This window comes from Aquarana catesbeiana, linkage group LG01, assembly GCF_042186555.1.
Source record: "Aquarana catesbeiana isolate 2022-GZ linkage group LG01, ASM4218655v1, whole genome shotgun sequence".
Lineage (NCBI taxonomy): Eukaryota > Metazoa > Chordata > Amphibia > Anura > Ranidae > Aquarana > Aquarana catesbeiana.
In genome coordinates this window covers 610,820,331-610,946,703 of record NC_133324.1, presented here as the reverse complement: position 1 = coordinate 610,946,703, position 126,373 = coordinate 610,820,331, and the positions used below count along the sequence as shown (strand labels likewise).

Genomic DNA, 126,373 nt, shown 5'->3' with positions numbered 1-126,373 from the left:
TGTTAGCAGTGAGTCTAATGCTTCTGTGTCATAATTTGGGATGGGTGAGTATAAAGTAGAAAAGAAGTCAATGAATTCCTGCATGATGTGTGACGGATCAGTGACCAGCGTTCCCCCTTTGTCCATTATGGCCGTGATATGTGCTATTGGATGGTGATCCACCAACATAGCCAGGAGCTTACCATTCTTGTCTCCTTCTGCAAATGTCGCGTGTGCATTCCTATTTAACTCCGTTCTTGTCAGCCCTTTGATATGCAATGATAAATCTCTCCTTGCCTCCAGCATTCAGATATCCCCGCACAAAAACAAGGACGTTGTATGATGGCCGTCGGGCGGGAAGTGGTTAAAAATTGCAGAGTATTGTGGGGTATTGGGGGGGTATTGTGGAGTATTGTGGGGTATTGTGGAGGGCGCGCAAGAGCGGGATTCTGGGAGGACATCCATGGACGCCCACCCAGAATAAGCCGACCGCGCTGCAGCCGTCTTTCGGCTATGGCCCGGTCGGCATGTGGTTAATGATGTACGTAGAAGACTTTGTGAAAAGGAGGTACAATATAGCATGCTATACCCAAGCAGGCTTAGAGTCCAATACAAAGGCAGTGTGAAGTTTTTTGAAAATCCTACAGAGACGTGTGAATGGCTGGATAAGGAACTCTCCTAACTGAATTCTGCCTGACAGCCATAATGTGGGCCATGAGAGGCCACAGGATACTGAATAATGGTTGTACTGGTTGTGCCAGTTGATTATACATTGGTTTTCTACGGCCATACTGAAGATGGGTCACACCTAACTGTGGTACACAGCTCAAGTGAATACAAGCTCGGCATACTTTAAGTTGTAATACAGATGCACAGTGAATTGTGGAACTTGCACCCGACTTCGGGAAGGTCTGTTACTACAAAACGAAGCCTGCAGCTACAGGCATCATTCGGATATCAGCTTTTTCAGCTGGTGATTCCCTACACCATAAGAATGATCATAGCAGCTGTTCCACTGCTTGATCATTCTTACGAGAGGCGAGAGGGGACGTCCCCCCCCCCCCCCTCCAGTGCTTCTACCGACTCACTGCTACGATCGAAGCCAGGATTGTTTTTTTTTTATTTCAGGCTTCCCAGCCTAGAGGGATGTTTACATTCCTTGTAATAGGAATAAAGGTGATCAAAATTTTTTTTTTGGAGGGGGGGGGGGTGTCAAACTAAAATAAATGAACAATAAAAAAAAAAAATTTTAAAGCTGCCCCTGTCCGTGTGCTCGCATGCAGAAGCGAACGCATAAGTAAGTCCCGCCCACATATGAAAACGGTGTTCAAACCACACATGTGAGGTATCGCTGCGAACGTTAGAGCGAGAGCAATAATTTTTCGCCCTAGACCTCCTCTGTAACTTAAAACATGTAACCAGTAAAAAATTTTAAAGCGTCGAATATGGAGATTTTTAAGTAGCGCTTGGCACCATTCCACGAACGTGTGCAATTTTGAAGGTTGACATGTTAGGTATCTATTTACTCGGCGTAACTTCATCTTTCACATTATGCAAAACATTGGGCTAACTTTACTGTTTAGGTTTTTTTTAAAGCACAAAACAAAGCGTTCGAAAAATTGCTGCGCCCAAAACCGTGTGAGATAAAAAGTTGCAACAATCGCCATTGTTTTCTCTAGGGTCTTTGCTAAAAAAACATATATAATGTTTTGGGGTTCTATGTAATTTACTAGCAAATAAGTGATGATTTTTACATATAGGAGAGAAATGTCAGAATTGGCCTGGGTGCTCCAGAACGTCTGAAGGTGCTCCGGGCATGTTGGGCCTCTGTATGTGGCCAGGCTGTGTAAAAGTCTCACACATGTGGTATCGCCATACTTGGGAGTAATAGCAGAATGTGATTTGGGGTGTAATTTGTGGTATGCATATGCTGTGTGTGAGAAATAACCTGCTAATATGACAATTTTGTGAAAAAAAGAAAAAATCTTGATTTTGCAAAGAATTGTGGGAAAAAATGACAACTTCAAAAAAACTCACCATGCCTCCTACTAAATACCTTGGAATGTCTTCTTTCCAAAAAGGGGTCATTTGGGGAGTATTTGTACTTTTCTGGCATGTTAGGATCTCAAGAAATTAGATAGGCCGTCAGTACTTCAGGTGTGATCAATTTTCAGATATTGGCACCATAGCTTTTGGACTCTATAACATTCACAAAACAAAATAATATACACCAAGTTGTACTTATTTTTACCAAAGATATGTAGCAGTATAAATTTTGGCCAAAATGTACGAAGAAAAATTACTGATTTGCTAAATTTTATAACAGAAACAAAGAAAATTCATTTTTTTACTGAATTTTCAGTCTTTTTTCTTTTATAGCGCAAAAAATAAAAAACCCAATGGTGATTAACCACTGGCCGCCCGCCCTATTACAAAATGACGGCGGCAAAGTGGTTTGATATTCGTGACCGGATGTCATATGACGTGATCAGAATATCGAGCCGCTGCGCGTCCCCGGGGGCGCGCATCGCGGCGATCGTTGTTGCGGGGTGTCAGTCTGACACCCTGCAACACCGATCTAGGTAAAGAGTCTCTGATGGAGACTCTTTACCAAGTGATCAGCCGTGTCCAATCACGGCTGATCACGATGTAAATAGGAAGAGCCGGTGATTGGCTTTTCCTCACTCACATCTGACAGACGCGAGTAGAGGAGAGCCGATCGGCTGCTCTCCTGACAGGGGGGGTCTGTGCTGATTGTTTATCAGCACAGCCCCCCCTCGGATCCTACCCAGGACCACCAGGGAAGCCGCCCAGGACCACCAGGATGGCCACCACACTGGACCACCAGGTATGCCCCCTAGACCCCCAGGGAAATACCAATATGTGCCCAGGCAGCTGCCAATCAGTGCCCACTCCAATGCCTACCACTGCCAGTGCCACCAGGGATGCCTATCAGTGCCGCATATCAGTGCTGCGTATCAGTGCTGCCTATCAGTGCCACCCTATCAGGGCCCATCAGTGCCGCCTTTCAGTGCCCATCAGTGCAAACCAGTGCCACCCATGAGTGCCCATCAGTGCCACCTATCAGTGCTGCATATCAGTGCCCATCGTCATTGCCCGTCAGTGCCCGCTCATTGGTGCCACCTCATCGGTGCCGCCGTATCAGTGCCCATCAGTGAAATGGGCACAATTTACAATTTTTTTTTAGCAGAAACAAAAGCAAAACTTTTATTTTTTTCAAAATTTTCGGGTTTTTTTATTTGTTTAGCAAAAATAAAAACCACAGAGGTGATCAAATACCACCAAAAGAAAGCTCTATTTGTGGGAACAAAATGATAAAAATTTAGTTTGGGTACAGTGTAGCATGACCGCTGAATTGTCATACAAACTGCGACAGTACTGAAAGCTGAAAATTGGTCTGGGCAGGAAGGTGTCTAAGTGCTCGGTATTGAAGTGGTTAAATACCAGCAAAAGAAAGCTCTATTTGTGTGGAAAAAAGGATAAAAATTTCATATGGGTACAGTGTTGTATGACTGAGTAATTGTCATTCAAAATGTGAGAGCACAGAAAGCTGAAAATTGGTCTGGTTAGGAAGGGGGTTTAAGTGCCCAGTGGTGAAGTGTTTAAAGGAGCGGCGTTGCTGTTGTGTGTCCGCTAAAAAATCCGGGAATAACATTACCCGCACATTTTCATGTTTTAGCTCCTGGATCTTTCTGGACCTGGCTAGGATCATGTCCCTGTCCCTGTAGTTCAGGAACCAGACTAGAAAGGGCCTGGGGTAAGCTCCAGGAGGTCTGTTTCCAGTGGGGACCCTGTGCGCTCTTTCCACTACATAAGTGGGGGGTAAATCCTCCAGTGAAAGCAATTTTTTAAATAAAGCTTCAGCAAACAGTACAGGTTTGTCTCCCTCCGCTCCTTCAGGCAGGTACCACCAGGATATTGTTTCTTCTTTGTCGGTCCTCAGCGTTGTCTGCTCTGCACTGGAGGGATCTCACTAGGTCCCGGAGTTCAGCTATGTGTGTGCCTTGAGTGTGAGAAGTGTCCTCCACCCCTGAGACTCTGTCCTCCACCGTGGTGAACCTGCCCCGGATTTTGTCTAAGTCGTGCCTAATCAGCGTGCACTCTGACGACAAGTGGTCTATGCGCCCCATAAGCTCTAACTAACTTGCATTAATGGCTTCTAGGATCGGCCTTGTGATTGCGTCCGTGTCCACTGCCAGCAACTGCTCCTCCACGACGTCATTCTCAGGGCTTGTCTCCGCTGGGTCCCTTATCAGTGCCATCTGCTTTCTGTGCAGGCAAGATGGCGGGGGCGGAGTTAGCTCCATCTCCTTCATGGAGCGTGTCTGGCGCTGGTCTTTTGGCGACTTCTGTGTCTTTTTGGATGCAGATGGCTACATGGCCGTGATCCTCTCACCTTCCCCCAGGTGCTGGTTATTGTGTAGAACAAGTTACTTCACTCCAATACAGCGGATTAGATCAGGATATATGGAGCTCCACAGAGACGCGTGCTGCCTCGATCACATCCGGCCACGCCCCCCAGGGCAGGTATATTTATAGTCTTGGAGTACAGCAGGAAGGGAACAGTACCCGTGGGGTACATTGCAGAGACAGGCAAGTGTGTAGGTATTTACCAACACAGAGCTCTAAGCTTTGACTTGACACCACTGATCAGCAGGTCCTGGCCATGAATCATTGGCTGGGATCTGCTAACATACCCCTGCTGTGTCAAATCACAGTGGAGTAGGTGGGTGGGGCCAGAAACAGGCAGCAACGTACCAGTACATTGCAGTGCCTGTAGCTGCCGCCTATCCACAGTAGATATACTGTGGCGGGTTGGTAAGTGGCTATACAAGGAGCAATAAAAAAAAATCACATATAAAGTGTGTGTGTGTGTGTGTGTGTGTGTGTAATTTTACACCCTTACTGGCCACTTTATTAGGTACACCTGTTCAATTGCTTGGCAACACAAATTGTTAATCGGCCAATCACATGGCAGCAATTCAATGCATTTAGGCAACTAGATGCACAGCATATTAGCACAATTTGGCAGGCTTACCTCCAGCACTGCACTGTCAGCACTCCCTCTCTTAACAGGTATGTCTATCTTCTCCCAGTCTTCCTTCAGGGTTTAGACTCTTCAGCCCCTTGATTGACCAAGCTGCAATAATGTCACTCCCATGCATGCGCACAGGAGCCACATCGTCATGGCACATTAACACTGACAGGCTGAGAAGCTCTTATGACAGAGGAGAAGGAGATCAATAGGGTCTACCTGTCAGCATTGTTTTTTTAGTTTAATTCCGCTTTAAAGTGCATATTTAGGCAAACCTTTTTTTTATTTATTTTTTCTGTTCCAGGGAAGGATTAAAACCTCCTGCTAGGTTATTTTTTATTGCTATCTGTGTGCCATTGGGGAAATGTCCCTTCACTTTCTGTCCCAGAGACGCAACAGTGAGAATTGAGAATTCCCCTCTTAACCTAGGTTCACACATATGTGGGTCAGGAATTGTGTGCTAATCGTATGCATTCCCCCAACTCACAGGTAAAATGCGCTGCTTTTTAGCAGACGCTCGGGGGTGCCTTTAGTACACAATGGCACCACCACACATCGGAAAATGGGATTCTGTGCAGCTGCAATTTGAAAATGTTCTGCAGGGATGAGCTCAAATGTGCTTGGACGCTTTTCTAAACCCATGTGGCTGAGCTCATCGGGAAACTACCCATTACCCTCTAATGGACCAATTATCCATGGCGGGGCATCCCCTACCCTTAGGCTGCATATATACAGGATGAATGCGAACATGCAGCTGCTCAGCATGCTTCCAGCTCAAACGATTAGAGGTGACAGCTTTCAGGTGGGTTCAGAAGAGCATCCGAACACACCCGAGCTTATCTCTAATCCTTAGTCACCAGTACACAGGGCCGTCGATAAGGGGGGGGGACTACTGGTCCTCCTATAGGGGGCCAGGTCACACTGGGGGGCCCAAATAGCAGGGGAAATCAGTGCGGCGGGGCAGAGGGGCAATAACCCTACATTCACATATGTGTTTTTCTGCAGGCTGCGTTTGTGCGGGCACGGCAGCCCATTCATTTCAGTTGGGCTGCCGTGCCTGTTTTTCCTGTAGAAAAAGGCACATGCACCTTTTTCAAAACGCGGCCTGCAGGGAAATTGCATGGTCATCTTGACCAAGCGATTTTCCCTGTTGTACCTGCACTTTGATTTTACATGTGTGGGGGTGCCAATAAGAATGAATAGTAGCCCTGCCTGTTTTCACTGTGGGTGGTTCCCACAGCCACACGCAGAGGTGTGAACTAAATCTTACAGAAGGATGCCCTGTGCGGCTCTCTGCAGCAGCTGAAAGCCAGTTTCTCTCCCTCTCGCCAGCTTTAAGCTGCTGCAGGGAGAAACACAGACACAGGGCATCATTCCTATAATTTCTTCCTCCCCAACAGCACCGTGAAAGAAAAAAAATGTAAAAAATAATTATAAATTGTAAAAATTCATTTTTAATATTTGTACAAAAAAAAGTGTAATAAATAATTTTGGGTTATTTGTGCAGTGAGAGCCGTCTGTTGCTCTATAAGGATGCAGCACTGTATGAACACAGCCGCAGGCCCTAATTTGATAGGTGTGGGTGAGTGAACCTGAATGCACACTGTCAATGTTTGGGGGCCATACACTTGCATCCAAAAACCTGTCAAATGAAGACCTGTATTTGTACAGGACACAGCACCTATGTGAATGAGCCTCAAGACCTCATTTACACACAACTTTTTATTAAAGTGGATGTAAACCCAATGTCGACCTTTCTAAACTACTGCCATAGGGGTTATCTATAAGGATATACATGCCTTCTGCATGTATCTTTACCTGTCAAATGTCTCCCCTCTGTCTGTTATGAGAGCCAAAAAACTGCATATTCTGTGGGTGGGTCTGTTGTCTGGAGCTCGGTGGGTGGAGTCGTGATGTCAGTAAACTCCCCGCCCACCTCTACACTCCCCTTGTCAATATGCATGTTCTCCTGTGTATTTCTAATACTGAACTTCTGCTATGATCTCTAACATCCCGTGAAAAGACAGAAAAGTAACCACATGACTTCAGCATGCCAAATCATGCTGAGGTGTGGAACATCCAATCCTGGCACAGCAGTAGAAGAAAGGAGTGGGAGGGAATCTAAAAATAATGTATGTCTTAAGCTAGTGCACGAGATATGTAAATCACCTGTCACATAGTTGCCAACATTGCAAAAAAAAATTGTGGGACACTTTTTTGGCTGTAGGCGGAGCCATATAATAATTAGGGGGTGGGCATGCGTTTGTAGGCGTGGCACAGCAATAAAAAAAGAAAACTGCGGCGCACGAAAAATTGGCGTGGTTTACGTGAAACAGTGGGCGTGGCTTAAATGGGCGTGGTTCAAATGGGGTGTGGTTAGAGTCTGAGATGAATGAGGGATAGAGAGGGAAAGGGGGAGAGAGGAATGGAGGGACAGCAGGCCCAGATCCTACACAACAATAGAAATATGTGTATTCTAGAAAGTTTAACAATCAGCAGATAAAAATACTCCAAACACCTGGTGTTAGCGCTTCAATCATCCAGGCACCATGATTGTTATGGTGTCAGGATGATTGAAGCGCATTATTTCTATTATTACATTGTAAAATAAAATGAAATCATTCAACTCACCATAATGCGGAATCAGTGGGATCCCTGAGCGTGTCACTAGCCATGTCGCCTGCCACCAGCAGAGTCCTTCCTTGCATCAGGTGTCCCCAGCAGAGTCCGTCCTTGCATCAGGTGCCCCCAGCAGAGTCCGTCCTTGCATCAGGTGTCCCCAGCAGAGTCTGTCCTTGTATCAGGTGCCCCCGGCAGAGTCCCTCCTTGCATCAGGTGCCCCCAGCAGAGTCCCTCCTTGCATCAGGTGCCCCCAGCAGAGTCCCTCCTTGCATCAGGTGCCACCAGCAGAGTCAGTCTTTACACCAGTGTTCCCAGCCTCAGTCCTTAAATCAGTGTCCCAGGCAAAGCCATAGTTACCCCCCCTGTACATAGTTACCCCTCCCCCTGTACATAGTGTTTCCCCTCTCCCCCTAGTTACCCCTCTGTACATAGTTACTCCCCTGTGCATAGTTACCCCCCTTGTACATAGTATCCCCCCTGTACATAGTACCCCCCCTGTACATAGTACCCCCCACTGTACATAGTAACCCCTCCTGTACATAGTTAACCCCCCTTCCTGTAAATAGTTAACCCCCTCCTGTAAATAGTTAACCCCCACTCCTGTGTATAGTTAACCCTCCCCCTCCTGTATATAGTTAACCCCCTCCTGTATATAGTTAACCCTCCCCCTCCTATATATAGTTAACACCCTTCCTCCTGTATATAGCTAACCCCCCTTCCTCCTGTATATAGTTAACCCCCCTCCTCCTGTATATAGCTAACCCCCCTCCTCCTGTATATAGCTAACCCCCCTCCTCCTTTATATAGTTAACCCCCCTCCTCAGGTATATAGCTAACCCCCCTCCTCCTGTATATAGTTAACCCCCCTCCTCCTGTATATAGCTAACCCCTCCCTCCTGTATATAGTTAACCCCCCTCCTCCTGTATATAGCTAACCCCCCTCCCGTATATAGTTACCCCCCCTCCTCCTGTATATAGTTAACCCCTCTCCTGTACATTAAAGTTAAATTGCTGCAGAGACAAGAGCCAGTGGCGCCACTACAGCTGGTGTCACCCGGTGCGGAAAAAAATTGGTGTCACCCCCCTCCACCAACTATGGTCCCCCTTCAGTACAGACCCCCCTCCCTCAGTAAAGACCCCCCCACTAAGTACAGACCGCCCCTCTAGCAGTATAGATCCTCCTCCCTCAGTACAGACCCCCCCCCACTAAGTACAGACCCCCTCATCAGTATAGACCCCCTCAGTACAGACCCCTCTCCCTCAATACAGACCCCCCTCAGTGCGGTCCCTTCATCTATCAGTATAGACCCCCTCAGTGGAGACCCCCTCAGTGCAGACCCCCCTCCATCAGTGCAGACCCTCCTCAGTGCAGACCCCCCTCTATCAGTGCAGGCCCGCCTCAGTGCAGACCCCCCCTATCAGTGCAGACCCCCCTCTATCAGTGCAGACCCCCCTCTATCAGTGCAGGACCCCTTAGTGCAGACCCCTCTCTATCAGTGCAGACCCCCCTCTATTAGTGCAGAACCCCCTCTATTAGTGCAGAACCCCCTCAGTGCAGACCCCCCCTCTATCAGTGCAGGCCCCAAGCGATTTTCCCTGTTGTACCTGCACTTTGATTTTACATGTGTGGGGGTGCCAATAAGAATGAATAGTAGCCCTGCCTGTTTTCACTGTGGGTGGTTCCCACAGCCACACGCAGAGGTGTGAACTAAATCTTACAGAAGGATGCCCTGTGCGGCTCTCTGCAGCAGCTGAAAGCCAGTTTCTCTCCCTCTCGCCAGCTTTAAGCTGCTGCAGGGAGAAACACAGACACAGGGCATCATTCCTATAATTTCTTCCTCCCCAACAGCACCGTGAAAGAAAAAAAATGTAAAAAATAATTATAAATTGTAAAAAATCATTTTTAATATTTGTACAAAAAAAAGTGTAATAAATAATTTTGGGTTATTTGTGCAGTGGGAGCCGTCTATTGCTCTATAAGGATGCAGCACTGTATGAACACAGCCGCAGGCCCTAATTTGATAGGTGTTGGTGAGTGAACCTGAATGCACACTGTCAATGTTTGGGGGCCATACACTTGCATCCAAAAACCTGTCAAATGAAGACCTGTATTTGTACAGGACACAGCACCTATGTGAATGAGCCTCAAGACCTCATTTACACACAACTTTTTATTAAAGTGGATGTAAACCCAATGTCGACCTTTCTAAACTACTGCCATAGGGGTTATCTATAAGGATATACATGCCTTCTGCATGTATCTTTACCTGTCAAATGTCTCCCCTCTGTCTGTTATGAGAGCCAAAAAACTGCATATTCTGTGGGTGGGTCTGTTGTCTGGAGCTCGGTGGGTGGAGTCGTGATGTCAGTAAACTCCCCGCCCACCTCTACACTCCCCTTGTCAATATGCATGTTCTCCTGTGTATTTCTAACACTGAACTTCTGCTATGATCTCTAACATCCCGTGAAAAGACAGAAAAGTAACCACATGACTTCAGCATGCCAAATCATGCTGAGGTGTGGAACATCCAATCCTGGCACAGCAGTAGAAGAAAGGAGTGGGAGGGAATCTAAAAATAATGTATGTCTTAAGCTAGTGCACGAGATATGTAAATCACCTGTCACATAGTTGCCAACATTGCAAAAAAAAATTGTGGGACACTTTTTTGGCTGTAGGCGGAGCCATATAATAATTAGGGGGTGGGGCATGCGTTTGTAGGCGTGGCACAGCAATAAAAAAAGAAAACTGCGGCGCACGAAAAATTGGCGTGGTTTACGTGAAACAGTGGGTGTGGCTTAAACGGGCGTGGTTCAAATGGGGTGTGGTTAGAGTCTGAGATGAATGAGGGATAGAGAGGGAAAGGGGGAGAGAGGAATGGAGGGACAGCAGGCCCAGATCCTACACAACAATAGAAATATGTGTATTCTAGAAAGTTTAACAATCAGCAGATAAAGATACTCCAAACACCTGGTGTTAGCGCTTCAATCATCCAGGCACCATGATTGTTATGGTGTCAGGATGATTGAAGCGCATTATTTCTATTATTACATTGTAAAATAAAATGAAATCATTCAACTCACCATAATGCGGAATCAGTGGGATCCCTGAGCGTGTCACTAGCCATGTCGCCTGCCACCAGCAGAGTCCTTCCTTGCATCAGGTGTCCCCAGCAGAGTCCGTCCTTGCATCAGGTGCCCCCAGCAGAGTCCGTCCTTGCATCAGGTGCCCCCAGCAGAGTCCCTCCTTGCATCAGGTGCCACCAGCAGAGTCAGTCTTTACACCAGTGTTCCCAGCCTCAGTCCTTAAATCAGTGTCCCAGGCAAAGCCATAGTTACCCCCCCGTACATAGTTACCCCTCCCCCTGTACATAGTGTTTCCCCTCTCCCCCTAGTTACCCCTCTGTACATAGTTACTCCCCTGTGCATAGTTACCCCCCTTGTACATAGTTACCCCCTTGTACATAGTATCCCCCCTGTACATAGTACCCCCCCTGTACATAGTACCCCCCACTGTACATAGTAACCCTTCCTGTACATAGTTAACCCCCCTTCCTGTAAATAGTTAACCCCCTCCTGTAAATAGTTAACCCCCACTCCTGTGTATAGTTAACCCTCCCCCTCCTGTATATAGTTAACCCCCTCCTGTATATAGTTAACCCTCCCCCTCCTATATATAGTTAACACCCTTCCTCCTGTATATAGCTAACCCCCCTTCCTCCTGTATATAGTTAACCCCCCCTCCTCCTGTATATAGCTAACCCCCCTCCTCCTGTATATAGCTAACCCCCCTCCTGTATATAGCTAACCCCCCTCCTCCTTTATATAGTTAACCCCCCTCCTCAGGTATATAGCTAACCCCCCTCCTCCTGTATATAGTTAACCCCCCTCCTCCTGTATATAACTAACCCCTCCCTGCTGTATATAGTTAACCCCCCTCCTCCTGTATATAGCTAACCCCCCTCCTCCTGTATATAGCTACCCCCCTCCTGTATATAGTTACCCCCCCTCCTCCTGTATATAGTTAACCCCTCTCCTGTACATTAAAGTTAAATTGCTGCAGAGACAAGAGCCAGTGGCGCCACTACAGCTGGTGTCACCCGGTGCGGAAAAAAATTGGTGTCACCCCCCTCCACCAACTATGGTCCCCCTTCAGTACAGACCGCCCTCCCTCAGTAAAGACCCCCCCACTAAGTACAGACCGCCCCTCTAGCAGTATAGATCCTCCTCCCTCAGTACAGACCCCCCCCACTAAGTACAGACCCCCTCATCAGTATAGACCCCCTCAGTACAGACCCCTCTCCCTCAATACAGACCCCCCTCAGTGCGGTCCCTTCATCTATCAGTATAGACCCCCTCAGTGGAGACCCCCTCAGTGCAGACCCCCCTCCATCAGTGCAGACCCTCCTCAGTGCAGACCCCCCCTCTATCAGTGCAGGCCCGCCTCAGTGCAGACCCCCCCTATCAGTGCAGACCCCCCTCTATCAGTGCAGGACCCCTTAGTGCAGACATCTCTCTATCAGTGCAGACCCCCCTCTATTAGTGCAGAACCCCCTCTATTAGTGCAGAACCCCCTCAGTGCAGACCCCCCCTCTATCAGTGCAGGCCCGCCTCAGTGCAGACCCCCCCTATCAGTGCAGACCCCACTCTATAAGTGCAGACCCCCCTCTATCAGTGCAGGCCCCCCTTAGTGCAGACCCCCCTCTATCAGTGCAGACCCCCCTCTATTAGTGCAGAACCCCCTCAGTGCAGACCCCCCTCTATTAGTGCAGGCCCTCCTCAGTGCAGACCACCCCCTCCATCAGTGCCAGTGCAGACCCTCCCCTCCCATAACGCCCCCCAGAACACGTCCATTTGTCAAGAGCAGAACTGAGAAGGAACTCCAGGAGCAGCCGGCGCCGTGTGTTCAGTGGAGAGGGGAGGGGCCGATCCGTGCAGCTAACCCCGTCTTAAGTATTGTGAGAGGAGAAGCCGATTCATTGGCTGCACGGATTGAGCCCTCTTTCTCTCTCCACTGAACACAAGGGGGAAGATCTAGCGGCGGTGCCGGCGGCCACTTTGCTGGAGTCAGCTGCTCCAAAATTTAAAAAACAAACATTCCCGATTTTCGTGATGAAAATCCCGATTCGGGACACCCTCCAATCAGGACGAGGGTCCCAAAATCGGGATTGTCCCGGGAAAATCGGGACTGTTGGCAACTATGCTGTCACTCACAGCAAGGGGATAGATTTGACAAAGTTTTTCTCTGTTTGTCAAGATTTTTCTCACTGAACAATAAAAGAGGATTGCTCAGAGCTGGATTAACTCTTTGTGGCAAGACTGGGCTCAAATGATAGGAAATCTTATACTCTACATCAGGGATAAGCAATTAGAGGACCTCCAGCTGTTGCAGAACTACAATTCCCATGAGGCATAGCAAGACTCTCACAGCCACAAGCATGACACCCAGAGGCAGAGGCATGATGGGACTTGTAGTTTTGCAACAGCTGGAGGTCCGCTAATTGCATATTCCTACATTATGACATAAAAAAAAAAAAAAAATTCAGGTTTACATCCACTTTAACTCAATACAGTTCTATCCTTTACATTTAGCAGGAATTTTGTTGAAGTTATGCGTAGCTCCCAACTGTCCCTGATTTGGAGCAAAGTCCCTCTGTCCCTCTTTCCTCCACATTTGTCCCTCATTTTGGTCTGTTCTATATAGTTGTATATAAAATGTGCTAAACCTTTCATCCAATTTCTAAATTGCTGCATTTGTAAATTTCCAAAGCCAATATAAAGGAATAGTAGTGGTAGAAAAAAAAAAAAAAAGCACTGGCGGGTTTAATATTTTTTGTATACCCCTATGCCTGCATACTTTTGCTAATAGGTGTCCCTCATTCCCATCTCAAAGAGTTGAGAGGTATGGTTATGTTGTGTCCGCTAAGGATGATTTTAGTGTATTTTTAGCGAAAATTTAGTTTTGATATGTTCGGGGGGGCGGTTTCTGTCAGGTAGGCTGTATGGTCCCTGTGATTTCTAACAGCGGCAATGCCAGTACAAAGGGGGAGGGGATCTATCTTCCCAACAGCAATAAAAACTTGTCACTTTCTAAACCCCCCCATAAAGAAAAAGAAAAGAAAATGGGTTTTACCCCAAAATACATTTTTAATTCCCATGTACATGGGTTGGGCTCACATGTTTGCAAGGAAAGCAGAAATCACAAACGATTTTATCACTGGAGTCAGCCTGTAACACAACACACATTTCTGTTTGTGAATCACACACATCTCAGCAAAGTTGGCAGTGACCCCAGTCATAAGCTTCTCTCAGGGCACCATGTGATCGGTCACATAATGATGACGTCGGCAAAGGTCCTTCCGCCTTCTCGGTGGTTTCACCTGCTGGTGTCCTGTTCTTCCGGTTGGAGGTATGGTGTGCGGTTAATACATTAGGACATGGCACAGATTTATACACTATCTTAGGGGTGTAAGGCAACAGTTACTGCGAATTACCCCTCGTTTGGTTCCCTGTTATTAGAATGTCGGTGTTACGTTCCGCCGATAACCTATTCCTCAAGTTTAGTAAACCTCATGTGCGAGGTATGTTCCAGAAGTGCCCAGGAGGTGGCGCTGCAGGCTGTGAGGATTCCCAATTCTCCTATGATCAGACATGAGGCTATAGATATGATCAGGGGAGCTGGGGATTATTACAGCCTCTGTCAGGTTTTGCTTGTTTGTTGTCTCAGTCCAGGAAGGAAAGGAAATCCGCATTAACACACACAATTCTATGCATCGTGTTCCTATCAGGAAGATTTAGAAAATCCCTGAGAATAGGTGGGGCTAATTGAGACACATGTTGCTGCAAATCCTGTTAAAGATCAGCATTTTTGGCTCAAAAATGTCCTAAAGGGTATTTTCACTTTTGCAGTCAATTTATTATTATACGGGATTTATACAAGGCTTACATTATAAAAGGTGCAATTACGATACAAGAGGGTTTGTTGGCCCTGGGAGCTTACAATCTAAAGCTGACTACACACTATACAATTTTCTTTAGAACCATATAATATGAAGTCAAACCTAAACACTTTCAATTTGTATGCAATCAGGTAGGCCCCTGCATTACATAGTTGAAGGTAAATTTAAAGGAAATTGCACAACAAAAATTGGATAATGTGTATCCACCTTAAAGCGGTGTTCCACCCAAAAAAAAAAAAAAGTTAAGAGCCAGGAACTACACATACTGCAGATGCTGGCTTTTAATAATGGGACACTTACCTGTCCTGGAGTCCAGCGATGTCGGCACCGCAGCTGACGTTTCCATCAACTGTCGGGTGCTGCCATTGCGGGTGAGGGTGCCCGGCAGTGTAGCCTTACGGCTTCATGCTGGGAACCCTACTGCGCATGCGCGAGGCCCCGCTCCTCTCTCTTACTGGCCCGGTGACAGGGGAGGAGGAGGGAGCCCCGCGGTGATGTCACGGGCTGCGGCCCGGACTCCCAAAAGTGGGAACAGGATACATGTATCCTGTCCCCCCCCCCCGAAAGGTGCCAATTGTGGCACAGGAGGGGGAGAGGAGACAAATGAGAGGAAGTTCCACTTTTGGGTGGAACTCCGCTTTAACTTGGAAAAACTTGTGTTCCCATTCACACAGCATCCCGTGCAAAACAGTGCCCGTTCGCACTAGAATGTGCTTCCCGCACTACATTCCAGGCGCACTGTCCTTGCGATCTGCTGCGGGCTGTCAATGCAAAGTAAAAGTGATTGCAAAGAATCTTTTTTTTTTAAATAACAAACATGTCATACTTGCCTCCACTGTCTAGCTCGTTTTGCACAGCGTGGCCCCGAACATCCTCTTCTGGGGTCCTCCAGCGGCTCCTCCCCGCATCAGATAACCCCCTAGGAGAAGCGCTCTCATGAGGGGGATACCTAGAGTTGCCACCTCATCCCTTTTAACCCGAACACATATGAATTACACAGGTTATGAGGCTAATTTAATGCAGATAAGGCACCAAGTGAGTTTAATTACCACCTTAATCAGCCACAGAACCTGTGTAATTCATATGTGTTCGGGTTTAAAGGGATGAGGTGGCAACCCTAGGGTTACCTTGCGGGAGCGCTCCCAAGTCCAGCATTTGCGTCCACAAACACGAATGCCGGACTCGACCACGCCCCCCCCAGGCGCCATTGGATTTGATTGACAGCAGAGGGAGCCGATGGCTGCGCTGCTATCAATCTAGCCAATCAGGACACGAGAACTGGTGTGCTCATCCACTGCGCGAAATAAAGAGGGTTCAGGTAAGTAAAACGGGGGCACTGGGGGGGTTGCTGTACTGCAAGAGAATAGAATATATGTATATATTCTATTCTCTAATATGTATAGACTGCATTGAGGTGAAAAACCATAAAGGCTTAAACCCCTTTAACAACACCCCAAGCACAGGTTGAAAATGCAGTGCTTTTGCCCACGCTGGATCGCATGGTACAAAAGTATCATGCAATGCGGTTGCCGTGCATTTCAAATAATAGTGCATGCATTACTTTTGGTGTGGTGAGATTTCAGCCCATTCAAAATAAATAGGCTGAAACTGCACTGCACAGAACTGCATGTTAATCATGTGGGAACCCTTAAAATATAATTCCTCTGTTTTAGGGCTCATGCACACTGCAGCTCAGAAGCTGCTCCTACAGGTTTTTGAGCTCTCATTTTTTCTGCCTGGAAACTCCCCTCCGGGTTAGCCAATGTGTCCATGCACACTATGGCTTTTTCAGGACTTTACAGTCAGAAAAACAACCCCGACCAATTGCACAATTTTGAGAGGAGCGTGCTAAAAAACACACAAAAGGGCACAAAAAAGCTCAAAGAAACTTGAAAACACACAAACAAATTAGCTTAGGCGAGGGTTTGCGAAAAAAAAAAACGCTTATGCTCAAATAAGCTCAACAAAAACGTTCAAAAGAGCCCCAAAAAAGTACAAGCTGCTTTTTTTTTTGAGCTGCAGTGTGCATGAGCCCTTAGATGTTTCTGAGGAGAAGGTGGATGACTGCTAGCATTTCTCAACTAGATTAGCATGATCTGTCCTAATAGACCAGGGATTGGCTTAATCCTGTTCTCATTAACAAATGGGAGAAGCCCAGTTTTCAAACCTTTAACACTTTGTAGGGCAAAGTGTTAAAGGTTTGAAAGGTTTTTTTTTTTTTTTTTTTTTATAGTTTAACCGCTTCAGCCCTGGAAGATTTTACCCCCTTCCTGACCAGAGCACTTTTTACAGTTTGGCACTGTGTCACTTTAACTGACAATTGTGCGGTCGTGCAGTGATGTACCCAAACAAACTTTTTTTCCCCACAAATAGAGTTTGGTATTTGATCACCTCTGCGGTTTTTATTTTTTGCGCTATAAACAAAAAAAAAGCGACAATTAGAAAACAAAAAAACAAACAAAACAATATTTTTTACTTTTTGCTATAATAAATATCCCCAATAATGTTTTTAAAAAACAAATTTCTTCATCAGTTTAGGCAAATATATATTCAATTTTTTTTTTTTACTAGTAATGGCGGTGATCTGTGATTTTTAGTGGTACTGCGACATTGCGGCCGACAGATCAGGCACTTTTGACACATTTTTTGGGCCATTGACACTTATACAGCTATCAGTGCTATATAAATGCACTGATTACTGTGTAAATGTCACTGGCAGGGAAGGGATTTACACTAGGGGGCGATCAAGGGGTTAAATGTGTTCCCTAGGTGTATTTCTAACTGTGAGGGGATAGGACTGACTAGAGGAGGAGCCAGATCGTTGTTCTTACTTAGTAGGAACACACACACACACATCCCCGTGCTGGTTCTCATGCCCGCGATCGCAATGTGTCTTAAAGGGGACAACGTACCCATACGGGATTTCGCGGGAACGTGCCGCTTTGCCGACGTATATCGGCGTGAGCCGGTCGCAAGTAGTTAAAAATAAAAAAACATGTTATACTTACCTGCTCTGTGCAGTTGTTTTTGCACAGAGCAGCCTGGATCCTCCTCTCCTCAGATCCCTTGCCGGTGCTCCTGGCCCCTCCCTCCTGCCCCCTCAGCAAGCAGCTTGCTATGGGGGCACCAGACCCGAAACACTGCTCTGTCTGTCCATTCAGACACAGAGCCTTGGCTTGGCTCTGCCTTTCTCTCTCCTCATTGGCTTACTGACTTTGACAGCAGCGGGAGCCAATGGCACCCGCTGCTGTGTCCCAGCCAGTCAGGAGGGAGAGTCCCAGGCAGCCAAGTTTTTCATGCACATCTCTGGATCGGGATGGGTCTCAGTTAAGTATTATGTATAAGTATAATGTATAATGTGAAAGATGATGTTACGCCAAGAGAATCGTGATCTTTAATGTACCATGGTTTTTTGCCATTCCACGGGCGCTCACAATTTTGAAGCCTAAAATGTTTGGTACCTATTTACTCAGCGTAATATCATCTTTTATATTTTGCAAAAAAGGTGGTTATTATATTGTGTTTGTGTTCACAAAAATTCTAGTGTACACTAAAATAGGTGTAGTTTTTCCCAAAAAATTGTGTTTGAAAAGCTGCTGTACAAATATCGTGTGATGTAAAAAGATTTCAACACCCACCATTTTATTATCTAGGGTATCTGCTTAAAAATATATAATGTTTGGCATTCTACATAATTTTCTATCAAAAAAAATGCAGATTTTTACATTTATGAAAGAAATGTCAGAACTAGCCTTGCCGTTAGGTGGTTATGCTGTGTGAATCGAGGTCTGTAACATATATATGATGACAAGTAAATGTCATCCTTGTATGGCTGCAAAAGTGGAAAAATGCTTTAAAGTGGTATTGAACCCCAAAACAAGAATTTAATATCTTGTAGCTTATCAGTCCTAAAATGTGGTGGCTGCATAATTATTTTTTTGAGGGATGAAGGCTTTAATGTATTTATTTTTAATTACATTTTTTAAAACAATTGCTGTATACTTACCTTTTGATAGGTGGAGCGCTTCACTATATTGCACGTATATACAATTTATTGATGTGGTGTGACCACACATTTTATTGGTAGCAGCTCTTGAAAAGGTTTTCATTAACTCCCCATGGACTTAAAGGGCCTGTAAAGGCAGAAGGTTTTTTATCTTAATGCATTCTATGCATTAAGATAAAAAACCTTCTGCACAGCAACCCCCCTAATACTTATCTGAGGTCCATCTAGATCCAGGGATAATGCAGGAGTGTCTCGGCTGCACGGGACTTCCCTCCTCATTGGCTGAGACAGCAGTGTGGCGCCATTGGCTCCCACTGCTGTCAATCAAAGTCAGTCAGCCAATGAGAGAGAGAGGGGGCAGGGCTGGCTCGTGGTTCCATGTCTGAATGGACACGGGGAGCTGTGGCTGTTTGCTGTGGGGGCACTCAACAGGAGGGAGGGGCCAGGATTACAGAAGAGGGACCCAAGAAGAGGAGGATCGGGGCTGCTCTATGCAAATCCACTACAAAGGGCAGTAAAGTATAACATGTTTGTTATTTTTAACTAAAAAAAGTGATTTACAATCACTTTAAATGTAATTCATTCAATATGGAGGGTTATTGTGCAGGTGTGGTCAGAGCCACTTCTAAAGCGCTGCACAAACTGTTGGATATAAATCCTGTATAATAATACCCCACGTGTGTGTGTGTGTGTGTGTGTGTGTGGGGGGGGGGGGGGGGGGGGGGGGTTTAGCTAAGATTAGGGTCTTGTTGACATTGTTATGGTGAATTTGTAAAAGTGCATGTCTGTTTTGATAGCAAATCAGAATTGTGTTTTTTTTTTTTCCATGTACTTTTGGTTTCTGAAAATGTGCTCTTTCAAGTGTAATGATACTCCATTACAAGATTATTTAATTTGAGGTTTATGTGATTTTGTATCTTTCTTTAGGTGTACAGTGTGATCTCTGCCTGCTCAATGCCTATTTGCTGGTTGCAGATTTATAAAAACAATGACTCCCCAGGGTAGGGTATTATTGAAACAGTTTACGGGCTGCTGGCACAAAATGTTTAAAGGGCAAAATTTGCTGATGACAAACACAGTGAGCGGTGGGATACTTTTCGCTATTGCAGATTCTATTCAACAGACATGGGAGATCAGGAAAAATTCGGAGAAAAGTCGAGACTGGCAGAGGACAGGTAAAAAAATAAAAATACTCTGTTGTTACTTGCATCTGTCTGCCGAGGTTGTAAACAAAAGCTACCCATCCACACACCAATTAAGGGCTATGCTATTTTTTTTCTAATTAATCAGTAAGTAATCAACAATGTGGAAGCAACTCCCTACCTGATTAGATTATTCTAAAGCCCCATACACACGATAGGACTTTGCACAAACTTTCCCTTGGATTTTTGTACAAAGGGCATTGCCCAAAAGTTTGTCTTGCATACAGACGACAGGACTTTTCCAGCCGACTTTCACCATATCATGTGGTTTTTTCAGCTCTTTACCACCACCCTTTGGTCAACTTGTGTATTGTTGTCTGATATTGTGTCAATCTCACCACTTTTATTGGCGAGATTGACACCTTGCGAGCCGGGTTGACACTGGTGCGCCAATACCAAGCACTGTGTTTGGTATGAATCTTGAGGGGGAACTCCACGCCAAATTTTACATAAAAAACCGGCATGGGTTCCCCTCCAGGAGCATACCAAGCCCTTCGGTCTGGTATGGATTTTAAGGGGAACCATCTACGCCGAAAAAACGGCGTGGGGGTCCCCCCAAAATCTATACCAGACCCTTATCCGAGCACGCAGCCTGGCCGGTCAGGAAAGGGGGTGGGGACGAGCGAGCGCCCCCCCCCCTGAGCTGTACCAGGCCGCATGCCCTCAACATGGGGGCCCCCCCACCCCAAAGCACCTTGTCCCCATGTTGATGAGGACAAGGGCCTCTTCCCGACAACCCTGGCCGTTGGTTGTCGGGGTCTGCGGGCGGGGCGCTTATCGGAATCCGGGAGCCCCCTTTAATAAGGGGGCCCCCAGATCCCGGCCCCCCACCCTCTCTCCAGCCTATGACCACGCCCCCTTATGACCTCACAGTCCCAGCATGCCCCGGGACTGTGATGTCATAGGGGGCGGGGTCACCGCCTATATAAGTCCGTTGCGGAGCGCACAGAGACGATTCCGGCTGGAGAGAGCGTTGTGTCAACATCTCTGGAAGAGGAGAGGGAAGAAGACGATCTAGAAGTCCGGACCACCGCTGGCAAAAGAGCACCAGAAGATAGCGGTGGAGCCGGCAGAAGATGCGGACACCCGGAGAAGACGCCGGAGAGACCCCCGAAGTTGGAAGAGGACCCCCGAAGTCGGAAGAGGACCCCCGAAGTCGGAAGAGGACCCCCGAAGTCGGAAGAGGACCCCCGAAGTCGGAAGAAGACCTCGGAGCTGCCTAACTAATTACTTTAAAAACCTGTGTACTGTGTTTTTTATTGACACTGTTTTCCCTAGGTGAATGGGTAGGGGTATGATGTACCCCATACTCATTCACATAGGGTGGGGGGGCCGGGATCTGGGGGCCCCCTTATTAAAGGGGGCTCCCGGTTTCCGATAAGTCCCTCGCCCGCAGACCCCGACAACCAACGGCCAGGGTTGTCGGGAAGAGGCCCTTGTCCTCATCAACCCCCATGTTGAGGGCATGCGGCATGTTACGGCTCGGGGGGGGGGGGGGGCACTCGCTCGTCCCCACTCCCTTTCCTGACTGGCCAGGCTGCGTGCTCGGATAAGGGTCTGGTATGGATTTTGGGGGGACCCCCACGCCGTTTTTTCCGCGTAGATGCTTCTCCTTAAAATCCATACCAGACCGAAGGGCCTGGTATTCCCCAGAGGGGAATTCCCTCTCGCGCCCACCGCAATAGGAAAATGTGTTTTTCCTATTGCAGCTAGTGCGAGATGTACAGTACCCTGCCGCCGAGAACCAGCGCGTTCGGATCGCGCCTGAAACATTCTCACGGCTGTGTACTGTGGTTTGTACAAAAGTTCGATGGCTTTGTGTACACACGATCGGACTTTGCTCCATCGGACTTTTGTTGCAGGAAAGTTTGTCTGTTCGCACAGCCAACAAAAGTCCGATGGAAACTGAAAAAGTTTGTCCGATGGAGCGTACACACGGTCGGATGTTGCTCCAAAACAGCTAATTTGCATGTTTGTTGTCAAAAAGTCCGATCGTGTGTACGGCCCTTAATACAGATACGCCAGGTTGTGCACTGCTGATTGGTTTTATTTTCTAAGTATGCAATCTAGGAAAATTTGGTATATTTTTGGGGCTGAATAATTACCTCATTTTATAGGAATAAGATAATGTTAGCATAAAATTAACATGAACCGAATGCAGCTAAAATGAACTATCACTGAAAAAATGATTTGCCCATATAAACACCAAACGTTTATGCAGAATATAATGTATACTGAAATAAAACTAACTTGCTGGAAAGTGAATAGATAATTGTGATCTCCCTTTGTTTTCTTGTCAGAGTATATAGTACATCATTGGCTTGCCAGGGATGCCTTGTGTTTTCAGATAGCTTGCCATATGGGGAGCTGCTGCCTTGCAACGTGATGTCAGCCACTGTTTAACAAAAAACAATTATCACATGGCTCAAAAGGAAAAAGAAAGAGAAAAGAGACAACTGTGCCTGAACTATAATGAAATTAATGTTGTAGGTACTGCTATGGTGGAAACCTATGGAAGCCTTCATGATGGTTTCTAAATAGTGATATATTTTTTCCCATATAAAAGAACTATTTGCTAGGCCTTATTTATTTTGCTCATGTAGCGCTACCACTGCAGGAGCCGCTGGTATTTTTATTGGGTCCCTTCTGCCCTGCACCTGTGATGACTCGCCCCTTTCCTGGACCCGAGAATACTAACTCACCTTGAAGGTTTAATCACTTAACAACCGCGCCATTGCCGAATTACGGCTATAGCGCGGCTCAATAACTCTGGGGGAGCGTACATTGACGTCCTTCCAGAATCGCACCCCCTGGGGCACGCACCAGGAATATCCAGGCCCGGCGCATCATGGATCAGGGTAAATAGCCGTTGACAGCCATCCCATGCATGCCATCCATGCTCAGCCATCCCATGCATGCCATCCATGCTCAGCCATCCTATGCATACCATCCATGCTCAGCCATCCCATGCATACCATCCATGCTCAGCCATCCCATGCATGGCATCCATGCTCAGCCATCCCATGCATGGCATCCATGCTCAGCCATCCCATGCATGGCATCCATGCTCAGCCATCCCATGCATGGCATCCATGCTCAGCCATCCAATGCATGTCATCCATACTCAGTCATACTCAGCCATGCTCAGTCATCCCATCCATACTCAGCCATGCCCAGCCATCCCATCCATACTCAGCAATGCCCAGCCATATTCAGTCATCCCATCCATACTCAGCCATCCACATTCATGGCTCAGCCATCCCCATCCACGGCTCGTCCATGACCCATCAGCTCTCATTCATGCCACATCCATGCCACTACAGTGCCTCACAAAAGTGTAATAGGTAGTCAAATTAGATTTGAAATTTATGCCCCTAGAACAGCTGACGGTGCTCCCTGTATGTTGGTCCTCTGTATGTGGCCAGGCTGTGGAAAAGTCTCCCACATGTGGTATCACTATACTCAGGAGGAGTAGGAGGATCTATTTTGTGGTGTAATTTTTGGTATGTACATGCTGTGTGTTAGAAATGTTGTATAAATGGACAACTTTGTGTAAAAAAAAAAAAAAAAAAAAAAAAAAAAAAATTTCATTTGTTTTCATTTTCTTTCCACATTTTCCAAAAACATGTAGAAAAAAATTACATGCTCAAAGACTCATTATGCCTCATAGATTATACGTTGGGGTATTTTCTTTCCAAAATGGGGTCATTTTTTGGGTGTTTCCATTGTACTGGTGCTCCAGGGCCATCAAAAGTGCAAGAGGTAGTCAAGAAATTATATGTGTAATTTATGCTCCAAGAACGCCTGATGGCGCTCCCTGCATGTTGGGCCTCTGTATGTGGCCACACTGTGTAAAAGTTTCACACATGTGGTATTGCCATACTCGGGAGGAATAGTAGAATGTGTTTTGGGGTATAATTTGTGGTATACATATGCTGTGTGTGAGAAATAACCTGCTAATATGACAAATTTGTGAAAATCTTGATTTTGCAAAGAATTGTGGGAAAAAATGACAACTTCAAAAAACTCACCATGCCTCTTACTAAATACCCTGGAATGTCTACTTTCCAAAAGGGGGTCATTTGGGGGGTTATTTGTACTTTCCTGGCTTGTTAGGGTGTCAAGAAATGAGATAGGCCGTCAGTACTTCAGGTGTGATCAATTTTCAAAGATTGGCACCATAGCTTGCGGGCTCTATAACTTTCACAAAGACCAAATAATATACACCGATTTGGGTTATTTTTACCAAAGATATGTAGCAGTATAAATTTTGGCCAAAATTTATGAAGAAAAATTACTAATTTGCAAAATGTTATAACAGAAACGAAAAAAATGCTTTTTTTTTTTTTACAGAATTTTCAGTCCTTTTGCATTCATAGCGCAAAAAATCCAGCTGTGATTAAATTTAAATAGCACCAAAAGAAAGCTCTATTTGTGAGACACAAAGACACAAATTTCATATGGGTACAGTGATATTGTCACTCAAATTGTAATAGCACCGAAAGCTGAAAAATGGTCTGGTTAGGAAGGGGGTTTAAGTGCCCAGTGGGTAAGTGGTTAAATAGGCTTTATTTAATGGCAAAGCCCTAGAAAGGAATGGGTTAATTAAAGTGGCTGTAAACCCTTTTTTGGGACTTCTACCTATAGGTAAGCCTATAATAAGGCTTACCTTTAGGTAGTGGAAATATCTCCTAATCGTGTGCCGTTTAGGAGATATTTCACTTGTAGTCCGCCGTTAAAGTGAACAGCGCATGCGCGGGGAAGAAACGAAACTCCGTGCCGTTTCTTCCCTAGCGTGCGCCGTTACTGTGCGCATGCGAGGGTGTGACGTCACGCGGCTCCGGCGAATCACAGAGCCGGAGTCCGCAGCCCGGAAGGAAGAGGGGCTTGAAGATGGACGCTGCCTACACAGGGGACATCGCTGGATTCTTTTGCAGGTAAGTGCCACATAATGGGCTAGTATGCGATGCATATGCGATGACTATGTAGACTAGAGAATCTGCCCGCAATGACTGATTCTAGTCCTAAGGGGTTCCTCTGTGGCTGGTGAAAGGGTCTTTCCTCTTGAGCCAGCTCTACAGCTTTAGCAGGTAGCTGGAATACGCGGTCACTGGGAGCAACTGGAACGCACTGGAATGTAAGCTCCTCCCTTACTGCATTAAGTAGTGTTCAGCATAACAGCAGCCTGCAGCCTGGTCCCTGCACACAGTTTTGTATGTAATTTAGGTGCAGCACACTTTTCCTGGCAGAACAGATCCTCTGGCAACAGCATGTGGTCAGCAGGTCACAACAACAGTCCTGTGGCTTCTTGCAGTCCTCAGACCTGTAACACAAGCTTCTAGGCTAACACTCTCTGGGCACACACAGCACAGTTTAGCTCCCAGGCTCTGTAATAGCACTCACAGAAAGTTCTAAATTCTGTTTGTTTACTCACAGAACACTTCACAGGGATATATTGTAGTGGCCAGGCACTCCTGTTCCCCAAGTGGTTCCCGGGCTTGTTAAGTGGGTCCCAGAGCCCTGTCATCAGATGCCACATGGATCTCCTCCTTCTCTCAGTGGTGGTGGGGCTGAAAAACGTCCCACAGTCAATTGGGAACCAGCCTGGCTTAGGCTAATCAGGAGTCCCCCTTCCCCAGGGTTGCTAGGGGCAGGTCCAGCTGTCAGGGCACAGTCCAGTCCCCTCTCTCCCTGAAGCTGTCCATCACAGGAGAGAAGACAAAAATCCTTTCTGTGTTTATTTTGTCAGCACTGCTGGGAATTTTTTGTTAAAGAGCCCAGCGCTACACTCGCAAAGCTTTAGCTTAATGCAGCACAATAATCTACAGCTCCCATCTCTAACTTGCACCCATTGAAAATAATTGTAAAGTGATTTCCATTTGAGAATTAGATTAATTATTTGAGTTAATTTAATTTTTTGAGTTAATATTTTTCTGCTTAAAATACCTTTACAGGTAGGATGTTTGTCATTGGCAGTTGCTTGAGTCCAGTGGATCATTATTGGTATATCTGGCTGGATCGGGTACTACCGGGTGCATCAATTCAAGCAGTAGTGCAGAAAGTTCTCGTGGAGCAGATCGTGGAATCTCCCATCGTTTCTGTTATATTTTTCTTGGGTAAGCATTTCTATATCTTAAACATAGCAGTGAAGATCGGTATAGTAAATACGTGCACTAATGTTGGAGTCAATGTCGATAGGCTTTTGTTCTTTTCAGAACTGCTTCTCACCCAATAATACACTCACTGACCACTTTATTAGGTACATCTTGCTAGTACCGGGTTGGACCCTCCATTGCCTTTGGAACTGCCTTAATTCTTCATTGCATATATTCAACAAGGTGTCTGAACCTTTTTTGGTCCATATTGATATGATAGCATCACACAGTTGCTGCAGATTTGTCGGCTGCACATTCATGATGTGAATCTCCCATTCCACCACAAAGGTGCTCTATTGGATTGAGATCTGGTTACTGTGGAGGCCAATGGAGTACAGTGAACTCATTGTCATGCTCAAGACATGGTGCATTATCCTGCTGGAAGTAGCCATCAGAAGATGGGTAGACTGTAGTCATAAAGGGATGGACATGGTCAGCAACAATACTCAGGAAGGACTGTAGTCATAAAGGGATGGACATGGTCAGCAACAATACTCAGGAAGGCCATGTCATTTAAATGATGCTCAATTGGTACTAAGGGGCCCAAAGTGTGCCAAGAAAATATCCCCCACACCATTACACCACCATCACCAGGCTAAACCATTGATACAAGGCTTTCATGTTGTTTACGCCAAATTCTGACCCCATCATCTGAATGCCGCAGCTGAAATCGAGACTCATCAGACCAGGCAACATTTTTCCAATCTTCTATTGTCCAATTTTGGTGAGTCTGTGCAAATTGTAGCATCAGTTTCCTGTTCTTAGCTGACAGGAGTGGCCTTCTGCTGCTGTAGCCCATCTGCTTCAAGGTTCGATGTGTTGTGTATTCTGAGATGGTATTCTGCATAAGTTGGTTGTAACAAAAGGTTATTTCAGTTTCTATTGCCTGTCTATCATCTCAGAGTTATATAGTCGGTAAGGTTGAAAAAAGACACCAGTCCATCCAGTTCAACCTATGGTGTGTGTGAGTGTCCTTGTGTTTATGTCATTATAACATCGTATATCCCTGTATGTTGTGATCATTAAGGTGCCCATCTAATAGTTTTTTTAAACTATTGACGCTCCCTGCTAATACCACTGCTTGTGGAAGAGAATTCTACAACCTTAATGCTCTAACAGTAAAGAACCCTCTATGCAGTTTAGGGTTAAACCACTTCTCTTCCAATTTCAGTGAATGGCCGTGTGTCTTTTTAAACTCCTCCACTGAAAAGTTTTTCCCCTATGCTAGGGTCACCAGTATGGTATTTGTACATCGCTATCATATCCCCTCTCAAGTGTCTCTTCTCCAGAGAGAACATCAACACAGCATTTTCATCCACGCAACTGCTGCTTACTGGATATTTTCCCTTTTTTGGACCATTCTCTGTAAACCCTGAGGTGGTTGTGTGTGAAAATCCCAGTAGATCAGCAGTTTTTGAAATACTCAGACTAGCCCGTTGGGCACAAACAACCATGTTCAAAGTCACTAAAATCCTCTTTCTTCCCCCTTTTGATGCTCAGTTTGAACTTCAGCAAGTCATCTTCACCACATCTAGATGCTTAAATGCATTGAGTTGCTGCCATGTGATTGGCTGATTAGCAATTTGTGTTACCAAGCAATTGAACAGGTGTACCTAATAAAGTGGCCGGTGAGTGTAAGTCTATAAGCAGTTGAGGCTGGTAAAATGCAAGTTAACTGCACTTACATAGTTAGTAAGGTTGAATAAAGACACCAGTCCATCCTGAGTGAGTGTGGGTGCGTGTCTACAATCATCCCTATTTATTTAAGGTACCCATATAGCGCCGCCAATTCACGCAACACTTCACACATATATCATACACCCACATTGGTCCCTACCCTCAAGGAGCCCACAATCTAAGGTCCCTACTCACATTCATATACTAGGGCCAATTTTGAACAGATGCCAATTAACCTACCAGCATGTCTTTGGAGTGTGGGAGGAAACCCACGCAGGCACAGGGAGAACATGCAAACTCCAGGCAGGTAGGGATTCGAACGAGCGACCCTTTTTACTGCTAGGCGAGAGTGCTACCCACTACACTACTGTGCTGCACTTGTAACGGATTGTCTCAGAAGTGTCTCACACTGATATAAAAACCATGCTGCATTTGCCCACCAATCCCATCATGTAACCCTGAATAGACAGATGAGCTAGGAAAACAACATATGTTGTGGACATCTGAAATCTAATAGGTATTTGGTACAGGAACATCTAAGAGCTGGGGAAAAAAAGAAGCAATTGAGTGGAAAAGAAAATACCTGCAAGAGTACCAACATAAACGTTTGCATTTGTATCTTACAATTGTATAGCCAGCCAATACTTTCTTTTGCTTTCTTTTTAGTTTAGGATTGGTAATGGATTAGAACTGATTTCAGATTTTACTGCTATCCAGGTTCAGTTAGGGTACTTTCACAGTGGGGTGGTGCTGGCGTGGGCAGTAAAGTGCCGGTAGTTTTAATGGCACTTTAACTCTGTTATATCTGTGCTTTTCGGCCGCTAGAGGGGCGCTTTTAACCCCCGCTAACGGCCAAAGAAAGGGTTAAAAATACCCTTGTTGTGGCGCTGCCGAAGTGCTTTGCAGGCACTTCGGCAGCACTGCCCATTCATTTCCATGGGCAGGGAGTTTTGGGAGCAGTGTATACACCAGTTTCGCACTGCCCCAAAGATGCCGCTTGCAGGACCTTTTTTCCTGTCTTGCAAGCCCACCGCCCCAGTGTGAAAGCACGTGAGGCGCTTTACAGGTGCTATTTTTAGCGCTAAAACGCCTGAAAAGCACCCCAGTGTGAAAGTACCCTAAGAGAGATTTTTTCCCACTTAAGGTGACAATGGTTTCACCAGAAGATTTTATCCCTTATGAGAGAATGAAAAAGGGAAATAAGACTATTTACTCTTGTAAAAGTTGACAGTTGGTTTTAGGCCTAACTCTTTACACAATCATTTTTCTTTAGTGTTAGCTAGTGGGAAAATGTTAAATTCTCTAACACGTGAGATCATGGCTCCTCCCACAACAGGAAACACCTCATCATCCAAAACTTTAATAGGAGGCCTCCACGCAGTTTCCTTCAGTTTTTTGTGTTTCCTCTAGCCGGAGGAACACCTCTGGTGGGAGCCATGATCTCTCGGGGCTATCCTGGGAGACAAAAAGGTTCTCACCTGTCCTTTTTGTTTTTTTCATGTGCAGGAGATGTGATCCTCCCACTTGCCCCTTGCTTGATGGTCCTGTGGGCTCCCTCTCCCCCTTCCGTGCTCGGGGAGAGCCTGTACTGCCTGGGAGTGCTGCCCAGTTTTCTTTGCAGATGGGCGGTGTGCGGAGGCCCCCTGCCTGCTGCCCGCATCGCAGGACAGCGGCGGTGTAGGGCTGAGCAGCCGCCATCGTTCTGGTGGCCAGGGAGAGCCCACAGCCCTGTGTATTGCACACTCCCGGGACGAGCGTGCAGCGTCATTTCTGGCCGCAAAGCGCAGGGGGAGAGGGCAGGGTCACCTAGTGGCTTTTCTTCAGCCACGCGACCACAGTGCGCTTTGCAATGGATGAAAGTGGAGCGGATAAGGGGGCAAGCCAAGGCACCAGCAAGGCCAAGTTAACCACTTCAACCCTGGAGTATTTGGCTGCTCAACGACCAGAGCACTTTTTACAATTTGGCACTGCGCTGCTTTAACTGGCAATTACGCGGTCATGCAATGCTGTACCCAAACTAAATTTGCGTCCTTTTTTTCCCACAAATGGAGCTTTCTTTTGATGGTATTTGATTGCCTCTGCGATTTTTATTCTTTGTGATATAAAAAGGAAAAAGACCGAAAATTTTGAAAAAAAAAATATTTTCTACTTTTTTTTATAAAAAAAAAATTAACAAACTCAGTTTTAGTCATACATTTAGGCCAAAATGTATTCAGCCACGTCTTTGGTAAAAAAATGTCAATAAGCGTATATTTATTGGTTTGCGCAGAAGTTATAGCGTCTACAAGCTAGGGTACATTTTCTTTAATTTACGCAGCTTTTAGTTTGACTACCTATCTCATTTCTTTAGGTGCTAAAATGGCAGGGCAGTACAACCCCCCCCCCCCCCCCCCCCAAATGACCCCATTTTGGAAAGTAGCCACCCCAAGGAAATTGCTGAGAGGCATGTTGAGTTTTTTTTTTTTTTTTTTGCAGTCTAACCGCGTACAGGACCTCAAAAACCAATCACCGCCTTCAGGCTTTCTAAGGGCGTACATTTTTTATTTCACTCCTCACTGCCTATCACAGTTTCGGAGGCCATGAAATGCCCAAATAGCATAAACCCCCCCCAAATGACCCCATTTTGGAAAGTAGACACTCCAAGCTATCTGCTGAGAGGCATGTTGAGTATTTTGCAGACCTCGCTTTTTGTCGCAAAGTTTTGAAAATTGAAGTCCAGCAGTGTCCATATATTAAAAGTCAGCAGCTGCAGTATTTGTAGCTGCTCACTTTTAATTTTTCGTGGGGAGGCTGGACCTCCTCTTTAACTATCTTTTACCATCTCCACAGGTAACTCTTGGAAGGTGTCTTCCCAGAGTTCCCTCTGACAATACAGCACATATGTGGGTTTAGTCCAGATGTGGGCAAGTACATTGCTGATGCAGTATTTGGACTAATACCAAAAATGGACTGTGATGTAACATTTTGAGGCATTTAAAAAAAAAAAAAAAATGTCTGGGGTTGCACCTAACAGTTTAAAATATTCCAACTGTCTTTTTTTTTTCCCCACTGAAGAATAAATACATCGCCGGATTGGTTACTCTGGGCAGGATCACTCTTTTTTTTCATTTCATAATGAATTTGTTTTCAAAAAGAGAAACATACAGTCAAACATTTTGTATTATTAACAAATAAAAAACAACTCCAGGCAAAACATATATAAAAACCTATTGCATTACTTGTGTAATACTTTATACAATGTAACATTAGTCACTGTATTTACCAGACATCTTGTATTGAGTTGCCACACTTTAGCTGAAGGAACTCAAACTTGCATTAGGTCTTTGCTGTGTTAAAGCTGAACTTGGGATACTTTAAAACAATGTCCAAAACATCCACTTCATAGACACAATAAAAACAAACATTTTTTCTTAACACACCCGTTTCTGTAGAAAGTGCCATTTTTTAGGTGCCATGATGCAATTGCTTGCAAAGTAAATTACAGCTGTGGCTGGCGGTCAAAGGAGGGCTTACTGATGCACTGATGTCAAATCCAGTGCCATAGGAACAGACTACAAGACCCATCATGCAATTGGAAAGTATTCTTGGAAGTGGATGGGATTATGGGTGATCACAAGAAAGTATATGTTAGCCTTGGGTCTTCGTCCACATCACCCGTCAATCAAAGTAACTGTCATACAGAAGAGGACAGACCGGGAATCTAAGAAGCCCAGGTTCTTTCATTGCATAATTAAGTCACTACTCATATACTAAAATTACATAGGCGCTGTTGCCTAACTGGTGGCACAGGGAAATAGCGGGCATAGAGGCCACTAGTTCTTCTAACAGGAAATCAGGGACATATTGGCAGCTGCAAGTAATGAAGCAGAAACATATATAGTATCTATAAAAGTTTTGCACCATCTTTTAATAAAATGCTTTTACATTTCTGCTTTGAGTTCAGCTTCAAGTGATGGGTGGGAGGTAATATGTTTAGAGGGGCTTACAGGAGGGACAAAGCTCTGAACTGGCAAAATCACTTTGTTGCTGGTAATGAAAAAAGCAGAAAAGAGTCGGTGGTACAGATTCTGCAGAATCACAACATCTGAAAAGGTTTTTTCTTCCTCTTTATGCTGTGCAGTTTTATGACATAAGCAAGGCAGAGACTTTGCCAACCATTTGGCAGTTGACAGCAACTCCTTTTCCTCACATAGCATGTGCACAAATGACTAATAAATTAGACAATTGTCAGTGCCAGAATGGGTGGTTTGAGCGGTTGCAAGATATGACTTATGCTTTAAATGCTTAGATTGAATGGATCAGAGCACAAGATCGGTCCAGTGAATCCCTATTTAAACCACAACATTACCTTGGCCAAGAAAATACACATTTGGTCAGTGTCACTGTTAGGAAGAGTCAGCCTTTCTATTTGAAACCTTCCCTATTCTATTCAAAACTGCTCTTTAAAGGAATGCATACCTATGCCATTTTTGTTAGCCTATCTAGGGCTCATTTACACTTGCAGCCAGGGGCATGAGTCATGGTTTTACTGCCCTCTGACTGCCCACATTTTTTTAAAAAAAAGTATATATCAGTTGTAGGGGCTGGTACACGTGCTGCAGAAAAAATTATACTTCGCTGCATTTGCCAGGCAGTGCTGCCACCCAAATGTGACTCATTTAAGTTAATGGGGCTGTCCTGCAACTGTGTGTAATGCACTTGTTTGCGGTACATTTCTGTAGGCTTTCAAGGGCTGTCGCCGCCATTCCCGGTAAAGGAACCCGGCAGTGAAGCCTTAAGGCTTCACAGCTGGTTCCCTCCTGCGCATATGCGAAGCGCGCAATGTTTTCTAATTGGCCGCGGCGGAGGATAGAGGGGGGCTGAACTTCCGAGGGACAGCACCATCTCCGCAAGTTGGGAAGGGGGACCTGTCAAAAACAAGGTGCCAAAAGTGGCACTGGAGGGGGGGAGGAGACTTTTGAGTGGAACTCCGCTTTAAGAACTGCATCAATCAGTGTAAGGGTCCATTCATACCAGACACTGTGTTATAACACAGCTGCTGATGTGTGAAGTGATCTTGTGGGAACACCACACTGTACTCTCTTTCTTTTTTTTTTCTTTTTAAAACAAACTTTATTGAAATGTCGCAATGACATTTTGACACTTCATACAGTTCAATTGGCCTCTGCATGCACTAGTTTTATTTTCAGCTCATTGTGTCTACACATCACCTCAACGCAGTGGTGTGAACCAGGCACACAGAAGAGAAGGCATTTTGTGTTGTCATGCAGTGGGTCTATGCTGGAATAACCGCCCAACGCAGCCCTACTGCATCTGGTGTGAATGGACCCTAAAGCCTTTATTCCATTTTAGCTTGCACTCATGGCTAAAAAGCCCCAATTGTATACCAATAAATGTATTTTTAAAGATGATCTTTTATGTTTATAATTACAGGTATTGGCTCCATGGAGGGACAAACTCTGAATGGAAGCTGGAATGAATTTCGAGGCAAATTTTGGGAAATGTACAAGGTGGGTTTTGCAAGGATGGCCAAATTAACCCCAAATAAATCCAACCCAGCTGAAAAATGTGCATACTTAAAACAAGAATTTGTTGAATTAACAAACATAATCAGTTCATACACCCACCTACTTTTCTTGAAAAGTAATGGTTCTTGAGTACAAGGCATCATCACATGCTATAATGCAAAAGAGCTAAACTTTTCTGTCTCAGATCAGCTATAATGTGTTGTGTGTGTAGTATAATGTGTGTAGTAATAGCAACACCTAACCCCCCCTTAAAAAAAAAAGAGATTTGGCAGGCAGCTAGCATCTTCAGGAAGAAGATGCTAATGGTGATTGGCTTTTGTGTAAAAGTGATTACTTTAATGGGACTCTGATGGCGCCACCTTTGGTTCTGGGCTCCTCGTTACCCTGGGGGGTCCAGCAACACAGTAAAATGTCTCAGCACGGAGAGCAGGAGGAGCTTGGGAAACATCTGTTCTCTGATCTCCTTTGCGACTAAGGAACCTAGAACACGGATTTTGTCACTTCCTGGCTATTGTAGCTGGGAAAGCAGCTATTTAAGCATGATCTGTGCTTGATTATCTGTAGTGGAGGGCAGTGATCTAATAGACCCCTGATGTCTGCTTAAAGAGGACCTGTCACCTGCCCTTACAATCACATAGAGGACTTGTTAGCCCCCTTATGATAGCAAAAATGTTAAATATAATTTGAATTATAAAATGAATAAAAACATGTTAAGCTCTACCTCTAATTAGATTACCTGTAAAGGCTTTTAAAATGTTGTGTATGCACAATTTTGGTTTCATAGTTTTTGCGATTTCATGATCACGTGCAGTTGGGCTTGTCTCGCTTGGTAATCATTTTCTTGACACAACCCCATCTTTTAAATTTTATGCTAAAATTGGGTATTATATTCTGTTTGTTTGCACCAAAATTAATGTAATGCATTTTTTTCCTGAAGATATGCTTCTGATAAAAATGCAACAGAAAAAAACGCTACCAATTTTTTTCCTTTTGGGCCTCTGCTTACAGAATGTATATAACTGTTTTGGGGATTAAAGCAATTTTTAAAATGCAAATTTTAATAAAAAATTACCCTGGTATAAAAGTGGCCAAACAGGATTTCCATAAGTTTCATGTAGCGTTAAAGCTTACTAAATCCTTCCAGTAGTTCAAAGTGAAAACCAGCATTCCCACTGAAGTGTTTGTAACCCTAAAAAAAAAAATAGAGATCCTGTTCCCTTATAGTAGATTAAACAGCACTGTACTTGTGCTGTCTAATCTGCCCCTCTATAAACTGTAAAAAAAACCTGGCTGATTCTGCCACTTACTGTGTCCCACTCTCTGCACTGACCACGATAATCGTGGCTGCTGAGCCCTGACTGCCGTGAACAGTTTTCATCCCTCTGTCATCCGCAGCTCTCCTCTGTCCCCCTCACCCCCTCCCTCTCTGCCTGTTAGCTCTGTGTCTCTGTCTCTCCCCCCCCCCCTTTCTTCTGCCGCAATTAGCAAAAATAAAATATCAGAAATTGTCACTGCCAGCCTCTCTGTTATAACTAGTCCAAACACACAGGGTAAATGTTTTATGAAAACGTTTTTAAATACCGTTTTAGAGCGATCTTCAGGCCTGTCACGTGACTCCCGGCCAGTCTCCTACTCCGATCCCCAGGCTACAGCAGGAGGGGCTGAGCGGCCACGTGACCTCCCCAGCTGGCATCACAGGGAGATCTCGGCCCCCCCTGCTGTAGCCTGGGGATCGGAGTAGGAGACTGGCCAGGAGTCACGTGACCGCCCTGAAGATCACTTTAAAACAGTATTTAAAAGCTTTGTTTTCATAAAATATTTACCCTGTGAGTTAGGACTAGTTATAATAGAGGGGCTGGCAGTGACTTATGATTGTGTTAACAACCACTTTAAGATTTATGTTTAACATTCCCAAACCAGAGCTGAAAGTTGCTTTAAAGACCAAATTATGTTGCTAGAAAGCTTAGCAAATGCTTTATATAAGCTTCCTGTACATACTACTTTTATACAAGATATGTGTACATGGCCTTAAATGCTTGGGGTATCAATGAGAAGTAACTTACAATATATAATATTTTAATATAGTCTCAATGTAAAATGAAGGAGTATGTTGTATGGTCCTTTTTTGTACAAGATTATTTTTCTTTGTGGGTGGGGCGGCTGATGTGTAGTTATTTAAAAATATTTAATATTTTTGTTTTATTACTTGCAGGCAGAATGGTGTGTGTGGCCACCAGCCCAATTAATTAACTTTTATTTCTTGCCTACTAAGTACCGGGTAATCTACGTTAATTTCATATCCCTGGGCTGGGATGTCTACTTATCCTATCTCAAACACAGGGTATGTCACCTTTTGACAATATTTATGCAAATTACAAAACCCTGGGTAATTTGGTAACTGCATCTAACTTTTTTGTGTTTGTTATGTATTCAGGTATCAGAGGATAAAAAAGTGTGAAGCAGCTGCTAATCCTAAATTAGAAGAGTTACGCCAAGCGATGTAAATGAAGCTCCGGGCCCATTCGTATCTGTTCACTGAAACATGTAGGTCTAATTAACCTGCATTTTTTTCAGTATATGTCAGGAATGAATGAATGGAATACTTTCATTGCCCTACATGGTGGCATGCTCACATTTCTGCATGCATTTTTCTGCCTTCAACACAAAACACATCATAGAATGGGCAATAGTATTTACTTTGATTCAAAAAGGAGTGCCTTATTAAAATCATTGAGATGATTAGAGACTTCGATCACTTGAGTCCCCAGTGCCATTTTAAAATAGTGCAGGGATAGCGACTATTCTTCTTAGAGCTGCTCCAGCGTGATTTTAAAATGGGGGTTGGTCTCAGTGGTTTCTGCTGTTCCTATCTAGGGATTCCACATTAAAGCCGCTATCTGTGACAGCTGGGACTAAGAGCTAAGCTCAGGAGCTGAAACGATCGACTAGATCACTGGATCTAGTCTCTCATTTTGATTATTGTGCAGGCATCAAATGCTCACTTGAGTGAACACAAATGTCATTTACACTGTGAATAAGTCACTGTTGCACTTATTTGTGCTCGTTTACCCCAGTTAATCTTATCTTAAACATTACCTAAAAATGAATGCTAATCTATTTTTCTGCTGTGTGTGTCACAATGTGACACACACACAATGTTCTAAAGTACTATACATTTGTTCATATTGAGCTTTACCATTTGGCGACATTACATAAAAGTCACACTAATGTAATATCATTTTAATTAGCAAACTTTGATTGTATATATTGGAATAAATATAGGGGGAGCATAAATAATGTAAAGGCTGGAAAGAAATGTTGCTATATATTCACAAATAAAACCTATATATATATACACACATACATATCCCCAAATCTAAATAAAAGCCCTGTCCCAAAAAAACGACGTGTTGGGGTAGACTGATTCTAAAAGGTATAACGTGTGAAACCAATACTTTGCTACAAACAAAAAACCCTCTGGGACCCAAGGGGGGGAAATGCCTGGAAACTCAAGTGGTTGAATTGCATTTCGTTGCCTATGCCACAACACTTATGATAAAGAATGAACTATCATTTTTAATTGGATTGATCTGGGATGATTGGAGCCCTTAGACTCATCAGAAATTCCTTATTTTATTTCTTTATGGTGTTTTTAAACTGTCAGCAGTGCTGAAACAAGAGTCCCTGATTTTAAACACAAATCGGGAAAAGCCGGGTCCATGCTTCCTGACTTGCATTGGGGTCACTTGTCTAGAAAGTATGTCTGATTGGGTGAGCTTATGAACAAGATGTTACTTGCTGCCACCCTAACCCTGATTTGTCCAGCCCTGTTGCAATCTATTGCAAGATCTTAAAGTTCAGGTACTGATTACAGCCTCTGTTGTCACAGCACTAAAGTTTGAGGCCTAATTCTTCTATTGTAGTTTTGCGAGCCTGACTGACTTCTTGGCTCTCTTATCAGTTTTTTTTTGTGATCTTCCCAGTGTAAGGTATAGCCATCGACACACTTTAAGGGAATGATAATGTTTTTGGATAAATTTAAGTTTCTGAATTCGATGTTTTATATATTTTTAGGCTTTATGTACAATGTTATTTTACAAATAAACATTTAATGCAGGTTGTTCTGGTAACAAGAATTTTGCAGGGAATTCTGGGTTTTCTAAAGAAAGCACATCATTACATTCTCTTTTTGAGACTATCTCTATTTTAAATCCTTAGATACAAGTCACTCCATTCAGCTCTGTGTAATTTGAGCTGCAGCAATTGGCTCTGTTTTTTTTTCAGTAACGCACATAAAGAGGAGCTAAAGTGAAACAAAAATAAAAATATCAGACTCCTTAGGCCCCTTTCACACGTGCAGACCGTATGTCCGTATTTCATCCATCCGTTTTCGGTTAAAATACGGACATACATGCATCCCTATGGGATAGCGGGTGTCAGCGGATGAACATCCTCTGACACCCGATATCATCCGTCCCCGCTATCGTCCGATTCTGCAGACGGAGGAAAATCCTATTTTTCTATCCGTCTGCAGAGCGGATCGGATAAACACGGACAGACGGTCCGTGTTCATCTGATCCCCCATAGGGGAGAGTGGAGATCTGACAGGGCGGTCTCTGCAAGGTGTGATCATCACGGATCCGTCCTGTGTGAAAGGGGCCTTATTGTGGAAGAGACATTCTATGTATGTCTCTTCTGCATAAAAAAGCGTACCTGTCTGTTTTTTCTTTATAATTCACAAGCTGTGCACATGCAGCTTAGTGTACATTCTTGGGAAACCTTGTTGAGGAATACACAGGACATACATAATTTACCTGGTGGACAATCAAGAAAGCTAAGGTCCCCACACCCGGAAGAAGCTGTGGAAAGAATATTGGTGCTGGCAAGGAAACCCATGGACTTCACATTGCTGGATCAGAGGTTGAATCTGCTTTAGAATGGAACAAATAAAAAACAAATAATAATAATCTGTTGGCTGGAATAATAACTATGAAATATTCATATGCAATGTAACTGCGTAGGTTATCTTTAGCTCCCATTCACACTTTTCCCTAGACCTGACTATGCAAAATCCCATTGTTTCTAAATGTGCTTGTCCACACTTGTACGCTCAGTCGCTCTGCGTTGTAAAGTGCCTGAAAGAAGATATGCTCTGCTCAGGTGTGAATGCAGGCTTAATCATACAGTACAAGACGCAGGGCTTGTATTCATTATCCATGGGTTGGTTACCTACCTTCAGGTGATTGCACACTACCAAAATTCTTTGCTAGAGCCACCCCTAGGGCATGCTTATATTACCGCAACCACTTTGTGAAACTCCAGTTGTTTGCTAGTGTAAGGACATTTTTTATCCATGTCAACCATTCCTTTTTTATCTTAAAAAATAAAAAGAGTACAATCCAAAAGCTATTCTCCTGTGCTTGGGTGGTAAGCTTGGAGGTGTATAGTTTAAATATCCTTCTTCTGCGCCAGTGGTCTTGCTGCACCTCTCAGGACAATGGATCTCCTTGAGACTGTAAAACAATAGCAAGAGAAGGGGGCACCAACCTAGCGCATTAACAAATAAACTTTATTTTGATTAAAAAACAATTGTTATACTTACATACACACGGTGTATGTAATGTAAGTATATCGTATCATAGCATAGCAAATGAGATAGATTCCCCTCAGGTCTGCTGTAGAGTCAACCAGTAGTGTGGAAGGATCAAGCGGCGTCTGTAATGGCTGACGTGTTTCAATGGTGAACCCTCTTCTTCAGAGCCAAAGTAGTGAATTGCTACTTTATATATAATTAGTTTAACAATTGTTGTTTTTTAATTAAAACAAAATTTATTGTGTTATTGTGCTAGGTCGGTGCACCCTTCTCTTGCTATTGTTTTACTTTTTTTCATCAGCCACATCTATCAAGATCTGACTTCTTATTGTCCTGGGCTATCTAGTAGGATCCAGATCTGTAACGCTCAGTATTTACCTTGAGGATAGTACCCAGACCTAATTGTGTGGGTTCGGCGTGTAATGTTTGATTTGGGCATTGGATTCTATGTTAAGTGATTAGCACTTTATTAAAATACATGCAGTTAACCGTAGGGTGCTAAAACAGTCCAGGGCCGTGGTCCTTCTCTATGGTTCCCAGTCACTGAAGAAATCATTGAGGCTTTGCCGCCATCATGGGTGAAACCTGAACCCCTAACAAGCCTTGCGAATTGGATAAGGTAAGACCTTTCCCTGTAATTTGGACCATTCCTGGTTAAAGACAATACCCAGTGTTTAGTGCAGAAAGTGTACATATAGACACAGGTATAGAGAGCTATTCACTTTATTATGTTACTAAATGTTTTCACAGAACACCTCCTGGCTGACACATTTTTGCCCACCATATTTACTGAAAACATGCACACCATGTTTCTGCACTTCTTGACACCTTCTGCTACAGCCACCAAACCAAGGAACATGGTCAACGCCTGAGTTGTAGCAGCTGCTGTAATACGGAAATGCAAAATCTTATACCTTCTGCATCTATTCCATGAATTCTTCACTTTAGCAGTGGTGGACAAAGGTACAGTAGAGCTGGAACAACAGGACTGAATAACACAGGGTTAATAGCTGGTCCCATGTCACAAGCCATTGCCCAGGAAGTCATTTTAGTTTGAAAAAGTGGCAAGACTGCGAAATGCATTGTCATGACAACTATTTTGGTTCAAGCCTCCTTCCTGTGAGCATTGTGGCTTCATCCCAGCCTTCTGCAGTTCCTGTGAAGTCATTTCCTGCCCGGCCACATGTCTCTTCCTGTGTGACACCTTGTTGGAATTTGCTGTACAACCTCTCCACACGGAACATCATCTCTCCAGCTGATTCTGGCTTCTGGAGGAAAAAAAAAAATATTTTAAATAATAAACATAACAAAACTGTGTATTCACTTAAGAATGAAAAGCTTATTTAGGAGTTATTTGTACAAGTGTTCATAAAGTGCCCATTCCATCTTTTAGCTGCAGTCAATACAGCACATTTTTCACTTGCTGAACCCAAGACTTCAATACAATGCACATGTATAGGACATGGCTTTATCCCCATGCAATGCTTTGGGTCATGCAAAAAAAATTCACAAACACACTGCAGACATTCTACTGAGAGTTCAGTGATTCCTAAATTCAGCATGTGGGACGTCAAGTACAACTACACCGATTTCTGGCAGAAGCTGACAGGTTATAGGTACTTGTTTGAGCTCAGTGTACATGGGCCAATATGTGCAGTGTTATATAAAACTGTAGTGGTTTAATAGAGACAGAAATTCCAAGAAATACACAAAGCCACCCTCCCTGCTCTGTTAACAGAACTACTGCCTGATAATTACAAGTGATATTCTCAGTTTAATGCACCAACTGAGATTACTGGGCTGTTTCCACCCAGGGGGCACCTCTGTTGCACATAGGCATAGGAAACATGTTGGAAAAACAATCAGAACTGCCGTGAAGCAGAGAAAAGGATCAGATTACTGTGGGGACATTTGAGCCCATTCACACAGGGACGACTTGTCAGGCGACCTAGTCGCCTGACAAGTCGCCTCCCGTTCTGTGCTATGGAACCGTTCTAAGGGGAGCGACGCAAGTCGCTCCGACTTAGAAAAAGGTTCCGGAGCGACTTGGGGCGACTTGCATACTTGCATAGACTTCTATACAGAAGTCGTTTTGCAAGTCGCCCGGGCAGTCGTTTGCAGGTCGCCTCGCTGAGGCGACCTGCAAGTCGTGTTGCCCCTGTGTGAATGGGGTCTCATCAGTGCTGCCTTGAGGCTGGGTTCACACCATTGCGAATTGGATGCAAATTCTCCGCATCCAATTCGCAATAGCAGGATTTTTTTTCTGATAACTTTTTATTTAATTAATTTTTTAAAGTGGAAAAGGGAGTTTACAGTAATAGCAAAATATAAGAAACAACAGTCATATGATGCATCTTAAGAAAGGATAATTCACATTCCATGGATTTTACACAGAGTACTAACTCAAGTAAATATACAGGATGTAGATGAAGCAAGTGTGAAGTATATCGGGTAGCTAAGCATTAACAAGTAGTGGCTTAGACAGAGGGATATTACTTCAACATACATAGTACAAAATAAAACAGTCTACGATAGCCATCATAGTGTAGGGGATTCGATAGACATTTACCTTATATCTTAAAGGGGTTAACATAATTCAGTAATACTTTTGCAATAGGTGCCTAAGAAGTAGAACATTAGATATAGGAGGGGGAGAGAGAGAAAGAATAAGGTTTAGGAAGAAAAGGAGCAGTGGAAGGGTAGAGAAGTGAGTAACCAATGCCACCATCATGATTCAGGCCTCCTTCATCCACCTTCCAGACATAAAAATAGGCCTGTGCTGATCACTAAACATTTTCAAGGAGTGTTTTCCATATGCCAAACCTTAATACATTTGTCAACATAATTATTGATGGTAGCTGTAAGGTATTCCATCCTTTTGACACCCTGGATCCTAGTATGACGCTCCATCAAAGAAGGAGGTTCAAGCCGCTTCCATTTAAGGGCAGTTATACCTCTTGTTGCCATGAGGATGTGCATCAGCAATTGTTTGGATGTTTTAGAAAAATCTGAAGGAGGTATACCTGAAAGGTATGTTTTAGGTGATTAGGATCCAAGAGTCAAAGATCTGGTAGCTATGAATATGGACAGCTTGTCAGTTAGATATGATAAGAGGGTGATAGCAACAGATATGTTAAGTTGTTCCAAGGTTTTTGTTTTTTTTTTTACACATCCAGAGGGATATATGGTTCGTAACTTATCTAGGGTGTAGTACCACTTGAAGAATATTTTTTATTGGTTCCTTTTGTACATATTGAGCTTTTATGCACCTGAGAACATTGAATTTTATATTTTAAAATGCAAGTTGGGGACAGATTTATTGTCTGTACACAAATTGATAAATTAAATGCAATCAGCAAATCTACACATTTTTAAAAAGTCCATATAACTTCTTAGGTTTGCAAAAGATGTGACTTTAGTCACCAAACAGACCCACAGATTCATGTTAACATTTTTGCATGCAAATTGCCTATGAATATGCAACTGCTTTAGCAAGCTGACATTTGCTATTTAGCTGACCATGAAGCAGAAATAAATGTCTCCTTGGTCGTAAAACAGACATTTTTATTCCCGATTTATGACAATGTTTTTGCATGTAAATTGCACATTTGTGAAACAGCTTCTTTAATAAATTTCCTCATGGGTGCCTGCTGTTATTGGTGATCAGGTGACCCAGTTGAGGATGGGGCGATCTCTGTGTCTGACTTTTTTGGGAGATATTTTCTATAGCCTCAGCCCAGCACAGTGAGTAATGACAATCTTAACACAGACCCAAACTCACTTCATGCCAACACATCCTGGATATTAACACACATCTAAACTCAGATGGCTACACTACAGATAATAATGATTTTTTTTCGTGCCACTTGTGTTTCCAAATAAATGTAGTAACAATTTGAAATGAAAAATCAAAACAAAAACTTAGCTACCAGCATGTAATTTCCCACATCATTTCCTTTTTGTCAAAACATGTGACACTTTTGTCTTTTAGATGTGTTAACAAAACATGCTCAAAAGTTCTACTGGAGGCAATCACTACACACGAATAAGGTTCTGTTTTGTTCTAGGTTTACTTTTGTTAAGTTCTATATTAAAAACATACACAGTGCACAGCAATGAACCCAGGTCTATCGCTGATAACTGGCATTTTAGCCATAGTCCAAGCCTGGTTGGCTGAGTCAGCCTCTGGATTTTAAGAGGCCTAAGGTAAGTCAGGCTGCATTCACACCCGAGTGCTACACATTTGTGTATAGCATTTTCCAAGTGTTTTGGAGCCTTGCCCTTTTTGTATTAGCAAATAGAAACAAATGATGAAACAGATGATAGTTTTCTATATGTGTTTCTGCTTTTAGCTGCTTCAAAAATGCACCAATCTGCCCGAATCAAGCTCAAAAACTTTTTTTGAGCTTCAGGTGTTTTGGAGTGGAAATTTGAACCACACCATAGAGAATAATAGATTTTTTTTCTCCCTCAGCGTTTTACCATTTTGAGCTTCATCTACAAAACACTCAGGTGTGAATGGGGCCTTAAGAGTGAAATTTCTGTCATCATTCCTTACTCAGCCATTGTTCACCTGGGCAATTTAAGTGTTACAGCACTTCCTGTTGCATTCATAATAATCTAATAAAAAATACAGCAGAGTGGAAACACCTTTGTATGGGCACAACAGGTACAGCAGGTAAAATAAGTATTGAACACATCAACATTTTACTAGGTAAATATATTTTTAAAGGCGCTATTGACATGAAATTTTCACCACGTTGGTAACAACCCATGCAATCCAGACATACAAAGAAACCAAAGCAAATAAGTTCAGAAATTAAGCCCTGTGTAATAAAATGGAATGACACAGGGAAAAAGTATTGAACACGCTAACTCAAATGTATTTAAAACTTCGTACAAAATCCTTTTGGCAATGACAGCTTCCAGATGCCTCCTGTATGGAGAAACTAGTCGCATGCATTGCTCAGGTGTGATTTTGACCCATGTTTCCACACAGTCTTTAAATCTTGAAGGTTCCATGGGCTTCTTCTATGAACTCTGATCTTTAGTTCTTTCCATTTATTTTCTACTGAATTCCAACCAGGTGATTGGGCCATTCTACCAGTTTTATTTTCTCTTTGAAACCAATTGAGAGTGTTCTTGGTTTTGTGTTTGGGATCATTGTCTTGCTGAAATGTCCACCCTTGTTTCATGGTCATCATTCTGGTAGATGGCAGCAGATTTTTATGTTATTATTTCTTGGTACATTTTTCCATTCATCCTTCCTTCAATATGAAGTTTGCCAGTACCGCATGCTGAAAAGCAGCCCCACACTATGATGTTCCCACCTCCAAACTTCACTGTTGGTATGGTGTTTTTGGGGTGATGTGCATTGCCATTTGACCTGCAAACATGGTGTGTATTATGGCATCCAAAGAGTTAAATTCTGGTCTCATCTGACCAGACTGTATTCTCCCAGCATTTCACGGGCTTGTCTAAATGTTGTGCAGCAAACTTTGAACAAGCTTCAACATGTTTTTTTCTTTAGCAATGGAGTTTTGCGTGGGGAGTGGGCATATAGGTCATGGCGGTTGAGTGCATTACTTATTGTTTTCTTTGAAACGATTGTGCCAACTAATTACAGGGCTTTCTGAAGCTCTGCACAAGTGGTCCTTGGCTCTTGGACAACTCTTCTGATAATTCTTTTCACTCCTCTGTCCGAAATCTCACGAGGAGCACCTGGACATGGCCGGTTTATGGTAAAATTATGTTCTTTCCACTTCCGGATTATGGCCCCAACAGTGCTCACTGGAACATTCAAATGTTTAGAAACCCTTCTGTAACCAATGCCATCAGTATGTTTTGCAACATTAAGGTTGCAAAGGTTTTGAGAGCACTTTGCTGACCCATCGTGAGAGGTTTCTTGTGAAACCTTGGTAATGAGACACTTTTTTTATAGGCCAAGGGGTAGGATCGCTTTCTAATAAATTTCAGCTGGTGTCCTGGCTTTCTGTGCCTTTTTGCACCTCCCTTTCTTCATGTGTTCAATACTTTTTCCCTGTGTCATTCCATTTTATTACACATAACTTAACCACTTTCCTACCACAGTACGTCATATGACGTCCTTGACTTTGTGCAGGGATATCTGAATGATGCCTGCAGCTACAGGCATCATTCAGATATCATTCTTTGCAGCCGGCGATTCTGTGCATGATAAGGAAGATCATAGCGGCAGTTCTGCCGCTTGATCGTTCTTATAGGCAACGGGAGGGGACGTCCCCGCCTCCATCCGGTGCTTCTCCGGGCTCTCCCATGCCATTGGGGGCCCGGAGAAAGAATCGTCCGGCGCGCAATGACAACAATAGAGATTTCCGGTGACCAGACAGTCACCAGTCATCTCTATGACCGCGCCTGGGTTCCCGAAAGTAAACAAAGCCGTGGCTGTCAGCATGAGATCGGTGAATTTTTTCTCTCAATTTTTTTTTTCTCTCGATCTCATGCTTTCCAGCCTGGAGGAGATATGTGGGGTCTTATTGACCCCATATCTCTCCATAGAGAGGACCTGTCATAATAGATTCCTATTACAAGGGATGTTTACATTCCTTGTAATAGGAAAAAAAGTGATCAAAAAAATAAAAAATTTTAAAAAAAGTGTAAAAAAAAAAAAATTTAAAATGCCCCTGTCCCCGGTAGCTCGCGCTCAGAAGAAAAAATTATTGCGCAAATGCCGTGCGTGATAAAAAGTTGCAATGACTGCTATTTTCTTCCCTAGGGTGTCTGCTAAAAAAACCCATATATAATGTTTAGGGGTTCTGAGTAATTTTCTAGCAAAAAGAAATGATGATGTTTTTAATGAAGGAGAGAAGTGGTAGGCCCGGTATGGAAGTGGTTAATTTCTAAACATATTTGTTTTGGTTTCTTTGTATGTATGGATTGCATGGGTTGTTACCAACATGTGGTGAAAATTTCATGTCAATAGCAGAGCAGCTTTAGAAATATATTTACCTAGAAAAATGGTGACGTGTTCAATACTTATTTTACCCGCTGTATGTAGACCCAGAAAACATAGTGTGGATATCTCACAGAGGCTGTGAAAGATTAAAAAATATTCAGGTGATTTAGCCCTTTTGCCGCAGGAAACATTTGTTTTATTTTTTGCACACGTTAACAGCACATTTTAGGTCTGAAGCTTACTTAAAACCCCTAGCATATATTTTCTGAAAGCAGAGAGCCTGAATAAAAATGGTGTCAGTTGCATTTTTTATGGCAAATGATACGTGTGCTACTTTTTATAAAATCTATATTTTAAGGGGAAAAAAAAATACACCTAAACTAATTTTGGTGCGTAAAAAAAAACACAACCCAATATCCAGTTTTATTGAAAAATAGAAAAGATAGTTTGCTTCAGGTAAACTTGTTTGAATTTGTTGTCTCATGGGCATGAGCACTTTTGAGGATTAAGAAAAAACTTAGATAGCTAAAATTGCTCATAGGCAATATTTGAAAAACCTTTAGGACAGGGATATGCAATTAGCGGACCTCCAGCTGTTGCAGAACTACAAGTCCCATGAGGCATAGCAAGACTCTGACAGCCACAAGCATGACACTCAGAGGCAAAGGCATGATGGGACTTGTAGTTTTGCAACAGCTGGAGGTCCGCTAATTGCATATCCCTGCTTTAGGAGGTCCTCATCTTAGGCTGGACTGTAAATTGCTAAAAATTATTGCATTCATTCTGCCATGCACAGCGATACCCAATATTTGTGGTGTACTTGCTGTTTTCATATGCCTGCGCACCCAACACATGCATTTGTATTCTTATGTGGTGTCTTTTTTTTTTTTTTTTTTTTTTTTATTTAAGTTTTTTACTATGCTTCCCCCCCCCCTTTTTTTTTTTTTTAACGGAAAGTCATTGCTATAACAAGGGAGTTGACAAGAGGGAGGGCAGGTGCAGCTTACTTGCAATGTGTAGTGAAGTGTTTGGTTGGCAGCTTTATTTTGATGAAAGCTGAAGATTTAAAAGCCTGAAAACCACTTTTCAAATTATATAAAATGTGTTTACCCACTTCCTGCCACACTGTCACACAATGAATGACAATTGTGCGGTCATGCAACACTACCCATATGAAATTTTTATCTTTTTTTTTTTCACACAAATAGCGTTTTCTTTTGGTGGTAATTAATCACCACTGGGTTTTTTTTAAATTATTTGCTAAACAAAAAAGATCGAATGATCAGCCGACGGCCGCTGTTTACCATAGAACTGACCCAGAACCAGATGGTCCCCGGCCATCTTTGACCTTCGGAGGCCGGGTGCAACTTTTGGCCTTGGCCGATGTAAACACTGCCGTGTTTTTAGCTGGAAAGCCTGAGACCCCTTTTTTTTTTTATCTCAGGCTTTCCAGCCTTGAGAAGAGATGTGGGGCCTTAAAGACCCCATATCTATGTGTAAAGAGGACCTGTCATGCAGTATTCCTAGTACAAAGAATGTTTACATTCCTTGTACTAGGAAAAAAAAGTGATCCAAGAAAAATGTAAAAAGCTAAAGTGTAAAAATAAATTAAATAATAAAAAATTTAAAGTGCCCCAGCATGCAGAAGCACGTTGTGCCTGCATATTTCAAATGGCGTTCAAACCACATGTGAGGTATCGCTGCAAATGTTAGAGCGAGAGCAATAATTCTAGCCCAAGACCTCCTTTGTAACTCTAAACAGGTAACCTGTAGAGAAAATTTAAAGCGTCGCCTATGGAGATTTTTTTAAGTACCGAAGTTTGGCGCCATTCCACGAGTGTGCGCAATTTTAAAGCATATCATGTTAGGTATCCATTAACTCGGCGTAACATCTCCTTTCACGTTATACAAAAAAAAAAAAAAATCAGGCTAACTTTAGTGTTTTGTTTAATTCATGAAACAGTTTAAAAAAAAAAAAGCATTTGAAGAAGTGCTGCACAAATATCGTGTGACATAAAAAGTTGCAATGACCGCCAATTTATTCCCTAGGGTCGCTGCTAAAAAAAAAAAAAAAAAAAAAAAAAAAAAAAAACAATGTTTGGGGGTTCTGAGTAATTTTCTAGCAAAAAAATTATGATTTTTACATGCAGGAGAGGAGCGCCAGAACAGGCCTGGGCTGAAAGTGGTTAAAAGGTGTATAGAGCTAATGTGCATACTACTTTAGAGTGACAGAACTGTTAAGGAAAAAATACAAAATTACATTTTTTACAGCAGACTGTAGATTTTATTCTCAGCTTGGAAAAATCAAGTAAACCATCTTGTTAAAGGTGCAACCATCAACGTTTTATTCATTTCTGCAACACCCAAGACAGAAGTTTCTTTTTCATGTGCAAGAATCTCCAAAAGCCCCACTGTACCTGACTGGAGCCATCTCCAGCAATGTCCTGAAGAATTCACTCAATGAATTTATCATTGCTTACTTCCTTATATAAGATCTCTTTTCAGTCATTTAAACGAGTACCTGTCATTATAAACAACTTTAACTAGAAGAATATACAACTAAACAGAAAGGGATATAATGGTTATGGTATGTGAAAAATACAGTCCCACAGATGTGAAAAATGAACGTGTCTAAATTAAGCAAAAAACATTTTGGCATACACTGCAATTATAGTAAGGCTAGTTCAATAAGCTTATTTCAAGTGTCTGCAGTGATACTGACTGTTAAATACTGTGATGTGGATCCTTACCACAGAACATGGTGTCTGTACCGTGTAAGTTTCTATTTCAAAACATAAAATAATCAAATGGAACTGTTGCACCTTTAAACAGATTTTATATAGAGCTGGCTCTTTTTATAAATACAATTATTAAAACAAAAAATGATCATTTTTTTCACATTTTCTATTGTAACTACATCAACAAAATTGCAGCGGAAAGTCACAGCACTCAACTGCAGTTTTTAAAACCCTATAATATTTAACATACAATTTGCTATATATTTATGTTACTATATACTCTAGGAGATGGAAAATTAAATAGAACTATTTATGTTGAGGGTAATATTTTATCACCGACTAAAGTCAGGACATTAAAAGGACTATTACTGGCCACAGTACTCCTCTACAAGCAGCTGCCTCCTTGTGGCAGGAACCTGAAACGTCACTCCATTTAAATAGGAAGATAAAATTCTTACATACATATTGCAGATTCAGACACAGTAAAACAAAAATATAACAATATATATATATATGTAAATAATTTAACACAAAAAGTGGGAAGAGTTACAATATAGAAGTGTTTAAATGCACACACGCATACACACACACACAGACAAAAGAAAAAAAAATAAAAAAATAAAAAGCAATGCTGGATAAACTGATAAAACATTCACGTTTCATGCGTACACATTTATAGGGTCTCTGAATTCTGATGGGTACGGCAACAAAATGGTTGAAGAAATCGAATTTATACAGTCAGTGCCAATATGAATACTTGCCTTGAAGTAATATTTGCACAACAGAGCTGTTTTAAGCCATAATGATCCCAGGATTAATAGGGGGGAAAAAATCATTAAAATTGGCCCTTGTCCCCTTCTTGCAATGCCATAGACAGTTGAATATAAGATTAAACATATTTGTTTGCGTAAAAAAATAAATGAAAAAAAAAAACAGTACAATTAAAAAAGACCATAGTCAGAGATGTCTAATACTCTTGCAGCCTGTTGACTTTTAAGATCACACACTGATGTTCACAGCAAAGAAATATTGTTGCTCTGGAGATTTCATTCATAAATTGCTCCCAGAAGTACTAAAGGCAGAAGTGCTCAGGTGTCTCCAGGAGCAGTCACTCATGTTCTTGAAAACATGGTCAAGTGTTGACTTGTTTTAAAATATGTTTTGTTATTTTTTTTTCATAAGATGCTGGGATTGTTTTGCAGCAAACTACCAGAAAGGCAGAATGCAAAAAGGAGCCTTTGTCCGGTACCTGAAGGTTGAGCGATATATTTTAATGGCCAAGTAAAAAGTACAGGCCTCAACGTAGGGCTCCCGTCTTAATCCAGGTCAACTGCTCTTTGTGCTGAGATTACAAGAAACTTCTAGTAAAGAAGCATGAAGGATGTTTACCTTATTATACTAGTTCTCTGGTTGTCATGCTAATCTAATAGTCTCAGTACTTTCTGAATTTTAACTTGCAACACGTTTGTAGATTAGGAGTTCTGACTTCAGTCCAGCTTTCCTTATCTGCAATCTTGTTTCAGGCTTGTAACAGAAACAGATACTCAACAGGCATTTTCAGCAATAGCAGTCTTTGTATTTTTTTTCAGTACAGGTTTTCCTTCAAATCAGCCCTGGTATGCAATATATGAAAAATTACTTATTATTGTGCGGTAAAGCTGTAAAAAACTCCTTGGAATGATGCAAGAATACCTTTATAGAGAAAACATGGCATTTCTCCAATCATCTAATTGTTGTACCCACTCAGTTTGTTAAACTCTTTCTATATAGATATATAATATTTATATAATTTTATTTTTAAACTATATTTTTTATTCAACCACTCAGTTTTTACTCTCTCACTGCTACATAGATTCTAACTAAAAAGGTTGTAACAGACAAAGTCATTTTCAGATGATATGCAGGTTTCAAGGTCAGTGAAGGAGAGGTCACCACTATGCAGGAGATAAGGGCAGGGGTGTGGAGTGCTGTGTGTATATGGGAAAGGCATGTTCCTTAGCAGGCACAGTCCTGGTGTGGTGGAGCCTGCTGGTCGGTGAGCTGAGGTCCTTGTTTGGCTCCAGTGACAGCTGGATCAGCTGTGTCCAAACTCTCAGACATCTTTTCACAGATTATGTCCACCAAGCGTTCAAATGTCTGCTTCACATTTATGTTGTCTTTGGCGCTTGCTTCAAAAAATTCAAAACCTGAAAGATGAAAGGTTAAATAAGGCTTACAATGAAAAATAAATAAATTAGTGGTGAGACACTTGTATGCTAGTAAAGAGAGGCGGATGATAAAATCAAGCACATAAATGGAAATGATTACCAAACTGAGCGTTATGTATAAAAATATTGCTTATGCCACTCAACTTCTTTGTTAAGTGTTCTTTAAGAGTGAACTGGTAAAATGGCAGATTCTTCAGCTTTGCAAAACAACGTAAAATTTGGAAAAATGAAAAGTGAGCATCCTATTGTGTGGTACAACATTGTAGTCTTTGTTCACCCCATTGCTTTAAATTGATAAAATGTAATAATGGTCAATGTACTTACCTAGGTGTTCTGCCAGTTGTCTTCCTCGCTCTGAAGATACTACCCGTTCATCTTCCATATCACACTTGTTACCGACCAGTAAAACCTGAGCATTATCCCAGGAATATGTCTTGATCTGAGTGGACCTAGAAAATAACAAAGATAACAAAATATAATGTATGAGGTTTGTCTACTTTAGCAAATTATAGATGAAAATAATTGCCATACATTATTTTTTTTTTTTTACTATATGAGATATAGAGATATAGAACTACACAGTTATATGCAAAAGTTTAGGAACCCCCAACAATTTCCATGATTGTCATTTATAAATATTTGGGTGTTTGGATCAGCAATTTTAGTTTGATCTATCAAATAACTGAAGGACACAGTAATATTTCAGTAGTGAAATGAGGTTTATTGGATTAACAGAAAATGCGCAATATGCATCAAAACGAAATTAGACAGGTGCATAAATTTGGGCAGCCTTGTCATTTTGTTGATTTGAATACCTTAGCACTGATTAATTGGAACACACAATTGGTTTGGTGAGCTCATTAGGCCTTGAACTTCATAGACAGGTGCATCCAATCATGAGAAAAGGTATTTAAGGTGGCCAATTGCAAGTTGTTGTTCTCTTTGACTCTCCTCTGAAGAGTGGCAACAAAACAACTTTCAAATGACCTGAAAACACAGAGATATAAGCTGTCAGTGTCCACTGTGATTAACATAGTGAGGAAATGGAAGACCACAGGCACAGTTCTTGTTAAGGCCAGAAGTGGCAGGCCACATAAAATATTGGAGAGGCGAAGGATGGTGAGAACGGTCAAAAACAGCCCACGGACCACCTCCAAAGACCTACAACATCAACTTGCTGCAGATGGTGTCACTGTGCATCCTTTAACAATTCAGCACACTTTACACAGGGAGAAGCTGTATGGGAGAGTGATGCGAAAGAAGCCTTTTCTGCATACACGCCACAAACTGAGTCGCTTGAGGTATGCAAACGCACATTTGGACAAGCCAGCTTCATTTTGGAATAAGGTGCTGTGGACTGATGAAACAAAGATTGAGTTATTTGGTCATAACAAGGGGCGTTATGCATGGCGGCAAAAGTACACAGCATTCCAAGAAAAACACTTGCTACCCACAGTAAAATTTGGTGGAGGTTCCATCATGCTGTGGGGCTGTGTGGCCAGTGCCGGTACTGGGAATCTGGTTAAAGTTGAGGGTTGCATGGATTCCACTCAATATCAGCAGATTCTTGAGAATAATGTTGAGGAATCAGTCACAAAGTTAAAGTTACGCCGGGGCTGGATATTTCAACAAGACAACGACCCAAGACACTGCTTAAAATCTACTCGGCATTTATGCAGAGGAACAAGTACAATATTCTGGAATGGCCATCCCAGTCCCCAGACCTGAATATCATTGAACATCTGTGGGATGATTTGAAGCGGGGAGTCCATGCTCGGCAACCATCAAACCTAACTGAACGGGAGATGTTTTGTAAGGAGGAATGGTCCAAAATACATTCATCCATTACAGGCTATAGGAAGTGTCTAGGAGGCTGTTATTTCTGCTAAAGGAGGCTCTACTAAATATTGATGTGATTTTTCTGTTGGGGTGGCCAAATTTATGCACCGTCTAATTTCGTTTTGATGCATATTGCGCATTTTCTGTTAATCCAATAAACCTCATTTCACTACTAAAATAGTGAAACACAAACAGGTGTAACAAATCAATACAGTCCAGTGAAAGAAAAAATCCATATATAGAATAGTACTGCGATAGGTGAAAACTCAAAAACATCCGTGTGAAATTGTAATCAATAAGTCCCACCACCAGGAAGCACAGGTGCTAAAATGAAAATCTTCAGTGATGACACCTGTGTGTCTGCAAGCAGCATCAGGCCTCTGTAGCTAGGCTACAGAGGCCTGATGCTGAAATGCCCAGTAAACTCTCACTGGTCTTGTGGAACGAAATTGTAAAAGTGCAGAAGATTTGTCCTTGAGAGTGCAAGCTCTAGCGGTCAGATTTCTTAGCCATCTCAGGACGATGGACTTTAAAGTGAAGTGTCCCTTGCAAGGTCCTGTAGACAGGACAAATAGGGAATCCATCCGTTTAAAGCTATAGCTTTGAGACAGACTCTAATGGTTCAATGTCCAGGGCATAAGGGTGGTAGGACTATAGCCTCATTGAGGTGGAAGACTGTCCCCACCATGGGAAGAAAGGATAGTCTTGGCTGTAAGACAACCCTGTCTTTGTGAAGTATGAGGAATGGCTCCTTACAAGAGAGCCCTCAACTCAGACATGTCTGACGGATGTGATAGCAACCAAAAAGGCTACTATGCAGGAGAGATCATATAAGAGAATATCCCTGATGGGTTCAAAGGCTGGTTTCCGCAAGGTAGGGAGCCAAGTTGAGATTGCAAGGAAGCATAGGGCACTGCAATGGGGTCTTAATACAAGATACACCTTAGAAAAAACTTTTTACAAGGGGATAGAAGCAAGAAGTCAGAAACCTGTCCTTTCAGGAGTGCTGAAGGCAAGACATGATTGTAGGAAGTCCAGAATATGAGGCTTAGAGTATTCTCTGGGATTGATGTGCCTGTATTCACACCAGGCGAAAAAGGATTTCCAGGTAGGATAGAAGACCTTGTTGGAAGTGGGTGGCTTTTCTTTCTTTCAGGAAGATAGGAATAACAGACACAGAGACTCCTTTGTCTTTTAAGACTTGGACTTCAATGGCCATGCTGTTAAAGCCAGAGACTGAGAAGGATGGAATAGACTCTAGGACCCAGGACAGCAGAGGTTGTCTGCGTATGTCTGTGTACCAGATTCTTTTGGGTTAGTAGAGTGCAATAAGATCGCTGGTGATTGGAGTGTCATCTCACTGCCTCAGCTAGAGGGCAGAATTGATAGGAACAAACAGACAGCCTCTTAGCAATCCTGTCACTGTTTTTTTTAAACTCAATCTTATTCTATTCATATAGAGAACATAGAAGAGTATATAAACAGATAGAAGAGTATATAAACATTACAAACATTGGTAATGTACACCAACAATAAGTATCATGTACATTGAAACAAATGCATATCCAGGTTACATAAAAATGGAATGAAAACATGTTTAATGGTGGAAGGTCAGGAGAAGAAATACTGAGCAAGAGGGAGAAAAGTTGAGATACCACGTGTGTTGGAGGTTCAGCCTGTATGAGCAGTTCCTCAAATCCTGTTGGTTTAGCTAGGATGTCTGGAATGGATGGGAAAGGCCGGATGTAAGAAGTAGTGTGTTGTCTCTGAAGCCACTGCATTGGGTGTTGGGAAAGCGAACCAGGAGGGGTATCTGTCCTTAAAGTGGGGTCTGCTCAAAGGACCTGGGCAAGTCTCCTATGACCTTCTTTTCACCATGGTCTGAATCCTGTTACGTACATAGCCGGCGGGAAGGCCGGGGTCCCAAAGAAGGTAGTCATTGGCCCTATGTGATGCGATAGGCCCCTTCTGGACAGCATGCGATCCCAGATCTGAATCGTTTGACGGGTAAGGTTGTTGAGGGGGCCCGAGCCCCCCCCCAGATCATGGGCAAGGTCCATGGGAGAGAGGAGAGTTAAATTGGGTTCATATGGCTTTACAAGTGAACCCAAACCTTAGTGAATAAGTGGTGAAACCAATCTAATATGCGAGTGAGCATCGCTGGTTTATGGTATAAGGAGGTGTCCAGGGCTATACCCCCCCCCCCCCCCCCGGAACCTTTGGAAGAGATAATGTTTCATATCGTATTCTGGGATGGGCAGCCTTCCAAATGAATTTGGAGAACAGCTGGTGTAGTTTCCGGAAGTAAAAATTAGGTATGTGTATAGGAATGGTTTGGAACAAATACAGGAACCGAGGGAGAACATCCATTTTCAGGGCACTCGCTCTACCCAGCCATGAGAGCCATTTGGACGCATATGTAGATAAATCAGCTTGGGTTCTAAGGAGTAAGGGAGTAAAGTTCTGGGAAAAGACCTGGGATACTTGAATTCCGAGGTACCTGATGGAAGTGGAATCGGTTTTGAAAGAAAAAGTGGTTGAGAGTCTTTGTAGGTCCGACTTAGGCAGGCAGGGATATGTTAAGGATTTCCAATTTTTTGTAATTCACTTTGAAGTTACTAACGGCTTCAAATCCCTGGAACTCCTGCAATACTGAGGGCAAGGATATGTGTGGGTGCGTCACGAACAGATCGTCTGCGAAGAGGGAGAGTTTAGTATGGGTGGGCCCGACTGTTATACCTTGGATAGAGGAATTTTTATGTAAAGCGATAGCCAAAATGTTCCATAGTAAGAACATAGAGGAGGGGGGACAAGGGACACCCCTGTCACGTCCAGTTAGAGATAGAATAGGCTGGAGACAAAGAACCATTCAGTCTAAGCCTAGCAGATGGAGAGGAGTAAAGGGACATTATCCTCGCTATCATATTAGTTCCCAAACCTATTTGTTGCAGGGATAACCGAAGGAACTGCCAGTCTACTCAGTCGAATGCCCTCTCTGCATCGGCAAGCTGCATAATGGAATATCATGGGTCCGTGCATAGTTAGAAGGGTCTTCAGGGTATTGTCCCTAGCTTCACGGCCACTCACAAAGTCAAACTGATCTAAGTGGATTAACCCGGGTAATAATGGTTGTAACCTATTGGCCAGGATTTTAGCGAAGACTTTCAAGTCAACACCAATCAAAGGTATCGGCCTATAGTTTGCGCATAGAGTTGTGTCCTTGTCCGGCTTTGGGATGGAGGGATATATATGAGCCTCGAGTGTTTGTGAAGGGAACATTGAGCCCTCTGACAAAGAGTTGAACATCTTAGTGGGGAAGGGGAGCAAAAAGTTTATAAAACCTAGGAGTGAAGTCGTCAGGGCCTGGGTTCTTTCCACTTGGTGTACCCGCAATGGCTTTGGCAACTTCATCCACATGATAGGAGTTTCCAGATCTGTAATGGTGTTACCATCCAAAGTAGGGAGCGCAGTTTCCAAAACATAGGATAATTGGTCTTCCGCCAAGGTAGAAGGGGAACCTGACAATGGAGACTCAGATATTGTACAGAGATTGATAAAAGTCCCTGAATTCTTCAGCCATCTTAGAAGGTGAGGAGATCAATTCTCCCTGCGCCCCCCTTAATATGGGGCACAAAAGCGGAAGATACTTTTGGATGGAGGGAGCGAGCCAATGATCTACCACATTTGTCTCAAAATTTATATTGGTGGAAAGCGAGCTTATCCGCATATGTGTGCGCGGAGGTCTCATACAATTCTCTCAGATGCGATCGGGCCTTGGAAACGTCCGCCAGCGTCGACACTGTTGGGGAACGTTTGTGCTCAGTTTCTAGGTTTCTAAGCGTTTGAATTGCAGCCATTATGGCGGCCGAACGTTCCTTTTTCAGACATGTACCCAATTGAATAAAGGTTCCACGTAAAATTGCTTTTAGTGCCTCCCATTGAATGGGAAACGTTGTATCTGAAGGGAGATTAGAGTACTGAATTCATGGCTAAAGACTTTGCGTAGGTGGGATGCATTTGGGTTTTTAGAGCACTCGGCTGACTTTTCATTGAGGTGCAACCTATATGCTAAAGATGGTTTGCACCTAAATGGAAGGGGGTCTGCTGTGCTGGGGGAGAGGTTTGTGGGAAAGCTGAAAGAGTATTTAAACTAGGTTTGAAGGAGGAGGGTGAATTGAATTATAATGGGACAGACAAGGGTCAGTCCCTATTGGTGGGTGAAATGGGGAAAGAAAGGAGGAGGGCTATGGCAGGTGATAAGAAGGTTCCCATGTTACATACAAACCATTGGAAAGGTTATTTTTTTGTATTAAAATAAAAAATATGCAAAATGTGACAGCAGATTAAAGCATTTGTTGACCAATGCCAAAAGTCTGCCAAGCAAAATAGGCGAGTTGGAAGCTTTGGCGCACAAAGAGACCTTCGATTTAATTGGTATAGCTGAATCTTGGCTATATTCTTCACATAACTGGGCTGTTAATATTCCTGAAAAAAGTGCGCAACCAAACAATGTATAAGCTCCCTAAATATAAAGTGAAAAAGTGATACTAATATGCGATATCAATGCACTTTAAACAACACAAAAAAGTCCCAAAAACAAGGTGCTCCAATGGTGAACGATTTTGCAGGACACTGAAGAAATCATTAGATGCTTCTTTCCAGAAAGTAAAAGACAACGCCACTTACCAAATTCGATGGATCTCAGATTATAGAGATCAAACAAGCTCATCACAGGATCACTCAGATCAGGGACATTTCTCCACAGTTCCAATGCAGGGATCCTTGTAATACAACGAACTCTCCAGCGGTATAGTTGTCCTATAGCTGCAACGACATCCTTATCCAGGACTTCTCCAACTTAGGAATCCAGGTTGTATTGATGGGATGGACTGCAATGTCACTCACATTAGATTGAACATTGTAAGATGGAGATAACAGATAACCGCCTTCCAGCGGTGCAGCCTCTGACTTTGACACAGTGACGTAACCATGAGGGGAGAAGATTTGGTGCTGCTGATTCTACCGTTACCACAGCCAGCTGACACGGCCACTCTCACCATTCAAATCCCCCGACACGGACAACAAATCTTCTCCGGTTCTCCCCTCGTGGTTACATAACTGTGTGAACGTCAGACATCTCACGTCAGAGGCTGCTCCGCTGGAAGGCGGTTATCTGTCTCTAAGTGATCCTGTGATGAGCTTGTTTGATCTCTATAATCTGAGATCCATCGAATCTGGTAAGCGGGGGTGTCCGTTTTACTTTCTGGAAAGAAGCATCTAATGATTTCTTCAGTGTCCCACAATATCGCTCACCATTGGAGCACCTTGTTTTTGGGACTGTGTGTTCTTTAAAGTGTATTGTTATCACATATTAGTAACACTTTTTCCCTTTATAGTTATTTAAGTTTATACATTGTTTGGTTGCACACTCTTTATACATGCTTTTAGCTAAATATCCAGGCTACTTAAGTTGCAGCACCAGTGTGTCATATTTTTTCTTTAAGGGTAGCACAGATTTTTCCACTATACACATATTATTCCTAGCTATGCTCTCTTTCAGAGAGACAGGGTAGAAAGGAAAGGTGGTGGTGTCTGTCTCTATGTGAAAAGTGATCTCAAAGCGAGTGTGAAAGAGGACCTGGTTGATAGGGAGTGTGAGGAGGCTGAAACATTATATGTGGAACTGCACATGGGTGTGTGTACTACAACGGTAATCATTGGAGTTTGCTATAGGCCACCCAGTGTTAATGAGGAGGTGGAGAATCAGCTCCTTGCACAGATAGAAAGGGCTGCAAGGGCTAGGACAGTGATAATAATGGGGTATTTTAACTACCCCAATATTGACTGGAGCAATGGCACTGCAGGCACAGTTAAAGGGCAAACATGTATAAACCTATTACAGGACAATTTTATGGTCCAGTTTATAGATGCCCCCGACTAGGAATGATGCTTTGATGGACCTGGTAATCTCAAACTATGCAGAGCTTATTACTAATGTTCATAAAGAACATCTGGGTAGCAGTGACCATAACATGATTTAATTTAATGTTAGCTGTAAGCAACACATACTGAAAAAAAAAAAAACAACTTTAAGAGAGCAAAATTTTCCAAAGATGAGGGCTGCTCTCCAAGTCTTAGACTGGGAGAGGATATTGGCATAGATGAACACAGAACAGAAATGGGAATTCTTCAAAAAGACCAAGTGAACTCACAGCAAAGTATATTCCCATGGGCAAGAAGTTTAAAAGGCTAAAAATAAAACCTATATGGTTCTCGGCCAAAGAAAAATAAAAAATATATAGAGATAGATAGAGATAGATAGATAGATAGATAGATAGATAGATAGATAGATAGATAGATAGATAGATAGATAGATAGATAGATAGATAGATAGATATATGAAGGAATACCATCATCGTTACAACATGCTACAAAGAATAGTCCCCAAATGATCCACAATGGCTAAAAATGGATATGGTCCAGAAATATTTAGACAGCATAAAGGTGGATAAAGCACCTGGACCAGATGGGCATACACCCACGGATCCTAAAAGAATTGAGCTCTCATATTGCAAAGCCATTGTTTCTAATTTTTAGGGATTCTTTAATGACTGGAATAGTACCTCTGCATTGGCATACGGCCAATGTGTCGCCTATATTTAAAACCAAGTTTTAAAGTATTTTTACCAAGTAACTATAGACCTGTTAGTTTAACTTCTATAATTCGGGAAAATCCTGGATAGTTGAATAAAAAAGACCACAGAGGAGTTCTTGCTGGAAACAAATATTTTAAGCAACAGACAGCATAGATTTCTGAAAGACGGAAGTCGTCAGGCAGACCGGATTTCTTTTTATGAGGAGGTAAGTAAAACCTTAGACAGAGGGGTGGCTGTGGATGTAGTATACTTGGATTTTGCAAAAGTGTTTGACACAGTACCCCACACACGGCTAATGTGTAAAGCCTCGTACACACGATCCGACTGTTGGCAGGGGATTGTGTGATGACAGACTGTTTGCCTAAAATCCGACCGCTAGTACGCTCCTTCAGACAATTGTTGTCCAACTTTCGGCCAACAAATGTTGGATGGCAGGCTAGTAAATTTACGGCGGACAACGGTTTGTTGTCAGATTTTCGTATTGTCTGTACACAAGTCCGTCACAAAAAAGTCCAAAGTACAAACCATGCATGCTCGGAATCAATGCTCACCAAACAAGACATTAGCAGAAGGTGCCCAAAGGGTGGCGCTCAAGAGCTGAAATTCCACGTAAGATGTAACTATGTTCGTGTTTGTTGACCGACAATTGTGTGTGACGTTAGTATGCAGGACAAGTGCCTGGCACAGTTCCTTCAAACAAAAGTCTGACACTCTGTGACCAACAATCCGATCGTGTGTACAAGGCTTAAGGCAAAAAAGTCTACAGGCTTGGAAAAATCAGTTTGTAAATGGAAAACTGGCTAAAAGACCGTATTCAGAGGAGTAGTGTTTTTTTTTTTTTTTCACAATAAAGTTTATAGTGGTTAATTAATGGTCTAGGGTTGTTAGTGGTGTACCCCAAGGTTCAGTGTTGGGACCCTTACTTTTTAATATAATTATATAATATTTTATAAATTTTATAGGGTCTGCAATTAAAAGTACCATTTCAGCTATGAGGAAAGATTAGAGGAACTGGATTTGTAGTCAGAGTCTTCAAGTGGGAAATGCGATACTCCTGAGGCCTGAGGTGTGCCATGGTCTAGCTGGTCAGTACACCTGAAAAGAGGGCATACCCTGAATGTAAAAATAAGAAAAAGTACTATGAGTATGTAAGAAGGCTGGGGGGGAACCCAGAACCTCCGATAACCTGCCCTGACAGAGGAGGAGGGTTAAATAGCCCTCTCAAACTCCTCCCACAAATACAGGCTAGCCAACGGCCAGCCTTGCACTTGTAGTCAGAGTCTTCGAGTGGGAAACCTTACACTTGTAGTCAGAGTCTTCGAGTGGGATACTCCTAAGAACCAAGGCCTGAGGTGTGCCATTGCCTAGCTGGTCAGTATGCCTGAAAAGAGGCAAAAAGACATAAATTTAGGTGAAGAAGGGAAGGTAACAATCCATCAAGTGGAGTAGCGTGCGCCTGAATGGCAACAGTATGTATCCGGTAAGTATCCGCTCTGGCAGGGGAAACCCACCGACTCCTGACTTGGTGATGAGAAGGAACCCCCCCATAGAACCTGCAAAGCTGCCCAGAACCCAACTGAACGTCCCGTGAAAGATTGGATTGAGCTTGATGCCCGAGACAACCCAGACATGAGAATGAAACTGCTTGAGAATGAGAGGATACGTGGGGGAAAGGGGAGCAAGGGCTGGCTCGAGGTGCCCCTGAAAAATGATGGCCGAGAAGATCGAAATACTTCAAACGGACACCAGCGAAGTAGCTCAGTGAAATGCCCCCGGCCTACCCATACTTGGAATGGGGAAGTGAGAGGGTGAGTGCAAAAAGACAACTGGCAGGAGTGCGAAATGCTAGATACCTGATGGATGTGAAGAAGTAGGCGGATAAGGCTGATGCGCTATGGCAATAAGCATCATCAAAAAATGGAGAAACCATGCCAGACACAGAACACTGGTCCCACCTGATTCGATTGGGTCGTGCTTCAGCCTGTGACCTGACAACCGAGACTGTCTCCTGAACCGGGGAAGGAGGGCCAGACTCCATCCCGGGGAAATAAGTCGCATGGCATGATACAGTCATACCCAAAGTGACTGAAGCCCCCCTACCTGGAACAGGCTGGGGATCGGAAAAGATGACTGGACTGACGTCCCTGAGCAGTTTTCCAGGCAACATCCTAGACAAGAGATTGGAGCAGAGAGTGGAATCCAGAATCATGACGACGTTTGCCCAACCTACCACTTAAGGACCGACAAGGGGACGTGGCTCAGCACACACCCTGAGAGAGACTATAAATCCCTGGGAAGGAACCAGGGCCTCTAAGCAACAGGATGTCAACTGAAAGAAGATTGATGACTGCTTCCGACCCAAGGGTGAGCCCAGTGGCGAAACGACATCTGCACCAAACAAACAATTAGCCCTAACAAAGGGCAGGACTGATGAAAGTGAGTGCAAGCAAGGTTGATAACGGTATGGATGCCAATACAGCCCAACCTGAGAGCACAAACTAGAGAAATGACAGACATGACACCAGACATGAGAACAACAACGCCCCTCTGTGCCTACCTAAGTGTGAAAACATGAACAGAAATGTTAAGACCACTGCGCGTGAATGAACCTGATGACAGACCCCCCCCCAACCCTCGTGTAAGTAGTGAGACCGAGTAACCTGCAGCGCAGAGACAGGTAATTAACTGAAAACAGACAGTGGTGGGTAGACGTACAGGTGTGGTGAATGAACATGCATCGTATGACGTATGGTATAAGGGCGAGAAGATTGTGGTCAACAATCATTAACAAACGAAATATCAGCCCGTATGGATCTGTAGACGTGACAGATCCTGACACGTGTGACCTAGCTAACTGACCCAGGTACAAACATGAACAAACATACGATGAGACATGACAACCAACGAAGATAAAAACAAAAAAAAAAAACAAAAAAAAAAAAACAGCTAACGTAGTATATGCTGTGACTGAACAACAACGCCCCTCTGAGAAACGCTGCGGCTGAAACGCTGTGACAGGAATGCTGAGACTGAACGCTGAGGTAGAAACGTTAGGACAGAAATCTTGGGGCAGAAGCACAAGGACAGCAATGTTGACAGAAAACACTATGACAGAAATGCTGAAACTGAAAGCTGAGGGAGGAACGTGAGAACAGAAACCCTGGGGCAGAAACATAATGACAGAATTGCTGAGACTGAAACGCTGAGGCAGAAATGAAATGACAGAAATCCTGGGGCAGAAATGCCATGACAGAACGCTGAGGCAGAAATGCAATAACAGAAATCCTGGGGCAAAAACACTATGACAGAACGCTGAGACTGAAACGCTGAGGCAGAAAAGCAAAGACAGAAATCCGGGAGCAGAAACGCAGAGGCAGAAATGCATGACAGAAATCCTGGGGCAAAAACGCTATGACAGAACGCAAAGGCAGAAACGTAATGACAGAAATCCTGGGGCAGAACCGCTGAGGCAGAAATGCCATGACAGAAATCCTGGGCAGAAACGCTATGACAGAACGCCGAGACCGAAACGCTGAGGCAGAAATGCAAAGACAGAAATCCTGGGGCAGAAACGCTAAGACAGAAATGCTGAGACTGAATGCCGAGACAGAAAAGCTGAGACTGAACGCCGAGCCAGAGCGGGAGGTACGCTGGCCAGATGGAGCCGTGGGGAAAGTGGGTGGGTGGAGGATGGATGGACTGCCCCCCACCCGGCAGGAGCGCCGGGAGAAGCGGGCGGGCCCCCCCTCACGTTGCTGGATGGAACATGGGGCTGCAAAGGGAGGACAGGCGGGGTGCCCCCCACGATGCTGGTGGAACCCAGGGATGACGGGGGGACTGTGTGGTCCCCGATAGTGCCCGGGAGAGGAACCGACACCATTGCTGCGGCTGACCGCCGCTCTGTAAGGAGGCCGGAAGTGACGTGCGTCCACCCAGAACATCCGAAAACCGGCCCTGACAGAGGAGGAGGGTTAAATAGCCCTCTCAAATGCCTCCCACAAATACAGGCTAGCCTCCGGCCAGTCTTACACTTATTCTCTCTTGCGAAAAAGGAGATTAAGGGGGGATATAATCGACATGTATAAAAACAGAAGTGGTCCATATAGTGAACTTGGTAGAGTTATTCACTTTAAGGTCATCACAGAGGACTAGGGGTTAATCTTTACATCTGGAGAAAAAGGGATTTAATCTCCAAATACGAAAAGGCTTCTTCATAGTAAGAGCTGTGAAAATGTGGAATAGACTCCCTCAAGAGCTGATTCTGTCCAGCTCAGTAGATTGCTTAAAAAAAAAAAAAAAAGGCCTGAATTCTTTCCTAAATGTGTAAATTATAACTGGATACTAATATTTATAGGTAAAGTTGATCCAGGGAATATCCAATTGTCTCCTGGGGGATCAGGAAGGATTTATTTTCCACTGCTGAAGCAAACTGCTTTATGCTTTGCTGGGGTTTTCTACCTTCCTCTGGAAAAACTGTGGGTATAGGATTGTAAAATGTATTTTTCTCCTCCCCCTCTTTTGATTTAACTAGATGGGCTTGTGTCTTTTTTCAACCAGACAAACTATGTAACTATATATTGCTTTGGGACAATGCACACAGCTTCATATTTAAATGTGTTCTAATGTTTACAGTGGTTAGCATAACAATATGCTTTTGATCCTAAATAACATGCTTTGCTTAGACCTGTACAAAAATTTATATATATATATATATATATATATATATATATATATATATATATATATATATATATATATATATATATATATATATATATATATATATATATATATATATCACCGTGTGAAGGGGGCCTTAAAGGCAGTTCTGAATGCAAAAGGGGGTCCAACCCAGTACTAGCAGGGTGTACCCAATAAAGTTGCTGGTGAGAGTAAATCAGCAGCAGTTCATACTATAAGGTTAATGGCATCAAGTCCAGTATTTTATCAAAGGCGTTTTAAGCACACTGGGAACAATACGGTGTTTCAATTGTGCAATTATAACTGTAAATCCATCATTAAGATCATATTTAAAGCGGAACTAAAGTTCAAAATAAAATATGAACAGGCAGGCCCTTTATTGTAGAAGATCCAATGTCCCTTCTGCAATAGTAAAAACTTACCTGCCTATTTGCAATCTCCTGCAGAATGTACACGGATCTGCATTGCTCTGTTTACATTTCTGGCACATTGCCAGTGTGCCAGGATGAAAGACTTCCGCACACGCGTGGGAATCAAGGATCTTCATCCAAAAGTTGCTAGCGGACCTCGTGGGCGTGAGACCGTTGGAATAGAGGAAAGATTTTTTTCTATACTTTAGCTTTGATTTAAAGCCTAAAGTATATTTTTTTAGTTTTTTCTTTTTTTAACCACTTCAGCCCTGGAAGAATTTATCCCCTTCCTGACCGGGCCATTTATTGCGATACCGCACTGCGTCGCTTTAACTGACAATTGTGCGGTCGTGCGACGCTGTACCCAAACAAAATTTACATCCTTTTTTCCCCTACAAATAGAGCTTTTTTTGGTGGTATTTGATCACCTCTGAGGTTTTTATTTTTTTTTGGGCTATAAACAAAAGAAGAGTGACAATTTTGAAAAAAAACACAGTATCTTTTACTTTTTGCTATAATAAATATCCCAAAATATTTTCCTCAGTTTAGGCCGATATGTATTCTTCTTCTTTTTTTTTTTCAAAAACATTGCAATAATCGTATATTGATTGGTTTGCGCAAAAGTTATAGCGTCTACAAAATAGGGGATAGATTTATGGCAATTTTTATTTTTTACTAGTAATGGCGGCGATCAGCGTCTTTTATCGGGACTGCGATATTGCCGCGGACAAAATGGACACTTTTGACACATTTTTGGGACCAGTGACATTTATACAGCGATCAGTGCTATAAAAATGCATTGATTACTGTATAAATGTCACTGGCAGGGAAGGGGTCAACACTAGGGGCAAGGGGTGCTCCCTGGGTGAGTTCTATTTGTGGGGGGGGGAATGGGACCTCCTGAGGGAGCAGACTGATCAGTGTTCCTACTTAGGAGCACACGATCTGTCTCCTCTCCCCTGAGAGAACCTGGATTTGTGTGTTTACACACACAGATGCCGGTTCTCGCTCTGTTACGAGTGATCACAGGTGCCCGGCGGCCATCGCGCCCGCCGGGCACTCGCACTGGCTCCAGGGACACACTGCGCACCTCCTACAGCATCTTAAAAGGACCAACGTACAGCTATGACGGCTCGCCCAGGGGAGCCATCCTGCTGCAGTATAACTGCAGCAGCTGGTCGGGAACCAGTTAATCAGCAAAAGGGACAGTCATTTCTTGAATGAGAAGTGTTACTTTGTGCTGGTGGCCACACTTAGTTGAAATCTTCCATTCTCTGCCTCTCTCATAACCATGCAGGGGTACTTTTCTGGTACTAAAGGTGTTAATACGAACTGCTGGATGTATCACAGGCACTCTTTCAAGAGTGCTGACTATGCCCATTCTTTCCACCCCCCCTCCTCCATTCACAGAAGCTATACTACATAGTATAGCTTCTAGCAATGAAAAACACTCCTTAAAATGAAAGGAGACAGACTTTTCATTCATCCGCCCAGCCTCGATTTGGAGAGCACCTACAGAGCTCCGAATGAGTATCCATCAATATGCTCATAACACCAAGCGCTCATTGGTCAGTGTGACCATGTGACTGCACTGACCAAAGAGAACCTTCTGGCGCTCCTTGGCAGAAGAAGCCTCAGATGCTTCTCACTGGTCACCATGGTCACATGACTGCAAAGACCAATGAGTGCTTGCCATTACAAACACTACGGATTCTCACTCCAGACCACTACACTAGGAGCACAGGGGAATCACAGCTGCTATGAGCAGAGAGAGGTGGCCGGGATATTTGGAGTTAGTTCCTATTTTCATTTTTTGCGAAAAGGTGAACTTTAAGCTATCAAAAAACATCCCCACTGGTAAAACACTCATATATTCAATACCCCTAGAAAATTTTGAATATGCGATTTGGATTTTTTTTTTTAAAAAGTAGGGCAGTTAAATATATAGATATGTGACAGCTATACTGATGGTAAACTTGTGCTGTCCAGTTAAATGCCTTTCAATGAGCTTTATTACTATCTATACAGGTTACTCTATGTATTCAAATTATTGGTGAGAAAAAAAAATGATTCCTGATGAAAATACAAAATTTTTCTATAAGATAAATCCAAAATTTGCCAAATGCATTTCTCTTGCTTTATATTAAATATCACAGCCTCTCATAAAATGAAAGAAAGGTTAAAAAAAAAAAAAAAAAAAAAAAAAAAAAGAAAAAACATCCGTGGTTATATACCTATCATATATTTAACCTTTTACTGCAATAATCAATGTGAAATTCTCCAAAGAACACTGCTGCATTGATACCTGAAAAAGTAAAATCTAAACTGTTATTAGAACAGACTTCTTTAATGGTTAAGCTCACCTTTTGCAACCTGTTACACCCATATTCAGGGTGTAACAAGTTACAAATGCGGCAGCCCCCGCACTCCCCCATTTTGACAGCGAGCAGTGGATCTCCTCGGGGCTCCGCTCCCATCCAGCCCCACCATTTATTCAGAATGTTCTGTAAATGGGAAAACTACAAGTACCAACAGCCTTTGCGGCTGTCAGCTTGTAGTTCTCAATGAACTACAAGGGCGCTATTGAACGCTCTAGTAGTTCACCGAGTCTTCCTGTCAGCGTGTAACACAGAGTCTGCAGGACCATGGCATTACACCCACAATTTGCTGATTGTGGGTGCAACGCTTCATAGGTTCCTAACAAAATAAAGGCATCATTTTTTTTTTTTTTTTTTACCTGCAAAAAAATGCATTTATAATTTATTTGTAATGGTGAACTTATTCTTTAGGCGAGTGTGGCTGCAATACGAGTAGTTATATTTCTAAATTGTAAAAGGTAGCTTAAAATTCCCAATCAGCCCAGAGACGGTGTCAAGCTGTGGACATGCATTGGGCAAAATGGCTATTAAGTTCTTTGGCCAAACATAACCTCAACATTGGGTCAGCACTGTTTATGGATGGGAAGATAGCATCAATTGACCACCTGTGGTACAGTATTTATCTTTTAGGCTACCTGTACATGGGGGATTTGGCCTATCAATGTCAAATCCCAGTGTTTTAAGGCGCCGCATACAACCCTGCTGCTGCCAGCAGAATTTCTGCGTTCGTGGCATACATCCCTGAACAGATACGACCCTAAAAACGTGAGTACTGCTTGGTACAGCTCCCTGCTACTGGGGGTTATTTACTAAAACTAAAATCTGGTGCAACTCTGCATAGAAACCAATCCATTTCCAGGTTTTATTGTCAAAGCTTAATTGAACAAGCTAAAGATAGAAGCTGGTTACAATGCACAGCTGCACCAGATTCTGAGGTGCACCAGCTTAGGTAAATCTACCCCACTTTGTATTTTGGCCTGTCACAGATTTTGGCAGGTTGCTGGCCTTGGGGATGGACAAGGCACCTGTGCCTCCAGTGTGCTTGAAAATGCCGAGATTTGACATCTTGAAAATGTATGAAAAGATAATGAAAATAAGTGCAGAAATCTATAGAATGACAAAGGAAGCAAGACATTTCAGCATATTTTAGTACTCACCAGTCCTGTACAGCATTAAATGATTCTTCATTGGTAATATCGTACATCAAAATAAAGCCCATGGCACCCCGGTAGTAGGCTGTGGTGATTGTTCTGTATCTTTCCTGGCCTGCAGTGTCCTGGAAAAGAAACATTATGCATGTATGTTTAGGACATATGGATAGTTATTTGCAAAAAATAATAATAAATAATAATAATCTGCAGTTTCATGTAATCTTATTCCACAGAAGATTCAATGAAGGGAAATATAACATAAGTGGAGCAGCCAGAATCTGTGGCAGCTGTGCATGGCAACCAATAATTTTCTAGCTTTCATTTTCAATGTGTAACTCAACAAGCTGAAGATAGAAGCGGATTGGCTGTCATGCACAGCTGCTCCAGTCTTGATAAATTCTCCCCAATGCGTTTGGGGAGCAACCAGGTGACATGCTGTAATCTCTGGTAACTCCACCTTTTCAGATAATGGACAGTAGCCTCGTCTATATAAGCAGGCAAAAGTTTCCGATTTCGAATTCCAGAAAGAACTACTGCAAGAAGAATGGACACAGTAGTCTGATTCATGTACATTTTTTTCTGCATCTAAACTGCATTTCTGCCCTATGGAGGTCAGCAGGAATATTAAAAACAGTTCGGAGCGTTTTTATTTTTTTTATTTGCCTGTGCCATTTTACATTTTTAAATCAAAAGGGTAGTTAATATTTTGTTATATATTATTAAGATTCCAGTGCAGGGGTGCCCAACCTTTTGAAGAGCGAGGGCCACTTAATTGACTTAGTTACCGATCGTGGGCCACAATAAGTGGAGCGGGCGGATGACAGATCTGTGTCCATTCCCATATGCAGAGCGGACACGGCCCACTCTATGGGCCCTCCAATCCGCCCAGATGGAAGAGGACGGATCCCCTTTTGTTTTTTTAGCGGACTGAGTTGGGGGTAGGTGGGTGTAAAAAGGACACAAGTTTACCATAGAGGTGAATGGAGGGTCCGATTGGGTCGGACCGTTTGTGCAAAAGGGGCCAAAGGTTGCTTTTACACTGATGCGCTTTACCCACACCGCAGTGCACCTGTGGCTTTCCTGCGTGATAGCTGCACTTTTCCACAGACTTCTATTACATCCTGCAGATGTGGTGCACTTTCTAAAAGCACACCAATATATATATTATATATATATATATATATATATATATATATATATATATATATATATATATATATATATATATATATATATATATATATATATATATATATATATATATACACACACATACATACATACACACACATACATACACAGTATCTCACAAAAGTGAGTATGCCCCTCACATTTTTGTAAATATTTTATTATATCTTTTCATGTGACAACACCGAAGAAATTACTTTGCTACAATGTAAAGTAGTGAGTGTACAGCTTGTATAACAGTGTAAATTTGCTGTCCCCTCAAAATAACACAGCCATTAATGTCTAAACCGCTAGCAACAAAAGTGAGTACACCCCTAAGTGAAAATGTCCGAAATTGGGCCCAATTAGCCATTTTCCCTCCCCGATGTCATATGACTCGTTCGTGTTACAAGGTTTCAGGTGTAAATGGAGAGCAGGTGTGTTAAATTTGGTGTTATCGCCCTCACTCTCTCATACTGGTCACTGGAAGTTCAACATGGCACCTCATGGCAAAGAGATCTGAGGATCTGAAAAAAAGACTTGTTCTTCTACATAAAGATGGCCTACACTATAAGATTGCCAAGACCCTGAAAATGAGCTGCAGCAAGGTGGCCAAGACCATACAGCAGGCCAGGTTGCACTCAGAACAGGCCTCGCTATGGTCGACCAAAAGAGTTGAGTGCATGCTCAGGGTCATAACCAGAGGTTGTCTTTGAGAAATAGACGTATGAATGCTGCCAGCATTGCTGCAGAGGTTGAAGGGGTTGGGGGGGGGGGGGGGGGTCAGCCTGTCAGTGCTCAGACCTTACGCCACACACTGCATCAAATTGGTCTGCATGGCTGTCGTCCCAGTAGGAAGCCTCTACTAAAGATGATGCACGAGAAAGCCCACAGTTTGCTGAAGACAAGCAAACTAAGGACATGGATTACTGGAACCATGTCCTGTGGTCTGATGAGACCAAGATAAACTTATTTGGTTCAGATGGTGTCAAGAATGTGTGGTGGCAACCAGGTGAGGAGTACAAAGACAAGTGTGTCTTGCCTACAGTCAAGCATGGTGATGGGAGTGTCATGGTCTGGGGCTGCATGAGTGCAGCCGGCACTGGGGAGCTACAGTTCATTGCGGAAACCATGAATGCAAACATGTACTGTGACATACTGAAGCAGAGCTTGATCCCCTCCCTTCGGAGACTGGGCCGCAGGGCAGTATTCCAACATAACAACACCAAGCACACCACCAAGACGATCACTGCCTTGCTAAAGAAGCTGAAGGTAAAGGTGATGGACTGGCAAAGCATGTCTTCAGACCTAAACCCTATTGCGCATCTGTGGGCATCCTCAAAACGGAAGGTGGAGGAGTGTAAGGTCTCTAACATCCACCAGCTCTGTGATGTCATCATGGAGAAGTGGAAGAGGACTCCAGTGGCAACCTGTGAAGCTCTGGTGAACTCCATGCCCAAGAGGGTTAAGGCAGTGCTGGAAAAGAATGGTGGCCACACAAAATATTGACACTTTGGGCCCAGTTTGGACATTTTCACTTAGGGGCGTACTCACTTTTGTTGCTAGCGGTTTACACATTAATGGCTGTGTGTTGAGTTATTTTGAGGAAACAGAAAATTTACACTGTTATACAAGCTGTACACTCACTACTTTACATTGTAGCAAAGTGTCATCAGATGGAAAAAATATAATAAAATATTTACAAAAACGTGAGGGGTGTACTCACTTTTGTGAGATACTCTGTGTGTGTGTGTGTATGTGTGTGTGTGTGTGTGTGTGTGTGTGTGTGTGTGTGTGTGTATGTGTACACACACACACACACACACACACACACACACACACACACACACACACACACACACTCTTTTCTCTGACATAGACATACAGGCCATATTTTGACCCAAGCCAACTATATTCTACATAACAAGAGGATAGCTAATGACTCTCTGCGATGTTGATTTTATTTTATTTAAGGTCATCTTGGTATTTGGAGAATAGCCCATTTATCTAAATAGGCATTTCAAAGGGTACATGATTTACATACTTAAAGCGGAGTTCTGCCGAAAAAAATAAATTAAAAGTCAGCAGCTACAAATACTGCAGCTGCTGACTTTGAAAATACAGACACTTACCTCTCCAGAGTACCCGTGATGTCCTCACCCGAAGCCGACCTGTCCCTCGGCTCCCAGGTGGAGGTGCCAGCATCTTCAGTAAGGGAATAAGGAAGCGAAGCCTTGGGGCTTCACAGCCTGGTTCCCTACTGCGCATGCGCGAGTCGCACTGCGTGTCCTGACTGGTCCCTGCTGTCTTTTGGGACCTGTGTGTCTCCCAGAAGACAGCGGGGGAGATGGAGGAGGGGCCGGACATGACGTAGATTGCCGCACATTCTGCGGCGATCTATCGCCGGAAGTGGAAGCAAATACCTTAGACAGGTATCTGCTCCCCCTCCCCCCTGAAAGGAGCCAAATGTGACACCGGAGGGGGGGGGGGGGGTGAGGAACCAGATAAGCAGACTTCCATTTTTGGGTGGAACTCCGCTTTAAGGATGATAAATAATATGAGTTGACCTTACAAGAAGTATTTATTGATGGTAATTAGACTCAAGGGGGCATTTATGGGAAATGGTCACTTGTTTACCTGGTAAATACTTTAATTTAAAAAGGTTATTGCCAGTAGGGTCTGTTCATCTTGATTAACAAGATCAACAGTGTTTGGTCAACCAATCAGAAACCCCTGCAGTGTCAAACACTGGTATTTCAGGTGACATTTTTAGCTGTTAAAGCAGGCATTCATTCATTAATATGGAAGCACAGGTCTAGCTTATAACACACATTATTACATGCATGGAAGCTACATAGGTGCATAATAGATTGGATATATTATGCTGGATTGTAGAGTCTCTATGCTTGCTATGACATAAATGACGAATGGGACTCTGAAGGCTGCTGAGTAAATGTAGATTTTTAGGGCATTCAATAATATTTATATACAGCATGGATATTAATATTTATATAGATTACCAAAAAAGTGTGCCTGTTCCAGAACAGGCACAATGGAGGTAGTACAATAATACCGAATATGTTTTAGTGGGTATGATGTGTGGAGTATAGACTTAAAGTAGTATGTGCAGGAAAAGAATGTACAGGGTTTGAGAATGACCAGTATGTGCAAGAGAGTATTGTGGAGCGTCAGTGGGCAGTATTAACAGATTAGCCATAACATTATGGCCACCCACCTAATATGGAGTATGGCCCCCTTTTGCTAAAACAGCCCTGACCCATTGAAGCATGGGACACCAAAGTAGCATGCACATGAATAGCAGGACCCAAGGTTTCCCAGCAGAACATTGCTCAAAGCATCACACTGCCTCTGCCAACTTGCCTTCGTATACTGCATCCTGGTGCCATCTCTTTCCCAGGTAAGTGACACACATGCATCCGGCCATCCACATGATATAAAAGAAAACGTGGTTCATCAGACCAGGCCACCTTATTCCATTGCTCCGTAGTCCAGTTCTGATGTTCATGTGACCATGGTAAAATCCTTTGGCTGTGGACATAGGTCACCATGGGCTTCACAGCCCCATACACAACAAATTACAATGCCCATTTTTTTCTGCTTTCACCACATCAACTTCATGGACAACATGTTCACTTTGCAGCCTAATATATCCCACCAATTTTCAGATGCCATTGTAATTAGATATTCCCTTTGCCAGGAGGGGAGCAGAGCTACATGGAGATGAGCTGCCATGAGAAGAGCTGAGATATGTGGGAGGTGAGCTATGGGGAGCTTGGCTATGGGGAAAACTAAGCTGCTTGGAGAAAGTGAGGCTATGGTTAGGTGAGCTGCTTGGAGAGGAGATGGGGTATGGGAAGGTAAACTGCTTGGGAGGGACTTGCTGTTAACTTTACTGCAAACTGCATCCCAAGTTTTGAGTCCCTGGGTCATGCTACAGTTCTACCAAAGTTTACTTGCAAAACCTACAAGCATCGGGCATTGTAAACAGATGTCACCAGAGTACCACAGGAGGAACAATGGCATGCCCAACGCTACAACAATAGTCAACTTCAAGGCAATACAGTGTGTCATTGTACAGCAAGCTAAGAGGTTCCCCACCGTTACAATCTCATACATTTTTGGTGCAGTTTTACATTAAATGTTATTATTTATTCTGTAGCTTTCCTTTCAACATCCCACACATTTCTAACAGCAATCCCACACAGTTTGGTATTAAACCATGACTAATGTGTGAATATTGTTATATCTTATTTAAGGTATCAAAACAGCTCATGTTAACAATTTACAAGAAGATTTTGTATTGAACCAACAAACAAGGAACATGCAAGATTTAGTTTGCTGAAGTTACAACAAGGTAACAGCAACAGAGGGTGAGAGATTAGCTAAAGTGGTTGTAAACTATAAACATGAAAAGTGAACAAAGTACACCCCGCTATAGTGTGTACTAGCCTAAATGCAAAGCACAGAGGGTCATTTCTCTCCACTATCTGCATGAGTCACTTGAAACAGGAGTTTCCTGAGATCACAGCCTAGAGTAGAGGGAGATGGCCCAAACTCCAGGTGAACTCATAGACTTAGCTTTGTGTATTTTTCTAGGAGCCTGTGTAGAGGAGGGTGTGTCCGTTTTCTCTTCAGCTGTCATATATGGAAAACTCTGCAGTGTGTGTGACATCATATCCCCGCCCCTGCCGCTAGAGAAAAAACTGTGGAATCTGTGTGTTTTTAGAATGATCTACAGAAGAGATTGCAGCAGATCAACAGGTACAACTTATGTAGTGGTTAGCACTTTCATCTAGCAGCTCTAGGGCTGTTGGTTCGAATTTCAACCACGATACTCCCTGCCTGGAGTTTGAATGTTCTCCCTGTGCCTGCGTGGGCTTCCTCTGGGTACGCCAGTTTCCACCCACACTCCAAAGACATGCTGTTAGGTTAATTGGATCCTATCTAAATTGGCCCTAGTATGTGTATGTATGAATGTGAGTTAGGGACCTTAGATTGTAAGCTCCTTGAGGGCACTGTGAATGCACAATGTATATGTAAAGCGCTGCGTAAATTGACAGCGCTATACAAGTACCTGAAATAAATAAATGAAATGTAGGAGAATTGGTTTAATCTCTGTGTATTACCTGAGGCTAGTTACTTGACTGGGTATATGTAAGGGTTTACAACCACTTTAAGCTTGTCCAATGAACATGACAAATTATAAGCACAGAGAAATAAATGGAATGCATTTGCTCATTTGGCAGGATCACTCCCCAATTTAGAAAAAAAAAAAAAAAACGAAAAAAGTCAAATACATTTTCCATTATAAATAAAGTAAGAGAGGGTTTTAACTCTTCAGTTTTCTAGTGTTTATAATCTGTAACGCATAGTAGAGATTACCCTCCGCTTCCTGTCCCATAACCAAAACAGGAAGTGAGGGAAAATCCCTCCAAAGTGAGGGAATCCCTGGTTGTCCCAGAACTAGTCTCTCCTTCAGATAAATTTCCCTTGATTCCTGTTCTGGAAACAATCCAAAATTTGTGATGTTCTTTGACTCTCTGAAATAACAGTAAACAGTACACACTACATACAGTACACTGTGGGGAGCTCTCCCTAATGGGAGCACAGACAGCAATAATAACCTGACAGCTGTTCTAATCCATCTGCACTATATCCAAAACTAAAAAGAAAAGTTTGCCTTTAGTTCTACACTAAGTTTTTAGCCCTTTAAAGAAAAAAAAAAAAAAGTGTACTAGTTTAACCACTTAAGGATCAGAAGGCTTTGCCCCCTTAATGACCAGGCCATTTGTTTGCGATACAGCACTGCGTCACTTTAACAATTACGCAGTCGTGCAATGTTGTCCCCAAACAAAATTAATTTCCTTTTTTCCCCCACAAATAGAACTTTCTTTTGGTGGTATTTGATCACCTCTGCGTTTATTTTTTGCGCTATAAAACAAAAAAAGATCGACAATTTTGAAAAAAATAAAATATTTTTTACTATAACAAATATCCACTTTTTTTTTTTTTTTTAAAACTAAAATTTCTTCATCAGTTTAGGCCAATAAGCGTATATTGATTGGTTTGCGCAAAAGTTATAGCGTCTACAAAATAGGGGATAGATTTATGGCATTTTAATTTTTATGAACTTATCCCTTTTTTTTTTAGTTCAGATTTTCATTTTTATTAGTTGCTGTGAGACACTTTGCATATTCATAAATACGGTCAAGAAGCTTTGCTTATTTAGTACTCACAATAATCAAAGTTAATTACAAGAACAAAAAAGAATGTTTTGAAAGCATAGTTTTAACAGTTATAATATGTAAAATCATTTGCCTGTTTAGATGACTGGAATACACGTCTAGCAAAACAAAATTAAATTTCATGGGACATAATTATGACAACAAATAGTAGGAAAGAAGAACATTTATACAGGTTTTCTTGCTAGGCCATGGCAGGTTTCTTCCAACTTCAGGCAATGGTCTCTTTAGCTGCTATAAAAAGGACAGTGGCATAGTTTTGCTGGGAATTAGTTAGGCCTGGGTAAGGGAAGTTCAGAGGGCCATTTTAGGGTCTTTCTGAATTGTTACACAAGACTGTGTCTATTGTACAAAGAAACTGCAGCACCCCACTATTGGAACAAACAGTAATGGACAAAACCACCTCTAAAATGAGTGTGTCGTCTCTTTAAATCAATAGTGCCTTAAGTGCAGTCAAAATAAATTCATCACGTTTAAATAGAAATAATTGTAATAAATAGAATTAAAAAAAAAAAAAAAAAAAAAAAAAAAAAAAAAAAAAACTTATGTTAAATTCAATAAATTAAAGTGCAATTTAATTTTGAATTCATACAACTTCTGTGCAATGGTTTAATGAAGTGCAACATGCAAAAATTATTTTCAAAGTGCCATAACAAGCAATATGAAATCCCAAATTCATAGACTCCTCCAGAATTAAGATGGTGACAGAGTCTACCAAAATGCTCCTATGAGATGTCCCAACACCAAAATATACACTCCTTATCAGAACGATCAAACCTCTAAGTTGTAGGAGGTCGATCTGGCATAGATGTATCAAAAGAGAATAAACAGCAGCCCGGGATCACTCACATCAAATTGCTCCAATGCTTCTCTAAGAGCTCCAGCAGACCACCTCCACGATCATAGATCGGTAAAAAAAAATACTCCATGGCTCCAGCACTGCATAGAGAGCTACAGCAAATCGCCTCTGTCTCCTGTTCATTCATCTTCAGTGCAGCTGAGGCTGCTGAGAAAGGGACTGGGGAATTTCTGCCCTCAGTCCTTTCTCAAAGGGGAGATGTCAGGGTTTAGAGCCCTGATATCTCACCGAAGCCCCCAACGGGGCTAATTATAATATATATAAAAAAAAAAAGAAAATCTACTGACAGTCCACGCATTATCAGTGCCACTGTCGCAATGAAAGAATAAAGAAGAAGACCTCTAAAACGAGTATCTACTTAAAAAAAAAAAAAAGTTTGTCTTAAAAAAGTGGTATCGGTGCAACCCTACATTCAACTGAATGGGGGTGCCCCACCAGCACCCATGCCGTTGCTCCTCACAAGTGCAAGGTTTAAGGGGTTAAAGCAGGCCATGTGGAGCTGATACAACTTCTCACCACCTGTCAAATGCTCTCTGAAGAGTGATCCAAATGCAGATTGCTCTCTAAAAAGGAACACTAGTGTAAGTTAGCCCTTATGGTGTTAGATTTGAACTACTGCCCCTGCAAAAACAAAAACCTTTTTCATAACTTAATAAGATCATAGTGGAATGTCACTCTGAAAGCATTTAGTCAGCTTTACAAGAGCAGTGATAAAACAACTATATTATCCATGACAGATATAGAAAATGCAGGCTATTTCCAATACTGCACGAGAGAGAAACTCACTCTTGGTCCTACATGTCTCTGAGAAGGCATTTCAAGCACCCACAGTGGGATTAAAAACCAATATAGTAGCTGGTGTGTTTTGAAAGACAGGTTCTCTTTAAAAGTCTCATTAGATTTCTGAATTTCGCTGTATACCACAATCACATTCTGCAAGTTGTCGCTAAGAAAACTGCAGTTTCTATCCAGCTTACAGGCTGGTTTCCAAGTTCATGTTTTCTGGGCAGCAGCCAGATCTGCCAATTAATCCCCAGTACCTCCCACAAGCAACCTGCTGCTTCCTTTTAGCAGGACATGTTTTCTTCTACAGGATACGTGCTATCTTTGCAATCAATATGTCTGTCCAAGCTTTTCACTTAAAAAGAAAAAAAAGAAGAAGATAGCAAAGCCATGTTTACAATCAAGAAAAGGAGATGCACTTATTTTTACAGTAAAAAATTAAAAGCTATTGTCATTTTTTTTAGAAAATTAAAAACTTTACAAATATGTAACACCTGCTTTGTGCAATGGTTTAGCATAGAGCAGCCCCAATCCTACTCTCCTCTGCTCTCCTCCTCTTCTTAGTGTGCTTTTAAGTGTGAGCTCAATCCCCAGGTGCACTGTGTTTGTCCATTGACACACACAGTGCGGCTCAGCTCTGCCCCCTACTTCCTCATCAATGGATTTAATTGACAACAGCAGGAGCCAGTGGGGAGGGAGAGAGAGAGAAAGCACTGCTGTCGCTCTAGGGCACAGAGGTGGCTCAAGATCGGCCTAAGTAGGTATGGGGGGGGGGGCAGACAATTAAAGGTCTTTTACCTTAATGCAGAGGATGCATTAATGTAACAAAAAAAAATTCAACCTTTGAAACCACTTTAATCTAAATGTTACCATATAAATCCACAACAGTAAAATTGGTCTGTATATGCAGTAAAGCATGCTCGTTATACTCACTGTGGAGCCTAAGGGGTTAATCCTCTGCATTGTGTAAAAAGGCTGTTTGATCCTGTCTCCTCTGATGCTCCCCTTTTTCCAGAGTCCCCAATATATCTGCAGATAGTACAGAGGCTAGGGGACAAGTGGCACATTCTCAGTTTGATGTGTATTGCTAGAGAGTGTTTTTTTTTCCCGGGAGAGTGCATGTGATCAGCACAGGGCCAATCAGCACTGTCTAGACAGAGGGTCAGGGGTCCTGCCTGCATCCTCATAGGACAATGATGGGAGAATGAAAACTCCTCCTACAAGCTTTACTCAGAAGTCACAAGACTGCTATATACTGCTGATGAGAAAGGGTATTTAGCAGTTTATATTTACTAAAATAAGTGCATTCCCATGTTCTCTGTATTATGGGAGACCAGATATAGTGAATGCAGGGCCCTGGGTTTAGTAACACTTTAAGCCATCAATAGACAGAACAATTCTTTCCCGCAACCTGAAAGTCGCTTGATTCCCCCCATCAACAGTGTTGAAGGCAGCCGTTCCTGCTGGGAGAACACAGTGATAATAATTGCATATAAAATCCGACAGGCTGGTTGTACCAAAGTTGATCAATCAACAGGGTATATTTAGCCTGTCCATACATTGTTCAGATCTCGTCTGGTACATGCTGAACCGGCCTAGATTTGAACCATCTATGGCCAGCTCAATTTACATCACTCTCAGAACTACCTGTGCACTCCATTCTGGAGAATACACAGACAGTGTTATCTTTGAAGCTGCCCCCGACCTCTTCATGTCACTTCTGTAAGACTGGAGCTGTTGAAGGGCTGCCACGGGTATGAAGAGCTGCTGGCAATCTTGGCATTTTACAGGTTAGCTACACAATCAGCTCACAAATGCCATGCTGTTGCCATCTCCTTCCTCTGCCATTTCATATCTACTGCTGTTTTCTTCAGACTAGTGAACATCTTTAAAACTGGACAGCAGGGGAGGAAGGTCTTGAACTCAGACAGACAAAACCTGACTGTCCTGTTTAAAACTGGGCAGGTGGCAACTTTAGCTGAGGAGCAACTGTGTCCAGGTGACCGCTGGAATCCAAAGTCTGCACTCATCTTTAGGCAGAATAGCACACATAAATAGTTATTATAACATAACAGATTGTTAATATAACGTTTTAAATGGTAAACCTAAACCGACAATTTAGGCATATACTGATAGCGTCCTTAAAACCAAATGCCCTAGGGTATGTACTTATGAAAAAAATACATATACATGCACACTGGGTGAATTGCTATGTATTCAGTGTGAATAGGGCAAAAAAAAACAAACACTGATGTTATTCAGCTGTTTCCTGTGCTGGTTGAATGTTTTTCATTGATTTAAAAACAGAAATTACTGCATTTGGCCACATATGGCACAAATGCAATGCAATGAAAAGCAATGTGGATGTGGCATCCTGCCTTTGCATCTTAAAGGGGAGCGGCTGGAGGCAGTAAAAACATGGTTGCATACATAGTTGGTGAGGTTGAAAAAAAAAAAAAAAAAAAAAAGACATCAGTCCATCCAGTTCAACCTATGATGTGTGTGTGTGTGTGTGTGTGTGTGTGTGTGTGTGTGTGTGTGTGTGTGTGTGTGTGTGTGTGTGTGTGTGTGTGTGTGGGGCAATAGTACATCATATACACCTGTATGTTGTAGTTGTTGAGGTGCCCATCTAATAGTTTTTTTTTTAAACCATTGATGCTCCCTGCTGATACCACTGTTTGTGGAAGAGAATTCCACATCCATACCGCTCTGACAGTAAAGAACCCTCTACGCAGTTTATGGTTAAACCTCTTCTCTTCCAATTTTAGTGAATGGCCGTGTCTTTTTAAATTCCCTTTCACGAAATCACCTGGCTGACCTCTGAAAAAGATCCCCCCCGCCCCCCCAAAAAAACAAACAATACTTCAAGACAAAGGCATAATGAGCTAGTAGTATGCATTGCATACTAGCTCATTATACAATACTTGCCTTAAAACAAAGATGTTACTGCTTATATACCTAAAGAATTTCTTGTTTTTTTTTTCTTTTTACTCTCCTCCGCTATGTGCCTTTCGTGTCCTATCTTAGCCGCCCTGATTGCACCCTTACATTTCTTATTGCATGCTTTGTAAAGTTGAAATGCTGACGACAATGACCCCACAGCCTTGTATTTTTTGAAGGCCTTTTCTATTGCTTTTCTATGCATTTTTACATTGGAGTTTAGCCACCCAGGATATTTTTAGCCATTTTAAACTTACTACCCGTTGGAAAGCACTGGCTAATACCTTTATTTAGTATGCACTTAAAGCATTCCCATTTTTCCCTAGTGTTTTTTGTTCTTAGGATTTTATCCCATTTATGTCATCTAGCAAAGAGTGCAGTTTAGGGAAGTTGGCTCTTTAGAAAATCAGTGTCTTTGTATTACCCTTGTCTTTCCCATTTCTGTGATTTATAATGAAACTAATTGACCTGTGGTCGCTGTTTCCTAAGATGCCCCGTATTTCTACATCCGAGATCAGGTCTGTATTGTAGGTCTAGTAATGCATTGTTTCTTGTTGATGCATTCACCATCTGACCCATGAAGTTGTCCTGCAAGACATTTAGGAAATGGCGAGCCTTAGACCAATGTGTGTTTTTTTCTGCCCAGTCTATAACTGGATAATTAAAATTCCCCATTATAATGACATTTCCCATTCTTTCCGCGATTCCAAGCTGCGATAGGAGGTCTGCCTCCCCCTCCACCCTCTGGTTAGGGGGCCTATAGCATACACCCAATATTACTTTCCCCTTAGTTTCCTCCCTTTGGAGCTCCACCCACAAGGATTACACCTCCTCCCTAGCTCTATTAGGGATATCGTCCCTCACATTCACATCATTTCTGATATACAGGCATACTCCTCCCCCTTTTTTACCCTCCCTATCTCTGCGAGATAGGGAATAACCCTGAATGGTTGCCAGCCAATCATGAGAGCTGTCAAGCCAAGTCTCTAAAATTCCCAAAAAATCGAAATCCTCCTTGTACATTAGCAGCTCTAGTTCTCTTATCTTGTTAGCCAGACTTCTAGCATTCGTATACAAGCCTTATCATTTTGTCTGGTCCCATGCCATATTCTTGTTAGTTGTAATGAGGCTGCAATTTTGATTTCTCAACTTACTTACCTTGGGTTTTGTGTATTCTAGTCACCATACTGTTAGTGCCCCCTATATTACTCGTTGAACCTTGTTCCACGCTGGCTATCTCTACATCTGGGCCCTCCTTCCCATCAACTGGTTTAAAATCCCCTCTAACTTTTTGGCCATCTTCTCTCCCAGCCAAACTGCACCCTCCCCATTTAGGTGCAGTCCGTCCCTGCTAAAGAGCCGGTAACCAACTGAGAAGTCAGCCCAGTTCTCCAGAAACCCAAACCCCTCCTTTCTACACCAGCTCCTCAGCCACTTGTTAATTTCCCTAATCTCCTGCTGTCTTTCTGGCGTGGCTCGAGGTACTGGTAGCATTTCTGAGAATACTACCTTGGAATACAATGGTTGAACCATGTGTAATTAGATGGATTTGATGTAATACCTGGTAATCAGTCAGTACATGACCCTACTAACAATTGCTGGTGGGCAGGAAACCTATGTATGTATTCTAATATAGCTAGCATTAGACCTAAGGCACTGTTCCTCTAGACTCCTGTCCTCAGGACACACTAACAGGCCAGATTTTAAGTATTACCTTGGGGAGATGCAGACTAGAATACTGCAATCACTGAGCAGCAAATTATATCACCTGTGATGTATTTCAGTTATCTTGCAAACCTGGCCTGTTAGTGGGTCCTGAGGACAGGAGTTGAGAACCACTGCTCTAGAATAAAAGTGATTTTTTTTCTTTGTCCTTAAAAGTCAGAGCTACAGACGAAAAGGGACAATATGTGCTTTAGGCTGTTAGGTACATAAACTTTTTCTAAGCACAGGGATCCAAAATCAGCACATGCAAATAAATTGTGAAGGTTACTGAGATATGAAGAAAATTGGAATACAGACGCATTGGTAACAATACCATTAGATATATTTTAACATTACACACTTATGCTTATTTTCAAAATCTTCTGAAATATTACCATTACAGTGCCTCTGCTCACCTTAAAGTAAACCTGCGCATTGCTCATGCATAATACTTCAACCCTTTCTCCACAGCAGCACATAATAGGAAAGGCAGGTTTACTGGCAGTGCAGAGGTCCTACAATAAACGGTGTGCTGGAAAGATGCGTATATGCAAGTAAGCATCTTTTATGTCCAAAAAAAGCCTCCTGATGATGGGCAGCGAGGGCAGATCTGGTTAATTCTTTCCAGAATTTGTGGACACAATTTAAGGTATTAAAGGCTTCGAGGTCTAGGATTGGGCAAATTCCTTAGGTTTTGGAAGAGGGAACAGGCTGGATTAAAACCCCGGAAATTGCTGCAAAGCAGGGACTGGAGCTATGATACCATGGTCCAGAAGGCCCAAGAAAGTCTGATTGAGATCAGCCAGTCTGTTCCGAGACACGGAAAGGTTTAAAAAAGGTAGAAAGTGAGGAGGTGACAAGGAACAAAACTTGAGTTTTAGCCCTGGAACACCACCTCCCGCACCCAATGTATGGAGAGCCTCAACGTTGAAGGAGTGGATGTTCAGAGAGGAAGTTGACTTTGCAAGCTGTTCTGTAGACTTTTTCCCCTGGGGAAAAGGAGTGATCCTGCTACCAGTAACAACCATGATAAAAATAAATTTACAGCTGGTGAAAATAAGCAAAGAAGGAGGGGGGAGGAAGAGGGCATTTGGCTGGATTCACAGAGAGAACAGACCACTTCTCAACAAAATCTACACCATATGGATAGAAAGTCAACAAGTGCTTAGGGGGAGAAAATGTTCTATCTGGACGCTTCCATGGGCTTGAGAAACTCAGAATCAGATGGTCTCTGCAGCTCAGAAAGGGCTAAGGGCACAGGTATATAAAATACAGAATTCAACAGAGCTGAAGGACATCCATCTTCCTAAGGACATTAGCAAAACCACCAATATTAATTTTAGCTTTTTTTTTTTTTTTTTTTTAAATTCTACTTTTTTTTCCTCTGGTTTTGGAGGGTCTTACATAAATTTTCAAGCAACAAATTTTAACGTGTGTGAAAAACTGGAAAAATTGGTCCAGAAGCAAAAGGGTTAAATTAACAGAACTAAGGCTGGGTTCGCATGTCAGGAGATTGTGACTGGCTCTCTATGGAGTTGGTTCACACATCTCCAGAGTGGCTCAGAGTTATGCTGGCCATACACTATACGAAAGATCGGCCGAAAAATCGTTCGTATAGACACTTCGTTCGTTTTTCGGCAAGTTAATGGGCACGAATCGATAATCGTTTGTGACGTTTTTGTGGGAAAAAAAACGAATGGGAAGTTTGGAAAATTTCTGCCGAATGTACGATAAATTGCAAGGTTAATGTGTTTCCCGTCCGAACTGTCTGCACTAGGTATATGTAAAAAAAACGAACAAAAAATTATTTATTCATGTCCACTGAACAATTTATCGGTTATTATATGATGGCACGATCGTTTGCGGTCACGGTCGAACGTTCGTTTTTCGAAAATGGGTTCGGCCGATTTTCTGTATAGTGTATGGCCAGCATAACACAGAGGTCCTGTGCATTTTCTGGTCCGTTTCAGGTCCAAATTCAGCCAAAAATTTGGACTGAAATCGGACCTGAAACAGTGAACAGGGACGCACCAGACCCCTGCTGTGAGCCGCTCTGTGCTTCAGTGTGAACCCAGCCTAAAGAAGATGCATCAAAGGAAGTAATAATATTAAGGTTTACAAATTGAAAAACACGGCCCTAATCCTTTAAAGTGATTGTAAGGTCTTGTTTTTTTTTTTTCTATAAAAATAATAAACATGTCAGTTACCTGCTCTGTGAAATGGATTTGCACAGAGGAGCTCAGATCCTCCTCTTCTCGGGTCCCTCTTGTGTGATCCTGGCCCCTCCCTCCTGTTGAGTGCCCCTACAGCAAGCACCTTGCTATGGGGGCACCGAAGCCGAGCTGCAGCTCCGTGTGTCCATTCAGACACCCAGCTGCAGTTCGGCCATGCCCCCTCTCTCTCCTGATTGGCTAACTGACTTTGATGGACAGCAGCGGAAGCCAATGGCGCCGCTGCTGTGTCTCAGCCAATCAGAAGGGATAGTCACGGACGGCTGAGACACTCATGAACATCACTGGATAGAGATGGGGCTCAGGTAAGTATTAGGGGGGCTGCTACACACAGAAGGCTTTTTAACAATGCATAGAATGCATTAAGATAAAAAAAAAAAACCTTCTGACTTTACAACCCCTTAATCATAGTGCATGGTATTGGGAAAATGTTTGTAAAATTGTGTGTCCAATACCAAGCATGACAAATAAAATATAACTAAACCCAAACACAAAAACGTAATATACTACAGCTTACCAGTCCTTGGATGTGGTGGCTATTTGTTTTCTTTTTTCAGCTAAGAACCTTTTCAGCAAGTACAGAAATGCCGGCTATTCCTTCCTTCTGTAAACTACTAGTCTCACCATCTTCTCCATGTTATGAAGAAAAACAAAGGCAGACTTGTCTGAAGTCTAGCCAAGGTGAAAACCATGGCTTGCTATAGATACAGTGGATGTAGCTATCCAGGTATAGGAACTGTGTTAAATTGCATGATTACCAGGTGAAGGAAAAGGAAAATAAACATGAAAAAACAACATTTTTGTTTTTGGGTTAAGAAACATTAAGATACATAAAGTGCTTTTGGAAATATTTACATTTAAAAAAAATAAGAAAAATACATAATTTTGGTGAGTATTGTTTATATTTATTGCTTCTTAAAGGCTTGGCACAGCTTCCCTATACCCAATACAGTATTAATGTACTGTACCCTCTCCCCTAGGATAGTCAAAGGCATCCATAGGTGTTGGACCAGGTCTACCTTATCCACCAGTCGCCCTGGGCACAAAAACTTCTCAAGCATTTCATCTCGATTCACAATAATACAATGCGGGAAATGCACAGGAATTGCTGCATTTCCTGCACCACACTGGATAGCGATTGCACTGTGTTCATGCAATCTGCTGCAGGTGTCAAAAGTTAATGACACCACAAAAAGCAGGTCAAAGAATGCAGTGCGTTTGCTAGAACTGGATCGCATGGGTACGAAGACCCATGCGATCCGGTTTCAGTGCGACAAAGAAAAGGTGCCTGCTCCTTTTTCATGCAGATGCGGTGCAATTTGAGCCATACAAAATGATGGGCTCAAATCACACCGCACAGAATTGCATGTGATTTGCACAAGAATGCAGTGCGATTCCTGTACAAATCACTTGCAATGTGACCCATCGCATCAGTGTGAACCCAGCCTTTATCAAGCATCCTGTGCTAAAGGCAGGACAACCCAGCCACTGGCCCCTAAGATCTCCTGTGGCCAATGACTTCTTTAGGACACTCTCCACCCACCCACCCCTTGAACATGGTTCCCACCCACCACTCTCTCCCTCCTTTTTCACTGTATGCCTCTATATAATGCCTGAAACTTATAATTTTACATTTCTGAACCATAAGGGAGCATACAACAAGGTGGCCATGCAGGGGGTAAATGAGGAATAAGTAACTATGGACAGCTTGGGTAGAATGACAATAAAGCTGCCCATACACTAATCCACATTCAGTCCTGTTGTAAAAACTCACTAACTCTGAAAAACACAGCTATTCTGCGTTTATGAGCGTTTTTGAGCCATAAGCTTTTGCAAAAAAAAAAAAAACACTACAGCTAAAAACCGCTACTACAAAACTTATTCTACAGCTAACGCTACTGGTGTTTTTATACGCCAGTGTGCATGAGCCCTTAATGCGATGAACAAAATGTATAGAATACAAAGTGTAAAAATAGACCCTGAAGGAAAAAAATATCAGAAAAGTGCATGATGTTGGAAGGTGTAATGCTCATATGTATCGTCTTACTGCGATCCTACAAAATGTATATAATCGAAAACGTAAAGACAGACACTGCAGAAAAATCATTAAATGGTGGGATAATCAGATACAGATGTATCTTGGTTAATTACATGCTTACCCAGATCTGCAGCTTGATTCTTTTATCATTCCTGTAAATGGTTTTCACTTTGAAGTCTATTCCCACCGTGCTGACAAATGCAGGGGTGAATGAGTCGTCTGCATATCTGAAGAGGAAGGAGGTTTTACCCACGCTGCTATTCCCAATAATTAAGATCTTGAACATGTAATCAAAGTTCTGGTCCGAGGATTCTTTTTGCCCATAACGGGAGTCTGTAGCTGATGCCATCTGTACAAAGAGAGATGTGCAAATTACAATTCAATGCGATAGGAACCAGACATTCTATTTGAAAATAGAAATGAGGTGTCCAAAAGTCAAACGTTAAATATTAAAAAAAATACATTTTCACCATTATATAACCTGGAGAAGCCTTAGGAATTTTCTGAATTCCCGCATACATCACTGCAATGACAGCTGGGGGCCTTGTGGTATGCCACAAAAAGACCTATGTTTTCCACACAAAACTCACAAGGTAATTACCCCAAAAAATATAAAAATTGCAACTTATTAATCAACTAGCCGCAGTTCTAAATAACCCTAGGTTCACACCTATGCGTATTTTAGTGGGTTTTGCAGAAACGCACTACAGTCCATTTAACATGGTTTCAAATGGTACACGTTCACATCTACGCATTTTACAGCCAGGGCATTTTTGGAAAGGGTAGGGGACTTTTTTTCCCCACATTTTGCGTGTAATAAAATTCAATGGAATCGCACCAGAAATGCAAGTGTTGTGTTTGTGATGCGATTTTTGATGTGGTTTGCGGTTTTTCTTTTTCCATTTAAACAGTGTGGTTTGCTGGTTGCTAAGGAATGGGCTGGAAATCCGGGTGCCAAGTCCTTAACAACCAACGAGTGATCAGCTGTCAGCGGGGTTTCCCGCTGAATGTAAAAAAATAAAGAAAGAATTGCTGGCAAAAAAAGGGCGTGGGTTCTCCGCCCCACGGCTATATAAGAAAAGGCGGAAGGAAGGAAGGAAGGAAGGAAGGAAGGAAGGAAGGAAAAAAAAAAAAAAAAGAAAAGAAGCTACGATGGGGAACATTTTTAATTTTTAATAAAGGACTTGTCAAAAACCGTCTTATGTTTTTTTAACACTTCAATGCTTTTTGGGGTGAATGGGTAGGGGTACCTCATTCACATGGGGGGTGTGGGCGGGATCTAGAGGCCCCCTTTCTTAACCACTTGCTACCCAGGCCAATTCTGACAATTCGCTCCTACATATAAAAAAAAAAAAATCATAATTTTTTTGCTAGAAAATTACTCAGAACCCCCAAACATTATATATGTTTTTATAGTAAAGACCCTAGGGAATAAAATGGTGGTCATTGAAACTTTAATCTCTCGCACGGTATTTGCGCAGTAATATTTCAAACGCGCTTACAAAGAAAAAAAACAAAAACACACACACACACACCAAAACAGTAAAGTTAGCTCAATTTTTTTGCATAATGTGAAAGATGTTACGCCGAGTAAATAGATACCTAGCTTGTCTTGTTTTGAAATTGCGCACACGTGGAATGGCGCCTAACTTTGGTACTTAAAAATCCCCAAAAGCGACACTTTAAAAAAAAAAATTATTTTACAGGTTACCCGTTTAGAATTAGAGGAGGTCGTGTGCTAGAATTATTGCTCTCGCTCCAACATTCGCAGCGGTACTTCACATGTGTGGTTTGAACGTCGTTTACATATGTGGGCGTGACCTACGTATGTGTTCGCTTCTGTGCGCGAGCACGCAGGGACGGGGGCGCTTTTTTTGTTTTGTTAATTGTTTATTTAACTTTTCTATTTTGTCACTTTCTTTTTACCCCTATTACAAGGAATGTAAACATCCCTTGTAATAGGAATAGTGCGCGACAGGTCCTCTTTACAGTGAGATCTGGGGTCAATAAGTCCCCAGATCTCACCTCTAGGCTGGGAAGCCTGAAAAAAAAAAAAAACAAACACACACACACAACACACACAACACACACTAAAACTAGTGGCGCTTTACCTATCTTTCATTTAAGACCACCTCTCAAAAGTGGGTGGAACTCCACTTTAACATGCTAATGTAATTTAAAACATTTTTCAAGATTTTTAAATCTGCAAGTTTTATTAAAATACTACCCTGCCATTAAAGGGTTTCTAAAGGCTCGTTTTTTTTAACTTAACTACTTGGAGCCGGCAGGCACCTCCTGGCCTTTAACCACTTGCCAACCGCCATACGACGATATACGTCGACAGAATGGCATGGGCAGGCATATGGGCGTACCTGCCTCCCAGCGGGCGGGGGGCCCAATCGGGCCCCCACCCGTGCCTGCGGTGGTTGGCTTCATTCCAGGAGTGATCGAATCATGGCCAACCCAACGCGATCGCTCCTGACGAATGGGAAGCTTCCTCTGCCTGTGAACTGTAAACACAGGTCAGAGGAAGTGATGTCATCTCTCCTCATGCTTCCTTTTTCGTTCGGGAGCCATGGAGAGAGGATGAGAAAAGTGAGTTGCACCAACAGCACACTAACCCCAGTACACATAGGCACACAAATCACCCCCTGCACCCCCAGTCACAGTGTCACCGATTGCAGTGTTCATTTTTTTTTTACTGATCACTGTATTTAGTGTCATTTGTGACAGTAAAAAGTGTTAGGGCAGTTAGTGGTAGGCCCCTTTAGGTCTAGGGTACCCCCCTAACCCCCCCTAATAAAAGGTTTAACCCCTTGATCGCCCCCCAGTTAACCCGATCGCCCCCCAGTTAACTCTTTCACCCCCTGTCACCAGTGTCACTAAGCGATCCTTTTTCTGATCTCCGTATTAGTGTCGCGGGTGACGCTAGTTAGCCCGTTAGTTATTTAGGTTCACCGTCAGCTTTTTATAGTGTCAGATACCCCCATATACTACCTAATAAAGATTTTAACCCCTGATTGCCCCCTAGTCAACCCTTTCACCCCGTTACCAGTGATCACCGTGACACAACTCTGCTCAATCTTCCTGTTGCTGTTAATATTCTAGGAATGTTCACGCATATGACAGTTTCAGAAATACAGTGGGGACGGAAAGTATTCAGACCCCCTTAAATTTTTCACTCTTTGTTATATTGCAGCCATTTGCTAAAATCATTTAAGTTCATTTTTTTCCCTCATTAAATGTACACACAGCACCCCATATTGACAGAAAAACACAGAATTGTTGACATTTTTGCAGATTTATTAAAAAAGAAAAACTGAAATATCACATGGTCCTAAGTATTCAGACCCTTTGCTCAGTATTTAGTAGAAGCACCCTTTTGATCTAATACAGCCATGAGTCTTTTTGGGAAAGATGCAACAAGTTTTTCACACCTGGATTTGGGGATCCTCTGCCATTCCTCCTTGCAGATCCTCTCCAGTTCTGTCAGGTTGGATGGTAAACATTGGTGGACAGCCATTTTTAGGTCTCTCCAGAGATGCTCAATTGGCTTTAAGTCAGGGCTCTGGCTGGGCCATTCAAGAACAGTTATGGAGTTGTTGTGAAGCCACTACATAGTTATTTTAGTTGTGTGCTTAGGGTCATTGTCTTGTTGGAAGGTAAACCTTCGGCCCAGTCTGAGGTCCTGAGCACTCTGGAGAAGGTTTTCGTCCAGGATATCCCTATACTTGGCTGAATTCATCTTTCCCTCCATTGCAACCAGTCGTTCTGTCCCTGCAGCTGAAAAACACCCCCACAGTATGATGCTGCCACCACCATGCTTCACTGTTGGGACTGCATTGGACAGGTGATGAGCAGTGCCTGGTTTTCTCCACACATACCGCTTAGAATTAAGGCCAAAAAGTTCTATCTTGGTCTCATCAGACCAGAGAATCTTATTTCTCACCATCTTGGAGTCCTTCAGGTGTTTTTTTTTTTAGCAAACTCCATGCGGGCTTTTATGTGTCTGCACGGAGGAGAGACTTCCATCGAGCCACTCTGCCATAAAGGCCCGACTGGTGGAGGGCTGCAGTGATGGTTGACTTTCTACAACTTTCTCCCATCTACCGACTGCATCTCTTGAGCTCAGCCACAGTGATCTTTGGGTTCTTCTTTACCTCTCTCACCACCGCTCTTCTCCCCCCGATAACTCAGTTTGGCCGAACGGCCAGCTCTAGGAAGGGTTCTGGTCGTCCCAAACATCTTCCATTTAAGGGTTATGGAGGCCACTCTGCTCTTAGGAACCTTAAGTGCAGCAGAATTTTTTTTGTAACCTTGGCCAGATCTGTGCCTTGAATTCTGTCTCTGAGCTCTTCAGGCAGTTTCTTTGACCTCATGATTCTCAATTTCTCTGACATGCACTGTGAGCTGTAAGGTCTTATATAGACAGGTGTGTGGCTTTCCTAATCAAGTCCAATCAGTATAATCAAACACAGCTGGACTCAAATGAAGGTGTAGAACCATCTCAAGTATGATCAGAAGAAATGGACAGCACCTGGGTTAAATATATGATTGTCACAGCAAAGGGTCTGAATACTTAGGACCATGTGATATTTCAGGTTTTTTTTTTAAATAAATCTGCAAAAATGTCAACAATTCTGTGTTTTTCTGTCAATATGGGGTGCTGTGTGTACATTAATGAGGAAAAAATGAACTTAAATTGTTTTAACAAATGGCTGCAATATAACAAAGAGTGAAAAATTTAAGGGGGTCTGAATACTTTCCGTCCCCACTGTATATACATATGATTGACTCTCTCATGTTTCCCCGAAGAAGATTTTGGAAACTTCATAACACGTAGGGTGAACTACAAAGCAATATTGTCAATTGATATGGTGACTGTCAGAATGTTTTATTCTGCATCTCATGCAGTAATTTTGTTATTAATAAAATGTATGCCTTTCTACTTATTATGGAATCCCAGTGCCTTTAAAGTCCAGTTAGGGGATTATTCTTCTTTCGATTTAGATATTTGGATGTTGCACCTCTCAGACTTTTTACGATAATTAAATTTCTCTCTTCTCATTGGCTCACTGTCTGACAGCAGCAGGAGCCAATAGCTTCCACTGCTGTCTTAGCCAATGAGGAGGGAGAGTCCCTGGAGTGCCAAGACACTCATGCACATCGCTGGATCGCAATGGGGCGCAGCAGATGGAAAGCCCCTGTGCCACTGCCAGGACACAGTGCTGTATACTGGATGTAGCAGTTTATACAGTGCCGATAGCAGATACATTAATAAATTAAACAGTTTGTTTAAGCTAGTTTGGCCCAAACAAATTATATAAAGTAAATCTGAAATGAGGGTTTAAAATTGAACACTAGCTAATGCATTATAAGTTACAGGCAGCCAATAGTTTTTTCCTTTTGGGATAAAGGTTTTGCATAAATGAATAAAAACCTATCATTGTAAGCACCTGTTAGTGTTGAATGGTTTGTCTCAACCCTCTACAAATTGAAAAACTGCAGTATATTACATTTTGTGTTTGGGTTTAAAGTGATAAACAGTCAAATTCACATTGTCACTTCGATTCCTGTATATGGATGATGGCACTGGAATCATTTTAATAATAATAAAAAAAAAAAAAAAAAAAACACACAACATTGAAGTCCCTTTTTCCTAATCCATATACAGATGTCACATGACCCAGATCTTTCCCAGTCTGTCTGCAGGGAAACAAACAGGAGGAGCTTCTAGTCCTCTGCTGCTGGTCACATGTTCAAAAAACAGCCTTTTATTATACAGAGCAAAAATAAATAATATCAAACCGTTTTAAATTGGCATACAAATAGATTTGAAATCAAATCTTTATTGTCACGCTCCTCCAGCCTGTGTCTTATGCCCCGTACACACGGTCGGATTTTCCTATGGAAAATGTCCGATCGGAGCGTGTTGTCGGAAATTCCGACCGTGTGTGGGCTCCATCGGACATTTTCCATCGGATTTTCCGACACACAAAGTTGGAGAGCAGGAGATAAAATTTTCCGACAACAAAATCCGTTGTCGGAAATTCCGATCGTGTGTACACAAATCCGACGGACAAAGTGCCACGCATGCTCAGAATAAATAAAGAGATGAAAGCTATTGGCCACTGCCCCGTTTATAGTCCCGACGTACGTGTTTTACGTCACCGCATTCAGAACAATTGGATTTTCCGACAACTTTGTGTGACCGTGTGTATGCAAGACAAGTTTGAGCCAACATCCGTCGGAAAAAATCCTAGGATTTTGTTCTAGAATGTCCGAACAAAGTCCGACTGTGTGTACGCCCTATTAGAATAAGAGGGAGGTGAAGCCCCCATTAATACATGTAATATCCCATCCCCATTGTGTTTAGCTGGTTAGTGGGCATGGAGGAGGAGGGTGGGAGTGGGCAGTCATTTACCACTGTGTATACTCCCACATGTGTGACTCTAGCTGCACAGACATGAGCAGAAGGTAGAGATGGAAAGCAGCAGGATCAACCAGGTTTTTTGCAGAATACAGAAAATGAATCATAATGACTGAGTGTGAACAGTATGTAAAAACACCATTTATTGATTTTTTTTTTTTTTTATGATGTGCATTGGCTGGGTTGATGCTCTGTTGTCACAGGAACAGCGATCTGTGACCACTGTGTTCAGTGGTACAGTCCTTGGTACCAGGCTACTGTGACTGGCTCAGGTACCATGTAATTGCTGTGACCAATCACATCGATCACATATCCATTAATAAACAATTGTCATGAATGGCATCCATTCATGATAGCATTGTTTACTTTTGTGATCAGTCACAGTGTCCCCGATATAGCTGTCAAAGTCACCATAAGGATTTACATGCCTGAGAAAGGGGTCCTGCGTGACTCCAAAACATTGCAGTCTCTTGTTTGTGTTATGATCATACTTCAATAAAGCCATTTGGACAACTTGAAGATCCGTGGTGTGCTGGCAAATATCTACACTGTACCATAAGGACTTGTTCACATGTGTGATGTTCTCTGAAGGGTCATCCATGTCCAGTATATAAATCAGTCAAAAAAAAGAAAAAAGGCTCACATGCGGTATCGCCATACTCAGTACATTGGAAACATCTATTTAAATTGACAACTTTGTGGAAATAAAAATTTACTCTAATTTTCATTCCGCATTTTCCAAAAACTTGCCACAAAAAATTAAGTCTTCAAAAGATTCACCATGACTCTTATGGGCGTTTCCACTCTCTTGGTGCTCCAGGGCCTCCAAAAATAGGTATAGGTGATAGGTAGTCAGGAAATTAGATCAGTAGTTTATAGCCCTAGAAATCCCGAAGGTGCGCCTTGGATTTTGGGCCCCTCTGTGTGGCTAGGTTGTGAAAAAGTCTCACACGTGGCAATGCCACACTTGTAAGGAGTAGCAAAATGTGTTTTGGGGTGTTAGTCGAAGTATGCCTATGATATGTGTAGCACCCTGATGTTTAGGCAGGGTTGCTAGCAAATTTACCTGCCAAGTGATTGTTGCCTTGGCCAATTGATAGGAGGTCAATAGATTTCACCCTAATTCTGGAATTGCTGCACTTCTATCTTCTGTCACTAGATGGCCGGGTATCTGGTGGCATTAGATAAGACAAGGGCATTGCAAGGACAGATTAGGAATAGATGTCTCAGCCAATGGCCAGGGATTTTCTTAGGTCCCTTGGCATGCTGGGAAAACCTATTTATTTGAGTGAGGTCAGGTGATCAGGGTTCCGTGCCACTTGGATGGCTGTCTGAGTGGACATGTGTTGTGCTGCCCCAGGCTGCTAGGCCAGAGCCTGAGGCCTATCCCAGGGACATCTGGCTGCAAGGCTGTCTGAGGGCCTATCCAGAAGCAAGAGAACAGCGTAGGGTTGGGACTGCAGCTTGCAGTCCAACCAGAAGTGACGGTTCTGCCGGTCGGAGAACATGTTGTGGTCAGAGGTAGAGGGGAAGCTGTCGCCACAAAGGGACCATACACCTTGTTACCGGGGACCACAGTGAGTAACTGAAGCAAGTACCAGAGCAGTATTCTCACCAACCGCGGACAGTGAAGAATTGGGAAACTTCAGCAGGTGTCAAGCCAGGGACCCAGCCAGCGGAGGTGACACTTGCAGAGCAGTCTTGTGTGCCAAGCCAGGGACCGAGCAGGCCAGTGGGGCGACGCTTGAGGAGTATCTGTGAATGCCAAGGTAGGGACCCAGCAGGGATGCGGGGGTGACGCTTGAGGAAGATACGGTTTTATACAAAATACCATACTGGTGACCCCACAATAGGGATTAAACCTTTTTCGTAGAAGGGAGTTTAACAAGACTCGTGGCCACTCAATAAATTAGAAGAAAAGAGGTTTAAAAGGGTTGTAAAGGTATTTTTTTTTTTTTTTTTAAATAACAAACATGTTATACTTACCTTCACTGTGCAGCTCGTTCTGCACAGAGTGGCCCCGAACCTGGTCTTCTGGGGTCCCTCGGCGGCTGTTTCAGCTCCTCCCCGCAAGCATTTACCACCTTAATGCGAGCTCCCTCGCATGGTGGTGAGTGCTTGCGGGCGCGCTCCCGTGATACAGCCGGCGGCTATAGCCGCTCGCTGTATCACTCGGCCCCGCCCCCCGGCGCGCCGCGTCATCGGATGTGATTGGCAGCAGTGCGAGCCAATGGCTGCGCTGCTTTCAATCCATCCACTGCAGCCAATCAGCGACCAGGCTGAGCTGCAGTGAAGATGACGAGGACGAGCAGCGAAGATTCGAGGCGTCATGTAAGTAAAACTGGGGGGCTGGGGGCGGCGGTACTGTCAAAAGTTTTTTCACCTTAATGCATAGAATGCATTAAGGTGAAAAAATTTTTACCTTTACAACCCCTTTAACCTTAAACTACTTAAAGGGTTCTTTACTGTAAGAGCGGCAAGGATGTGGAATTCCCTTCCACAGGCGGTGGTCTCAGCGGGAGGCATTGATAGTTTCAAGAAACTATTAGATAAGCACCTGTACGACCACAACATACAGAGATATACAATGTAATACTGACATATAATCACACACATAGGTTGGACTTGATGGACTTGTGTCTTTTTTTCAACCTCACCTACCATGTAACTGAGTGAGAAGGTTGGAGCTCAGGGGATCCAGTGGCAGTGGATCAGCAAGTCTAGTGAAAGATTGGGAGCTCAGTTGAGTAAAGATCTACAAGAGGAGATTGTAGGGGAAGTAAAGAGGTTCATTACAACTTGTGTTAGAAACTGTTACAAGACCGTTGCCATAGGAGACAGTGATCCTACACATGCAGATATGGTGTCCGGCTGGGTGCCTTTCCCTGCATGGCTGTCTACCTACAGAAGTCTCAGAGTCTGCCATTTAACATTGCAACCACTTAAGGGTGTCCTGGCCCTAAACCCGCTCTTCCACAGAACATGGTTTTAAAAGCTGAAACTGGCGTTTAGAGACGCCCATTTTGTCGCGTTTGCATGCCGTGTTTTGCCGCGTTTGCGTCTAGAAGCGTCTGCAGAGCAGAGAATGATATTTTGCGACCCAAATTTGGGGCCCCGTATCTCAGGGCCACTTAGTGCTAGGAACCCCAAAATTTGGTGTGCAAACACATTGGAACCCCAAAGTCGGGTCACAAAATGTCATTCTCTTCTGCAGAAAAGTGCTGACATTTTGCGACCTGACTTTGGGGCCCCATATCTTGGGCCACTTGGTGCTAGGAACCCCAAATTTAGTTGTAGTGTTAGTTCCACTGTGTTAGCACACCAAATTTGGGGTTCCTAGCACCAAGTGGCCCCGAGATATGGGGCCCCAAAGTCAGGTCACAAAATGTCAAGCACTTCTGCAGCAGAGAATGAAATTTTCCGACCTGACTTTGGGGTCCCATATCTCGGGGCCACTTGGTGCTAAGAACCCCAAATCTGGTGTGCAAACACAGTGGAACTAGCACTACAACATATGCAAAGCTGGGGTTCCTAGCACCAAGTGGCCTCGAGATATGGGGCCCCAAAGTTGGATCGCAAATTTCAAGCACTTTTCTGCAGCGGAGAATGACATTTTTGACCCCAGCTTTGGATATGTTGTAGTGCTCGTTCCACTGTGTTTGCATACCAAATTTGGGGTTCCTAGCACTAAGTGGCCCCAAAATATGGGGCCCCAAAGTCGGGTCGCAAAATGTCATTCTCTGCTGCAGTTTACCATCATATTTCTGTGCTTTCTGGTCCAAAAAAATAGGGTTCCTTTAAAAACACTTATAAACGCAAACGCGTTACCGGCGTTTAGACGCATTTAGCTTCTGAAACGTGGAAAACTTTTGCGTCTGAACCCATTATTTTTTTTGCTTCTGGAAAAACTAGGTTAAACGCAACTGCCTAAAAACGCCAAAAAACAATTCTGTGTACATGGACACATAGGATAACATTGAATGAGTTCAGGGGCAGTTGAAAAGTGTCCAACTGCCTCTGAACGCGCGTTTAACAACGTCTCGTGTAAATGAGGCCTAAATCTCTTTGCATTCAAGAAGTGTCTGGCTCCCATAAATCTACCTTGCATTACACCCACCATGCCTTGTAACTAGAGATCGACCGATATGGGTTTTTCTCTGGCCGATGCCGATATTTAGAAATCGCGGTGGCCGATGGCCGATATATGATGCCGATTTTTTTTGGGCCGATATATTAGGCCGATTTTTTTTTTTTTCTTTTTTTTCCCCCCTTCATCTCATAAAATCTTTTTTTTTTTATTTTTTTTAACATAAAGTTTTTTTATTTAATAAAAGCAAATACAAAAGAAAAAAAAACAAAAACATACAGATGATACATTTTGCAGTGGTTACAGTACAAGGTGTACAGAAGTTTAACAGCAGATGTTACAAAACAAATCCCACAACACATATATATCTATGAGAATACCACAAATAGGTCAGTAGGAACAATGATGGGGGGGGGGGGGGGGTACACATGAATTGAGAATTTTGTGGCTACGTCCCCTCTATAGCCTCCCCGTCTCTCCCTCACCACTATATTAGTAACTTCAGCTTCGTGTAAAATATAACTATATACTATATAGGCCCAGGGGGGCTCCCTTGATTCATAGTTGACCCATCATGGGGATCAGTGGTATGTAAATAAATAACATCAGTCAGAGTCGATATGCCCATTGTGCAGAGAGGGGAGTCCCGCGCCCACGTGTTAACTCATTCCAACTCTAGATGTTCCGCACCTATCCAGGGATCCCAGATTTTCCCAAATTTTTTTGGGCAGTTGCGACTTAAATACGTTAGCTTATATATCGGCAATGCTTTATTAATGAGATTTTTCCAAAAGCCTATTGATGGGGAGGCGGATCCCTTCCAATGCAGCAGGAGCGCCTTTCTAGCATAGAAGGCTGCGTAGAATATAAAGAGTTTTTTAGCTCGGGATGTATCTAGTGTGTCAACTATTCCAAGCAGTAAGGGTATTGGATCACAGGGGACTTTTAATTTGCCAATTCGGTTTAACGTATTAACTACGCCTCTCCAGAACGCCTGTGTATATCGGCAAGACCATACCATGTGGAAGAAGGAGCCCTCCTCCGCCGCACACTTGGGACACATCGGGTTATTAGTGGGGTATATTTTGGCTAGACGCTGAGGGGAGAAGTAGGCTCTGTGCAAAAATTTTAGCTGGGTGAATCTGTCCCTGGCAGAGATCACTAGGGGCAAGTATTGCTGGATACCCTCCTCCCAGTCGTCATCAGCAAGCGAAGGTATATCCTTCTGCCAAACCAAAAGCAGTTGTGAGACTTTAGATGTGTCTAGGCCCGCCAGGGCCGCGTATAGGTTGGATAGGATCTTTCCTTCACCCTCGTCGCCCAACAGTCGTTCAAGCCCAGTAGTCATGAGTGTCGGGGGAGTGGGAAATTGGGAGTGGTAGGCATGTCGGAGCTGTAGGTATCTGAAAAACATGTTATTGGGTAGTCTCTTTTGTTGTTTTAAGGCATCAAAGGGAAGTAGGCCATCTCTTGACACTATGTCCGCCACGGTGGTTATTCCGTAACGGGCCCATAGCACAGGGTCCGGGATAGTCTGGAAGTGCGACAACCGCGGGTTCCCCCACAGGGGAGTGCGGGGGGACCAGCTGTCCGCCCCCCTGATCTTGCCTCTAACCGTCTCCCAAACCTTCAAAGTGGTTTTCATTGAGGTGGTAATACCAGAGTTAGATCTGGGTCCTCTGTGTATCAGGTTTCTCAATTCTGAGTATGAACCCAGCAAAGCCGCCTCCAGCGTGGAAGCAGGGTTCGCTGGTTCCCCAGACATCCACCATCGGAGGGTAACCAACACCGCCGCCCAATAGTACTTTTGGAAGCACGGTAAGGCAAGTCCCCCCAACGTCAGAGGGAGTTGTAAAGTGGATTTAGAGATTCTAGGTATGCTACCGTTCCATATAAATGCAGTAATCACGGTGTCAATTTTTTTGAAAAAGGTATTCGGTATGTGTACCGGTGTCTGTCTGAAGACATAGAGAAACTTTGGCAGTATGGACATTTTTATCAAGTTCACTCTGCCTACTGGGGTTAGGGGCAGTGTTTTCCAAGTGAAGCATTTTTGGGTCAGAGTAGACAATATAGGGGATAGGTTGAGGGGAATAAACTGCGCAAAATCTCTGTGTATTTCTATTCCCAGATACCTAAATTGGGAGACTATTCTGAGGGGAGTATTAACAGGTATCGAATCTTTCCCCGGGCGCAGTGCAAAAATTACCGATTTGGTCCAGTTAATACAAACGCCAGAGAACCCACCAAAAGTGTTAATAAGTGACAGGGCAGCCCCCAGGGAATCGCTGGTATTCCTAAGGTACAGCAGGGTGTCATCCGCGTATAGGGATATCTTTTCGAGTACCGTACCAATCATAATTCCGGTAACTGAAGGGGAGGATCGGAGAAGGATTGCCATTGGTTCTATGGCCAGGGCGAACAGAGCAGGGGAGAGTGGGCAGCCCTGCCTGGTACCCCTGTGCAGGTAGAAGGGTGGCGAGATCATCGTTCCCGTACGAACCCTAGCCCGTGGAGAGGTATAAAGGGTCTGTATCCAGGATATAAATTTGGGACCGAGGCCGAACCGACGCAGGACCTCCCATAGATAACACCACTCTACTGAGTCAAATGCTTTCTCAGCGTCCAGGGAGGCCACTGCGTCAGATTCTGTCAGGTATTCCTCGGCACCCATGACCGTGTATAGTCTACGAAGGTTGATGTCTGTCCCCTTACCTGGCATAAAGCCAGTTTGATCTTCATGAACCAAATTATGTATGACTCCGTTAAGTCTTCTAGCTAGGATCTTGGCAAGTATCTTAGCGTCTGCATTAATTAAAGATATGGGGCGGTATGAGGTGCAAAGCTCAGGATCCTTGCCCGGTTTAGGTATGACCACTATAATTGCCTCCGTCATGGACGGCGGTAGTGTAGATTCCTCCAGGGTCCCCGTAATCATCTCGTGCACTTTGGGTATCATTTGCTCCCCGTGTTGTTTATAAAATTCAGGAGGGAGGCCATCCGAGCCCGGAGTCTTCCCAACCTGAAGTTCGCCTATGGCCTGTTTCACCTCCTCTAAGGAGATGGGAGCATCTAAACAGTCTCTGGTCTCTTCGTCAAGTGTAGGGAAGGTGAGCTGACTAAGGAAGGAGTCCAACTCCTCCGCAGAGTAGCCCACCCTAGAGGAATATAGAGACTTATAGTACGTGGCAAAACAGGTGTTGATAGCAACTGGGTCTGTCACCGAGTTCCCATCGTCAGTTTTAATACGGGCTATGGTGAACGCAGACTGTTGGTCCCTCGCCAACCATGCCAGCAGATGACCTGTCTTTTCGCCCTGTTCAAATATACGTTGTGTCTGTGTCAGCTGTTGTTTTTTAGCTCCCGCTACTCGGAGGAGCATCACCTCATGGTGTGCCGCCTGCATATCAGACAGGGTGAGTGGGTTCTGTGTCTGTATGTATCGGGATTCGAGGTCTTGTGCCCTATTCTCAGCTTCCTCAATGGAGACCCTGGCGTCACGTCTGGCAAGGGAAATTGCGGTCTGGTAGCTTCCCCGAGTATGTGCCTTAAAGGCATCCCACCTAATAGGCAGCACCGAGGAGCCAGCATTAAATGTCCAGAAATCTGCTATAGATGTGTCTATGCTTGTCGCAACACTTTCCTCTGAGATCCAGTAACGGGACAACCTCCATAGTCTCTCTGAGGGGGGGGTCTGTGTTTGCAAAGTAAGAAGCATAGGGGAGTGATCCGATATGCCCCTAGGGAGCATTTCCGTTTCTATTACACGAGAGAGCAGCCCCCCAGTGACGTAAATCAAGTCTATCCTGGATAGTGTACGGTATGAGGCAGATTGACAAGTAAATGCTCTATCTCTTGGATATTTCCACCTCCACACATCCACCAACCCATACAGGGTAGCCCACCTACTGAGGGAAGAGTCAGAGCCCGTCCCTGAATTCAATCTATCCACGGACGGGTTCGGAACCATATTGAAATCTCCGGCTATAACCAGGTTATCCGTGGAATATGAAGCAAGCATAGGGGTCAAGAATTTAAGAAGAGCCATAGTGGCCGGAGGGGGCACATAGATACCCACAATTAGCATCTCAACAGTATCTATTACAGCATGTATTAAAACAAATCTGCCCTCCGGGTCAGTCCTGACAGCAAGTAGGGTAAAGGACAGGGATCTGTGTATTAATACGCTAACTCCCCTGGCGTAACCCGAGTATGACGAATGGTAGGAGTGCCCTATCCACGGTTTTTTAAGACCAAGGACTCTCCTACCCACCAGGTGGGTCTCCTGAAGTATGCATATGTGTGGGTTATATTTTTTTAAATATGTCATAACCAGGGTTCTCTTTATTTTATCATTTAGACCCCTAACATTCCATGATATAATTCTCAGAGGTGCCATAGCACTAGAAATAGTAATGTTTGGGGATGGGAGTGTTGGCAGGACCGACCCAGAGTGGGACACACACCCGCCAGTAGACAGTAATTCATTCGTAGCATCTTGATCAGCGGGCCCGAAGTAGACCACGGGCCAAAAAAAATAAACCCAAGTAGACCACTGCTTATAGTCGTATCAATCTGAGTAAACCAAGAACAAAAAAGGAAATAAAGGAAAAAACTAACAAAAAAGGGGAACAACCGTAACCCAGAAACCCAACCCCCCCCTCCCCGCACATCCGTTGGGGAACTCGGAGTGCTTGTATCCCAAACTGATCCCATTATACTGTAGGAGAGTCTCCTATGAGAGCAATGGAGAGGCAGGCGACCTTTCCTCGCACAGGTGTTACAACTTTTCTCAAGATTGGAGATCTCCGCTCCCACGCCTACAGCAACAGGGGAGTACAAAAGAAATCAACTCTTTCAAAACATTATAGCGACATATGGAGTTTTCTATTGCATAGTTTGTAAGACAGAATCAGGCTTAAAAATAAAAAAACACCTAATAGAGATTAGGGGCACATACTTCGTTGTTTGACCAGTTTACCAGCCATATATATAGGTAGTGAGTCTATCCCCCTAGTAGTGTCACTGGCATGCAAATCTCCAAAAGGAAGGAAACTGTTACAAAACCATCCATTAACATTTAAACTTTTCCCCCCCCCTCCCAAGGACAAAACCCATGAGATAAAGATAAGCTAAGTCAAGGGGGGGAAAGGAAACATCTAGTTTAAACTAGAGGCACAGGCTTGAGTATTTACTAAGGGTAACCTTTGCAGATAACAGGAGAATAGTTCACTCCTTTGTGGCAGTGTTCAGGACATGCAATTCCCTCAGAGAGAGCACACTCTTGCAAGGTACATAACAGTGTTAGAGCTTTGCTAGTGCATTATTTGCAGAGCAAAGTTGGGCTTGAAAATAAAAAAACACCTAGTCTGAGCTAGGGGCACATACTTCATCATTATAGTTATACTTATAGTTATACCCCCCCTTCTAACATCCGCAGGTATAAGGAGAACAGTTTAGCCCCCTAGTATTTCCACCGGCATGTAAATCCCCCAAAGGGGAGGAGCTTCTACCAACCAATATATCAGCATTAAAGTTTGTCAGATGTATAGTTTGTGAGGCAAAGTTGAGCTGGAAAATAAAAAATCACCTAGTAGAAACCAGGGGCATATACTTCATTAATGAGCCAGTGCAGATCTCACGTATGTAGGGAGAACAGTCTATCCCCCCAGCAGTGGCGAGGACATGTAAATCCCTGGGAGCTGCATCGTATTATTCCAGCAGATTCCGGTCCCGCTCAAACATTATTCCCTCCCATCATTTATCAAGCGTATGAGTTGGCCGCAAAGCAACCTTGCAGAAATGAAGTAGTAGGTTAATTGCGTCGGTCTTGCAAAGTATTGTCTTGTCCCAGCCGTTCAAGTATCGATTGGGAAGGAAAAATTGTATAGCCAAAGGAAAGAGCATGGAGGCGAGCGTCTACCGCGCTCTGAAGTCATTCACTTCGGTACTAGCCAGTGTAGCTATTCCAGACAGGAGAAAAGCACAGTGTCTCCTCACTCCATTACCCCAGGAAAGAGTCTTCCCTCGCATAGCTGCGTCAGGCAGGGTTAAGTATCTCATCGCGTTATCTTTGTCCGGGTGTTGTATCTGGAAATGTAATGTAAGTTACAGTCTTATCCTTCCATCATGTTAACGGATTTGGGTGGTCACCATCCGTTTTTCTGGAGGAGGAAGGTCAGACAGCAGGCAGAAACTGTGTTCGTAATAATTCTTGGTACTCTAATGTGAAGAAGCGAGGGGAGACAGAGGGCAGCTGGGGAGGGAGAGCAGGAAACATCGGTCTACACTGGAACAACGGTGAAACTTATACATTACCGGGCACGGGGAAGGCCGTCCAGCCACTGAGAGGCATCCTCTGGGGAGGTGAAGTAGCGAGTAGATTCACCGTCAATTACCCGGAGGCGAGCAGGGAAGAGCATGCTATATTTAAGCCCTTTTGTGCGAAGCTGTGCCTTAACGTGATCAAAAGTCCTTCTGAGCCGTTGTGTGTCAATAGAATAGTCCGGGAACAGCATTAGCTTCGTGTTGTCAAAGCGCAGTTCAGGAACTTTGCGGGCTTCTCGTAGTGCCAGGTCCCGGTCTCGGAAATTCAAGAGTCTAAATATAAACGTGCGCGGAGGAGATCCCGGGGGGCCTCGTACAGGAGGCATTCGGTGGGCTCTCTCAATCACGAAGTGCGGGGAGAACTGGGCCTGCGGAAGCAGGGTGCGGAGCAGATGTTCCGTGAAGGCCGCGGGATCTTGGCCCTCAGCTCCCTCTGGTAATCCCACGAGCCGTAGGTTGTTCCGTCGGCTTCTGTTCTCGCCATCTTCCGCCCTAGACTCCAGTGTCTTCACCCTGACCTGCAGTGTGTGAATAGAGGCCCTCTGGTCCCGAATGGAATCCTCCGTCTCACCAATCCTACGTTCAGCCTCTCCCATTCGTCCTCTCATCTTCTCCATGTCCCTCCGTAACAACCCAAATTCTGTCTGTAGGTTGTCGATTTTTGCTGTGAGGGTCGTCTGGCATCCAGTTATCGCCTGCATTAGGGCCTGAAAGCGGTCTTCCTCTGCCGTCGCTGGATCCGCCATGTTGGCTTGAGATGCCACGTGCGCGCAGTCTATGGCGGGCCGCTGTTGTTGTTGCTGCTGGGCTAGTTTAGGGGCTTGTTTAGCCTTCCTACCCGGGCCCGTTTTGCTTCTTCTCATGCCCCAGCTACCTCCCGTATCTGTTAGTCAAATGGAGGATTAATTTTCGGATAGTTTAGGCGATTGGGAGCGGAGCTCCTCTCACACACGTCCTTTCAGGCCGCCAGCTCAGCCACGCCCCCAATCTCATAAAATCTAACAGTTAGACCCCTTTCACACTGGGGCGTTTTTTTAGGCGCTTTTGGGCTAAAAATAGCGCCTGTAAAGTGCCTGTAAAACGGCTTCCCTACAGTCTCAGTGTGAGATCCCAAGTGCTTTCACACTGAGGCGATGCGCTGGCAGGATGTAAAAAAAAGTCCTGCAAGCGGCATCTTTGGAGCGGTGTACACCACCCCTCCTGCCCATTGAAATGAATGCGCACCGCTGCCGAAGCGCCTGCAAAGCGTTTTGGCAGCAGCACTTCAGGGGCGCATTTAACCCCTTCCTCGGCCGCTAGCTGGGTTATAAGCACCCCGCTAGCAGCCGAATAGCGCCGCTAAAATGACGGTAAAGCGCCGCTAAAACTAACAGCGTTTTACCGTCAACGCATGCCTGCTCCAGTGTGAAAGCAACCTTAAGTAATAAGTGATACAGAAATTTTTTTACATTTAAACATTTATTGAACAAAACAAACCTCCAATCAGTTCACTTGTATGTATAATTTAGATTAAAAAAAAAATAACTATATCTTAAATATTAAATACACAAAAACAGGTAATCAAAACTTTTGGACGAAAAAAAATGAACTAACTTTACTGCTTATTTTTTTTTTTTTAATTAGTGTATTGTTTAAAAAAAAATTGCATTTGAAAGACCGCTGTGCAAATACCGTGTGACATAAAATATTGCAACAACCGCTATTTTATTCCCTAGGGTCTCTGCTAAAAAAAAATATATATAATGTTTGGGGGTTCCAAGTGATTTTCTAGCAGAAAATACAGAATTTTTACTTGTAAGCAACAAGTGTCAGAAAAGATTTAGTCTTTAAATGGTTAAACTGAGAAATTCTACACACAAGTTCAGTCTATTGATAAAAGAACCCGAAGAGATACAAATGTATCTTCTTATCAGATTTGGCAGGCTGCCCAGAGGAGGAGAGAAGAAAACTTCAGACAACTTGCAATTGACTTCTAATACAGAAGTCATTTGCAAGTCCCGCTGAAGTTATAATTGGCTTTTTTTTATCAGCACAATCTGCTGATGCCGATTAAGTAAAAAAAGCCAAATATCGGCCGATATATCGGTCGACCTCTACTTGTAACCCACCCTACACAGAAGGATGTCAACTATCCCTAACTCTAGGAGGTCACCATTAGGCCTCTGGGGACCCGGCTACACATGTGTTAGAAATATTTTATTAAAATTGACAACTTTGTGTAAAAAAAAAAAAAATACATTTTCTTTCCAGCATTTTCCAAAAACATGTGGCAAAAAAATTAAATGTTTTCCTCATAGATTTAGGCCCAAATGTATTCTATATTTCTTTGATAAAAATAACTCAAACTAGGCATGCGCTGATACCAGTTTTTTAAGACCAAGTACAAGTGCCAATACTAAATTACTGATACCCATTTTTAGTGTCTTGATAGGTTTTTTTAGGGCTTGTTTACACCACACATGCATGAAAACTGATAGGAAAACCGCACAGATTTCACTTGCAGAGACATCAGTTTTCGTGTGCCTTTCTGTGAGTTTGCAGTGCAATTTGAAAAAGTCCTGAGTCCTGTGCGATTTCAGTCTGGTTCAGGTGCAATTTCTAATCTCATACATTACAATTTGCATTGGACTCGCACCTGAACCACTGAACGAAATCACACAGGCTTTGAAATCACACTGCAAACTGGCCCGCACATATGTGAACCGAGTCTGGTTTTAGTATCGGAGCATTGTACAAGTACTCGTGGAAATACTTTGAACTGGCACAGATATCGGTATTTATTCAACACTGACACAAATCTGTTTATAGGAGATCATGTCATAATTTTCTTTGGAAATGAAGAAATTAAATTAAAAAAGAAGAAAAAAATGATTTTAACAAAGTAGTTATTTTAACACATTATGTCTTAGAGCACACAGCATAGGCATACCTAGAATTACACCCCAAAACACATTCCCATATGCCTCCTGAGCATGGGGATGCCACATGTGTGAGACTTTCACAGCACCTTTGGGCTTTCAAGAAGCCTAGATTATGTATTTTTATTTCCTGAATACCTATCACATTTTTGGAGACGCTGGAGCACCAGAACAGTGGAAACGCCCCCAAAATGACCCCATTTTGGAAAGCTAACACCAAGGTACTTTCCAAAAGGCATAATGAGAAAATGTGCAAAATTGTGTAACAGAAACTAAGAAAAACTTGCTTTTTTTCAAAACTGTCAGTATTTCTTGTTTATCTGGCAAAAAAACAAAAAAAATCAATAACAGTGGTGATTAAATAAAAGTGCCCATTATTGAAGTGGTTAATAAGTTACTAACCTGAGAGGATGGAAGATTTCAGCTAGGACAGTTGGCACCAGCACAAAGGACAGTAAATGTAAGTACTGTCCTTGGTCCTGATTTTTTAATAAAAGAAAATAATTAAACTTAGCTTTAAAAGGATCTCCAGAAGTACAGTTATTCTTTTGGCCTGCCCCCTCATCCCCAAGGGGTAATCATATTTTGGTTAAAGTGGAACTTTTTTTTTTTTTTTTTTGGATGGAGTGAAAATCTAAATGTTTTTTCATTGGAACAACAGGAGAAGGGATTTCTCTCAATGGGTCAAAAGTAGAATTTCTTTGAACTTTGAGGACATTTGCTCTTGTTTTCTTTTGTGTCTCTCAGGAAATATTAGGACAACCTTTCCAAGGAATAGCTGGAGTTGCTCTTTAAGACCACTTTAACTACAGTCTGATATAAAAGACATAAATTGAAGGCATTTATTAAAAAAACATTAAATTGATATTTTTAGATGCAGTTAATGTGAAGTACCAGATGTTAGGTTCTTGCAATTTCTCTCATAGCAGACTGGGAAAGAGAATGGCAGTACTGCGGTCCAAATTTGTGGTGCTGCATGCAAATGTGCTGGCAATAAAACATGCTGAACAGGAGGAGCTAACCCCAAGTTCACATCTATGCAGCCGAGGTTGATGCATTTTTCCAGCGCGTTATGCAGTGCGTTTTGCATTTTTAAACCCGCATTTTTGCATGCAGTTTTCCATTTTTTGAGATACAGCACTGCGTCGCTTTAACGCTTTAATAATTTATACTTTTTGCTGTAATAAATATCCAAAATAAAAGTAAAAAAAAAAAAAAATTTCTTCATCAGTTTAGGCCACTATATAAAACTTCTACATATTTTTTGGTAAAATAGCAATAAGCGTATGTTGATTGGTTTGCGCAAAAGTTATAGCGTCTACAAAATAGGGAATAGATTTATGCAATTTTTAATTTTTTTTTTTTTTACTAGTAGAGACAGCAATCTGCGATTTTTAGCGAGACTGCAACCTTGTGGCAGACAGATCGGAAACTTTTGACACATTTTTGGGACCACTGACATTTATATAGCGATCGGTGCTATAAAAATGCACTGATTACTGTGTAAATTGCACTGGTAGGGAAGGGGTTAACACTAGGGCGCGATCAAGGGGTTAAATGTGTTCCCTCGTGTGTGTGTTTCTAACTGGGGGGGGGGTGGGACTGACTGGACGAGGAGACAGATCGCTGTTCCTAATTAGTAGGAACAGGCAGACAATCTGTCTCTCCTCTCCTGTCAGAATGGGGGTCTGTTTACATACACAAATCCCCGTTCTGGCTCTCGTGCCCGCGATCGTGGGTGGCCGGCGGACATCACGCCTGCCAGCCACGCGCACCGGGTCCCCCGCTGTGCAGCGGGCACCTGCTAACGCCCTTAAAAAAGGTGCCGATGTACACCTACGCCGAATTGCGTAAACGAGCCGACCTGCAGCAGTATAAATCAGCAGTATAAATGATCTAGCTGGTCGGCTAGTAGTTAAATTGACTAGCTGGCTGTTAAGGAGCGGAGGTACATTGTTTTTTATTTTTTAATAAAAACCCATGTTGTGTCTTTAGTCACTTTTTAGGTGAATGTTTAGGGGTACTATGTACCCCATAGTCATTGACATGGGGGGTGGAATCTGGGGGGCCCCCTTGTTAAAGAGGGCTTCCAGATTCCGATAAGCCCCCTGCCCACAGACCCCCACAACCACTGGCCAGGTTGGTGGAGAAGAGGCCCTTGTCCCCATCAGCATGGGGACAAGGTGTTTTGGGGTTGAGGTGCATGTTGAGGGCATGTGGCCTGGTATGGTTCAGGAGGGAGCGCTCACTCATCCCCTCCCTTTCCTGACCTGCCCTGCTGGGCTGCATGCTTGGATAAAGGGTCTGGTATGGATTTTAGGGGGGACCCCATGCAGTTTTGTCCCCCAATTTTGTGTTTTTATTGCCTGCAATTTTTTTTCCACATACAGCCACCCGCAGGGAACCCCGCGGACAGCTGATGACACATCGGTTGTTAAGGATGCGATGGCCGGATTCCTGGCCCACTCTTTAACAACCCGCTATACACAGTTGGTTATGGAGAAAAAAAAAAAAAAAAAAAAACACAAAACGTATCAAAAATATAACATTTGCATTTTTGGTGCGGGTCCATTGAGGTCTATTACAAGCAAAACGCAATCTGCTGTGGAGAAAAAAAAAAAAAAGGCCCAACCCTTTCCAAAAATGCACCGGCTGAAAAACGCATAGAAAGGGTACCATTGGAAACCATGTTAAATGAACGTTAGTGCGTTTCTGCAAAACGCACTAAAAAACGCATAGGTGTGAACCTATGGTAATTCACTAAAGGTTACTGCTTGCGATATGAAGGTCACGTGAACCATTTTTTGAAAATATTGCATGAGATAATAACAGAGTCAATTCAAAGTAAAATATTGAATATAAATAACAATATTTATCGGTAATTACCTCGAAAATATTGAGATAAATTCCACACATTTGTTAAAAACGTGAGATAAATACTGCAAAAAAAAAAAAAGTGAATCACTGAACACATTTTAATCACCTGCCAGTTGGCAGTCAGTATTTTAGCAAAGTACAAAAAAAAAAAAAAAAAATAGAACACTGCGCTGGCCAGGAAATTAAAAGTATACAATGTATCAGTTTTGCCCTGAGCTCAGGAATAAAAATAAATTGTAACATTTCACCAGGGAGATCGTTCTGTGAATGAAAGAATGGTAGAATGTTTTCAGTTTCATGGTATTTCTGTGTGCATTTGTTTATTCCTCTGGTAGGGCAGTAAAAAAAAATAAAAACACCAAAGATAAAGCAAAATGTAAGTGATATCGCAAAACATAAATATTTAACATATTTGGTAAAGAACACTTTTTTTTGTGAATTGACTACTTTTGAGATAAATACTGCATAGGTTATTTTAACTCAAAAATTCAGTATTTATCGCTTTGTGAATTGACCCCAAAGTGAGCAATCATGACCTTATCAGTCTGCTGCTTTTTTGTGTTCACAAACTATGTGAAGACCCCACTATATTTCTTGGGTGTCCTTTTATGAAACTGAGATCAGTGGCGATTCCGAGTCTCGCCGCTGATCTCAGGTCATTACCAGTTTATGAAACTGAGATAATCAGTGGAGAACATGTTCTCCGCAGATTATCTCAGCACAGTGAGAATCTTAACTGACTGTCACAGAAACGGCCAGTTTATGAAGGTGCCATCTCAGCACCTCACTGGCGATCTGTGACAGAATTCTCACTTTCTGATTCACCATTTCAGAAGTGGAGAATCAGAGTGAGAAGCGTGAAACTGGCTGAGTATTCTGGAGAAAGCAAGAAGTCTTTTGACTTCTTTCACCAAACAGTCATAGTACATCTTCCCCACCATTACACACCCCAAAACCAGCAGGATAGGAATTTATAGTGTGTGTGTGTGTGTATATATATCTATCTATTTTTTTTTTTAGATGTTCACGTCTCTGACTGGGTTCACACTTGTGCGATGCGTGAACCAGCGTGATTCCTGTGCGGGTTTTCACATCGCACCTACATTGACATCTGCGCACCACTGCGGGTGTCAATGTAAAGTTAATGACACCCCCAGATCATTTCACAGATCGCAGTGCGAACTATGTAATGGTGCAGGAATCGGATCGTATGGGTGTTCGCGATCCGATTCCAGTGCGGACCAAATAAAGGGTCCTGTACCATTTTGGTGCAAATGCAATATGATTTAGGGCCAGTTCCCACTGCTGCGGTGTCCGAGATTGGATGCGATTCGCACCGCACTGCATTGCAAAATCACATCCGATCTCTGTGCGATGCGATTTCAGCCATACAGATAGTATTCCTGAATTTGTATTGCACTCGTACAGGACCCTTTTTTTGGTCCACAGCAGAATCGGATCGCATGGGTGTTCACACCCATGGGATTCGATTCCTGTCCGGGTTTGCAGATCGCACTGCGATATGCGAACTGATTTGGGGGGGTTGTTAACTTTTAGGCCCAGTTCACACATGTGCGATCCCGAACATCGCACAGGCATCGCATGTAATTCGCAGCACACTGCCATTCACATTACATGCGATGTCTGTGCGGTGCGCTATCAGCCGCACAGATAGTATGGCTGATATCGCACCGCATTCGGTGCAAACACGCACAGGACCCTTTTTTCAGTTCGGACCAGAATCGGATCGCATGTGTGTTCACACATACGCGATCCGATTCATGTCCGAACTGTCAGTTCGCAGTGCGATATGCAAGCTGAACTGGGGGTGTCGTTAACAATGTATTGACACTCCCCAGCGATTCGCATATGGCAGTGTGAACTGACATGCGAGTCGGTGCGATGTGGGAACCCGCAGTGGATTCGCAGTGTTCCCGCATTGCACCAGTTTATCAATTTTTATATTTATCAATTATGAAATATATTTTGTTTTAATTTATTAATAAATATTTATACTTGTATACTTTATTAAAATTATTTTTTAATGATTATAAATGTATTTTGCATTTATATGAATGGTGTATAGCTGCATTACATATGTGGATTACATTCATTTACTATACACCATTCACATTTAAATAGGCACATGTATGATCTTTAAATATTGATAAAAACAATGTTTTTTTTTTTATAATTAGGTTAATGTATATTGTGTAGGGGGAATTTAACTTTAATATTTTATTCATATGTTGGGGAATAATGTGTGCTGATTTGTGTTAAACTTTTGTATTTTATGGTTCCTCATACTGTAATCCTGCTATATCACGCGGGATTACAGTGAGAGGAGCCGTTCTCAGGAGTTCCCGGCGTTTGTAGATCGCTTCCCAACTCAACATGAGAAGCGATCTACACACTTTCATAAACAGGCACTCAGAGGAGAGCGATCTCCTCTGAGAATGCCTGAGAACTGAAAAGCGGTATTTTACCGCACTTTCATAAAAGGACACCTTAGCCCAGAGGTCTCCACTTGCTGCCCTGCCTGCCCAAGCCAATTCCGACACTTCTCACCTACATATAAAAAAACTGCATTTTTTTTTTTTTTTTTTTTTTACTAGATAATTACTTAGAACTTACTTTTTTAATGTCACAGGATATTTGTACAGTGGTTTATCAAATGCAAAGTCTCAGGGAAAAAAAACTTTAATGAATTTTAGTGAACACAAACACAATATAAAACCTGGATTTTTGGCAAACTATGATGAATTACGCACTCCTGAGGAATGGTGACAAATTACAGTACCTAAAAATCTCTATAGCTTTAGCCTGCTGTCAGCTGAACCTGGGTCACAGGAGTGCAGAACTAAGTGCATTCCTGTGACCCATAGGAGAAGTAGGGCCAAAAGAGTTTTGGATCTACTCCTTTAATGGTTCTGCAATCCATTTTTCATTAAATTGTTTGTGTTTTTCTGCCTTCCTCTAACATCCTCCAAGAGCTCTTAAACCTCTCCTTCATTTCCATGTTTGGAATCAGCAGTGCGTATTAGTTGCGATTATGTGCATGGCACCCTGGACACCACAAATTCCATAGTCCATCCCGGGAGGATGCACGAGAGGGTGGTTATGTTCCAACACACAGTGGGACCATGGAGAATGAAATTAACCACCCTCTAATAGAAAGTCAGATCCCAGCAGGAAAAAAAAAAAAAACGGTACTTTAAAAGTAGTATTAAACCCAAAAGCAAACATTTGTTATATTGCAGCTTGGATGTTATGGCTGTGTTAGTTTCTTTTTTTTAAGCTTTCTTTCTTCTATTTTCATCTGGTGATCCAGACATTATGGCCTCTTTCAGACAGAGCAGATACACCTGCTTAGCGGGGGATCTCTCCATAATACCCACTGAGCAGGCGGTGGACAAGTTTATGTGTCCGCTCCACTATGCAGAGCAGACACAACCCGCTCTCCTCTATGGGGCAATCAGATGGAAATGGACTGCATGTCCATTCCTATCCAACGGCCATCTGATTGACGAATGTATCCCCATCCATCTGTTTTTAGCAGACACATGTCCGCTGACATCCACTGCCCCGTAGAGAACGATGGGTGGTCCGATCGGGTCTGCCTGAAAAAAAGTGACAGGCGGACCCAATCGGTCTGCTGGTGTGAAAGGGGCCTACGCCTGTTTTTCATAAGCTCTCCAGAAGAATGTACCAGTTTACATGGAGACAAACCACTTAACACTGGCAGGGGTGATTAAAATGATCAGCTTTTTATTCATGCAAGACCTTTGTCCCAAAAGAAAAAAAAAAAGTGAATTTGCCAATATTTTTAACACTACCCTCCCCCCAGACTGACAATGCTGCTGTCTGCTGTGCCTCCTGTTCTCATACCTCAAGACGGGTTTCTCACTACAAGAGGTATGTTACTGGCCGGGGAGGGGGGAGCAATTTATTGGAAACCATCCCTGCCAGGAAAAGACAGTGATTATTGCTAGCGGCTATAGAAGCCAGTAACGATAAGCGCAAGAGAATCCGGCAGGCTGGTTGTACCGATCAACTTGGTACATTCAGCCTGCCCATTAACGGTTCAAACCGTGTATGGTCGGCCTAAATCTCAGAACTGGATGAACAGGAATGAAAATTCTCTGCCTGGTAAAAAACACACCTTCCTTAGATTTACTTTGACTGTGTACCCAGAGTTCAGCTTTAAAAGGAAAAGCAAGGCCAAAAGCTCTACAGGATAAAGTTTGCTAATGGTTGATCATCCGGTCCAAGCTGGGGAAAGATTCCGCTTTTTTTTTTTTTTTTTAAACCTAAAATATATTCAAGTTTCACAACACACAGCAGTGGTACAAGGATACTACAACAAAAGAGAACACACTTTTTTTGTTAAAAGCAGCCTATGCTGGAAAGGGGGGGGGGGGAATAGCAGGAATGGAAGAGAAAGGAACAACCAGTAGGACAACCTTAACAGAACCCTAAGCGCAAAAATACAATCAGGTAGGCTTGAGAGGTCCCAACCCTACTACAGAGACAACTGTCTTGCCTTGATCAATCCCTCCCAAATTTTAGTGAATTTTTTCGGGCAGTTTCGTCCCACGTACGTTAGCTTGTATAGTGGCAGAGCTGCATTAACTAAGGTTTTCCATTGTGTTATAGTCGGGGGGTTAGCCTTTTTCCATTGAAGCAAGATTGTCTTTCTAGCATAAAAGGCAACATAAAATAAAAATCTTTTTTTAGATTGGGAAGCCTCCAAAAGTGTTACATATTCCAAGTAATAAGAGAAGTGGATCACAATGATCCATAGTTTACCAATTTGATTAATATTCTCAACCATTCCATTCCAGAAATCCTATATCCACGGGCACGACCAGACCATATGGAGAAATGTACAAGGATCAGAACTACATTTGGGGCAGGTCGCCTCCCTAGAGGCATAGATTCTTGACAATCGAAAAGGGGCATAGTGGGCCCGATGTATGAACTTGTACGAAGTTGGGTAAATCTATCCTGTGCAGAGATCAGCAATGGAAGGTATTGCTGTAAGCCCTCCTCCCAATCATCATCGGCCAATGCAGTTATATCAGTTTGCCAAACCAATAAAAGTTGGGGCACCTTAGAGGTATCCAAACCAGCAAAAAAAAAAAAAAAAAAAAAAAGAAGTATAGAGCTGAAATAGATTCAGTCTTTACAGTCAGGATCCATCCAGGCGATGCCTGGACTGGCAGCTGGCTCAGCAAGCTGCTGGAAGACTGAGGCAGCTGCTCCCACCCCCTCCACTCCAGTGAGCGCTGAAGGAGCAGAGAGTCTGTGACTGACAGTCACTGGCTCACTGAAGATCGAGAACTGAGTGATCAGTGGTCTTTGATCACTCAGTTCTCAGTCTTAGAGGCAGCAGGGGACAGCTGCAGCTGGGATTGGTGCTGTAGCAATCTAGGTGGGTATGTATTTTTGTTTATTAAATGTATTATTGCAGATTTCAAAGTGGTGGAGAAAGAAGAACACTGGTGTCTTTGGGACAGTGGGGTTGGTAAATCTTTGAACTATGGTGTGGATCTGTGACCAAAAGGTCTAAAGGGTGGGACAGGTCCAAAAAACGTGAAGCATATTGCCATGTGCCAAGTCACATCTCTAGCATGTCTATGAGGTAAATGGCATATAGTGCTGTCAGAATTCTGTACCAGTGAGTGACATTTTTAACTGATCTTCTGATATCTATTGCTGATGGAGGTCCTGTAGAAGAGGGTCAATATTTTGGTTGGAACTGTGGGTGAAAGGGTGACTTGAATGTCTCTTGATTGAGGTTCAAGAATCAAAGTAGAGTTTAGAACTCTCCACGAGAAGGTCCAGTAGACCAGCATTTCCTTTCAAAATTAGTTAGCAAGCATGCAAAGAGATGGGCAGGGATCTGGTACAATGGGTGGCTTGGACAGTTTTTTCTTTTTTTTTTAAGCAGAAGCAGGTCCTATAAAAAAAATCTGGTTGGTCATCAACTAGGCCAAATTTTTGAAACATATGTTTCTACTGCATAAAAGGACGTAGGACAGATTTACCAAACTCCTAGGGAGTGTTTCTGGTGGAGGGAGGACAGTGTTCAGTTCCAATGCATACCCATTTTTTTAAGGCTTTATGATGGCACACATCTTTCTCACACACCATCTCACAGCACCTCAGTGTGCTTAACTGTATGTATAAGTGTAGTGTTTCAGTGTGGAAGGATATCTTCTGCCAGGATTCACTGCTGTCTGTGCCCCCACTGGGGTTATTTACCCTATTTAGTCTAGTGACTATTGTCACCAAGACACGGAATTAAAATCCAAATTTCTGGAATTAAAATGGAAAATCTCTTTCTGTGAAAACTGTCTAGTGCCTCATTCAGACAAGCGAATTATGACAGATAGACTGCTAAGTTCAGAGCGAGCTAAAAGCCACCTTGTAATGGCACATGGTGATCCTGCCCACGAGAGGGTTCCCCTGACAATGCTGCCTTTCAAGAAAAGCACACAGGAGCATCATTGCCACCCTAAGATGTGCACACCAGCACTTTGAACTTCAGTGTGGATATAAAAAAAAAAAAAAAAAAAGGGTATTTATATTTTTTTTCTTATATCTATACATAAACGTTTTGCCTTTAATTTCTATTGTAAACTGAATGTGTTGTTTTACAAGGGGATTACTGACAATCACTTTAAGTGCAAACCATTCACTGAAAAGAAGGACATGCATTGTTTCTACAGCATTAAATGAACCATTATTCTTCAAGAGAGGGGGCAGTAAAATATAGTCAAGTTGGGTAGCAATCAGCTTTCAATGGGCCCCACCGAGCTCAGACTAGCAACAATCTACAAGGTGCTATAGTATATTACAATGCTACAACGGAAAGCTGAGCCAAAGACAGCCCCTGCTTGTTAAATGGAGGAGAAACTATTGGGTAGAACCAAAAAGCTGATCTGGAATCGCTTTCAGCCATTACTGCAGTGGATGAGGGACATCAAGCAAGAGCAAATTACAATTCGGCATGCTTTCCTGCTGAGAAAAGTGCAGGCTGTGAAAGCCAAGAAGCTGCAGGGCTGTAGGTACAGACGATATTGTTTGCACGATAAAAAGGATTACAGCGTGGCCTGTTATAGAGTACAGAATTGTCATTTTTCTTTTAAAAAAAAAAAACCACATGCCTCCCTTATTTGCTATTTCTGACGATTCTTCAAAAACACGATCCACATAAAACGTTTTCATTTTTCATTGTACAGCCTAGACATAGGGGGTTATCCTTATAGGACGATGACCACGGATAGTCAAAGAGTAGATTGTGTTAATTAGGTTTGGCAAGCACACCTTAGAATTTCAATGGACATAACCTATTTCAGAAGCTGAATGGAAGCGTGTGTGCATTTATACACATCATATAATATAAATACTATGAGGGCAATTCACTAAGGCCCGATTCACACCTATGCATTTTTAGTGCTTTTTCCAGATTTGCACTACAGGACGTGTTTGCATAGGAAACCATGTTAAATGGACTGTAGTGAAAATCTGCAAAAAGCACAAAGAAAAAAAAAAAAAAAAAATGCATAATGTGAATCTGTAAAACTGTATATGCATACATGTATATGTGTAATATATATGTGAATATGTAAAATGTAAAACTGGCGCAGCTGTGCATGGTGACCAATCGGCTTGTTCAGTTAAGCTTTGAAAATGAAAGCTCAAAGCTGATTGGTTTTTCAGCTGCTCCAGTTTTTGTCAATTCCCCCATATATGCAGAAATTGTATATTGGCTGATGTTGCAAACATTGCAATCTAAAGAAGTGTGTGTGTGTGTGTGTGTGTGTGTGTGTGTGTGTATGTATGTATGTACGTACACACACACACACACACAAACAAAAAAATAAAAAAAAATTATCACAAAAACATGCAAGCACCTGAATCCTTAACTGAAGAACTCAGGTGGATTGTATTTACATGGAAAGCAAATGAGAATTGTCAATTGAATGAAATGTGAATCGTCTGGCGTTTCCAGCATCATAGGATACAGCTTGACATCTACAGTATATAAACCTCCCAATGTCAGAGGGGCATGAATCAAGGAATCATAGATTCATTCCCCTCCCCCCCCCCCCAAAGTGTAAAATAATCTGGAAAAAAAAAAAAAGCATTGCCTATGAAATGAAGCGCATCAATTATTCAGCATGTTCATTTTAACACCTATGGTATAATTAGACCCTAGTACTATCAAATATCATAGAACCTTGGGTGGCAGAAATGTCCATGAGACAATAGAAGCCCCTCCATGACCAAATAAGTCTCTGCCGCCCCCCCCCCCCCCAGCAGATCCCTCATCCCCAGCCAGCTCTATGGATGTCTGCTGATCATGGATTCATCATCTGCTTTCCCCCATTACACAAAGCCAGGAATAATACTAAAAGGCAATCAGGATTTTTTTTTTTTTTTTTTTGCTTCTGATCTGATGCAAGCTTATGAAGGCTGCCCATGGATTTGCAATGCGAAAAGCCCAGGCTAACAGCGCCAGCAGCATCCTTCCATGACAAATGAAGGTTAGATCTTGTACCCGAGCAGGCATCAGCACCAAAAGGCAAGCCAATGCTAACTGCTCTTTTAAAGGATCTTTCCCCCCCTCCATAGATCGCCCTTTTTCCATGTAAGCACACGAACACAACATAAAGAACAACAAGCCTTGCTCTTACCCCTCGATATTTGTTCGGCTCCCTATTGCACCAATGCAGCAGCTTTCTCCCTGCACCTGCAGAGCACACGCTGACGTCAGCTGATTGACAGCTGCAGAGTGGTGGTGGGCGTGGCCACGCCGTCCCATTCCCCTGCCCCCTCGGTGGAAACGGAAGCCTGGGATTGGCGAGGCGGGCAAACCAATGGAAAAGCGCCGCCTGTATTCCTTGTTAAACAGGGGGCGGTGACCGGTTGCCTTGGTTCCCGGGATGAATGGCTCTGCCTTGACGTCCCACCCTCCTTTTTTTTTTTTTTGTTTCCAACATGGATGAGAGTGAATTATAGATGAAGGAGGATAACGGCGGCGGCTGTGGTAGGGCAGTCGTTAGAGTGTCTTAAATATATGAATGGCTGCCGCTTACATTATTAACGAGGCTGCGAGCTGTTCCGAGCCGTGCTCACGCTTCAGGTCTTCTCCTGAGCGGCTGTTCTGTGGTAACCATTACCTTGGTCTATAGGGCAGACATTCACCTCCCAAGCTGGCCCCAGCCAGGCCTTCACACTCAAAGCAGATCTCCCTATTGAAGACGTATGTGGACGACCTGGAGATCCTGCCAGTAACAGCGCTTCCTTTGGAGCCTGACAACCCTAATGGCCCCGTACACACAGGAAAAATACCGCTAGTATGATAATCTGATCGTTAGTACACCGCTATCCAGAGCCAATCACAATCCATCCAATATTATCCGACGGGACAAAAACAAAAACTTTTCTCGTACGATACCGGATCGTATGATTTTTGTTTGATCAGTACAGTTATCGTTCACAAATACGATACCAATACACGACACCAGCCCTCAAAATTTCCATTCGCCTGCTCGCATTTGGCGAGTGGACATTCGCCTCCCTCTGCCACTCTGATGCCCTATAAAAAAACAAAAGAGGCTGCACCGCTTCTGTCAGGAGGAAAGCCGGCCAGATCACAAGAGCGGGGATCTCCCGCTGTAAGGCTACTTTCAAACTGAGGCGGGCGGGCGCCGGCGGTAAAGCAGCACTATATTTAGCGCCGATTTACCATAGTTTTATTCAGTTGCTAGTGGGACGGTTTTAACCCCCGCTAGCGGCCAAAAAAGGGTTAAAAGTGCTGCTGCAGCAGAGCTTTGCAGGCGGGTTTGCGGCGCTGCCCCATTATTTTCAATGGGAAGGGGCGCTTTAGGAGCGGTGAATACAGCGCTCCAAAGATGCAGCTTGCAGCAATTTTTTGACCGTCCTGCAAGCGCACCGCTCCAGTGTAAAAGCCCTCAGGCTTTCACATTGGATTGAATTGAGCGGCTCTTTCAGGGCGCTTTGCAGTCGCTATTTTTAGCACGATCGCGCCTGCAAAGCGCCTCAGTGTGAAAGTAGCCTAACAGCTTGGATATGAAACGCCAGCCGCTGTCAAAGTCTTCTGAACCGGCTCCTGTGATAGGCAGCACACTGGTCCAATGCCAGTCCAGGAGGCAGGACTTTGTTTAACCACTTCAGCCCCGGAAGTATCTGCCCCCTTAATGACTAGGCCGTTTTTTTTGCGATACAGCACTGCATTGCTTTAACTGACAATCGCGCGGTCATGTGACGTACCCAAAAAAATTGACGTTCTTCCCCCCCCCCCCTACAAATAGAGCTTTCTTTTGGTGGTATTTGATCACCTCTGCGTTTTTTATTTTTTGCGCTATAAACAAACGAAGAGCGACAATTTTTAAAAAATAAATTTTTTTTTTACTTTTTGCTATACTACATATCCAAAAAATCTAAAAAAACAAATTTATTCATCAGTTTAGGCCTATATATATTCTTGTACATATTTTTGGTAAAAAAAAAATCGCAATAGGCGTATATTGATTGGTTTGCGTAAAAGTTATAGTGTCTACAAAACAGGGGATAGATTTTTGGCATTTTTATTCTTTTTATTTTTTTTTACTAGTAATGGCAGCGATCTGCGATTTTTAGCAGGACTGCGACATCGCGGCAGACAGATTGGACACTTTTGGGACCATTGACATTTATACAGCAATCAGTGCTATAAAAATGCATTGATTACTGTGTAAATGTCACTGGCAGGGAAGGGGTTAACCCCAGGCGGCAATCAAGGGGTTAAATGTGTTCCCTAGTTAGTGTTTCTAACTGTATGGGGATAGGACTGACTGAGGGAGGACACATATCGTTGTTCCTACTTACTAGGAACAAACGATATGTCTCCTCTCCCCTGACAGAACAGGGATTTGTGTGTTTACACACACAAATCCCCGTTCTGGCTCTCGTGCCCACGATTGTGGGTGGCTGGCGGCAATCGTGCAGCGGGCGCGCGCCTCTGGCGGCTCTTAAAGGGGACAACATACCAATTTGGAATTAAAAAATAAGACAACAGTAAAGTTAGCCCAATTTTTTTTTTTTTATACTGTGAAAGATAATGTTACACCGAGTAAATTGATACCCAACATGTCACGCTTCAAAATTGCGCCCGCTCGTTGAATGGCGACAAACTTTTACCCTTAAAAATCTCCATAGGCGAGGTTTAAAAAATTCTACAGGTTGCATGTTTTGAGGTACAGAGGAGGTCTAGGGCTAGAATTATTGCTCTAACAATCGCGGCGATAGCTCACATGTGGTGTTTGAACACCGTTTTCATATGCGGGGGTGTTTTAAAAAAAAATCTTATTTATTTTACCTTTTATTTTTTATTTTTACGCTGTTCTTTTAAAAGAAATTCCTATTACACGGAATGTAAACATCCCTTGTAATAGAAAAAAAAGCATGACAGGACCTCAGATCTCATATTTACACTAAAATGCAATTAAAATAAGTCTCTTTAAGAGCTCGAAAGTGACGTCAAAACATCACTTCCGCCCTGCAATGGTATGGAGACGGGTGGTGGGAGCCCTCTCCCGCTGCCGATAAAAGTGATCTCTGCAGAGACCACTTTTATCTGAAAGTGGACCGCTCGCTGTAGAAGAGGATACCAAGGTTATGGTAGCTAGCTGCTGCCATAACAATGATATACAGTACCTCTTCAAAGTACCGACGTATAACAACGGCGGGCGGTCCGTAAGTGGTTAAGGATGCGGGCGGCCGGCTTCCCGACCCGCTACTTAAAGTGGACCTTCAGTAATTTTTTCAACTTTCCAGCTATTAAATCTTCTGCTCTTTTTGTTTTAACTTTGGATAGTAAAACTTTTTTTTCTGCCAGTAAATACCTTATACAGGCCACTTCCTGTTCCCTGTCTGGCAAAAAGCCTAGGCTTATGACATCATGCAGAGCTCTCTCACTCTCATGAGAGTTTGCCAGGAAGGGAGGGGGGATGAGTCAGAAGAGGGCCAATGAGAGCTGCAGAGCTGGAGGTGTAACTCTGTGTGTCTGTGTAAATCCAGGAAGTGAGATATGGAAAAATTCTGCGCTACCCAAGACTGAGAAACATAGAAGCAGCCAACACGACCAACAAAGTATAAATGGAAAAGACAACAAAAAAGTGTGGCGCTAAACAATATGTGATGCTACTATATGCAAGTCAATGGAAAATAAGAGAGTCAATAGCATCTACTGCAAGCATATAGTCCTTTACGGAACATCAAAGGCACATGGTCTCTGTGACAACGTGTAGAAACACAATGTTGGAGAATAATAAGAAAATCTTGACCGAAATTCTGCTCACTACCACCAAGAGTTGGAGAGGCTTACCGGATGAGGTGGACCCAATGGGGCATACGCCGGACTGGGTCAGACAAGGCTTAGGTGGTAAGTGGCTGTGTGTACTCCGATGAGGATACGGTCTCACGAATGGGTAGTGTTCGTCCAGTGAAGCCGGGAGCTTGAGAGATGTGCACAATCTCACAGATGAGGGTCTTGAGGAAGTGATGGGGTATTACACAAGAAGACCCCTCAAAACAACATTCACCGGACCAGATTTTGATGCAGAAGGATAAAAAAAAAGGGCCACATAGTGTAAATCCAAAAACTAAAATATTTATTGCGGATAAAAAAGATGTACACTCACATGTAGATCCAAGACTAAAACAGCGCTGTTAAGAGTAAAAGTGGCGACAATGGGGTCCTGCCCGACGCGTTTCGTCCTAAAAGACGTCATCAGGGGGGTCCCCCCCACTGTAGCCACCCCAATATATATAAGGAATGTGCCCCTCATGATGGGAAACAGCTCCACGTTTGAAAAGTAATTACTTCCGGTTTCGGCCAAAATGGCCGACCGGCGTGCGTTCCAAGCGTGTGTGCCACGCCTCTTTTCCATGGTGTATACTACACAGGAAGTACAGAGAGCGATGTACGGCATAAATGTCAAAAAGGGAACATCTGTGAAGGGATGGTGCATATCAAACCAGTGCTTAGGTTGGATGTTGTGCCCAAGATGAAATGGAGTACAAAAAAGTGTGCCCTCTGATCGTAGAAGTGCGCTTAATACCGCGCATGTGTAGTGGGCACGAGTGCTGCGCTCCACACTGCTCCTGCGCAATAGGTGTGAGGGGAGGGTGACGCAGTAATGCGATATGTGGGCGTGACGGCCCCGGAAGGTGACCAGCAAGTACTGCCTCCATAATGCTCATGCGCAATGAGTGTAAGGGGAGGATGACACAGTGATACGATGTGTGGGCGTGGCGGCCCCCGAAAGGTGACCAGCAAGTACTGCCTCCATAATGCTGCATGAGTGTGGAGGGGGAAGTGATGCAGTGAATCCGATGTGTGGGAGTGGCGGCCCCGGATGATAACACTGTACAAGGGACCAAGAAGTAGCCCCTAAGTGCATGTGATGTAGTCAAACAGAAGCATATATGCAGTAAAGTAAATATGGTCTGAGGAGTCACCAAACAATAAAGAGGTGAACCTTCTGCATCAAAATCTGGTCCGGTGAATGTTGTTTTGAGGGGTCTTCTTGTGTAATACCCCATCACTTCCTCAAGACCCTCATCTGTGAGATTGTGCACATCTCTCAAGCTCCCGGCTTCACTGGACGAACACTACCCATTCGTGAGACCGTATCCTCATCGGAGTACACACAGCCACTTACCACCTAAGCCTTGTCTGACCCAGTCCGGCGTATGCCCCATTGGGTCCACCTCATCCGGTAAGCCTCTCCAACTCTTGGTGGTAGTGAGCAGAATTTCGGTCAAGATTTTCTTATTATTCTCCAACATTGTGTTTTTACACGTTGTCACAGAGACCATGTGCCTTTGATGTTCCGTAAAGGACTATATGCTTGCAGTAGATGCTATTGACTCTCTTATTTTCCATTGACTTGCATATAGTAGCATCACATATTGTTTAGCGCCACACTTTTTTGTTGTCTAAATCCAGGAAGTGAACAGGCAGCAGCTTCAGCTGCCCACAGTTAAAATGGTTGCAGCCAGACTCAGTGGAGGGAGATTTCTGCAGCATATTTGGCAAGTACAGAATCACAGTATATATAAAATAATATGTAAAGTGGTTGGAGGGAAGCTTCAGAATGGCAATGATGTTTTTCTTACAAATTATGTTAGCAGACTGCAGTTCCTCTTTAACAACCAGCTATTTCTTCACACAGAATTCAAATCGGTTGACCGTTTTTCGACCGATCTGAATTCTAATCTTTCTGAAAAGTTGGAAATCGTTAAAATTTCGTTTATTCGTTTTCTAATGGATTCTAACTTTTCAGAACAATTAGAATTCGGATTGGTCGAATAATGATTGGCCAATTCGAATTCTGTGTGAAAAAATAGCTGGTTCTTAAGCAGCGGGCCGGGAAGCCGGCAACCCGCATCCTTAAAGCGATTGTAAGCCTTCCTTTTTTTTTTTTTTTAATAACAAACATATCATACTTGCCACCACTGTGCAGTTAGTTTTGCATAGTGTGATCCCGAATCTCGTCTTCTAGGTCAGTGCTCGCAACCTTTCCTCATAACTAATATCCTCCAGACCCTTTATTAGCTTTGTTGCCCTTCTCTGTACTCGCTCCATTTCCAGTACATCCTTCCTGAGGACTGGTGCCCAGAACTGGACAGCATACTCTAGGTGCGGCCAGACCAGAGTCTTGTAGAGTAGGAGAATTATCGATTTATCTCTGGAATTAATCCCCTTTTTTTAATGCATGCCAATATTCTGTTTGCTTTGTTAGCAGCAGCTTGGCATTGCATGCCACTGCTGAGCCTATCATATACTAGGACCCCCATCCTAGATTCCCTCAGAGGGATAGATTGCATTCATATTTTTGCCACCCAAGTGCATTACTTTACATTTTTCTACATTAAACCTCATTTGCCATGTAGTTGCCCACCCCATTAACTTGTTCAGATCTTTTTGCAAGGTTTCCAAGAAGTTATTGCCCTGCTTAGCTTAGTATCTTCCGCAAATACAGAGATTAAACTGTTTACCGCATCCTCCTGGTCGTTTATGAACAAATTAAACAGGATTGGTCGCAGCACAGAACCCTGGTGGACCCCACTACCCACCCCTAACCATTCCAAGTATTTCCCATTTATCACCACCCTCTGAACTCGCCCTTATAGCCAGTTTTCAATCCATGTACTCACCCTATGGTCCATGCCAACGGACCTTATTTTGTACAGTAAACGTTTATGGGGAACCGTGTCAAATGCTTTTGCAAAATCCAGATACACCACGTCTACGGGCCTTCCTTTATCTAGATGGCAACTCACCTCCTCATAGAAGGTTAATAGATTGGTTTGGCAAGAACGATTCTTCATGAATCCATGCTGATTACTGCTAATGATATTGTTCTCATTACTAAAATCTTGTATATAGTCCCTTATCATCCCCTCCAAGAGTTAAAATACTATTGATGTTAGGCTAACTGGTCTGTAATTCCCAGGGATGTATTTTGGTCCCTTTTTAAATATTGGTCCTACATTGGCTTTTCTCCAATCAGCTGGCACCATTCCAGTCAGTAGACTGTCAGTAAAAATTAGGAACAATGGTCTGGCAATTACTTGACTGAGTTCCCTAAGTATCCTTGGGTGCAAGCCATCTGGTCCCGGTGATTTATTAATGTTAAGTTTCCCAAGTCTAATTTTAATTCTGTCCTCTGTTAACCATGGAGGTGCTTCCTGTGTTGTGTCATGAGGATAAACACTGCAGTTTTGGTTACTGAAGCCCCCCCCCCCCCCCGATTCCCTCATGAAGACTGAGGAGAAGAATAAATTCAATACCTTTGCCATCTCCCCATCCCCATAAGTCGGGTTGTGACCTCACTGATCTCCACTGCAGTTGAAGATAACCTACCACCTTATCCTCAAATGTAGATGAGCCCTACATTTGGCGGTGGTACCGTTAGGGCTTGTTTACATGTGAGATTGGGGTTGGTAAAACCCTGTGGTTGAGTCACACTTTTACCTTCCCCAATCCCTACCCCCTTTAGCTGCAGAGGCAGCAGCCAAAGGTGTACACATGCCATGTTGTGCCCATATAGCTGATATTGTGCATCTTTATGGGCTCAATAGCATCTTTATGAGCTCAATAGCATCTTTATGCTATTGTGCCTATATAGCTGCTATTGTGCCCACATAGCTTTTACTGTGCCCCATTATGCCCACTGACCTTAACTTCTTGCAACACTCAGAGTCGGTGCAAGGATTTTTGACACCCTAGGCAAAAGCTAATTTTGCCGCACCCCTTTTCCCTGCCCATGTATACCCTACCTTTTTAATGAAGCGCCCAAATGCAGCCTCGACAGCGCCCATCAAATGCAGCCTCGACAGCGCCCATCAAATGCAGCCTCGACAGCGCCCATCAAATGCAGCCTCACTAGCGCCCATCAAATGCAGCCTCACTAACGCCCATCAAATTCAGCCTCACCAGCGCCCATCAAATGCAGCCTCACCAAGCCTCACCAGCGTCCATCAAATGCAGCCTCACCAGCACCCATCAAATGCAGCCTACGAGTGCCCAATGAACAATGAATGTTTGCTTGCTTCCATTCATTCGGGATTCGGGACACAGACACAGTCCTCTGCCGCTGCTGCGCCTCTGACACTATGTGCAAAGGGAGTGGCCACTGCCTGCTGATGCTGAGACTTAGTTGTTTGCTGCAGAGAGAAGAGTAGGAACACCAGTGGCCGGGAGCCCTAGGCGGCTGCCTAGTGGTAGCACCGGCCCTGGCAGCACTTTCAGCTCTTGTGGATCCCGTTACCAAGAATGAGAGGCGGAGTGCAATCACTCCACCTGACATTGCAGCCTGAACTATGGACAAAGCATTGGCTCATGAGGCTGGCTTGATGCCCCCCACGGCCGCCTACTCCCTCCTGCCCTGCTTCTCTTGTACTGTGGCGGGCCGCCGCCTTCATCCACAATCAGTGACAGAAGGTCAGCAAGTCCAGGACCAATCTACCAGTCACCTGGATGCGCTCGACTGGTAGATCGTGGTCATGTTAGCTTCTTCTTGCTCTGAGGTGTACAGCGAGCATAGGGGGTGTGTGGGGACTGCATGGAGTGTGCAGCGCGTATAAGTGTATGGGAAATACATGGAGTGTGCAGCGAGCAAAGGGGGTGTGTGGGGAATGCATGGAGTGTGCTGCCAGTATAGGGGGTGTGTGGGGATGCATGGAATGCGCCACGTTAAGAGTGCAGAGCTGAGGGGTGTGCTATTTCAAAGTGCAGGATTCAGGCTTGTGCTACACACAAAGTGCAGGGTTCAGGAGTACACTACACACACACACATTACAGGATTCAGAAGTGCGCTCTATACACACACACAATGCAGGTTTCAGTGGTGCGCTATGCACACAGTGCAGAGATCAGGCGTGCACTACGTACGCAATGCAGAGATCAGTAGTGTGCTACATACACAATGTAGAGTTTAGGAGTGCACTACGCACACAATGCAGAGATCAGGAGTGCGCTACACACACAATGCAGAGATCAGGAGTGCGCTAAACACACAATGCAGAGATCAGGAGTGCGCTACACACACAATGCAGAGATCAGGAGTGCGCTACACACACAATGCAGAGATCAGGAGTGCGCTACACACACAATGCAGAGATCAGGAGTGCGCTACACACACAATGCAGAGATCAGGAGTGCAGGGGAACAGAAACAAAAGTACCGAACGGTTCTGGTTCGGTCCAAAACATTTGGCCCCACATTGGGCGCCATATGTTTTAGACCGAACCAGAACCGTTCGGTACTTTTGTTTCTGTTCCCCTGGCCAGATTACCTTCAATGAAATGTGTGCACACTTGAAGTAAATTACTGAGACATACACGAGTTCAGTAGATTGATACTTCTCCTTTATTACT

General features: G+C 43.2%; 2 protein-coding genes across 3 annotated transcripts; one reads left to right on the top strand and one right to left on the bottom strand.

The window, feature by feature from the left end:
* The first annotated feature begins 13,929 nt into the window (after positions 1 to 13,929).
* Positions 13,930 to 40,111, top strand: LOC141108186 (mpv17-like protein 2). 2 transcript variants are annotated; one of them, XR_012236020.1, is made up of 7 exons: positions 13,930 to 14,063; positions 19,547 to 19,794; positions 25,776 to 25,937; positions 33,087 to 33,163; positions 35,394 to 35,522; positions 35,616 to 35,725; positions 39,525 to 40,111. XR_012236020.1 is itself a non-coding variant. In XM_073599522.1 (6 exons), exons 2-6 carry the CDS (start codon positions 19,608 to 19,610, stop codon positions 35,637 to 35,639), a joined length of 579 nt encoding a protein of 192 aa, XP_073455623.1. In that variant the 5' UTR covers positions 13,930 to 14,063; positions 19,547 to 19,607; the 3' UTR covers positions 35,640 to 37,298. The 2 variants fall into 2 exon arrangements, 1 of the variants encoding a protein (XP_073455623.1); XM_073599522.1 differs by lacking the exon at positions 39,525 to 40,111 and having other exon boundaries at positions 35,616 to 37,298.
* A 1,812-nt stretch (positions 40,112 to 41,923) lies between these two features.
* Positions 41,924 to 117,273, bottom strand: RAB3A (RAB3A, member RAS oncogene family). Its single transcript, XM_073599510.1, has 5 exons — positions 117,118 to 117,273; positions 85,895 to 86,122; positions 67,795 to 67,913; positions 50,978 to 51,102; positions 41,924 to 50,632 (listed from the first exon to the last, which is right to left on the bottom strand). The coding sequence occupies exons 2-5, from the start codon at positions 86,120 to 86,122 to the stop codon at positions 50,442 to 50,444; spliced, it is 663 nt and encodes a 220-aa protein (XP_073455611.1). The 5' UTR covers positions 117,118 to 117,273; the 3' UTR covers positions 41,924 to 50,441.
* Positions 117,274 to 126,373: the final 9,100 nt, after the last annotated feature.

Excerpts from the sequence above, each read along its gene's own strand:
- LOC141108186 (XM_073599522.1), top strand. The coding sequence starts at position 19,608 with ATGACTCCCCAGGGTAGGGTATTATTGAAACAGTTTACGGGCTGCTGG. Across the intron at positions 25,938-33,086 it reads TTCTGTTATATTTTTCTTGG|GTATTGGCTCCATGGAGGGA; the intron begins GTAAGCATTTCT and ends TTATAATTACAG. Across the intron at positions 33,164-35,393 it reads AATTTTGGGAAATGTACAAG|GCAGAATGGTGTGTGTGGCC; the intron begins GTGGGTTTTGCA and ends TATTACTTGCAG.
- RAB3A (XM_073599510.1), bottom strand. The coding sequence starts at position 86,122 with ATGGCATCAGCTACAGACTCCCGTTATGGGCAAAAAGAATCCTCGGAC. Across the intron at positions 67,914-85,894 it reads GAATCAAGCTGCAGATCTGG|GACACTGCAGGCCAGGAAAG; the intron begins GTAAGCATGTAA and ends TTTCTTTTCCAG. Across the intron at positions 51,103-67,794 it reads TTTAATGCTGTACAGGACTG|GTCCACTCAGATCAAGACAT; the intron begins GTGAGTACTAAA and ends GTTATTTTCTAG.